At 33.1% G+C, this 140139-nt stretch overlaps 22 protein-coding genes, 1 non-coding gene and 1 pseudogene across 33 annotated transcripts in view; 9 read left to right on the plus strand and 15 right to left on the minus strand.

Annotated features, from left to right (window-relative positions):
* LOC109356160 overlaps positions 1–950 on the minus strand; it is a 2491-nt gene extending 1541 nt beyond the window's left edge. Inside the window, exon 1 of the mRNA XM_019599497.1 lies at positions 831–950. Within this exon, the coding sequence (XP_019455042.1) occupies positions 831–881 (51 nt within the window). The 5' untranslated portion in view covers positions 882–950. The remainder of the gene's footprint in view (positions 1–830) is intronic.
* LOC109356157 (serine/threonine-protein kinase tricorner-like) lies at positions 1976–7117 on the plus strand. The gene is made up of 13 exons (XM_019599493.1): positions 1976–2370; positions 2485–2659; positions 2767–2850; positions 3178–3419; positions 3494–3716; positions 4131–4210; positions 4741–4825; positions 4941–5072; positions 5157–5270; positions 5362–5412; positions 5650–5728; positions 6579–6625; positions 6715–7117. The coding sequence occupies exons 1-13, from the start codon at positions 2195–2197 to the stop codon at positions 6727–6729; spliced, it is 1503 nt and encodes a 500-aa protein (XP_019455038.1). The 5' UTR covers positions 1976–2194; the 3' UTR covers positions 6730–7117.
* LOC109361385 lies at positions 12126–12974 on the plus strand. Its single transcript, XM_019606890.1, has 4 exons — positions 12126–12457; positions 12544–12628; positions 12749–12876; positions 12967–12974. The coding sequence occupies exons 1-4, from the start codon at positions 12157–12159 to the stop codon at positions 12972–12974; spliced, it is 522 nt and encodes a 173-aa protein (XP_019462435.1). The 5' UTR covers positions 12126–12156.
* LOC109356163 lies at positions 16373–30086 on the plus strand. 3 transcript variants are annotated; one of them, XM_019599508.1, is made up of 16 exons: positions 16373–16707; positions 18947–19496; positions 19573–19849; positions 20588–20886; positions 22471–22653; positions 22891–23637; positions 23733–23827; positions 23921–23980; positions 24065–24153; positions 26509–26762; positions 26871–27084; positions 27188–27262; positions 27543–27613; positions 27709–27766; positions 28551–28812; positions 29046–30086. In XM_019599508.1, exons 2-16 carry the CDS (start codon positions 19081–19083, stop codon positions 29717–29719), a joined length of 3774 nt encoding a protein of 1257 aa, XP_019455053.1. In that variant the 5' UTR covers positions 16373–16707; positions 18947–19080; the 3' UTR covers positions 29720–30086. The 3 variants fall into 3 exon arrangements, with proteins under 3 accessions (XP_019455053.1, XP_019455045.1, XP_019455047.1); XM_019599500.1 differs by having other exon boundaries at positions 26509–27084; XM_019599502.1 differs by having other exon boundaries at positions 19573–19847; positions 20598–20886; positions 26509–27084.
* LOC109356177 (protein phosphatase 2C 77-like) lies at positions 32724–35696 on the plus strand. The gene is made up of 6 exons (XM_019599515.1): positions 32724–32851; positions 33185–33260; positions 33411–34328; positions 34419–34763; positions 34859–34964; positions 35299–35696. The coding sequence occupies exons 3-6, from the start codon at positions 33546–33548 to the stop codon at positions 35634–35636; spliced, it is 1572 nt and encodes a 523-aa protein (XP_019455060.1). The 5' UTR covers positions 32724–32851; positions 33185–33260; positions 33411–33545; the 3' UTR covers positions 35637–35696.
* Positions 35964–40776, minus strand: LOC109356186 (mitogen-activated protein kinase kinase 2-like). The gene is made up of 9 exons (XM_019599522.1): positions 40643–40776; positions 40437–40521; positions 39419–39553; positions 38090–38314; positions 37812–37994; positions 37484–37716; positions 37012–37057; positions 36837–36931; positions 35964–36377 (listed from the first exon to the last, which is right to left on the minus strand). Exons 1-8 carry the CDS (start codon positions 40717–40719, stop codon positions 36842–36844), a joined length of 1074 nt encoding a protein of 357 aa, XP_019455067.1. The 5' UTR covers positions 40720–40776; the 3' UTR covers positions 35964–36377; positions 36837–36841.
* TRNAE-CUC lies at positions 42559–42631 on the minus strand. The gene has a single exon. It is a non-coding gene; the product is annotated as a tRNA-Glu (tRNA).
* On the minus strand, positions 43927–47131 carry LOC109356191 (UBP1-associated proteins 1C). Its single transcript, XM_019599528.1, has 6 exons — positions 46940–47131; positions 46740–46814; positions 46037–46161; positions 45022–45454; positions 44462–44575; positions 43927–44377 (listed from the first exon to the last, which is right to left on the minus strand). The coding sequence occupies exons 1-6, from the start codon at positions 47024–47026 to the stop codon at positions 44315–44317; spliced, it is 897 nt and encodes a 298-aa protein (XP_019455073.1). The 5' UTR covers positions 47027–47131; the 3' UTR covers positions 43927–44314.
* On the minus strand, positions 48923–50693 carry LOC109356200 (threonine synthase, chloroplastic-like). Its single transcript, XM_019599536.1, has one exon. The coding sequence runs from the start codon at positions 50634–50636 to the stop codon at positions 49137–49139; it is 1500 nt and encodes a 499-aa protein (XP_019455081.1). The 5' UTR covers positions 50637–50693; the 3' UTR covers positions 48923–49136.
* On the plus strand, positions 53544–67025 carry LOC109356209 (myosin-17-like). Its single transcript, XM_019599544.1, has 39 exons — positions 53544–53838; positions 54952–55080; positions 55414–55557; positions 55666–55811; positions 55892–56048; positions 56223–56281; positions 56644–56803; positions 56907–57056; positions 57134–57270; positions 57365–57511; positions 58000–58101; positions 58176–58233; positions 58323–58424; positions 58637–58674; positions 58814–58940; positions 59051–59221; positions 59308–59439; positions 59565–59674; positions 59872–59932; positions 60647–60824; positions 61443–61648; positions 61758–61877; positions 61971–62069; positions 62178–62399; positions 62919–63058; positions 63450–63567; positions 63656–63712; positions 63827–63907; positions 64038–64208; positions 64318–64473; positions 64569–64775; positions 65035–65172; positions 65249–65319; positions 65402–65501; positions 65583–65639; positions 65721–65777; positions 65865–65945; positions 66281–66363; positions 66459–67025. Exons 1-39 carry the CDS (start codon positions 53836–53838, stop codon positions 66580–66582), a joined length of 4599 nt encoding a protein of 1532 aa, XP_019455089.1. The 5' UTR covers positions 53544–53835; the 3' UTR covers positions 66583–67025.
* LOC109356225 (protein PLASTID MOVEMENT IMPAIRED 1-RELATED 1-like) lies at positions 68115–72795 on the plus strand. The gene is made up of 4 exons (XM_019599561.1): positions 68115–68399; positions 68548–69650; positions 69786–71073; positions 71173–72795. The coding sequence occupies exons 2-4, from the start codon at positions 68558–68560 to the stop codon at positions 72344–72346; spliced, it is 3555 nt and encodes a 1184-aa protein (XP_019455106.1). The 5' UTR covers positions 68115–68399; positions 68548–68557; the 3' UTR covers positions 72347–72795.
* Positions 73291–76104, minus strand: LOC109356218 (PHD finger protein ALFIN-LIKE 4-like). Its single transcript, XM_019599551.1, has 5 exons — positions 75833–76104; positions 75711–75743; positions 75006–75234; positions 74250–74385; positions 73291–73808 (listed from the first exon to the last, which is right to left on the minus strand). Exons 1-5 carry the CDS (start codon positions 75927–75929, stop codon positions 73530–73532), a joined length of 774 nt encoding a protein of 257 aa, XP_019455096.1. The 5' UTR covers positions 75930–76104; the 3' UTR covers positions 73291–73529.
* LOC109356231 (protein bem46-like) lies at positions 77458–82119 on the minus strand. Its single transcript, XM_019599564.1, has 8 exons — positions 81761–82119; positions 81100–81135; positions 80906–80984; positions 80721–80775; positions 80519–80635; positions 79143–79307; positions 78123–78348; positions 77458–77847 (listed from the first exon to the last, which is right to left on the minus strand). The coding sequence occupies exons 1-8, from the start codon at positions 81996–81998 to the stop codon at positions 77831–77833; spliced, it is 933 nt and encodes a 310-aa protein (XP_019455109.1). The 5' UTR covers positions 81999–82119; the 3' UTR covers positions 77458–77830.
* On the minus strand, positions 83192–86218 carry LOC109356232 (nuclear transcription factor Y subunit A-7-like). Of its 5 annotated transcripts, none has more exons than XR_002108716.1 (7): positions 86093–86218; positions 85381–85437; positions 84502–84633; positions 84351–84425; positions 84001–84186; positions 83366–83794; positions 83192–83334 (listed from the first exon to the last, which is right to left on the minus strand). XR_002108716.1 is itself a non-coding variant. In XM_019599574.1 (6 exons), the coding sequence occupies exons 3-6, from the start codon at positions 84568–84570 to the stop codon at positions 83447–83449; spliced, it is 678 nt and encodes a 225-aa protein (XP_019455119.1). In that variant the 5' UTR covers positions 84571–84674; positions 85381–85437; positions 86093–86218; the 3' UTR covers positions 83192–83446. The 5 variants fall into 5 exon arrangements, 1 of the variants encoding a protein (XP_019455119.1); XR_002108713.1 differs by having other exon boundaries at positions 84502–84674; XR_002108715.1 differs by lacking the exon at positions 86093–86218 and adding an exon at positions 85971–86029 and having other exon boundaries at positions 84502–84674.
* On the minus strand, positions 90053–95498 carry LOC109356249 (phospholipid:diacylglycerol acyltransferase 1-like). 3 transcript variants are annotated; one of them, XM_019599580.1, is made up of 7 exons: positions 94536–95498; positions 93567–93789; positions 93128–93411; positions 92225–92549; positions 91507–91766; positions 90709–91198; positions 90053–90241 (listed from the first exon to the last, which is right to left on the minus strand). In XM_019599580.1, the coding sequence occupies exons 1-6, from the start codon at positions 94985–94987 to the stop codon at positions 90718–90720; spliced, it is 2025 nt and encodes a 674-aa protein (XP_019455125.1). In that variant the 5' UTR covers positions 94988–95498; the 3' UTR covers positions 90053–90241; positions 90709–90717. The 3 variants fall into 3 exon arrangements, with proteins under 3 accessions (XP_019455125.1, XP_019455132.1, XP_019455128.1); XM_019599587.1 differs by having other exon boundaries at positions 90053–90260; positions 94536–94987; XM_019599583.1 differs by having other exon boundaries at positions 90705–91198; positions 94536–94987.
* On the plus strand, positions 98271–102658 carry LOC109356265 (protein Brevis radix-like 4). The gene is made up of 5 exons (XM_019599592.1): positions 98271–98654; positions 98742–99091; positions 101010–101145; positions 101500–101900; positions 102213–102658. Exons 1-5 carry the CDS (start codon positions 98541–98543, stop codon positions 102289–102291), a joined length of 1080 nt encoding a protein of 359 aa, XP_019455137.1. The 5' UTR covers positions 98271–98540; the 3' UTR covers positions 102292–102658.
* LOC109356280 (RING-H2 finger protein ATL52-like) lies at positions 103350–104227 on the minus strand. Its single transcript, XM_019599606.1, has one exon. The coding sequence runs from the start codon at positions 103945–103947 to the stop codon at positions 103408–103410; it is 540 nt and encodes a 179-aa protein (XP_019455151.1). The 5' UTR covers positions 103948–104227; the 3' UTR covers positions 103350–103407.
* Positions 105286–108548, minus strand: LOC109356272 (40S ribosomal protein S3-3). The gene is made up of 6 exons (XM_019599600.1): positions 108415–108548; positions 108181–108328; positions 107688–107859; positions 105984–106038; positions 105760–105891; positions 105286–105644 (listed from the first exon to the last, which is right to left on the minus strand). The coding sequence occupies exons 1-6, from the start codon at positions 108448–108450 to the stop codon at positions 105471–105473; spliced, it is 717 nt and encodes a 238-aa protein (XP_019455145.1). The 5' UTR covers positions 108451–108548; the 3' UTR covers positions 105286–105470.
* LOC109356285 (protein ELF4-LIKE 3-like) lies at positions 110622–112538 on the minus strand. Its single transcript, XM_019599610.1, has 2 exons — positions 112393–112538; positions 110622–111253 (listed from the first exon to the last, which is right to left on the minus strand). The coding sequence occupies exon 2, from the start codon at positions 111212–111214 to the stop codon at positions 110870–110872; it is 345 nt and encodes a 114-aa protein (XP_019455155.1). The 5' UTR covers positions 111215–111253; positions 112393–112538; the 3' UTR covers positions 110622–110869.
* Positions 118073–119717, plus strand: LOC109342704 (myb-related protein 308-like). The gene is made up of 3 exons (XM_019580665.1): positions 118073–118449; positions 118556–118685; positions 118952–119717. The coding sequence occupies exons 1-3, from the start codon at positions 118317–118319 to the stop codon at positions 119550–119552; spliced, it is 864 nt and encodes a 287-aa protein (XP_019436210.1). The 5' UTR covers positions 118073–118316; the 3' UTR covers positions 119553–119717.
* Positions 122220–125676, plus strand: LOC109361500 (H/ACA ribonucleoprotein complex subunit 3-like protein). The gene is made up of 5 exons (XM_019607006.1): positions 122220–122268; positions 123106–123234; positions 123344–123405; positions 124741–124783; positions 125579–125676. Exons 1-5 carry the CDS (start codon positions 122220–122222, stop codon positions 125674–125676), a joined length of 381 nt encoding a protein of 126 aa, XP_019462551.1.
* LOC109342715 lies at positions 126154–126785 on the minus strand (annotated as a pseudogene).
* Positions 129209–129676, minus strand: LOC109361587 (zinc finger protein KNUCKLES-like). Its single transcript, XM_019607124.1, has one exon. The coding sequence runs from the start codon at positions 129674–129676 to the stop codon at positions 129209–129211; it is 468 nt and encodes a 155-aa protein (XP_019462669.1).
* LOC109356289 (uncharacterized protein At1g04910-like) lies at positions 132971–138347 on the minus strand. 3 transcript variants are annotated; one of them, XM_019599621.1, is made up of 10 exons: positions 138168–138347; positions 137692–138137; positions 136700–136849; positions 136538–136610; positions 136368–136441; positions 136195–136283; positions 135400–135532; positions 134885–135117; positions 133788–134264; positions 132971–133667 (listed from the first exon to the last, which is right to left on the minus strand). In XM_019599621.1, the coding sequence occupies exons 1-10, from the start codon at positions 138193–138195 to the stop codon at positions 133475–133477; spliced, it is 1896 nt and encodes a 631-aa protein (XP_019455166.1). In that variant the 5' UTR covers positions 138196–138347; the 3' UTR covers positions 132971–133474. The 3 variants fall into 3 exon arrangements, with proteins under 3 accessions (XP_019455166.1, XP_019455160.1, XP_019455162.1); XM_019599615.1 differs by having other exon boundaries at positions 137692–138347; XM_019599617.1 differs by having other exon boundaries at positions 136368–136438; positions 137692–138346.

Consider the following 140139-nt stretch of genomic DNA (forward strand, 5'->3'; position numbering starts at 1 on the left):
CCATCTCACAGTGTATTTCATGGCTCTCAAACCTTCCATTTCCCTCCAAAACTCAACTCGAAAACAGGCCCTTAATGGACAATGGACAATGGACAATGATCAAGTTTACCATGAAGAACATAGAGTAAAAACAATATTAAGCATAACAAAAGGACCATCAAGGTGTAAGGGATAAGAGGGACCAGAGAGAATAAATCACACTGACAAACAAGTTTCCATTAGGGTATTTCCATAAACAATAAAATACAAGTAGTAAAACACAATCATATTCTAGTCATGACATTTCCTAAGCAATTCTAAGAACTCCTAATAAGCTACATATTAATTTAAGACAGCTAAACTCCATGAGTAGCTAATGCATTAGGAATCATTAGATTTGCACCTTGCAAAATGCTTCAATAGGTTACTCACCAGAAATATGTAAATAAAAATATGCTTCCTGAGTTGCACAGAAGATAAAATATTTAGCAGGTGATGAATTAAAATACAATCAACCAACTTGATTAGGAAAAAAGAACTTAGAAACAAACACACCATCACCCAAGTCTGCTAACCTCGCAGTAAAAACACAACAACAACCGAGTCTTAATCCACTAAATGAGTCGACTACCTAGATCCAACGATGTCATAATATTCTATTTTAAGTCATGTTTATTAACAAAACATTGATATATATTCTAACATAAACATGAATTAAACTTAAAAGTACTTATGATGAATATTAGATGACCAAAATTTCAAAGTTGTAAGCATGGTGCACAAGCATAGGGATATGGGTTGACCCAAGTAAGATGAGATTGGTAAAGAAACAGGGTGAATTTCAAAATCACCTTTTGCTGAAGAGGAGAGATAAAGGAAGGTACTTTGAGAAGGGACGCCATGGCAAAATGTTTGATCGTATCGATAGGCCAAAATCACAAGCCACTCAATATATTCAGTAATGAGTGGACGTTATAAATTCCAAACATGATGCAGTAGGGGTATATTAAGAGTTTAAAATAAAGTTTTTTCAACCTATTACTTTTTGTTTGAGAGTCAATAATAATTAATAAAATAAATCAATGTGGATAATTGTAAGAATGTTAATCTTCAATGTATCTAGAATATTAAATTCTTTTTTCAATGGATGATTGATTTTCAATGTTAACTTGATTTACTAAGTTTGGTTCACAAAAACAAACAAAAAAATGAAGGAAAGAAAAATTGAGAAGAGAAAAAGAACACAAAGAAAATGTAATAATTTGTTAGTTGTTTGATACATGAAAATTAAAAATAAATGAAGAAATAAATGATAAAAAATAAATAAGAATATAAATTTTGGAATAAGTGGATCCCACTCATTGAAAAATAATATAAAATGTGAATGTTTGCTTGAAAATTAGAAGTTGTAATTAAATTAATTGCATAAGTTTTATTGTTCGACACTATATATTAACAAATTATTGAAATATATACATTCTAACTAAAAGTTAGAGTTTTAATTTTAAATCTGAATTAGAAATCTTAATTAAGAAAAAACAGTTTCTAAAAAATACATATATAAAAGTTATACTTAATTCTTGGATTATAAATATTATATTACTCATAATTTATCTTAAATTATAACACTAGTATTTTCTTAAAAACATTTATATATAATAATCTCTAAAAAAACATTTGAATAAGAAATTTTAAAATCAATATAAAAAACATTCAAACTCAGCAATTTTTTGTGTTTAACTCATCCACCTTCATCTTTTGTTGTCATTTTCTTCTCCTCCTTTTAAGTTTTAACAATATAATGTATCTTTGTGTGAGCATTGAGTAGATCATAATTACAAATGTATAATTTGAGCCTGTCTTAGTTTAGTGGCTCCAAAGAAAGCATGTTTAAAAATACAAATTTCCTTTTTCCTTATTGGTGAGTTAAAATAGAATAATAGAAAATGGTTTCTGAAATGAAGAGAACAAGTATCATATATCATATATCATATATATCTAAATCTAAAGCAACTATTGCTAATGATATATGCATGCAGCATGATCAAATTATAGGATCATCCACAATAAAAATAAGTTAGTAGGAACCATGATCACAATTTCATGATCATCAATGACACATGATAAATCCCTTTGACCTGAAAACTTCATGGTTAGATAGAAAAAGACAAAGAATTGAAAATATATAGAGTCATAGGAAGGAAGAGTTTTGGTTATGGAGATGGAGAATGGTGTGAAAAAGGAAGAGGATGATGAACATGCATTGGAATGTGAAGAGGATGAAGGAGATGAGGTTTCAAGCATGACAATGGAGAGGGTTGCTGCTGCTAAGAAATTTATTGAAAACCATTACAAGTCTGAGAAGAAGCTATTACATGAACGCAAACAGAGGTCTGTGTTTTGATAACAATATCGACCCTTAATCCACCAGATGGGGTCGACTATATGGACACTGAACGATGTTATAATATTTTATCATAAATTATGTTTATTTACTCTTTGCAGGCGCTCGGTGCTGGAAGAGAAGTTAGCATCTTCTCATGTTCCAGAAGAGGAACAAATGAATCTACTAAAGGATTTAGAGCGCAAGGAGACTGAATATATTCGCTTAAAAAGACATAAAATATGTGCTGAAGATTTTGATCTTCTAACCATTATTGGAAGGGGAGCTTTTGGAGAGGTACACATGATGTTGAAGTTATTATTATATACTCTTCGTATCTCTTTTATGAAGACAATGTTTTTGAGTATTCATTTTGCTTTTCTTATATAGTTTTGATTTCACAGGTAACACTGTGTAGGGAGAAGAAATCAGGTAACATATATGCCATGAAAAAACTGAAGAAGTCTGAAATGCTCCGCAGAGGACAGGTGATTTTTTATATCATCTCATGTTGTATCAAATTGTGTTCTTTTCGGCTTTTCGCCAACAAGGCCTTGGTCTAGTTGTATGAAGCCCCACCAGATTTAGAAACACCAAAAGTTCAAATGTTTGATTCCTGTGAGCGAAATTTATTGAAAGGGACAGTTACATATCCCGAAAGGGATTAGCGTTGGTTAAACCAAAAAAATCGTGTTCTTTTCATTCTTAAGTTTTTTATTAACAACACTAATGTTCCTTTTGCTATTATTTTTAAACTTTCATTGCTTAATGCTAAATTGTATATTTTTTAATTCACTGCTACATTTTCATCACAGGTTGAGCATGTTAGAGCCGAAAGGAACTTACTTGCAGAAGTTGCTAGTGACTGCATTGTGAAACTGTATTACTCTTTTCAGGATATTGAACACTTATATCTGATCATGGAGTATTTACCTGGTGGTGATATAATGACTTTGCTTATGAGGGAAGAAACTTTAACTGAAACAGTAGCTAGATTTTACATTGCCCAAAGTGTTTTGGCCATAGAGTCTATTCATAAACACAACTACATTCATCGGTTAGTACTGCTACATCTCGAACCACATTTATAAACCATAAGTTGTAATTATAGTTTCCTTTTTTTCTCTGTAGAGATATAAAACCAGATAATCTTCTACTAGACCAAAATGGTCACATGAAGCTCTCTGATTTTGGCCTTTGCAAGCCACTTGACTATGTAACTTTGTCATCTATAAATGAAGATGAGTTCCTTGATGATGAGAACTTAAATGAGACTATGGTTGTTAGAAATGGAAGGCGCTGGGAAAGCCCCCAAGAACAACTTCAGCATTGGCAAATGAACAGGAGGAAGCTGGTAATTTCTGCCTCCTATCTTTATTAAAGTCGCATAGCCGAAAATCGGGGCGCGACGATTAAGAAATCACATTCCATGCTTGCTAGTTTTTGTTCCTGACAGTTTACAAATGAATAATAGCAATATAGTTATATAGTTGTTTATTTTGCTCTCAGGCATTGGACATAATGGTAAAAAAAACTTATGTTCTTAATTTCACATAATTGCTTTTTTTACCTTCCCTTATTCAATTAAAAATTGTGAAGGTCACTGAATTTGTTGGTAACCATTGTAAGCCTGAAATGTCTCATAATACATGATATCATTGATATGTCAAATTTGAATTTCAGTGTAAAATTTGAAGTTTCATAAAATCCTGCCCTTATATTCTAGCATGCATATCCTTCTCCGACTTATCTATCAATTTTCTGGCAGGCATTTTCAACTGTTGGAACTCCAGATTACATTGCTCCTGAAGTATTGCTGAAAAGAGGATACGGCGTTGAGTGTGATTGGTCTGTTGACATTCTCTTTCTGGTTGTTGTTTAAGTTCCTTTGCTCATTATCTGCTTCATGAGTTTTGTACATAATAACTGGATTGGACTACCTTTTTATTTGGCTTTCTAACTTATTTCAGATGAACTGTCAATGATGAATGTGATGTATGTTTATCAATCCAAACTTTTAAGTCCATAAAATGCTTTGCTTTGGAATAGTATGTGGAAGTTTAAATGCTGCAGCTTTTATGCTAAGTTGCCTAGAACACAGGAAGAAATTTAAGAAAAAGTGTAATAAGTGAGAATATAAATTATCTTGTTGCCAGTTTTTTCTTTTAAAAAAGAACTTATAATCTAAGATTCTGTGGATTCATTATTCTTTAAAATGCTTACTAGTATCTGATATAGATTGTTCTTTATAGTTGCTTTTACCTTAAAAAAACTGCTTTTGTCACATGAAGATATTTCATTTCTTAAAAGCTAACAGTATCGTGTTTCTTGAAGTGCAATTGGTTCCTTGCTACTGATATGAATTCTGCATGTTGCAGGTGGTCTCTTGGAGCTATAATGTATGAGATGCTTGTTGGCTATCCCCCATTTTACTCCGATGATCCGCTAACAACATGCAGAAAGGTTTTAACCTCTCCTTTATTAGCATTTATTTAGTGCCTTGTTTTTTCAATATCACTACTAGCAGTTATGGTCTAAATTATGTTCCGTCTCTTGTCTTGGCGATGAATGACTTCAGATCGTGTATTGGAAAAATCACTTAAATTTTCCGGAGGAGGCCAGGTTGACGCCTGAAGCAAAGGATCTAATATGTGGATTGCTTTGTGATGCTGAGCATAGGCTAGGTACCAGAGGAGCAGAAGAAATCAAGGTTTGTAAAATGTGTTCTTTCTATTAAACTTTACTATTGAATCACAATATTAGCTTATAGTGTTATGTTTACTTAATTGGCCAGGCTCATCCTTGGTTCAAAGATGTTGCATGGGACAAACTCTATGAAATGGATGCAGCATTTAAACCACAAGTCAATGGGGAGCTTGACACTCAAAATTTTATGAAATTTGATGAGGCAAGATACGATTTACGAATTTTTCTTTTTTGACAGGTGTTGTTACCTTTTAGTAGATGGATTTTTGACATAATTGTAATTGTGTCAATAGGTTGAAGTACAACCAAAATCAACTACAACTGCATCTGGTGCATTCAGAAAGGTATACATTTTTTTAGTACAGGGTGTACTCTATTAACTTCAAGGAGGAATAAGATTTTTCAAGCAAAAGTTATTGACTTGACTTGACATTTTGCTTTCATATATCATTCAATTCATAATAATCCTATAGAATATACCATCATAATAATCCTTGATCCATCTTTAGATTTCAAAACATGTATTTATGTGGCTTTCCATACTCTTTCTCTCCTCTGTTGACTTCATCACTTGTTTACAGATGACCCCTCAAGATCTCAATTTTGTTGGCTATACATACAAAAATTTTGCTGCTGTCAAGGGGAAGCATAGTTCTAATGGTATTAGGCTATGTTAGCTCTCAATCTTTTCATACCAGTTTTTATTATTAGCCAAATACTTATAATGCAGAAGTTCTACCCTTTTTTTGGCATTTTGTATGTTCTCTTCAGAAGAAAACAATTAGATATGCCATACAAGTATTGCCAAATACTTTGCATACTTAAATAAAAAAGCATTTCATTCATATATCTAGGTGAGCAGGACCCGACCCTACCCGATACAGACCAATTATGATCGGGTCTCATCAGGTCTAGGGTCAGGTTCAACTTCAAAGATTAGACTCGATCAATATTTAGGGTTTGGTAGGGACCAAACATGACCCATTTCGATCAATCACTTGGTTACTCACTCATCAGGTTTGTATGGGTCTCTATTCAAATATATACAGAGTACTGTCACATTTTTGGTCAAAAGTACCATTAATTCTCTATTTTTTCATTATATATACATGATTAATAATATATATACATATATCATTTTATATGTCAAATTATATATTCATAATAATAAATAATATTGAGAATATTTTATCTAAAATAAGTATGCATTATATTTAATCAGGTCTAAGCTTGGGTTCAAGTTTAAAGGTTGACTCGGTTGATATTTAGCATCAGGTTAGTTTCGGGTCTAGAGACGGGTCCAAGTTCAAAAAATTATCAGTCCAACATTTAGGGTCGGGTAAGGACAAACCTTAATCCATCTGAACCCGGCCCATACTCACCCCTACATATAACCAAGTTAGTCTCAAACTGTTCTGAAATTTATACCAGAATAGCTTATGGAAAAGGGGGGCAATCTGCTTAAATCTTTTAGCTAAGCTTATAGCTAATAAATCTTCTTTTGCTACAGGGAAGGAGTGCATGTCACCACAACTATCATCAGTTGATTCTGCACAAGTAATGGAACCAACTTTGATTAGTGATTACTACTCTTTACTATACTTTGTTAAAATATTCTAATAACCACATTTTGTTCCTGCATCTAGGTGATTCTGGAATAGACTATTCATTCTAATATTCAATCCACAGCACTGAAATATAGGTGATTGTATCCTCTACAAATGGTTTTGTTTTTCACATTGAACAGTGATCTTACTCTGTCATGTATAGATTTTCTTATGTAAAAAAAAAAGGTAAACCTGCTTCAAGGTTAATTGAGTTGCATGCACATTGTGCTGAACTACTTTAATGTACATGTATAGTTATAGACTAAAAGTAGTCATATGTGTGAAAGTTTTGAAGTTGGATGTTTGTAAACTTGTCACTCGACGACATGTTGGAAATCGGCTCTGCGACTATATGGAATACATTGTGATCCATCTTCCCTCAATTCACATTTGTTTAGTCTAGCAAGCTATTAATCTTTTTTATGGGCACTTGATGAAAAATAATGTATGGAGAGAGTGCAATTGATGTGCAGATCAGAAAATATACTAGGTTTTGTTCTTGATTTTCACTTCCAACATTCTATGATGTTGTTGTGCTAGTTCTTGAATGTTAAGTATGAAGTTAAAAGTAACATGATATAATGTATTATTGAGTTCGTTGTCTTATGTACACATTTTATACATCATATTTGGGAATATAGATCTCATATTTCTATTTGTGTCTCCAATAATGTTCTCTGCCAATAAAAATGTATCATTTAATTAAATAAAAAAATCATAAAAACAAAATTATATTAGTTGATATAATTTAATTAGATAAAGATAAGAAGAGATAAAGTTTTTTAAGACATATGATCTCTCTTCCATTTTTGAAACTATTAGATGCATGCATAACCTTTGAGAGGCTGAGCTGGTGAGTAAGAATCATGTTCAGTAGTAGAAGGAAATATTATGAAATACAAAAATAAAAATATTATGTTAAAATGAATTAAGTGTGTTAGTTCACTTTTGTGGTGATTTAAATTTTAACTAACCTCACTAGATTCAATTATGTTTGTAGATTAAATACATCATTTTTTTTATATTAGAAACATGACAAAAATCAAATAAAAGTAAAAATAAATAGAATGTAAAAAAATGGATTTTTTTAAATAAAAAAACAGAAGTAAAGAAGTTCTTGTCTATGACATTTACATGCAAACCTCATTCTTGTTCGTACCCCAAGTTTCTATACTCCACAACTTTAACAATCAAACAGCAATAAGGAGTAGGGCAGAAAGAGTAACTACCACAACACCAAATTTGGAAAATGTCATGTTATTTCCATTGATTGATCTCATGTGTAATTGTGTCTTACACCTTAATTTGTGAGAAGAATTGAGAAGTTTCTTCCAAAAATTTCACGTCTCTATGTCCCAAACCTATCATATACTACCAAATGATATAAAAATATTATTGTATATTTTTTATTTTTCTTTTCATGTAGGTATCAACTTTCAATTGGTTCGGGACACGAGACATAAAAAATAAGACAGTTAATCCCATTTGAAGAATTACTAGCTAACATAAACTTTACAAAGTAAATTTATTATTCCTATTATATTTGTTGATTTAAACCGGGAATCATAAATTCTAACAATTTTATATATTATATTTTTTAATTAGTAATCACATTCTTATTCTCTATATTTTTATTTATTCGCTATATACATCTAAATCTCACTTTATATTTCTTTTCATTTGTCAATCTATTATTCATTTTACTTCTTCTATGTCTATATATTAATTAAAGGAGCTGGTGTAATATCTTAAATAAGTTTGCTCCTTCTTTGATACTTGGCATTTCTATTGGTAAATCTGTAATCTCAATATTTTTTTGTTTTAAATTATCTACTTTGAAAACCTAAGACTGGACAATGATTTGGAATGAGGAGAATGAGACATTGAGTGTTGTGATGAAAAAGTAATATGCTCTTTTTGCAACTTCACTATAGACTTTTGTTCAAGTAACAATAACTAATAATTTTTTTAAAATAGCCAAAGAGTAGATTGCTTTTTCATCACAACACCCAACGTCTCCTTCTCCTCATTTCAAACCATTGTCCAGTCTTAAGTTTTCAAAGTAGCTTATACTCCAACATCCTCCAAGTAATTTGCCTAAACGTTCGTAAAAAACCAAACTCTATGCTCATAATACTCTTCATAGACGTTAACATTCTCCAAGTAATAATAACTTTTCTTCTTCTGTTTAACATTCTCAAAGTAATTTGTTCATCTTCATTTTTTCTTTTCTTATTATGTTTAACATTGTTAATAATAACTTTTCTTTCATTCAGCCAATGCTATTAACTTTCCTTCCATAAAGTCAGAAGTTTTTTCATAATGTCTTACACCAGAGTTTAACCATAAGGTAAGTTAGTTTATTTTGTCAACATATTCAACCTCAAAAATCATTGAATACATTTATATATGTTCTATATTTTTTTTATCATTTTGTATTTTAGCTATTTGTAATATTGTTTAAATTTTGATGCAACATTTTATATGATAAACTAGATTGTAGAGCACCATTTTGAAGTTTCTTAAACCATACTTTGCATTTTGGGTAAGTTATTATATTTACTCATTTATAACTATCATTATAGGTTTAATGTGTGACTCTCTTGGTTTGCAATTATTTTTTCTGTCAAGTAGACATTTACCTTTTGTATGTTGACTTTATCTAATCTTCCGCCTCACCTTCTTTGCATTCCTAACTAAATTTTGATGCAGCATTTTATATGTAAGTTATTATATTTCATAATTTATAACTATCATTCTAGGTTTAGTAAGGAAATTTTTTTGGACAATATGAATTATGTAATATATTGAATTTAGTCAAAGTTTATACTGAACCCTTTGTTGTATTTGTTGTAGTTTGTGACGTGTTGAATAAGTAAATGGTAACACATGTAGCATTTAACAACTAATTTATGGTTTTCATTTATCTGTATTATGTGCTATTTTACAGAAAGGACAAACTTTTGCTGCTTGAATCTAAAATAAAATAATGTAGCAGATAATTTTATCCTGCTATAGAAGATGAAGTGAAAGGACAAGTCCTTTAGGTGCATGTCTAGCATGTGGAACTGTATACTTTCCCTCTTAATAATGTATTTTCCATCTTTCTCTCTTAATTAATAATCAACTTTCCATCTTTCTCTCTTGAAAAAATCTCATGTTTGTCTTCATTTTCACTCTTCTCTCATTTCCATCTTTATATCATTCACAAGTCTTCTCCCATACTCTTCCTATTTTCCTTTACTCTCAAACAAATATTTGATACTCATTTTCATTTAAGGTAATCATATTGTAAATTCATGGTGAACATTTTATTTTCACAATGTAATCCTTCATTTGATTATACTCACGGTTTCCTCCATAAAGATGTCATTTTTCTTATACTTACGAATGTTGTGAAACCATTGCTCCCATTTTGCTCAACTGAGTGATTCTGTAATATTTTATTTCATCAATGAATTTCCGACATTTTGTTTGGATTTTTTCTCATAAAAATGACATCTTTAACTTACTTCTACCTTCTTCTCACCATAGAAACATTCATATGGAAAAAAGAAGGTATTTTTTTGTGTGAAAAAATGTTATTTTTCTGGGTTTAGAGTTAAACTATTATTTATGTGTGAAAAAACGTTCATATAACTTTTGTTATATGGAAAAGAAGGTTTTTTGTATGAAAAAAAAAACTGTCTTTTTGTAAAAATAGATATATTTTTTGTGAAAAAAACTATATTTTTTGTGAAAAAAACTATATTTTTTTCCAAGTTAAGTTGTATTTTTTTGGGTTTAGGATTAAGTTGTAACTTCTGTTATATGGAAAAGAAGGTTTTTTGTATGGAAAAAAGCTGTGGAATATTTTTTTACATCTGATTACTATTCATCTGGATAATAACATTTATTTTATTGTATGTAAGCTTATCTAATCTATAGTCTCACACTCTTTCTACAAGAACAAGATTGACTATACATTTGAAAACAATTTGTCAGTTATCATTTTTTGGATATAGCCACTATCATCAATCAAATGTTGGCCATTGACACGTATATAGCTGAAACTTAAGCAACACATATTATATAGGAGTATATATAATATTGAATTCTAGGGAAAATATATGGAAGATATCATCCATATATCCATGTCATAGGGTTAGAGCCCATTTATATACATGTCATATATGTGCATTTCTTATTGAATCATTATTTAATTTTGATAAATATTTTTTCATTGAATCATTTGCATACAAGATAGTCCTTTATAATATGCATCGTCTTTGTCTAATAGTCCTTGACTTATGAGCTTGATTCTTTGCATCTCACTTTTGCACTCCTTTGCAAAATCTCATTACCATTTTGTTTATAAATGTTTTGATATTTATATTAACTCTATTGATTTTTAGTGTTTGTATTAGCTCTTTGTTCTCTGCAACATCATTATTTTATTGAAACAAATGTGGTTTTTATATTGTTCTCTCTGTTGCTTTTTGAATTGTTTTTTCCAGTGTTGTGAAACCCGAGCCGGACATCAAACCGGCAGAGGTCCTGTATTAGGTTTAACCGGTTTAAACGGTTAAACCATCCGGTCTGACCGGGTGATTTCGTACATAATTAATAATTTTTATTTGTAAATATATAGTTATATATAAATGTAAAACTTTATATAATTAATAATTATGTATCATTATATTGAAATAATATCTCTTTATCTTTTTTTGGACCGTAGTAAAACAAAATATTAGAACATTTCCCATTATTTTTATTTTTATGTGAGCCGTCCGGTTTACTTCCCGGGTTAATCCGGTTTAACCGGGTTTAACATGGTCGGACCGGATTTTTTCCGGTTCAAAGCGGTCCAACTCTCATTCGGTTAAGATGGCAAACCAGAGCCGTTTTCAAGTCCGGTCAGCGGTCAGACCGGTCGGACCGTCCGGTCCGGTCCGGTTCCAACAACACTGGTTTTTTCTGTGAAGTAGCCCTTTACCTTTTGTGGTGTATGTTCACCTTTAGATATAGTAGGTTTCTTCATGATTTTTATACTGATCACAAATTAGTCTTTTAGCATTGAATCAAGCTCTATAATAAAATAAGGCATTTACATTATGAGGTGTACTACTTAATAACCCCCTTTGTAAAATAAGCCTTGACATATTTTTTTATAAAGAACTTCACATTTCATCACATTATGTGTCAACTTTGATTTGTTGTGATATTCATTGCTATAGAAAGTTGTTCATTAGAAAAAGTATTTTATCATTACCGATATTGTTCATTTCCTTTGTTTATATTTTATCAGTATCATGTCGATATTTAGCCCCTTTGACATGATCAACGATTTGAACGAGTCTAAACACCTTTGGAAGATTGCAGTTAGGATCACAGAAATCTGGTATGTGCAAATACCACCCAAATCTAGACATCTGGAAATGATTTTAATGGATTCTAAGGTAACAATGTACCTTATTTAATCTCTTACATTTTTTTATTTTTATGTTTTTAATATACTTTCTTTTACTCCATTGTAGGGGGAAAATACAAGTCTCCGTTAAAAATGATGAGTTTAATGAATGGCGAGAGCATTTGTTGGAGAATAACACTTATATGATGCATAATTTCAATGTCATGAGGAATGATCTCCAATTTAAGGCTTGTGACCATGTTTATAGAATGTTGTTCACTTCCGGTACCACCCTGAAACACAAAGAATTTCCTGATATTCCTGAATTACAATATGATTTCAAGAAATTTAGTGACATCCTGGCTGATAATCTTCGATCAGATTTGCTAATAGGTTAGAGCCAATACATTATATCCTAATTTTGATTTGTATCTTTTTATGTTATGGTTATAACACATTTTTATTTATTTTTGACTTAGAAATCATTGGTGCTTTTGATAAGCTGATCTTCTCCAACACACAAGCAAATATGAAGAAGGTTATTTTCAGTATGAAGGATTTTTGGTATATTTTGTCTTTTTAGTCTTATTCTTTATTACTTTAATTGTTTCCACTACAATTTTTTTCCCTTTATCACATATTTTTAATTAAGTTTTGGGTTAATTTTTTTTATGTTCTCACCAGTGGTGATGTTATTACCTGTACTCTGTGGGAAGCCCACACAACGAAATTTTTCAACTATTACAACAATCAACCTATTAGTGAACCTATGATCATTCTCTTAGCTCATGCTAGAGTCAAAAAAGGTCAAGGTGACGTTGTCTATACAAGTTTAATGTTTTTTTTTTTAAAATTATGTTAAAATTTATTTAGATTTATGATATGTCCATGAGTTTTGCTAGGTAAGTAACCATGAACTGTTTCTAACTCATGGTCTGGATCAAAGATTTTGATTGATGAAGAAATAACTGACATTGAGAAGTACAAGGAAAGGTATGATGACATTGTTTTATCTATGAGTATTTTACCTTGCTTTTTTATTATAAATACTGATTTCTTACTTATAATAATTGAATGTGCATTATTTTGAGTAGTTTTTCACTACGTCTCTATCCTGTGACACATTGAGCCATGGTAACAGTCAACTCTCACAATATTCTTATTTATCTGATGATGATCGATTTATGTATAAAGCAGAGGTGAAGAGTATTACTGAAATTTCTGCCCTTACATCAACTGAGGTATATTGTAGATTTACTCTCTCCATTCATTATTACAGGATGGTACTAAGGTATATTTTCCCTGTTTTTTTTACAGGAAATAACATGTGTAACTGTTGGGACAACAACAATGTTTGTTATTGGCAAGCAAGGATGGTACTATGATCGGAGGAAATATTCTAGTTTTCGGAGGTGATTTTAGACAAATCTTGCTAGTGATTCCAAGAGGGTGTCGTTCAGATATTGTACATGCAACAATTAACTCATCCTATCTTTGGTATCAATGTAGAATTTTGAATCTTACAAAGAACATGCGATTACAAAATAACGACAATGCAACATAGATTAAGGAATTCTCAGAATGGATACTAAAGGTTGGGGATGAAAAATTATCAGAGCCTAACGATGGTTGTGTTGAAGTTGATATTCCAGAGGAATTTTTTATTCTTGATTTTGATAACCCAATTAATGCAATAGTGTCTAGCACTTATCCAAACTTACATCTTCACTACAAGGATGGACAATTTTTGCAATCTACAACAATATTTGCATCAACAATTGAGATTGTTGACCAAATCAATGAATATGTTCTAAGCATAATTCCAGGTAAATTTATTTTATTTCTCTTCAATTTTTGTTTTCGCCTATATAATATATTTATAGACTTATACTAATAAATTTTCTAATGTATAACTATAGGCGAGGAAAATGAATACTTAAGTTCAGATTCAGTTGATATGTCTGATGCTAATGATATTGAAGCAATCAACATACTAACTCCATAATTTCTAAACTCACTTTCAACATCTGGTCTCCCTAATCATAAAATAAAGTTGAAAATTGGAACTTCAATCATGTTATTGAGGAATATAAGGATTGTATAACAATACAAGAATGGTAGTCACTAAAATGGCAAAGCATGTGCTTGAAACAAAAATTATGTCAGGTAAAAATGTTGGACATATTATATATATTCCTCGCATGTCAATGTCACCATCCCAATGTCCATGGCCTTTCAAGCTTATAGAAAACAATTCCCTATAATTGTTTAAATCTCAAGGTCAATCATTAAAGAGTGTAAGCTTATATCTACCTAGACCAGTATTTAGTCATGATCAATTGTATGTGACTATCTTAAGAGTTAAAAGCAAGAAGAGATTGAAGATTTTAATTCATGATAAGGATGGTAAACCACTAAAGTCAACAACAAATATGGTTTATAAAGAAGTCTTTCAAAATCTCTAACAGATACTCTACAACTTATCTTAAATTGTACTATATAAATTTTGTTTATAACTATTTATTATTTGTTTCATACAATAAGTCATACGCCATGTTATTTGCCAACAACTCTACTGGATCAAACAAATATATAAACATCAAACTTCATCGGGTAATCATTAGCAAATGTTTACTTAACAAATTACTCTATATTATTTACATACATTCTACTTAAATACATTATCACCCGTGCGAATGCACGGGTATCCTACTAGTTTCAATAATAATAAGAGTAAATTACATTGACACCTCCTGAGTTTTAGTGAAATTACATAAACCACTCCTCACTTTTCTAAACTTACACAAACCTCCCCTAGTTTTATATTTTCAGACCACCCTGTATAATAAATAAGTGTAATTTTTTAAACAAAAAATGTGATAAATGCAATTAAGTTAAACAAAACATGATATATTGTGTAGACAAATCTAATTAATATACAAATCAATATATCTTTATTATTTTTGGTTCGTTACACTACATTATAAGAGTGATTTAAAGAATATTTCTGTATAATTGTTGATGCATTTTGTAACAAAAAAATAATAAAGATACATTAATTTGTATATTATTTAGACTTGTCTACACAATATATCATGTTTTAATTAACTTAATTGCATTTATCACATTTTTTGTTTAAAAGATTACACTTATTTCTTATACAGGGGTGGTCAGTGTAATGAAAGTATGAAAGTATAAAACTAGGGGAGATTTGTGTAAATTTAGAAAAGTGAGGGATGGTTTGTATAATTTCACTAAAACTTAGGGGGTGTCGGTGTAATTTACTCTAATAATAACTAAGTCTAAATGTCCAAACATATGTTTCTTTTTCATCTTCTTTCCATGGATATTTCTTTAGGTAAGACAGTAAACTATTTATTTTAGAAGTTGAAGTAAACTTGTAAGAGTTGAGGTGAATTATTAATTGTCTTTTTAATATGTTGAGTGATTTATCTAAAAAAATTAAATCTAATTTACTGTCACTTTTAATTTTTTATATTATTAAACGGGACAAATAACAACAAAAAGAGTTTACAAAATCATGGCAGATAATGCAACCCATAAATAATTTATCAGAATGTTAGGTATTTATGAACTTAGGTACTAGATTAAATAACATATTAATTTCAATTTATTAAGTGCACATATGAGACATCCACAATCATTCTACTCTATTTAGCGAGTAATTTGTTTGCATGAGTTCAAAAATATAAAAGGTCAATGTTAAGAAATTTAAAATGTTAATTTGATTTTAATAAAGATATAATTTTCTAATATATAATGTAATATATATGTATTGTCAGCTTAAAAATTTATACACATTTAGTACATCATTTATCATTCAATTGTATTATTTTTTGAAGAATCAATAATAATTAAAATAAATGATATATGATATAGTAATAATGTATAAAACTTATACACTATCGGCGTATACATATTTTTTATATTTCTAATATTCACTTAAAGAATTTATTAACCATTCACCAAAGGTATAATAAGACCAATTTTTCATATACCTTTTTGTGTGAAATGAGGGTATTATTGTAGATTAACTAATATTCCTTCACATTCATTTATTTATGTATAGCATAATACATCACATGACATTATATGATGAATGTAATATTGATGGTATTGACAGTATAAAGAATTATGTACAACTAATATGTCATCCACTCTTCATTTGATTACTTTTTGTGAAAAATCAAATATAATAAAAAATGAATGATAAATAATAGAGTGATAGTGTAATCTCTTACACCGTTAATATATACATATTTTTTCTCTTATATGATACCATAATAATCACATCACATGTTGGTATCTCATTGCCAGTTAACACCATATTAATCCTTCTTATTCCAGAAACACCCCTACTGAAATAGCTACCCCTCCTTCTCGAAAAACAGAAGCGATGGGTAAAATGGTAATATCAAGTTGATCCAATTGTTGCCGATCAAAACACCGTACTCTTCGTCTTCCATGGCTTCGCTTCGTACGAAATTGGAGCTTCAATTCACAATAATACAACAACATTAATTTCCAAATTTTCAATCCAACTTTGGATTCTCTCAATCACGATAATTATCGTTCCTCAGCAATTAATCTGATACCAATTTCTCCTCATTGCATGATTCAAGGTGTTCATTTTTTTGTAAAAAAAGATTTGCTTTAATTTGTTTGTTTTAGTTATTGTTACTTTGATTCAACTTATAGGGTTTTGTTCTTTTTCAATTTGTAATGTTTTTAGTGGGTTATTATGATAGTTTGTTATTTTCCCTTTTCTGTTTTATGTTAATTTAACTCCTAGGGTTTCAGCTTCCTATTTGTCTTTTGTGTCTTTAAAAATAATAGTGCTTTTGAACAAATTGAGTTGGAGATAATAGGTGAGGAGAGGTATATGCTTGCATGGAGTTGCTACTCTAAATTTATGTTGTTGATAGATACACATTTATTTATTTTGTAGTTGATTTTTTATTTACCAGATTGCATATGAGTACAATAGTATACTACAGTTATATTTCTATATATATATATATATGATATAAAAAATTCTTTTTTTTTGGGTATCCTGTCACATGGGTAATGAACTAATCTCTTTCGGGGTGCACAGCTGTCCTCCTAACAAGTGTCGCTCACTGAAATTGAACTTTTGACCTTTTGGTCTATCTAGGGATCCAGTGAGACCTTACACCACTAGACTAATGTCTTGTTGGTATATAAAAAAATTCTGAGTTTAGACTTCTTAGTAATTTTAAATCTGTCTTCATTGCCTAATATGTTACTAGACAATGTATTGAACTGAGGAAGTTAGTTAAATATTTAAGAGCAAGTGGAGAGGTGTGAGTGTAGGAAGGAAAATCTGCAAACGTTAGTGTGCTTATGATGTTACTATCTGACACATTTAGAAATTTAACTGTTTTCGAGGGGTCAGCTATTGCTGATTATTTGTTAAGATTGACCGTCTGTTTGTCTTATGAATATGATTAATGAAGTTTAGTTAATTAAGCTAAGATAGCTGTTTGAAGTCTAGTGAAGAGGAGGTCACATGTTCAAGTCGTGGAATCAGCCACTTGCGAGCATAAGGTAAGGCCGCCTACTATAGACCCCCTAAGTGGCCCCGAACCTTCCTTGGACCCTGCGCATAGAGGGAGCTTTATAGCGCCAGGTTGCCTTTTTTTGAGCTGTTCGAAATCTAGTCAGCATAAATGGTTGTTGCAATTTTTGTTTCATATAGTATAGTGTTAACAAATCTTCATAGCATTTGTCATAATGGTGTAGATTTCAGTGTAATGCCAATTGAGCATTTATTTACGTTTAATAATATTCCTCTATGTGATCATGAATCTTGATAAGGTACATTCAACCTGGCTTGCATTTGTTCATCTGCTCTATGGTTACAATCATTATTTTTTTATAAGCAAAAAATTTAATTAAGATATTGAAGTAAGCACCACTTTCTGTTCTACATTTTTTACTCATTACTTCAAGCATACAACAAAAACAAATACATCAAAATCAGGCTGCTATTTCTTCATTCAAGTGGGTGAGCCTCGGCTGAATTGTTTGACCTGTAGGTCATGGGTTCAAATCCTAGAAACAGTCTCTTCAATGGTGAGGATAAGGCTACATACATCTACCCTCCCTAGACCCCACTAGGCGGAGCCTCGTGCGTTGGGTGGCCTTTTTAGTATTTCTTCATTCAACTTGTTCGGTAACTAAAGTGATTTAGAGGAAGGGTCACATGTTATAGGACTTATTGTCAACAATCCTACATGTATATTTTTATCAAAATAATATTTTATTCTGGTTTAAGTTTTTTTTTGTTTTTTTGAGGTGGTATACTATATAAAGAGATGACAAATTGATGATGTTAGAATGAACCTAGTCCTATATATAGCATAGCATGTGATATATATACTGTAATGTAATTTAATTTTATGAGAGATGATAAGTAGATTGACGTTATATATTTTATAATCAATTTTTTACAAGTTTCCATATGAAGTAGCTTTTTATAAGAATGATGGTTCTGATAGATTTACTTGCATCTCTAAATTTTGTGATTTCTTTTGTTCATCATCTTCACAAATGATTAGTATACATGTCAAATATATTATGTTTTTTTTCCTATGGAGCAGTGGGATCTGGATTAGGTGAATGATATTACCTGAACCTTTCAATTAAGTTTTATATAGTGCGTTACAAATCCCTTAGCTTATAACAAGTTTGAAAGATATTTTTGTTCATTGTATGAAATTGGGGTGCTTTTGAACACGAGTCCTTATTTGCAATGTCAAGCCATGTGTGCAAATAATTATATACATATCTTGGCTTTCAGAGTTTGATTTTTCTCTATGATTATTCTGATCCTGTCAGGTCCCTTGTCCAATTGCTCTCTTGTAATTTAGGCGTGCCCTTTATGTGCTATAGTGCTTCATCTTTGTCATGCACCAGCACCACTTTCTGTTCTACATTTTTTACTCAAAGGATCTGCGAGAGGAACTAGTGCAATGGCAACATCTAGCAAGTTTGGTCCATCTTCCAATAGTCCAGATAGACCATTGTATACTGGGCAGCGTGGATCCCACATAGCTGCTTCGTTGGATAGATCTGGTAGCTTTCGTGAAAGCATGGAATATCCTATTCTATCTTCACTTCCCAACACGTCGAGAAGCTGTTATTCAGCAACACATGGCGATGTGTCGAGCTTCTTCAAGTATGTGCATTTTGATCAAAAGTTGGCAGTGCCAGAGCACCACAAGTCTAATCGTCAAATGGATTACAAACAACATGTCTGTGCTGCTCTTGGAATTTCGCCTGATGAATCTCCTACCAGTTCTTCAAAAGGCAAGCTACTGCCGTCCCTGGTGCCAGAAGACATCAAACGACTCAAGGACAGTTTGCATGCAAGCCAAGTAAAGGCCAGGTAGTTCTTTGCAGGTTCTGTTACTTGATTTATAGTTTTATGTGTAACTAAGTAATAATGTTGCATTATTCATCAGGGAACGTGTGAAAATGTTTAATGAAACATTGTCTGTATTCCACAAAGTTTTCCCCAGTATAACTTCAAAGAAGAGATCTCGAGGTGAAGGTTTTTCTAATGACCGTTCTAGTGTCATGTTAAGTGACCGGCCAGTCTTGGGGCCAAGCATAGGTAAGGCTGGAGTTCAAGGTCATCTCGTAACAGGTGCTTTTGAACCTGAGCAGCAAAAGTCAGAACAGCGGACCAAAAATATTGTTCCAAACAAGCGCACTCGAACTTCAATGGTTGATGTAAAGGCATGTTTCTTACGATTTTTTGTTATGCTTGTTTGCTAGCATTGACACTTGAGATGATTTGCCTCTTTTAATGCCTCCTAATTTGTGTATTCACTGTGTTCAAGCAAATAATGCATGGTTACTGTTGTGTATTCACTGTTCTTTTAATACCTCTGTTTGACTGTTTTACACGGAGTCCTACTTTAGTTAGTCTGTCTTTGCAAAAGTTGCCTGCTAGAACATTTTGGCATTGATGTTCTGCTGGATATCACCTTTTTGTGAAGAAATATAATGTGTGTGTATGTGTGTCTGTTGAGAGAGAGATTGTATGTAGATTTATGCTGTACAAGTGTACATATCCTATTGTATCCTTAAGCTTATATGTAGGTATTTCATCAGCAGTTGATTTCTGTCTTTCTCATTTCTTCTGTAAGGTTGTTTGCCTTGTGACCTGGAGGTCATGGGTAAAAATCCTGGAAACAAACTCTTCACTTGAGAAGGTAAGGACGTGTACATCTACCCTCCTTAGACCCCACTAGGTGGGAGCCTTATGCACCGTGTCACCCTTTCATTTCTTCTGTGGAACAGTGGAAGTGGTGAATTATAGAATATTCTGCGTTTTCAGCTTGTCTGTTCTTATAAGGAAGAGTGCCTTGCAGCTTTATAGCTTGGTTCTATATGGAGAGTTGGCTTTCAGATTAATTTGAATTTCTTTATAACCTGCCGAGCTAAACTGACTTATGTTTTGATAAATTCTAGATGGATGTGCGGACTGATTCTCTTGCCAGGCCATCTGGGACAGCTGATAGAGATAAGGAAATTATACGAATTGTGAATAGTGGTACAGTTCAGGGTGAGGATCGAACCCTGCCTATTGGAGGTGATGGCTGGGAAAAGTCCAAAATGAAGAAGAAGCGATCCTGCATCAAACTAGATGGTTCTTCAAGTACAACATTGACTAAACCTGTTAACACATTTCAGGACATTAAACAGGGAACGCAACAAAGACTTGTTACTGATGCTCGGTCAAAATTAAATAATGATTCTCATTCTCTCCGGTATGATATATTGAGTACATATCAACACTGTTTTCCTTATCATATTCATTCTTCAATGGCTTTTTCTTTTCTTTTTTGGATATTAAAGTTGAGCCTCGGAGCAACGGTCAGTTTGTTTGCCTTGTGATGTGGAGGTCATGGGTTCAAATCTTGGAAACAACTTCTTCGCTTGTGAGGATAAGGTTGTGTACCTCTACCCTCCTTAAACTCCACTAGGTGGGAGCATCTTGTACTGGACCACACTTTTTTTGGACGTTAAAGCAATATGTTAATAGAATGATAGTAGAGAATATAAAACTTGTCTTAGGTTAAGAAAATCCTCCTCAAAAGAGAAAAGAAAGCCGAGAGCTGAAATGTCCAAACAAAAACTGTTAGGCTTACCATTCGCTTAGCTTATCAATAATAGAAATTCCTTTCAAATTGTTATGAGCATGACCCTAGAGCTTATCAATAATAGAAATTCCTTTCACAATTAAACCCAAAGTCTCAAACCTGTGGGCACCTGACTGACCCGATTTTGATGGGGAAAACCTTCTAATCGGGTTTGTTGAAAACCCAGACACAAACCAGCTTTACAAAATTAGTGCCAAACACAATTTTATGCGAGTTCAGAGTTATGTTAAACGTTAGGCATTGTGTAACTTAAACTTTATCATGCATACAATTAAAAATAGTGTGCTTAGGTGTGAGTCATGAGAATAGCACATCTATAATCACAGAGATATAATCGACGGCTTAAACTCTTAATTTACTAGTTGAAAAAAATTGCACTAACACTATAAGTATAAAGTAAATAAAAAATAAGGACTTCTGCAATTTTTGTCTTAGATTCAAATTTATTTTTCTAATCATATAAAACCAATAATTTTTTAAAATCTTTGGTGAGCCATGGTTGCCCTTATATCATAAAGAAGATCCAGTAATGGTTATACTCAATGTAACAGTGTAAAACAATGCCTCTTTTGTGAATTTGCATGTGCATGTAAATTTATGTTTACATCTATTGTCATTGTCATTCCTGGAAACAGCCTCTCCGTTAACGGGGGAAATGCCACATACATCTACCCTCCCCTGACCTCACTAGGTGGGGACCTCTTGCACTGGATTGTCCTTTTTATGTTTTGTCATTGTCATTATTTATAGGCATCAGCAATATTTCACAAGTGTTATGTTCTTTTGGTGATAGATTTTAAGAGGCAAAGACTTTAGCATATAAAGAATTTTCCCACTATATGTTAGGATAGGTATGACCCTTTTCTACAAATGGTAATTTTTCCAACTTTCTGCCTATTATGGTTACAGTCCAATAATGGAAGAACTAAAATAAATTATACATGACAGCTGTTTGGGGCTCTCTCGGCATAATAGAGTAAATGGTGAACTGATTTGCTTCAGAGAGAAAAGCAAATTTAGTTGTGATGGATTTTGTTAGGTTCTTTCTATTTTAAGGCTCATGGTTTGAAACTTCTTGATGGATGATATCATGTAACAATAAAATATATTGTTTTACTTTTAAATTATTCAATTCATTGATTATCTTGCTACAAGGCTACAAATATATACTTTTCATGTATCTCTTTATAGGGTGGGGGTTTCTAATGGAACTGTTGGAGCTGGAAAATCAGATGGCATCACACAACAGACTGGGTTGGGAATACGTGCCTCTACCCCTAGAAATGACCAAGATAGTAATTCCCTTGGAAACGATAGGCGAGGGCGTCCTGCTAGCATAGAGAAGGAAAGGGTAAACTTCAGAGCTGTTAACAAGTAAGCTCAACCCTGGAGTCCATTTCTCCTTTTTACGATTTTGTATTGTTGGGAAAATTTTGTCCTTGACAACTATTTTTTTCCATGTTGATTTCTCCTTATTTTCTTCTTGTTTTGGTGGATTCAATTATTCCATTTCTGTTTGGTGATCTTTGTGCTTAGTGTTAAAATATCTTTTCATCTTTGTGATGTATATTCTTTTATTGATTTAGTCTCTACATTTTGTTTTATGCCCAGGGCAACTATTCGTGATGAATTTTCTTCAGCTAGCCCTACCTCAGTTACTAAAGCATATGCTTCTATCCGGGCTCCACGATCAGGTTCAGGAGTTGCCCCCAAGTTGTCACCAGTCATCCATAGAGCAGCTGTTCCTAATGATTGGGAGCTCTCTAATTGCACCACAAAGCTGCCTGCTGGTGTTGGAAATAACAAACGCAAACGTGTGTCATCAGCGAGGTCATCTTCCCCACCTGTTGTCCACTGGCAGAGGCCGCAAAAGAGCTCTCGCACTGCCAGAAGAACGAATAAAATTCCCATTGATTCAAATAATGTTGAAGCTCCTTTTTTGGATGCTGACACTGACGTGGCTGGTAATGATATTGGGTTAGGATTTCCCAAACGCTTAGCTGGCAGTTATCATCAAATTAAATTAAAAGGTGATTTTTCATCTTCAACTGCCTTATCTGAAAGTGAAGAGTCAGGGAGTGCTGAGGCTAAACCAAGAGAGAAGGGCAGGAAATCAGAAGAGATAGATCAAAAGGCTGGAAAAAATGTTCAAAAGGTGTCTAACTTGGTCTTGCCAACAAGAAAGAATAAGCTTGTTTCTGGGGAAGAACATGGAGATGGTGTTCGGAGGCAAGGGAGGACAGGACGCGGTTTTAGTGCCGCGAGGTCATTGATGCCTATGACATCTGAGAAGCTTAGAAATATAGGAACCGCAAAACAACTTAGAAGTGCAAGACTTGGATTTGAGAATAATGAAAGGTTAGAATCCTTCTTTCTAAGTATATTGTTAACTTGTTTGGTAGTTTATTTGGGCACATAGATTGAAATTTTATGGTTTTATGAAATCCATCCAGCAAGGCAGGTCGTCCACCAACCAGGAAGCTTTCTGAACGTAAGGCCTATGCACGTCCAAAGCCTGCAGCCATTAATACAGCGACAGATTTTCTTGGTACTATTTCAAGCTTTTAGAAATGATTAATGAACTTAGTTTTTGCATGCAATACAAGTATATCAGTATTCACCATTGGCTTTATTGGTTTAGTTGGATCAGAAGATGGACATGAAGAGCTATTGGCTGCTGTGAAGGGTGTTATCAACTCTGGTATGAATCTTACTAAATACTATTCATATTTGCAACCGTAATATTTCATCTAATGGAGTCATTATGTATTTCTTATTACTGCAGCCTGTGCATTTTCCAGTCCATTCTGGAAGCAGATGGAACCTTTCTTCAGTTTGATATCTGAGGATGATATTGCTTACTGGATGCAGAAGGTACTGACCTTTACCTTTCAATGATCACAGAAGACAATTGTTACTAATCTTTACCAGGTTAAGTATATTATTTGTAAGTAATTATTAATGAGGAAGTAGGGATGGAAATGGGCTGGGCCAGGCCTTGCGTTAAATAAGCCTGACTTGTTTCAGTAGAGGGTTTTTAGGCCCAAGTCTGGCCTATTTACTTGTAACAAGATTTTTTAAGCGTTGGCCTAGCCTATTTTAAGGCCTGTTTGACCTATAAGCTTGGCCAAAATCCTACTATACAATAAGGCCTCCAACTATGCCAAACAGACCTACATCCAAATTACCTTCAAATAGGACAACAAGCCTATAACTAATAGGCCGCAAAAACTGCACTGAACTCCTAAACATCATGTAACCAATTCCAACGGATGGAAAACTAGTAGCTTCTTTGTGAGGGTTGAGAGGTGATGCATGCAATATCTGAAGTGTACGGTTTTGTTGTCAAGTAATAAAAAGATATTGACTCCATAGGAACTGGAAATACTTCTTAATTACTTTTATTTAATTATTTTAAACTCTTAAAGAAATAAATTAGAATTTAAATTAAATATGATTAAAAAGGTAAGGATAAAGATATAATAGAAGAGGTAGAAAATATAAGATAAAGTACAAGATAAGATATGAGAGAAAATTTCTAGGAATTGAGTTTACATCTTTGATTTACATGAATATTTGAATGATTTATTCTGTTCCATTAAAATTTAAGCTAGAAAGTGGATCTATTTTATACTTGATATGATCCATTGGACTTTTTATCCAATTGATTGGGTTTCATATATGTGTTCAGTTGAGACAACTTCTACTGTCATTGTCGTGAAACGATGGACCCAAGTGAACTCATTACATGGATGTTATAACAATCATGTTATGACAGTCCATTGATTCTTGAAGGCCTAAGAATAAGTCTTGAGTTTAATTACTATAGTTCCAAAAGTCTTTGAGTTCACCTCTTGGTTTGTCCTCAAAGGTAGCTGTATACATGCAAGTGAGTGATAAACAAACTTGCATGAATAAGTGTGCTAATAGCTAATTCTTAACATTCAATAGAAGAAACTCAAGAAAGAATAAATACTCATTTATCTATTTATTGCCAAAGGGTATAGTCCTATCCTAGAAACAAAAGAAGCTACTCAACCATGTTTAGAGCACAAGCTCTAGACATTGAGAGATACCATTGAAGAAGAAAACAAGCTAAAATATATTATGGCTCTCTATTATGAATTGTGTGTTCTCTCTTCATGTTGCTCTCTGTTTATAAGTGATGGGAAGTAGGAATCAATTTTCTATTTTCATTGTAATCTTTGCATGATTAGATATTGAATTATCTCTGCCAATATGATTTATCAAATTCAATCAGATTGGATCCAATTTAAATTTTGCATTATCTTCACTTTATCTTATCATCTAGCAAGTGGATCATCATCAAATCATATTTTTCACTGTACTGATCTTTTATCTGAAGCTCTTTTTATTAAATCTGCACAAAACAACAAATACCTCAGGCTTAATCTAAACTAAGTGATAATGCAACAAACATTAGTTAAAATCATAATTTATATATGAATTTGCATGTAAGATAAAGACTAAATATGATGTATTTTCACATACTTCAAGAGGATTAGAGCGATGGATATGTGTTGACAAACACTATTGAGAGATGAGAATGAATGCTTTTCAGGATTTAGAATTTAAGGTGATAGTAGTAAGTAGTAATTCTACGTATCAACATCAACAATCCAGCTTTGATCCCACTAGAACTTTAGAATTCTATATTATAATAATGTTATGTATATAATAATAATTTTATATATCATAATTAAACAGGCCAGTCTATTGGGCCTAAAAGGCTTTTTATCTGGCCTACTAAGGTATTCAAGCTTTCAAAGAAGTCTATATCTGGCCTTAATGCAGAGTCTGAACACTCTCATCATAATTGGTTTATAACTTGGATATTGATGGCTGTATTTTAGTGTTGCTATCTATAATAGGATACAAGTTGGTTGTTAGTAATTCCAAGCAACAAATTTCCTTAACCATATAGCATTGATGTTACCTTTGATTATTTGAGTTTGAGTGCTATTTTAAAAATATCCCAAGCCAACATGGAACTATGATAATCATTTGTTACATTATGTTTATTTCTTTTATCTGTGTTCTGTTATAGTTTGATATATAAAATTTCCCCTCTAGTATTTTTTAAATTTTTTTTATTGATGATTAAAGCATAACATGATTGATTAAAAAGTTGGAATTTCTGACTTCTGAGAAAAACCTGCAATACGAACAAATTATAATAAATTTTTTACTACTTCTCTTGCCCTTTAGGTAAATCTTGAGCTAAGCACTTTGACGCCAACCCCAGTTCCTTCATATATAGCTAGTTGTGAAACCATGGTTAATGCATTTGGTCTAATTGGTTGCAAAAGATATGCTGACCCTGATGCTAAAGAAAGTGCTGGAACTGTTCCAGAAAAATTACCACTCTCCAAGGGAAATCATAATGTGATTCCCCTCTGTCAAAGGCTTATAGCTGCTCTAATCTCAGAGGAGGATTGTAGCAATGGAACTGAAGATTTCAAGTTTGATGCATATAATGCTGAATTTGAGCCTGAAGGGGAGTTGGAATTGAGCGGTTTTGATCACCACTCACAAGCTAACTTTCATTTGGCTTGTGATTCTGCTGATAGTGGCTATAGGGTTACCGGGAGGCCTGAACGTGATACAGTTGGTCTCCCATCAACTGGGTTGAACTTGAGCTTTGGTAGCTCTGTAAATGGTTTTCTTCCTGATAAAGTATTAATGTCTAGCTTGACCTGTTCAGAGTTACAATTTGCTAGCTTGGATATAAATGACAAGCTTTTCTTGGAGCTTCAAAGCATTGGAATAGCCCCAGAACCACTGGTAGGCATACTTGCCTAATCTAATGGGCTAAGAGTTTTTGGCCTTTATTGTTAAATATTTAGTATGACAATAGTGACGACTGATTTTAATATTATTTTTCAAGCCTGAAATGCTGCAAGTAGATGATGAAGGAATATTGGAGGATATCGCTAGGCTAGAAGAACAATATCAAGGACAGGTACTGACTGATGCTGAAGCCATACTGTGCTATCTATCAATATCCCCCCACCCACCCAAACTTATGATTTGTTATGTAATATTTTTCACATCATATGTTTATATGTTGCCTTTCTAGTTTATGTAAATATATGGATCAGTTATAGAGCCAGAGACATAATATTTAATAATTTATTACTATCATTTTGATAGAAAATTTGATTAATTAATTTCATTCAATATTTAATGATATTCATTATTTTTCTTATTTCACTATGATTTTATTTCCACTTATGTCGCAGATTTCCAAGAAGAAAGGCTTGCTAGATGGATTGTTGAAGTCTGCATCGGTGGCAAAAGAGCTTCGAGAGAAGTAATTGCACTGCCATTTATACCTGGATTATTTGCTTAATCTAACCTTTTATGCCTTTATTGTTCTTAACGAAACTATAAACTTCTGTTTAACAGGGATTTTGAACAACATGCTCTTGAAAAACTCGTTGTGATGGCTTATGAGAAATACATGGTAATCTTCTCAACACTGAATGTTACATTTTATATAGATTATGATTCAGTTTTAGAATAATTCTTTTTTGATAACTTACATTATACATCCAATGATTGTCCCCGTCTAAGGCTTTGCTATCTGTGGGGTGGGGTTGATATAGAAGTGAGACAAGTGACAAATCCAAATGTTCAAGCCCCAAATGTTGTGCAGACTGTACCCTTAAATGTAGGTGGTCTATGTAACTACAAGACGATCATGGGGTTAACATTTTTAAACCCTATCATTTAACTCAGGAAGGGGTGAATCTCAAGAAAAACTTACTCTACTATTTATATTCAGATTTCAGATGTGATAAATTTGATGTACTCTTAGCTTTTATAAGCAAAACCAAAATCCATGCTTGGCTAATCTTGTTTAAAATAAATTAAGCCGTCTTAGAAAAAGAATCAACCCTTAATTTGCTTGTAGAGGCCAAAAAAAGATGGCCCATTCACAAGGCTCCCACCTCTGGGGGTCCAGGGAGGGTAATATTTTGTATTATTTGAAAGGCTGTTTCTGTTACTAGAACCAGTGATACCGCATCAAAAGGTTGCAATCTACTGCTGTGGCAAGGCCCGCCCTCAAAATGTCATCTACTTTTTTTTTGGTATAACCAAGACTCCAAGAGTATACCTCACCCTATGGATAAAAAACTAATCCCTTTCGGGGTGCGTGATTGACCCTCCCAACAAGTGTTGCTCCCTTTACTGTGTATAATTAGGTCATATGGCAGAGTGTATTGACCAAAATGATTCATTGACAGGCTTGTTGGGGTCCTAGTCCCTCTGGTTTGAAAAATTCAAGCAACAAAATCGCTAAGCAAGCTGCATTGGGATTTGTTAAATGGACATTGGACCGATGCCATCAATTTGAAGGTACAGGCAAAAGCTGCTTCAAGGAGTGTTTATTCAAGGATATGTTCCTTGCTGCTTCTTCCCAGTTTAGTATTGTTCAGCAATTAGATGGAATGGAGGCTGAATCCTCAAAACCATGTGCTACTCCCCTTTGTCTGGAAGCAAGAACAGGTGTCTTCTTCATTACCTTCTCGCCTAAATGCTTTAATATATTGTGTTTCTTCAGATTCTTCTATCTTAGCTGTGTTCAGCATGACCATTGTAGCTTACATTCACAGATAACTTCAATTGTATATGCCATTTTTTCTTATGATCTTTTATGCCATGTCATCTTGTTTTCCTTTTGATCCTTTCAGCAGAAACCAGATTTTGATATTTTAATTTATGAGTGTTTCTTTCTGCAGCTTCAATGGGTTCACAGCAGAGTCCTTCACAATTTAGTCAGAATATGGATAATCATGATCTCAATTCCTCATATATGCTTCCTGCTACAAATCATTCATCTGAACAAACTAGTGGGAAGGATGATCTCTGGTCAAACCGGGTGAAGAAGAGGGAATTGTCCCTTGATGATGTTGGTGGTACTTTAGGTACTTCAAGTGCTCCAGGCAACGGAAGTTCTCTAGCAAACAGTGCAAAAGGAAAGAGGAGTGAGAGGGACAGAGATGTTATATCTAGAAATGGAACCGCCAAAACTGGTAGGACAGCATCATCCAGTGCTAAGGGAGAAAGAAAATCCAAAGCAAAGCCTAAGCAAAAAGCTACTCAGCATTCTGTTTCTGTGAATGGCCTTGTTGGCAAGCTATCGGAGCAACCAAAACCAGTGTTGCCTTCTGTTTCAAAGTCTACTAATAGTAATGCGAATGAGTTTGGTTTGGGTGGTTTGGATGAACATGAGCCCATTGATTTGTCCAACCTGCAGCTACCTGGAATGGATGTACTCGGTGTTCCAGATGATGACCAAGGTCAGGATCTTGGTTCATGGTTGAATATAGATGATGATGGATTACAAGATAACGACTTTATGGGCCTTGAAATTCCCATGGATGACCTTGCAGACTTGAAAATGATGGTTTGAAGCTGCTTTCTCTGTATAGTACTGTTCATTATAACAATAGCAAAGGAAACATAGTAGTTTTAAGAAATGACTAGTTACATAGGATGGTCTTATGGCTAATCCACTCCACAATTAGGTTATATAGATTCTTTGGTAGGCTTATTCTCTCCAAGTTGTTTTCCAGTGACCTTTCAGCTGTTTCAGATTTTGCCTGGGTTATAGTTTGTGACTTCCACTGTAAAGATCTTTTTGTTCAAGGTACAAGTTAGTATTCCTAGTGATTAAGTTAGCAAACACTACCCTGGTTGTAGCTCTTAAAATCAGAGAACAAGGTCTCTTGTACATACATTTAATGTTTATAATAAAATCTACTTTTCATTTGCTGAAATCACACCTGTTTAGCTACTCTGTTTATCTCCCTCTTCCCCTTTCTGCATTAGTTTTGGTGTTTTGCCTTTTGCAGATATACATTTCTTCAATGTGATGATATTGAAGTGGTTCACTACAGTAGTTTCATCTGGGTGGTGGCTTCAAGGAGAAGCTGAAGACTGGTATGAATTTGATCAAATGATATTTATTTCATTATATAATGCAGTTGTTGTCCTGCTTGTGACTTTGGGTATATGAAGCAGATTCTGGGTACCATTGCTCTGGCTATCTGATGTCAGATTTATTAGCTGCAACTCTAAAGCTTTCCCTCTCTTCCCTTTTTGGTTTTCTCCAATATATTCGAAGTGAATTTTTTTAAACATTTTGTCTACTCCTGTAATATTCTTACCTTGGAATTGAGAATTGTTAGTTTCCTTCTAGTTGATTTTGATTTCAGGGATTCCTTGGTTAGGTGAATTACAATCTTTTAAGATTGAAGGGGCATTGTGTTGGTAAGTAATCTCAATCCACCTTTATGAGAAATTAATATGCTATGGGATTTTCTTCCTTGATAAAATTGAGCTGCAGCTCCTTTTCTATAGGGGTTAAGCTTTGATTCCTTGCTGGTCTTTCTGACTACAAACTCTTATTCAAGTTCTGATATTTATGTTGTTTAACTGTGCTGTGATAAAAGGATTAAGGATGGTCATTGCACAAAGGTTCCCAACTTCCCACGAAGAAGCTATTTATAGGATTTGAACTCATAACCTCCAGGTCATAAGAACACTATCATTACGTCGAAGTTCACTCTCATTTAATATTATGATCTTGTGCTAAAATTCTGTTAGGACATAAAATGCTCAAATAGCTTAGATGTTATGTTATCCATGGATAATTAATTGCTTGTAGCTTACATGTTTATCTTCCTATTCAAGCCTGAGTTAACATATACTGGTTATGTCAATTGAATCAACTTCATTAATCTCATAAACCTTTAAGGATTTGTTTGTAAGCTACGTTTTGGAGGAAGAAAGAGAAAAATAGAACTTCAAAGTTATCTCACAAGTGTATTTCATGATTCATTTTCTTCATTGCCCTTTAAGAATCAACTCACAAGCATATTCGGAAAAACTATTTTAGTCTTGCCCCTAGGGATGTCTCATGAGTATGGATTGGGATGGATTGGGATGTAATTGTCCAGATTATTTGTCCTGTTCTTATTTGAAATGTCTTTTGTTTATAATTTCTCAAATATTTGAAATCTCTTTGAGCTTGAAAGAAGATTCCTGTGAGATATATGAAAATATATAATCCCACGTTTTATTTGTTGAATTTTTCACATGAATCAACACATAAATATCATAAATTTTTTATCCCATGGCTCACTTATCAAGAGATGGGGACATGCAGTGATGATGGTGAGGTTGGACCAGATGGAAAAATATATTTTTTAATTTATTTAAGTGATAAAAGAAAAGTTGATATTATTTGTTTGGTTTAGTTTAGAAATTTAGTTTATTGACATGTCTTAGTCTAGACTATTAAATAATTGTGTTATATGATAAGCAAAAGTAAAAGAAAGTGAAACAAATAAGAGTATATTAATTGTAACACAGAAAGTAGTATTTTAATCTTTCAATGTTGTCTCTGTCACGTTCAGTTCATGTATCAACCAACCCCGTAGAGTAAAGTGTGTTCATTACTTCTCTTCCTTTTTCCAATTTCCCGTTTCTATTCATTTCATTATATTCATTCATTCATTCATTCTGCTATGGAAATCAAATCCAATCAAATCATACATCTCCCCTTGTAGTTTCGGACATTGTTCCATCCTCGTTTCCCACGCCCACGTGTCATCCTCGTACTCCTTTTCTTATTATGAGACACGTAAACATATTAAACAATAACAAAATCATCTTCTTCCTTATTCAACTTTTCATCTTTCAATATTTAAATAATATTATCTGATAAAATATATGCGCCCATTGTATTAGACTATTTTCGACTGTCAATACATTATTCACGATGTTATATAGAATCAAATAAATGATAGATAGTACAATGATAATATTACATATTCATCAATATGGGACAAGATGTTTTTAATTATATGTTAATAGTAAAGTAAGAGGAGATTTGGAGTGAAGTCTATAATGGATGAGAGAGATTGAGATGTGAATGAGTTCCACGTCTAAATCTTGTATTGGTTTAGTTCCTTAGGGAATGGTGCAACCAAACTCAACCCAACCATTAATTACTTTTTTTAACAAAACAAAGTTGCCATGGAAATCCTGCTACTTAATATTCCATTTACTTTTTCTTTTCACAGAAAATTTGGAAAAAAATATTCCCAAAAGGGAGTCATCATCTGTTCATAATCACTACATTACTCCAGTTTATAAGTTAATTTTAATCAAATTAAAGGTAATAAAGTTCATGAAAAATTATAGATAGCCCACCTTATTGTCCTATTAAAGGTGGTTCCTTGGTAACATTAAAACGATACAAGGAAATGTAGAAAAAAATTGATTTTATTTGAGAGATTGAGTAATACAGTGACAAATTAGGAAGAAAAAAACTAAATGGTCATTGATAAGTATAAACTCTTATAAAAAACAAAAAAAAGCTAAAACTCCCTTACTTTTTTCAGAAATAAAAATTACTGAAGAAAATACTTTTTTTTGTCCGAGATAAATAACCAATAACTTTATAAAGTCACTAAAGTTTCTGTTCCTCCTTCATTCCCCTCTCTCACTTTTCATGCAACATTTTCATTTTGTGGAGGTAAGCAACTAAGATTAATAAATATTGCATGCTTTTATTGTTGTTAGAGATGAATCTTAGAGAAGAAATCAATGCATAGTTCACCATTGATATAGCCAAGGCACAAAGTTTACATCATCTATATTTGATATGGCCCTAGTAGTAGTTTACACATGAAGGGAGTAAAAGAGTTAAAACTAATGATAGATGTGAATTGCCTTAAGATGCAGGGAATCTCTCTTCTCATTTTTGCAATATTTCCTTACATGTTTACAAGACTAGGTCCTTGACTTTGTCAATTATTCAATATCATTTTCTTCAGAAATCATATTCTATTGGTTGTTTATTTCTCAGGGATCATTCTCCTGTTTTTGGACACCACTTGTTTCATGTTGGTTGATAGAATTTAATATACCAAAGTACAAAACAGGTGAATTCATTAAAGAATCTAGTGTATCATTCTATTTCTAGTATCTACCTTCACTCTTCAATACACATAGACTTTGGATAAGTTTGTTACAGTGTATTTGACTTGTTCTTGGGAGGGTTGAGTCTAAACTCCTTAAATTTCTTGTCATAGGAGCCTTGTTGGTGTTTTGATACTCATTAAAAAAGAGGCTTAAGGAAAAACAGAAAAAGTGAGGAAAAAGATTGGGGCAGCTTATAGGATACTCTACTAGAGGATAAGGATATTGCTTTAAGGCAAAGTAAACAAATGGAGGAAATATCTTCAGCTGTTGCAGTACCATTCACACTTGGGAATCTGATTCAAAAGGAGTCTGCTAAGCTTATGGCAAATACAGCAACAACTTTAATATTAAATCATGCAATAGAGGGTAATTGTCAATCATTTTTTTCTGTTAAAAGTGAAAACCATGTACCAGGTATTAGTCTACAAGACCAAGTTATGGTATCTTCTGAGGTAGAGGAGAATCAAGTTGGATCAGCCCTTGTCTCAGAAATGGTTATTCAATGTGACAGTAATTGTATCTTGACTGAAAACCATGAGCAGCCAATAAAGGCAGATGAACTCATGTTGGCTGTGGATTTTCAGTGTTTACATAATGATAAAAGAAGTCCTTGTGATGAGAAAGCTGCTTATTCCGAAACAGATTCGCCGATTATTATCAAGGTTGATGGTAACAATATTCATGGTAAGTCAATGCAGGACATAGTGTCTGTTGCAATGGATGCTGAGATTGAGGATCAAAGTGGATCAGATGGGTCTGATCAAAAGCCATCTTCTGTGCTTCCTGATCAATTGAGAGAGGAGAAGAAAACAAGGTATCAGAATGCTTCAGTAACGAGCCGCGGCCCTTTATATGGTTCGTCATCAATTTGTGGAAAAAGAGAGGAGATGGAAGATGCTATTGCTGCTAAGCCTCAACTCTTAAAAGTCTCTTCAAAGATGCTGCTAATGGATGACCATGTGAATGAAAACACAAAATACTCACTAGCCCACTTTTTTGGTGTCTATGATGGACATGGAGGCTTTCAGGTATGTCTTCAAAAACAAAAACCACTGTCAATTATACAAGTTATATCATTGAAGTTTATTCATTTCACTGAGAGGGTGTTGTTTTCACAGGTTGCTAATTACTGTCGGGAACGTCTTCATTCGGCATTAATTGAGGAGATAGAAGCTGCACAATCAAGTTTTGCAGAAACAAATAAGGGAGATGAATGGCAGAACCAATGGAAGAAAGCATTCGCCAATTGTTTTCGGAAAGTAGATGATGAGGTTGGAGGAATTCGCGCAAACAAAAGTGGTGGATATCAGTCTAATATTGAACCTCTTGCTCCTGACACTGTTGGCTCTACTGCTGTGGTTGCTGTTTTAAGTCAAAACCACATTATAGTTGCAAATTGTGGGGATTCAAGGGCGGTCTTGTATCGTGGAAAAGAAGCATTGCCATTGTCGATTGATCACAAAGTAAGGCATGTCATTCTAGTTTCATAATATCTTTGATGAACTTATAAGTTAGAAGCTGAAGTTCTCATAGAGGAAGCTTTACTTCCCCTTTGCAGCCAAATAGAGAGGATGAATGGGCAAGGATAGAAGCTGCAGGAGGAAGGGTCATAAATTGGAAAGGATACAGAGTTGTTGGTGTCTTGGCCATGTCAAGGTCCATAGGTAATGTGCCTCTGGCATCTCTTCAACATGATTGGTTTTCTTGCAATTTTATATTTACTGTCAACAGTTTGGTGCTGTTAACTGATTAGAATATTATTTTTCAGGTTTGAGTCAGATGGTTTAAGTGTTACTTTCTCAAGTTTACATTTCTACTGCTTTATCATCTTATTTATAAGTTTAGTGAATGCACTTTTCCTTTAACTTTTTAAGAAAGAAATAAACATCAATCAAGACTACATGGATCAAATGACATCATAATATCCTATTATTCAAAAGTGGATGGCTTGTAGTTGAGGTTATTTATTGTTGTCTAATATTCCTTCTCATCAAACAGGTGATAGATACTTGAAACCATACATAATTCCAGAACCAGAAGTTATGTTTGTGCAACGAGAGAAAAATGATGAGTGCCTTATTCTAGCTAGCGATGGTTTATGGGATGTAGTGACAAATGAAGAAGCATGCGAAGTTGCGCGTAAGGGAATCCTTCTTTGGCACAAGAAGTATGGAGACAATGGATCAACAGTACATGGCAAAGGAGTTGATCCTGCAGCTCATCATGCTGCAGAGTATCTTTCTAGACTTGCCCTCCAAAGAGGAAGCCAAGATAACATCTCTATAATTGTGATAGACTTGAAGGCTCAAAGAAAAATTAAGAGAGGCATGAAATAACATGTTTTTACCATATGTTTAACATCTGGAATATCTTTACATATACTAAGGATTCACAGTTATTTCAGTCATTAACACATTTAGGCCCTCAGATTTTTTTTACCATGGCTATGTAATTCAGTTGCTAAAATTCGCTGTGTACATATACCTTCAGCTTGGACGAATTATCGTGGCGACCGAGTTCTCCAAGAATAAAATGATCAAGTTTGCTGCTCAAGTGATCAAAACAATGTGGAACTTATGCCTTGGAACCACATTTGAATCTGATTATTAGTTATTTCCAAGCAATGACAACCTAAGAATGAATTTTAGGCAATTTGACAAAGCTTTAACATAATAAAAAAGTCTGATATAATTTCAGGAAACATTCAGTCAGAAGGGCAGGTTTCAAACAGTTATTACAGGCATTAAGAATTCAAAACCTCTAAGCATAAATGTTTGCATTCCTCTGGGACAGCCTGAGAAAACTGTTATGAGTTTGTACATAAGATCACAGTATCTGCATCTGAGGCAAATCCTAGTGATACATTTCGATACAAGTGGCCCCTGATACTCAATCTCTGCGGTAAAGTTCTTCGTGAAATGACAACCATTGCAATTTCTTAGCCCTTACATCTATAATAGTCTCCCAACAAACACTTAAACTTAAATTCACTCAACAAAAAACTGATTCGTCGACATAAATCCAAGAGCTGATTTCTTTGATTCATCTGCAGATGCTGGCAATATGCAAGCGGGGCTCTACAAACCAAAGGGAATGGGGAAAAAACTAGTTACATAGGTGGTATTCGTTCTTGCCAAGCTGCCATGGAACAATATAACTCCAAATATACAGAAATATCAGTTTTTAAAATAAGGAGGTACTCAGATTATTCAGAAGCATTATAGATGAAATCGAAAGGTTGCAAGAGGGCACATCCCATCATTTGTAATTCAGGTAACAATATCGTAAAAGGATGATATTGCTTCTGAAACAAATGGTTGTGTCTCCAGAGCAACCTAAGACTGGCTTTCATCATAAAAGATCATTTTAATTGGAAACATGATCTCCAAAACATTGCCATCCTCATTATTCACAGGAAAAAAAAAACTTCCTCGGTGACAGATTATACATTTTATTTATATAGTGATCTACATTCTAGAATAAATCGGTAAATAAAGCACATTTTACTTAAATTTTGTTTAAGTAGTGGATCATACCAACTTTATAAGGTTGCAAGCGGAGATCCTGCATTGGAGAAGTAAGCTGAAAGATCCACATCCAAGTCCTCATACATGCTCATAAAAGGATAGTTCTGAAGTTTCAATCAAATATATTTCATCAGAAAGATTATTGTACATGGCATTTATGTATATAAACAAGATTCATACTTACCATAAGTTGCTGAGCCGACAGTCTATCCCTTGGGTCTTTCTGTAAACTAAACAGAGAAGATTGAAAAAAGGAGGATCAGAATCCTCATAAAGAAGACGGTGATAAAATTCATGACAAAACGGCCAAGTGGAGTAGCTATGGAGGGTACCAGTTTTCTAGATTTTTTTAACACTGATAGAGGCTTCTTCTGTTAAATTAAGAAAAATATCTTAAAAGTTACAACAATATATGAAAATAAGGCTTCATACAAGTATGTTTGGCATGTGCCTTACCTTTTCATATTATCTGCATAGACATTCTACCCTTAAACAATGAAACTAATTTCAGGATGACCTCTAATAAACTGCTACTATTATTTAAAAATATCTCTCAGCACCCCCATCCCCCAATCTCTCTTTGTTTTCAGTTTCTTTAGGTTATTTAAGATTCTTGAGGCTGAGCAGCTAGCTACTGAAGCACACGTAGCAATTACCATGCTGAGATAAATGAGCAAAATTCTTTAGAAAATTGTTCAGATGGAGCACTCGGAGGAGGTTGATCGACAATGGCTTCAATAAGCTCAAAAATACTTTCCCATCTTTCCGTTTGATCTGGTGGGGTATATGGAAACTTCCCCAAAGCACACTCGAGCAATATTAGTCCGAAACTCCATATATCACTTTTGTAGTTGTATCCTTGTTGCTGGCTACCATCGATTCTCTCTGGCTGTATAATTATCAGGGAGAATGTCATATTCCAGGCAATAATGGTAGATATTGGTGGTCAGGAAAATGGTAAATACACTTGAATATTTTACTCACCGACATATAGTTGCGTGTGCCAATGAAACTATTTGCTTGACCAGATGTGCTTTCCATAATTGTACTCACACCGAAGTCAGTTATCTTTACTTCGCCTCTATGATTTATCAACAAATTAGAAGGCTTTAAGTCTCTGTGGATGATATGCCTTTCATGGTGAAGATACACTAAACCCTTCAGAACCTTCATCACAAAAAAATGGAGCATATCATGTTCAGGAATCAGAAAAAGAATCACGACTGTAACACTGAAATGAAGTTCAAATTCTTACTACTTACCTGCTTAAAGATGGCAGCAAGATAAGGCTCTGGAATTGTTTTAACTTTCTTCAGAAGATCTGCTAAGGATCCTCCATCCATGTACTCTAAGATGATTGATATGACACCATTATCATAAAATGACTGGTAGCAGACAACAACATAAGGACATTGTGCTGCTTGATTAATTTTCAGCTCTTTTACTATCTGCTTGCGCATAGACTCCTCAATATTCATTTGAATTATCTGAATAATGAAGTATGCATACATAAGTGACAAAAGAACAAAGAGGACAGGGTGTATATGATAGCACTGAGGTTGTGAATATGTCAGATAAAACGAAGTAGTTCAAGTACCTAGATTAGGACCCCCCCCCTAATAATGTGATAGTAATCTAGTTTAAGGCCAGATTTGGGTACAAAGACTAGGCTTCCCCCTTACAAAGACAAACATGGGGTTTCCACTAACAAGGAGTCTCCTCCTTCAACACTCCAAAAATAGCAATCTGTAGAATGAATGTCACCACCACATAACACATTAACAAGGAATAGCATAACTGTTAGACAAAACCAGCCACAACTGTCCAGTACTCCAACAATGTCAGACCCGTAACTTCCTAGGACACTACAATAACAGACCATAGCTGCTTAATACACTAAACACACTAACATAGACCATAACAGCCCTCAGCTTACTTCCTATTCCTTTTAACATAGACCCTAATGGCCTTGGGCCATCTCCTTCAACAGGCCCCTGAAACTGGCCTATCACAAGTTCAAACTGAAATTTAGAAATGCTAAAAGCAGAGGGGACCCTATATGCGACATGTTATTTCATAATTGCTCTACTTCCTAAAACTAGATGTCATCTGAGTCCTAGGGAAGAGACCCACATCTCAATCATGTTCAACAACGACCACTAGGTGGAGCTCACTTATGTTCAATGCAATTAAAAGGTCCAAAGTTGGGTGACCAAAAAAATAAGTCTGACATAATGGACAAGAAACCACATGCAACAAAATAACAATATAAATACATTCTTCAACCAAATTACTTCTTGAACAAAATTGACAATTTGTCTAACTCCTGATGAAATAAAATCATCAAACACTAACTGAAAAACATTCTCAGAAACTAGCACAGTACACAAAAATCGCATGCTGGAAAGAAGTTTTAAGGATCTATGCCCAATGAAAATGATATAACGGAGAATGGAATGACATTACATTTAAAAGTACGGAGAGTGGGTAGACAATGCCAGTACAACAAGGTAAGTAAACTAGAAAAATGAGAGAAAAGAAGATGCAAACTCAAAAGTTCAAAACAAGGTATGCAACATGCAGCAATATACCTTCAATGCAAAAAATTGGCTAGTCCATTTGTGTTGCACCAATTGCACAACTCCTCCACTTCCCTTCCCAACCACTTTCACTATGTCTATGTCTGCCAAACTTAACTGCTCATCGGTTGGCTTGATTGGGGGCGGCTGAAAACATAACACATATATTAAACCCATATACAACATATAGCAAGAATTCAGCCAACATGTATAATGTGCGCAGATTAAAGAAGAAGAAAATGCAGGAAACAAAGGTTCAAACCTCCTTGCTATCATTATATTTATACCAAATACCACAACACTTGTGAATCACATCTGATCATAGAATTTAAAATGAAAAAAATGTAAATTGAGTCATTCCTTAAAGCGTGCAGAGGAGTTGATTCTGGATCCTCACTTAACATGATCGTGTAATTTACTATCAACTTGTTCTATATTTAAAATATATATTAACCACATAAAAGTATCTATAGGAAACTTTCCAATTTAATTAGTTAGGTTGTTTTTTTAAAGACAATTGACAATTTAATACATTCCAAACCAATGAAAGCATTGAATCAACGGAGCTCTATTTTCAATTTATTCTGGAAAATCACCCAAAGACCCGAGATTTTTGAAGGAACCGGGTTCGTTAAAAAATTCTTGCAAAAACTTGGAGTACAGCACCCAAATTAGGTGCACTAGGCCAATCACATCATTGATTATTGTAGCAGATTATAGTAACTAATTATTTGGTAATGATTCATCACTTCTGCATAACACAATTTTACTCCATAACCTTGAACCTATGATCCACTAGTTTAAAATAGTGTAAAATGAGAAACTCTACTAAGCATTAAAATTTGTTAACAAAAAAGCCAACAAATAATGCTCCATTTATGTATTGAAACCTCAAAATAAGAAAAAAAAATCAGGAACCCATATCACAGAAAAGGCATTTCATTAGATCCAAAAGATAAAATGCAAGAAATGAAAGAATTAAACAAATCCCATTAGATATATATAACAATAAAAGAGGGAAAATTGTTACAGCTTCAATTTCACTCTGGGAAACAATTCGAAGACCATCTCTGTTAACAAGTAGATCCCCATCCTTAAAAGTGCCACTTTCAGTTCTACAACACAACACAACACAACATACCCACAAATTCCAATTACTTAGTCAAAAATAAAACATAAAACAATCACACACAGATTAAGAAAAAGAAAGAGAAAGAGAAAGAGATAGAAACTAACAAAAACTTGGCAAAAGAAGCCTGATCAGAAACAGGAACAGAGAGTTTGAGACCAAGGCCCAACCCTTCTTTCTTCATTATGATGGCTACTCTAACACAGACTCTCACTTAGCTCCGTTTTTATATCAACAAACAAAAACTTTATACTAACACTATATATCTATCATATACTTATATACCATTTATATTAATCAAAACATACTATATGTTATTGCTATTATTAGAGTATAATATAATTGTATTATTTTTTTTTAAGGTCTAACTAATAATAAAATGTAAATCATTGAAAATATTATAAGGAGATGTATACACTAACAGTGTAAATATTTTTACCCTATCAGTCAATCATCTACCATTGATTTATTAACCACCATTGATTCTCAAACAAAAGTAATACAAATCAATAATAGATGATACGCTGACAGTGTAAAATCTTTACACTGTCAATGCACAAATTTTAAACTCATATAATAATATCGATAGAGGAACTTAAAATTGTAAACTTGTGATTGGTTGGCAAGAGCGGTCACCGTTGACAAAACACTTTTGAAGATGGATACTGTTTATTGACTTTTCAGACATACTATCGCCCTAATTCCCATGCTTTACATTTCATATACATTTTTTTTTATGAGTTTATATGGTTATAACTTTTATATATTATTATTATATTATTTATCATTCATATTTAATTATAATTAATTAGATAATATAGTGTCTATATTTTTTTTGTATATTAACTTATAAAAAATGAAACTGGAAGAGTTCAAGTAGCTAAGGATTAATAAGGTACTATCTTCATGCTCTTTATAATAATATTTTTTGTAGTTTTACCAGCACTAAGAAATATGTAAACACTGTTAAAATTGTTTTGTATCATATTTATCAAAACTAAAATGAATTGGATTAAATTCATTTTGATAACAAATTTTGAAAAAAAAACAATTTTATAAAGATGAAAAAAACAAAAACCTAAAAGCCTTGCAAATAAAATTGAAAATAACGTAGAAAATTAGTGCATTTAGGAAGTGCCTTTTATACTAAATATCTGTTAGTTATGACACAACCCAACTAATTTTACTATCTTCAAGAAAAAGCAACCTATTGAATTCACTATCCATAAGAGGAAGTTTGATTTGTCTTTTCTCACGCTTACAACTTTATCTAATCAAATACTTATTACCTATTGAATTCACTAACCATAAGAGGAAGTTTGATCCATCGAACTCATCTTTTATGCTAAAAAAAATATATTATACAATGTGTCACTCAATATAAAATTATTATATTTTTAACTTAAATATATGTATATTTTCAACCAATCAAAATAAGTGGAATAATACGTTCTACGAAATACTAAATTGATCTAACTTATTATCCATATAAAATCTTATATAAAGAGCAAATTGTAGTGTCGGGGTCAAATTACATGATAACATTCACGAACACAAGAATAGTATTAGAAACAAAAGAGAAAAACAATAGTTAATACACTATAAAAACAAATTTTCATGAAAAGATAGGGACAATTAAAGAAACGTGGTAAGAAATAAACATTAGAAAAAGGAATGATGATATTATCTAAAAGACTTCCACATATACATACATTTATGACTTAACCCATCACTTCAATCATTATCGTTGCAGCTACCTGGAATGTGATACATCAATTATTCGATGGAAAATATAATATTGTTACAATTCAGACAAACAAATAAATAACAATGACAAAAAGGTTACCACACTATTATGTAAATATATTAAATAGCCACATTTATCTGAAAGTACAACCCCACAATCTAAAAATGTTTTGAACACGTTTACTTGTTATGAACAGCAACTTTGATATCATATTATCATATTAATGCTAATAACAATAGCCTTATCTTGAAGGGTATATAAATAGTAAAAATAGTTTTCCGTTGCCGGGACTTGAACCCGGGTCTTTCGGGTGAGAGCCGAATATCCTGACCAACTAGACTACAACGGATCACGTTGGCTGATGTAGATTTTCTCTTATTTGATTTTATCTTTTTTATTCTATTGTTTACAAATTAACCATCACTATTCAATTTCAGAAACATTAAATTGTGCCATTGAGATTAGATGTTTAAATTGAGAAATTATTAAATAACGTAATTTAATGTTACATAGGATTGCTTTGAGAAATGAATCTTTAATCTGCTTATTACTTCATTCCATAAACTCTCCATTCTAACCATGATAAGTAAAAAATATACATAATGTATTGAAACTTGATTTATTAAAGTAAATTTGAACTGTTAAAAATATTGAGAATTGTTCAACGGCTATTGATACTCTCGAGTGCCTATTTAGAATCCTGTTGGATTAATCATAATTTTATAAAATCAAAAGCTAAAATTATTATTCTAATTACTGAATAGTATGAAAAGACATTTTGGAGTGATAATAACACTATCCTCCATTATAGTTATTCTTTCCATCCAAGTTCACTTATTGCATGTCAACACTGTCTAGGCATTATTAGTATGCTCTGTGGGGTTGCTGATAATAGCAACCATTGCTCTATTAAGATCGTGGTCAGTCCCAAATCTAATTATAGTGTTTTTTTTATTTTCCATACGTATGCTCGTACTTGAGGCAATTATGTCAGAGCCGGGAACATCTACAGAAACATGGAACTAACCCTTCCAGTGGACATTTTTTCATCTACAAGATTCGAACCCTAGACCTGGTTAATAGGAATCTAATTCTAGTGTGAATACGAAAAATGATATTAAAAAAAAATTAAAAGCAAGTATGATGGGTAATTGGAAACAATAGCACATATGTGTATATCAAAATAAATGGGAAAGAAGAATACTTGCATATTGTCAGTGAAGTCATTAACATCATTAAATCTTGTCGGCTATACTATAAGTACATTGTTAGGTGATTTTGTTTTTGTGGATGATGATGTACTTCAAAGAAATCTTATTATCAGTGTTCATGAATCTGCCCAAAATTAGTACTATAGATTTTTTATTCACATCATAAGAATACAATCACCACAATCATGATAACTACAATTGTAAAACCGCAATTTAAAATATCGATATTTTCTATTACCTGTAAAATTGAGATTGTGAGTTTACACAATAATCTCAACCTACTTATGAGCTTAAACTGCACTAACCTCCAGCAGATTCACATTAACAGAATATCAAATAAAAACGTTTTTTTGTGTACAATTTTGATAAGTATTACTCCACATCTGATGTTTGTGATCGCTAGCAAAGAGGTAAGTCAAATATTATAATTTACTTAACTGAAATATAACCTCACTGAATTAAAAAGTATACCTTAATCAACAAACTCATCTAGAAGTGTTACTGAATTAGACCACTGAAATGCTGAATCTAGAAGTTTGACCCTCTGCAAATTGTTTAACTATTTGCTTGAAATTCAGCATCCTAACCAAACAAATGTCTGTGTTGATATTTTCTTTAATTTTTCCAAATCAAAATTGAATTGTGCAAAGCAATAATATAATGTTCACAAAATTTTTCTGGAATGGGACCATTGCAAGCTCCACCTTTCCCGCAGTACAAGAAGAATGTCTCATCACAATTACAAGTGAAGGATGAGCAAGGAGTGAGAGATTCTCAAAGAATTCCATGGACTCAAGTCACAATAACACAGACTAATGTTTTCAATCTTTCACTACCAATCGCACATACTTGCCCTCAACTGCAAATCCGGAGCTGGAATCGATCTGCCAGCAAATATAATTGCATAAAAAATCTATATTATTTAAAAAGGGGGATTAACATAAACATGATCCATGAGACGGCCTTACCTTCTGCTGAAGGGTCTCGCTCAATTCAGATTCATCAACAACAATGTCGGATTCCTGCAGTGCTCTGTGGACAGCTTTTCTCAGTTTCTTCATCTTCAAAATTCCATCAGGGTGCTGCCACAGGCCAAGGTAAAAAAACACATTTCAGTTCACTAGGAAAAGTATACAACAAATACAAATTATGATCGAGCTGAAAATGGATTCCACTGTAGAAGCTTCAGTTATGTGACCTAGGTCCATCCAAAAGTCATTAATTAATTCTAATATTATATGATGATCATCTTATGCTTGCAATATATGAATGAGATCATGACAAAAGCACAGAAATTTTAAGTACTAGACCAATAACATCATTAATTATGATAACTATGATAAATAATTCTTAACTTGCTATAGCAGTTATCTATTAACTATTAATATCTATAATTAATGATGTGATTGGCCAAGTACACCAACTTGAGTGCTTTAAATTTATGCAATAATTAAGATCAGTATAACATCATAGATAAATTAAGCACAAAACAGCAAAAGGCAGTCATCCTGAAATTCAAAATGCATACAGATTTCAAGGCTGATTTTATGAACTTCTTCCACTTTATTTTCTTTTTGTCTCCTTTTGCCACTTCTGCTCCTTCACCCTGAATTACTTGCCCATTTTCATTGTCGGCTGAATTGCCATTCTTACTTTTCTTAACAAGACCACCTTCTGACTCATCGAATTTCCTCTTTTTGTTTGCAGAAGAAATTTCATTCTCTGGTTTCAAGTTGTCTTGTTTAGAAGACTCTTGCAATTTTGCCTGGTCTGCATTTTGGTCGCCTCTCACCTCACCATTTGTAGCAGTCTCCACTGTAACCTTAGCATCAGTGGTAGATTTGTCTGTCTGGGCTGATTGTTGCTTTGAAGCATGGACGGCTCGGGCTCTCGCCCTATGTTTCTTACCATCAGCATGGAGAAGGAGGGTTTGCTGACTTGTAGCTTTTGTATTGCAAAGACTGCAAAGTCACAAATAAGTGGAGCTTAATGAATCAGACAGAACCATGTGAGTGACACAAAATCTTACAAAAAAATTAGTGAAGATTCTGAGCATCAAAACCAAGTCAGATTTTCTTTTTGTAGTGAAAGATGCTGCTAGCCATATTCACACCATGAAGACAACAAATTAAGCCAACGAAGCTTTTCTGAATTTTGCTAACATGCACTTAACAGAGAAGGTTTATTTTAAAATTAAGGTGCAGAAATTGGGTTTACTTTAAAATTATACATAAAACCTGCCCCACACATACTCCAATAATAACAAAAGGCACACACTGCACATTAAATTTGGCATCTTGAAGTTTCTTGAAAAGGTTCAGCCAATTTTTACTTCTTCGGTTTACATCAGCAAAAGATATCTTGAGTGATATATACCCATCCAAACAGGAGAATATGTAGAGTTTTAGACCATAATAACTATGGTTCTCTCTTATGACCTTCAAAACTTTTCACGCAGTATCTTGAGTGATATATACACAGTAATGTGAATACAATGACTAGTGAATACCATGGTATTAGAAAGTGCAACCAATAGAGCATACCTACAAAACCATGGAGGCCGTTGAGATAGCCCCACATTAATATCAACTTCAGGCTTTTGCTTATCATTAGGCTTGGAAGGTGTAACATTTGAAGTTTTCCCTTGGCCTTTTGGACCATACTTTTCCTGGAAAACAAAATTAAAATTAGGAGACAAATACAATTTGTCATACTCAGCAAGAGATATCAGTAACACTATGAATACACATATTATAGGAAATAGTATAAATAAGACCTCAAGGGTCCATTTGCGAGTTGGGTTTAGGAGGGCATGGAAGACTTCTCATAAGTGTACTTAAGGCTCTGAAGCCTTCCATTTCCCTTCTTCTCCGAAACCAAACTCGCATACGGACCAAAAAGCATTTAAAAGGCAGGCAAGTAAACAATCTCAACTCCAATTGTGAGGAAGGCCAACAATGATAGGAGGAAGAAACTAATCATCACCGAAAGAAACTTTCACGAAGCTTCCATGGTCACACGGAGGAAAGTCAGGAAACCAAAGAATTAACACTTTGAGAAGTAAACACCATCCAAAAATACGAATAATCCATTTCCACAAAATTTCTACTAGTCAAGCTAAATCTTAAAGGTTAATTTACAGAAAATAAGAAAAGGATCATGTTCACAAATACAATCAATGCATAATTTATAAAAGTAAGAGATTAGAATAAATCATAAAGAAGAAAGTAACAATGAAAAACACACCGCTTCAGTTATACACTGTGTGTGATTCTGAACAGTGTCTTGCCCAAATATTTCTCCACAATCAATGCACGATAGCTGCATAACATAAATCAACATATAAATTACATGCATCACATCAAAATCATCCACAAGTTCATGAAATTCCAAAAATCAAATGAAATTATAAGTGTGAAAATAATAATTGAATAAAAAGTAAGGACCTTGTAAGCGGAGCAAGATCGGAAATGACCAACCAACTTAGGTTTTTTGAGGTTGTCACCACAATCTTCGCATTGAAACCAAACCATGTCTGGGTCCCAGAAAAGAGAGAATGATAGTTGTGTTCTGAAGCTGATGTTAAGATTTGGGTTTAAGGTGCTAGGGTTTTTTTCACTCTTCCTCCTTTTACTCGGAAGTGTGACTGTGTGAGTGGAAACAGAGATCAATAAGAACAAAGAAGCCAGGCCCAGGACCAGGCCCACTAACGGTGAAACAGAAATATACATTCATTATTTCATTCAAACTCTAAAAAATCAGGAGGATCTTACGTAATAAATTATTATATATGTGTTAAATGACCACTGAAATTATTGTATGTCTTATTTGTTTGAGAAAAGGTAATGTTAATGGCAATGAGGCTAATGTGGTGGTCTTACTTATCTTTTTCACTCATACTTAGGGGTGAATAATACCCGACCCGCTTATCAGTCGGTTTTTATCGAGTCTAGTGTTGGATTCGAGTTTAAAGATTAGACACGGTCAATATTTAGGATCGAGTATGGACCAAACATGACTTGTCTCGTGGTCACTTACTCATTATATTTGTACGTGTATGTATAGAGTAATCACATTCTTGGTCGAAAGTATCATTGATTATCTAGTTTTTTCATCATATATATGAGTAATAATATATATACATATATATGTCGAATTACATATTCATAGTAATAAATAATAATGATAAGACTTTATCTAAAATGAGTATGCATTATATTTAATAGAGACTAGGGTTGAGTTCAAGTTTAAAGATTGATCTAATCGATATTCAGGGTCAAATTAGCTTCAGGTATATGACCAAATTTAGGTTAAAAAAATGATTCAACCAACATTTAGCATTAGGTAAGGAGAAACTTTACCCATCCAACTCGGTTATGCTTACCCCTACTCACACTTTGTTCGTGCACATGGATTTATAACAATAAACTTCTATATTCGTTGTGGACATTGAATATTTGTATTCTTACACAAAGTCAACATTTTTGGTACGAGTAATGTTATATCCTCCTGATAAATTATCCTATTAACAAAAATGTAACATATGTTACTTGAAAATCAATCATCGACAAATAAGATATGACCTTTTGATATATGTTACTTTATTGTAGATACGAGAATTAGTAGAAAGATTTAGTATAAGAATATATCATTTTTCTTTTGGGAGAAAGGGTTTGTTGAACATAACTTTAGTTTGAAATGAAATCAGTCTATAAACTCATCATAGGATGGTATTATATTTGTCAAGCAATTATTGATTTGAACAAAATGTTTCTCATAAATAGAACTTGATTTGGAATATTATCCTTGCAGGCTATGATGATAGTTTGCAGATCAAAATTGTGATCTGACATTGCATATAGTATTATTCCTTTGTTTTGGTGCTAGTTATGAAGCCTATTGTTAAAGCATAAAATGACAAAGGACTGAAAGGTTGAGAATAATGATTTTGCCTATGATTGCCATAAGAGCACAAGGTGATAGGTTTATGTCAACGTTTTAGTTGTATCATCCATTTTCCTGTCAGATTATAATCTAACAACATTTATGGTCAAATTATAGGTTGATCATTTAGTCATCATCATTGAAGAATGGGTCTTCAGCTGTAGACCATTTCCAGTAAAATATAAAAAAGTACCCAGCTTGGGAACAACATGGAGTTCATTACATGCCACCCTAAGATATAGCAATAGCTTCAGGTTTCATTTGAGATGAGTGGCACTACTCCAAATAAAACATGAGAAAGACAGTGTATCAGTTTTATACATTGTTATTACACCATCCACCATTTATATCTAATCATCATTGACTCTTCAACAACAAAAAAACAATCCAAATGAATGGTAGATGATATATTAAATGTATATAAAGTTTTACACTGACAGTGCATAAATATTACACTCATAAAACTTTTAAATTTGTTCCACAAGTAACAACTAACTGCTATATGCACGACAAGTTCATTTATTAGAAACTTTAGAAAGCATTATTGAACATTATCAGCGAGTTAGCAGCCCCAAGAGGCACATAATCCATAAGTATAGTCTAAAGATTGTTCAAACCCTCAAATATTTTTAACAAAATTATACTAAACTTATGACCAAAATTCAATACAAAGCTATAAGAGCACAATTGCTGGGGTTACTAGTACTTCGGAGCCTTACTCAACAAAAAACCCTTGAGCTCATCCATAACCGATCCAAAATCCGCCTTGACCGATACAGGCGGGTTGGCAAACCTACCCATTCCAGGAATATCTCCAGAATGATAATCAGTCTTACTCTGAGTAAACTTCAATCCATGTGCAGTGCTCACCACCACAGTCCTCTCACTAGGTCCTATAACCCCAGAATTCCTAAGCTTAATGAGTGCTGTCAAAGCCACCCCAGTGTGTGGACATATAAACATGCCAGTAGAATCAGCTTGTGCCATCGCATCCATCAATTCCTCCTCAGTTGCCTCCTCAACGATCCCATTCGAATTCTGCAAAGCAAGTACGGCCCTATCAATAGAAACAGGGTCACCAATCTGTATAGCAGATGCAAAAGTGTTCTCAGCCTTCACAGCCTTAAACTCTTGCCACCCTGACTTATAATACAAATACAAAGGGTTCGCATTCGCAGCCTGCGCACATACAAGCCGAGGGATCCTATCCACAAGCCCTAAATCCTTGCACATTTTGAACCCTTTGTAAAAAGCATAAATATTGCCAAGGTTCCCACCAGGTATAATCACCCAATCAGGTACCTCCCAATCAAACTGCTGCAAAATCTCAATAGCAGCAGTTTTCTGCCCCTCAAGCCTCAAACTATTCAACGAATTCGCCAAATAAATCGGTAACTCTGAAGTTACCTCCCTGATCAGCTTCATGCACCCATCAAAATCAGTGTCAATGCTCAAAACCAAAGCCCCATTCGCAATCGGCTGAACCAATTGCGCAGTCGAAATCTTATTAGCCGGAAGGAAAACAATAGATGGTATACCTGCAGAAGCACAATAAGCAGACAACGCTGCTGACGTGTCGCCGGTCGAGGCACAACCCACCCCATATACCGGCCGGTTCAATTTTCTCAACCGGTTCACTTGGCTAACAAGTACAGTCATTCCTAAATCCTTAAAACTACCACTGTGGCTAATTCCACAGTGTTTGACCCATAAATCATTCATGCCCACAAACTGTTTGCCATAACGCTCAGCCCAAAAAAGATTGGAATTACCTTCAAAGGCGCTAACAATATCATCAGAATCGATCTCGGGTAGGACCCACTCCTTCTTACTCCAAACTCCGGACCCGTACGGCCAGGTGGTTTTTCCCACGCGCGAGTCAAATAGGGCTTTCCAGTACGCGCCGTCGAATTTCTTGAGGGCTTCCATGTCGTGCTGAACGTCGAGGAGGCCGCCGGAGCGGCTGCGGTAGACGATTTCATCAAGGGAGTATGATTCAGTGGAATCGGGTGCGGCGTTGAAAGGGATGTATTTGGCGGAGAAGTTGTGGTGGTCGCGGTGGCGGCGAGCCTCGTCCTTGATGTTATCGTGGTTGCATTTGACTATGGTGGAGATAGAGCGTTTGTTAGAGTGATGAATGGTTTTGGGTTTGGCGTTTGGGGTGAAGATGGATAGAGAAGTGTTCAACAATGAAAGCATTTTGGGTTGATGGAAGATGAAAGAGAGAAGAGAAAGGGTCAAGAGAGAAATATCTATGCACCTTAATCATGCACCATTTATTTAATTTTTTTGTTTTAGAATTCAATTATGATAAAAATGAATTAATATGGTGTAATTATATATATAAAAATCATACATTTTCTTTATATTCCATATTTATTTAAGGGTTCAAGTATTGAAATTGACACTTAATCAAAGTGAGCAGTCATAAAATCTGAAAGAAAATAGTTTCAAAAAGAAAGTATCAATGAATTATTAAAGTTATGCTATATTCATATAATGACCAAAATATTAAAAGTTTAATTTCTGAAATTAAAACTTATTGGAAAGGATAGGCATACATCTCGAGAGTAATTAGTTCTATTTGCATAACGTTAATCATGCACCATTTATTTAATTTTTTTGTTTTAGAATTCAATCTTGATTAAAAAAAATGAATGCTGACAATATATAACAAATTTATACTTTGACAAAATGTTATATCTTCCTATTATATCCTTTCCTAATCTCATGCCTACATGAAGATCGTATATGTCACAATAAGATACTTTGAAATATATCATTTTTTTGTAGGTACGAAAATTAATATGAGAAATTAGTATGAGGATATAACAATGTTTTATACTTTGTATACATTTAGTATTTATTTGGGGATGGATTTTGTTATAAAATGATTCAGCAATAATCAAATCAATGTTTTGTTACTGTTATGTAATGGTGTAAGGTTTCATTTGATCCATGAGACGATCAAAAAATTAAAAATTTGTGACACTTATTGAGATGAACAATCATACATAAAAAAAAAGTAATTATTTCCTTAAACAATGTTAACTAATGTGAGAATATACCATTAATTGAAAAAAAGATTAATGGGTTGCTAAATAATGTCAAAACATCCATCCAACCACATCATTTAAACACCATGTTCTTCTTGTGCCCTTATTTGAGACTCCAATGACTTCCATCAGATATTCACCATTCAGTGTTTCTCAATTATTTGGTAACATTTTATCATTCTTGTTTTTTTAGGTAAATAAATAGCTACCATAGTAAATAACTTTAGGTAAGGACGAGTAATTTGTGGGTAGTGTTAGGATATTCGTAGCGAATATCCTGTTTTTTATTATTAAACCAAACATTTGCCTAAAGTTATTTATCAACCCTTATATAATAATATCTTTGCAATATTATTTCCTAGGAGAGAGCTTCTCTTATTCTTTTTCTTCATTTGAATATAACAGATGGCACCGACCTTGTTTTTTTATTAAAAAAATTGGATTCGATTCCATAATTGAAATACGATAGAAATTTCAAATTTAAAATAATAAATAATATTAAATTAAAATTTACATTATTGAAATATTCCCAAATACGTGAAAGAAAATATCATGACAGTTTTGACCTGATTGAATAGTATTAATATTCCACTTAAGCATAGCTTTCGTGAAGATAATTTTTATGCCAATAATATTATAAAAAAAGAGTGTTGAGAAGCAGGTGATCAAACCTTGAGGTAGGGCTCCTAGTGCATATTCTCTCAAGTAACATAGATTCAAGTACTCGACGAAGATACTAAAATGTTATTAAGATGATATCAATTATCACATAAGTCAAAGTATTCATATTATTATACATTGATTTAACTAGTATTTACTAATTAAATTACATACACGGTTAAAGTTATATTTTTAATAATAAATATAAATAATATTTATATCTACAAATTATGTTAAAAGCAATTACCATCCTTAATGTGTCATTTTGAAACTATAAATAAAATTTATGAACAAATCTGCTTTGGCTAGTAACTAGTAATATACGTTTTGACCTACATTTTCCAATTCTATTTGGTTTTATTATATGTCCTGAATAATTATGACACTACATCAACCTGCCAATGTAATATTAATAATATGTATCAAAATTTGTATCTTTAGTCAAAATACAAAATCACATCAAACACCTTGTTGAACACAAAAACAACGCTGAAAACAAGATTTAAATTGGTTCATAAAACTTCATATCGAAATACTTTTCGTGTTATTTTTTTTTGAGAAATCTCATATTGCTCCTAAATTAATATCAATAAGATATTAATTTAGTGATGTATATAACATCAAATTGTATCATCACAACAAAAGATTAAAAGTTCAATTTTTGTGAGTAATATTTGGACCCAAAAAAGATTAATTTCTTAGGCATAAGATAAAGATACATTGATAATACCAAAAAATTACTACTTAGCGAATAATTCCAAAGACTGTCAAACTAATTCCCAATAAAGGCTGAAAAATATATTCTATGAAAGAACTAATTTGAAAAACAATAGTCCATGTCATGCGTTTTAAGCAAAAAAAAAAAAGACAACCTTTTTTTATAAAAAATAAAAGAAAATAAACATAGGTAACGTATTAACGTTGCCATTAAGCTAAAAACAGCTAATAGACATAAAATAAAAATAAACTGAAAACAGTGTTACCGTTAAACTCAAAATTAGCAACTAACAAGGAAAGAAATAAAAATGGAGATGGTGGTTCAGTAAATAGCATCAAATGTTTGTCCAAAGTGCAAGACACTTGTTAATTTTGTCACACATTTATTCACAAAATGGAATTCGATTTTTATGAGCAATACTTGTTAGAATTAACTCATTTCAAATATATTAGTTCTGTATTTTAAAGAATAAAAAATATATCATAGTACCAAAATATGGAGTACAAAACTGTGAATGTTGTTCACACCACCAAAATATGCAGCACCAGTCAATGACATTCATCTCCTTCTTCATGACCCCACCAATCTCAAACCTCATTTTTTTTTTAATTTAAAATTTCCACGTAAGAAAATAAATAAAAATAAAAGATAGACAATGAGAGAGAAAGACGCAACAACTATCTACCGAGAGAAAGAGAAGCTGGAACTTGCTTTTATTTTTAAATCACTTTTTTTAAAAGAGATTAAACCCAAAATCCAAAACCAGAACTCGATTTTGTTGTGTTGCTGCTTATTGTTTTCTCCAGCTTATAATTTCTTTCTCTTATTCAAACCTTACTCTCAAAATTGTCGTTGAAAATTCAAATCCGCTTATTTCTGCTGTTCGATCTGACTCACTGAGTTAATTCCTTTTCTTATGCGACTCGGCTGAGTTAGCTCAGAAGATCGCTCCGCATTAATCGCCATGGTAAATATGTTTGGATTAAACACTTGCATAGTTTTCGTGCTTGATTCTTTGCTTTTTCCTTTGACTCTTCCACTTGCTTTATTGAATCTATTTGACTTAGATTTTTATTACTATTTTTGAGTTATCTGTATCAGAGTGATTGATGTGTTTGGTGGATATTTATTGCGTTTTTGGCGTTTGGATGTTTTTAATGAATTTTTCAAAATATGAAGTGAAAGTTATAATAGTCGATCCATGATTCCATGCATTACTTGAAAGGATCGTGTGGAATGGATTTTATTGAATAAGTTTTGGGTAATTTTGGATTGGCAGTGCATATAATTTGTTATTTCATTATTTATTTAGAAACTGAAAAACACTACATAGTGGATTTAGTTATTACTATTTATTACAGTATAGATTAATCATTGAAGGGAAAACTGAATATTAAGAAAAATAAAAGTATTCATTAGCATGGTCATGTTCTTAGTGTTGATTCAAAATTATGAGGCGGAGCTATAAGGTTTGAATGTTTAATGGGATTGGGAGCTAACTATTGTTGTAGTAAGAAGGTAAGGTAAGAGATTTCGGTAGTTCCATTTTTTTGGTGAGTGTTATTTCTAAAATTTTGTAGAAAGTGTTTTGAACTACATTATCAAGGGAGGATTCTCTTTCTGCAAATTTCATGCCATAGACTTTTAGCATGGATGATTTGGCATCAAGGGAAGAATGTTAAAAAAGAATACATCCTTCCTAAGTAAAAGAAATTTGATGTAGAGTCTTTTACTAGAAATTCTTGTTCTGTGAAAATGTTCATTCATGGCATTCTTTCAAACTAAAAGTTGTAAGTACCTGAATATATACTGCAAAACTCTTGGAATTTAGTTAGATCAAATAGCATTTCTATGACACTTGTCTGTTGCTTGGCTTGAAAATCATTGTTCACGCATGGTGTCATCACTGTCATGGTGGTCCAGTTAAATGAGTATGACAGGTTTCATTGAATGCCAACTCTTTTGCATATAGTTTTTTTCTTCAAAATTAATACATTGTTTGTGATAGTCAATGTGAGTAGCTGTACTTTTTCTCTGAACTAACATGTTTGCTTTGAATTCCATGTGTTTGGATTTGCAGTCAGCATCAGTGAACATTATTGTAGGTTCTCATGTTTGGGTTGAGGATCCAGTCCAAGCATGGGTTGGTGGCGAAGTATCTAAAATCAATGGTGACGAAGTCCATGTTTACACCACAGATGGGAAAACAGTGAGTCTAATTGTTTGTACTAGCGTGTGTGAGAAATTGTTTGCATATGTTCTTTGTTGTACATATTGTTTTGGCTTATTGAAACAAAATTTTTTGTACTTCTCTGAGATTCTAGTTTGGTCAAATCATCTTTAGGAATTGTACTTTTTTTCTTTCATATACAGTATAATCCTATTAATTTGTGCATAATATGTTTATATCTTAGTCACAGAAATTTCAGCTATATTCTCTTTTAGTTGTTTATATTCTTCTATTTGTCTAATATTCAAACAAGAGCGACCAGGCCTCACAAGTTACAATTATGATTTTGATCACCTGAACATCTGATTGTAGGTTGTCACAAATATCTCAAAGGTTTTCCCCAAGGATAATGAAGCCCCTCCTGGAGGTGTTGATGACATGACAAAACTGTCATACTTGCATGAACCAGGAGTTCTGCACAACTTGGCTACTAGATATGAACTCAATGAAATTTATGTGAGATACTATTTTTTATTTTCATTTAGTGCTAAAACTGTTTGAGTTGAGTTATAGTAGAAACTTGTGAGTAAATACAATCATGTTATTCCTCCAACATCACTGCAGACGTATACTGGAAACATCCTGATTGCAATAAACCCATTTCAAAGGTTGCCACATCTATATGATACACACATGATGGAACAGTACAAAGGAGCTGGATTTGGAGAGTTGAGTCCTCATGTTTTTGCAATTGCAGATGTTGCATACAGGTGGTTAATAGACGCCAATGTCATTTGCTTGACATTCCTTTTTTATTCGGTTTATTTATGTCCATATTTATTTTTGTTAGGGCAATGATCAACGAGGGAAAAAGTAACTCAATCTTGGTTAGCGGTGAGAGTGGGGCTGGTAAGACAGAAACTACAAAAATGCTCATGCGATATCTTGCATATCTTGGGGGTCGTTCTGGAGTAGAAGGAAGGACAGTTGAACAACAAGTTCTAGAAGTATGATAATGCTGCAAATTTTGGTTCCATTAAATTACATGTCTTTTTAAAGCATCATTTATAGCTTTTAGTTCCATTATATTACATTTTATTTCAAATTTTATTAGATATGTAGGGTGTTTAAAAGCATGAAAATTATTTTCTCATCGTTGTTTTTGTACAATTATTTTGCAGTCTAATCCGGTTCTTGAAGCATTTGGCAATGCCAAAACAATCAGAAATAATAATTCAAGGTGAGCATTGACAACTGCGTGGAATGTTATATATGACAAAAAGGGCAGCCTAAGCATGAGAGGTTGTGTCCTCTTGGTCACTAAGCACAACCTTACCATTTGCCTAGGTTCACCCTCTGTTATATAAAACAAAATTGTCATAAAATATTTAGTTAAAGTGATTTTAACTATGTTAGTGGTGGATAAAAGCTGTGATATATTGATCAGCTCATCAATAGCTAAAATATATCAATTCTTAGACTTTTGTGTTTTATTTGCTATTATCATGTCAGCAAACAATGAAAGAATATTTGAATATATTTTGTAGTTCAAACTTGATATAACCTGTACTTGTTATCTTCTTCCTGAATTTTGAAATGCAGTCGTTTTGGTAAATTTGTTGAGATACAATTTGACAACAAGGGAAGGATTTCTGGGGCTGCTATAAGAACTTATTTGCTAGAGAGGTCTCGTGTCTGTCAAATTTCAGATCCCGAAAGAAACTACCATTGCTTTTACCTTCTTTGTTCTGCACCAGCTGAGGTAAAAATATTCTTTCTTATTTAAATCAACCTTGTCTTTGTTATGAATATTGGTTCTTATGGTACAATGTCATATTTAATCATTGCAACACTTCAACTTGAAGGAAAAAGAGAAGTATAAGTTGGGAAGTCCTAGTTCCTTCCATTACTTAAATCAATCCAAGTGCTATCAGCTGGATGGAGTGGATGATGCACATGAGTATCATGCCACTCGAAGAGCCATGGATATTGTTGGAATTAGCGAGGAAGAGCAGGTTAGTCTTCCCAAATCTATTTGTTATTGATAATAATTTTTTGTAAATTTATTTAATGATATAACAACATATTTCAGGAGGCAATTTTTAGGGTTGTTGCAGCAATTTTGCACCTTGGAAACATCGAATTTTCAAAAGGAGAGGAAATTGACTCCTCTGTCATCAAAGATGAGAAGTCTAGATTCCATCTTAATGTGACCGCTGAACTTCTTAAGTATGCTCCAACATAATCCTTTTATGCACTTCATTTGCATCAGTGTCTTGTTTTTATCATATTACGTACATTTTAACATACACAATTTTTGTAGGTGCAATGCTACGAGCTTAGAAGATGCACTAATCAAGCGTGTGATGGTAACACCTGAGGAGGTTATTACAAGAACTCTTGATCCTGATGCAGCTCTTGGTAGCAGGGATGCATTAGCTAAAACCATTTATTCACGTTTGTTTGATTGGTAATGAAACTTCAACACTTAGTCCTACATAAACATGCTCATTCTTATATCAACGTGTTCAAGGAAAGAGAGAATGATTGAGAAGGCTGTGAATATAATATTATTGTATAAAAGGATCTAAAAAAACTATTCTTATTAAAAACCTATACATTTACATTGAAATTGGCTATAAGTTGTGAATATTGAATAACTCACAATAACATACCGAAATATTTCTAGGAAAAACAAGTTTGATTGGACTAACAAATTGTTGGATTTCCTTCATAGTAGATTTCACACACACATATATTAATATTCTCATAAAGGGTCTAAACAATTTATTCTTATTAAAAAAAACTGTACACTTACCTTTAAATTTGGCTATAGCATACCGAAATATTTCTAGGAGAAGCAATTTTGATTGCACTAACAATTGTGCTAGATTTCGTTCATAGTATATTTCACACACACATATTAATATTCTCATAAATTTTCATTATTTCTTATAGGCTTGTGGAGAAGATTAACAATTCAATCGGGCAAGATCCAAATTCAAAATCTATCATTGGAGTTCTTGATATCTATGGTTTTGAAAGTTTTAAGTTCAATAGGTAAGCTAGTGATTTTATTTGGAACTTTTGGTTTGAGTATTTAGCCTTGTATCTAATAATTTTCCTTTACTTAGTTTTGAGCAGTTCTGTATTAATTTTACAAATGAGAAGTTGCAACAACATTTTAATCAGGTTTGGTAATTTCTGGCACATCTTGAATATCCATATCCCCGACTTCTGTTTCCCTTGATAATTGAGTTTTTTTAACTGAACGTTTGCAGCATGTCTTTAAAATGGAACAAGAAGAATATACCAAAGAAAAGATCAATTGGAGTTACATAGAGTTTATTGACAACCAAGATGTTTTGGATCTCATTGAGAAGGTATTTTACTGATGCTTGCTGCATTATTAATTCTTTATGAAGTATATGAAAGTGTGTTTTAATGAGTCACCTGTCAAATGTTGTTGATTGTAATATTTGTTCAAAATGTGTACAAAGTGTGTTCGCATGTTATTTATATGCACTTTCTTTATTTTTCTACACAAAAAATCTCTGTAATATATTGAAGCATAATATTATTCAATCTTTTGCAGAAACCTGGAGGAATAATTTCACTTCTTGATGAAGCCTGGTATGCAGATAATAGCAGAGAGATTAGTTAATTTGACATTGATTTTAAGTTAGATTGAAGCTATATGCTTATATCTTTTGTGAAATTACCTTTTTTAATTAGACTTATTTAGTCATAATAGACTGTTTTTTTGACACAGCATGTTTCCTAAGTCTACACATGAAACATTTGCTCAGAAGTTGTATCAGACATTCAAAAACAACAAGCGCTTTATCAAACCTAAACTTTCTCGGACTAGTTTTACAATATCTCATTATGCAGGGGAGGTAACTACATTTGATCTTTTTCATTGTGCGTTTCCATTGATTGCTTTGTTTTTATTTAAATGTTCCATGAATATTTTGTTCTACATTTTTACTATTGTTTTTCTGTGCAGGTGACATATTTGGCTGATCTGTTTCTTGACAAAAACAAGGATTATGTAGTTGCAGAACATCAAGATCTACTGACAGCCTCAAAATGCTCATTTGCAGCAAGTCTATTCCCTCCTTCTCCTGAAGAGTCTTCAAAATCATCCAAGTTCTCTTCAATTGGATCTCGCTTTAAGGTATTATTAGTTTTTATCACTCTTTAGCTAAGCTCGATTTTGCATCATTATCAGTCTTTTTTGTGACACATTTGTGAAAATTGCAGCTACAACTTCAGTCTTTGATGGAGACCTTAAGTTCAACTGAACCTCACTATATCAGATGTGTGAAGCCAAATAATGTTCTCAAGCCTGCTATTTTTGAAAATGTCAATATTATGCAACAATTGCGCTGTGGTGTGAGTATATTATGGTCTTTGTCTTCATTGGTTTTTAATAACTGAGGCACTGAGCTAAGAAAAAACTATATATTTGACTCTGATTTACATTTGATGTTGTTTTGTCTCATTGTTATTTGTTTTAGGGTGTTCTTGAGGCAATTAGAATCAGCTGTGCTGGCTATCCAACCAGACGAACTTTTTATGAATTTCTTAACCGATTTGGTGTCCTTGCACCTGAAGTTCTGGATGGAAAGTAAAGCTCATCTCCTTTTTGAGCTGTTTTTATCTTTGAATTAGAAAGTGACTTTTCTGTTTTTCGTACAAAACTTATTTGTCTTGTATGTGTATAATTTCTAGGGAGTTACTGTATGATTTAACTCTTGGCCTCTCTTTATTGCTTGCAATTTGTCTCCCTAGCTTTCATAATTGTTTCCACTCGTTCCTTTTCAGCTCTGATGACAAGGTTGCATGCCAAATGATTCTGGAAAAAATGGGTATGAAAGGGTACCAGGTGATTCAGTGCTCTTATAACTTTATAGTTTATATGTTGACGATTGTGCATGGGAGGGTCAGTTTTAGAAACGGGGTTCAAGAAGCCAAGCCCGACTTGCTTCCAAATTAATTGCCATCTCGGATATGCATACCTATATAATTCATACATGATTTTCAATCCATTTCCGAATGATTACGGACGACAATGCTTATGATGTTAAAGTATGAAAGGTACCTAAATATCTGAAGGAGCCTTCGAAGGCTCTTAAGTAACCTTATATATTTCATGTAGACTATCCCAGGGGTAAAAAATTTATGAAAATACCAGTACCAACTATAAAGAGGGTGAGACTCGACGCAATGACAATGTTGCTTGTCTTGTAAGTTGTGACTTGGAGGTCATGTTCAAACCCTGGAAATAGCCTATTAGCTTGCGAAGGTAAGGCTGTGTAAATTTTCTCTCCCCAGACCCACTAGGTGAGAAGCTCATGCACCGGACCAGTGTGCAAAAACCAATTTCAAATATAAGTATAAGCTTATTGGTACAATAAGGAAGTTATTTTATTTGATAAATCTCATCTAGGTTCTGGATTGTAAATTAGCTTTATTTTTTATGTCATGAAACAAATATTACCTTTTTCATATAGTAATTTATCACACTATCAAGGTGCTTATCCATACAAGTTGATTTTGCAAATTACGAACTCAAACAAGATTTATGGTGGTTTGCCAGATAGGGAAGACAAAGGTTTTCCTAAGAGCTGGACAGATGGCTGAGCTGGATGCAAGACGGGCAGAGGTTCTTGGAAATGCAGCTAGAACCATCCAGAGGCATATGTGTACCTATATGGCACGCAAAGAATTCATTCAATTGCGCCAAGCTGCAGTTCGTCTGCAATCTATTTTGCGAGGTGACCTTAGTTTTATGTAACATGTTTGCTTAGATTTTTGTTGCTCTCCCAGTCTCTTGTATAAGAGGGAGAGCCTTAATGCAATGGTACGGTTGCTTGCCTTGTGACCTAGAAGTCATGGGTTCAAATCCTGGAAGCAGCCTCCCCGCTTGCAGGGATAAGGCTGAATTCATCTACTCACACCATTAGGTAGGAGCTTCGTGCACTAGGCCGTCCTCAGTCTCCTGTATAGTTGTATGTACAGGTTGCTTGTTTGGCTTGGACTACCAACATGCAACCTATCATTGGTCTGTGTGCAAAAGCCCAAATCCACCAAATGTGAAAATTACTCACATTGCAATAAATGAAAAAAAGGAATTGAAATGAATTATGCACATCCATATTTTAATTGTAATCATTGAACAATTTGGTCTTATCTTTTTCTTATGTCATTAAGCTTATGTTTCACCAAACCCATTTATTGGTATAGTTTGCATGCCATTCTAGAATTTGTGATGCATTAAAATACTTGGAATTTTCTCCTGAAGTGCATTTCTCCTCTTTATGGTTTGCTCTAGACGAACTGCATACTTTAATTTGATGCTATAGATTCTTATGGTAGTTTTCAATACCAAACAGGATTATTGTCTCGAAAGCTCTATGAGCAGTTGCGACGTGAAGCAGCAGCTGTGAAGATAGAGAAGAACTTCAAACGATACATTTCCATGAAGTCTTACTTAACAGAACGATCGTCTGCAATTATATTACAAACAGGCTTAAGGGCTATGAAGGCTCGTGATGAATTTAGATTTAGGAAGCAAACAAAGGCTGCAATTTGTATCCAGGTTCTCTTGTCGAACTTCTTCATAGTTTATATACTGTTAGTTGTGGAAAAGAAACCATGCAACCTTCTTATCTGCCTTGCTAAATGATATTTTGTGTTAATCTTTTCAGGCTCATTCGCGTCGGCAATTTGCATATTCATATTATAAAAGATTGCAAAAAGCTGCAATTGTTACTCAGTGCGGCTGGAGGAGAAGGGTTGCCAAGAGGGAACTTAGAAATCTTAAGATGGTAAATGATACTTTTTTTTGGGGTGTAATATTGACTTAGTCTTGGTTTATAAGACCTTACTTTGGATGTAATAATTTGTGTAATTTCATTCAGGCTGCAAGAGAAACAGGAGCCCTTAAAGAAGCAAAAGACAAACTAGAAAAGCGTGTTGAAGAACTTACGTGGCGTTTGCAAATTGAGAAGCGTTTGAGAGTAACTTCATTCATCATGTTTTTTATACAAAGTTCAAATTTGGTTCAATTGCTGATGCAAACTTGCAGGTTTTTATACCGTAACCTTTTTAAAAAAATTAAATTACAGGCTGATTTGGAAGAGGACAAGACACAAGAAATTGCCAAGTTACAGGATACTTTGCATACAATGCAAAAACAAGTAGAAGAAGCAAATGCCAGGGTCATCAAAGAGCGTGAGGAGGCACAAAAAGCCATTGAAGAAGCACCTCCAGTTATTAAGGAGACTCCTGTTATAATTCAAGATACTGAAAAGATTAATTCTTTAACGGTCGAAGTCAATAGTTTGAAGGTAGACAACATCTGATTATATTGATGATGTGGCATAAATTTAATAATTCATGGCATTTTGTGATACAAGTTATTTGGAGGCTTCTTGTGGGAAAAAATGCTTGAAAAGGCAAATTGGTGTTTTCTTTAACCTAGGCAGTGAGCTATCAATTAAAATTACATTTATACCTCTACTTTTTTTCTTCAAACTTTAACTTAATTTCTATTTCTAGGAATCCTTGGAGTTCATTCAATTTTCTGTATGTCTTGCTGTTTGTTCTTCCAGTTGCCCGCCTAAAAAAACTTGATTATATATACTCAGATCATCCTGCAATTCAAGTTCAATTAAAATTGTAGTTATCTGGTTTCTTTATGACATACACTCACTAATGACTCTGGATTGGATAGTATTGTTATTAAACTTATATTTAATCTGTTCTTATATTTAGAAAGGAGGGAAAGAGAAAAAAATAGTTATTGTGAGGTGCTAATAATTTATCTGCAAGGAACAACTGAGCTTATTGAGTGCCCTTATTTACAGGAATCATTACTACTGGAAAGAGAGGCCCATGAAGAGGCCAGGAAAGCTCAGGCTGAGGCTGAAGGTAGAAATAAGGAGCTGCTTAAAAAAGTTGAAGATTCTGATCGCAGAGTGGAACAGCTACAGGAATTGGTTCAGAGGTTAGTATAAAGCATGAGGGGCAAAAGATCTATATGGTAGATTGGTAGCGAATACTAGTTGCTTAGTGTTTATATGCAGTTTACACTATCATCCCAAGATGAATGAAATATTTTCAGATACTGATGACAATGTAAATGTATCAGATTTCATATATAACTCAGCAGTTTTATTTTTCTATCCCCCAACTCTACAATCCATCCAAGAGTTACTCCTATTATAGTCTGTCTTCATTTCCTGTCAACCATTCTCCTACACCTGTTCATGCGTAATTGTTATTTTTGTGACTTGGATGCATAAGATACTTCCATGTCTATCCTTCCCCCATTAATAACCATATTTACCTGCCTTAATATAAATATATTTTGTTAAAAATAATTCTCTATGATACAGATTGGAGGACAAAATTTCCAATTCGGAGTCAGAAAATCAAGTTCTTCGCCAGCAGGCACTGGCTGTATCTCCAACTGGAAAAGCTCTGCCTGCAAGACCAAGATCAGTGATTATTCAGGTAATGAAACAAACCCGAGGACATTAATCAAAACTATAGTATATATGGAAATGGAAATTTACAATGGAGTTTCCTGCACAATCTGCAGAGGATACCAGAAAATGGGAATACTCCAAATGGTGAAACAACAAATGGATCAGTAACAGTAAGAATTTATTGTTTTTTATGAAAATATATAACCAATTAATTTTGGTAATAGAAGTTGTTTTTCACTTTTTAGTTTTTAAACTTGTTAAATGCTTCCTTTTGTCTGTTTTAGGATATGACTCTAGCTGTATCAAATGTACGTGAGCCTGAATCTGAGGGAAAACCACAAAAGACTCTCAATGAGAAGCAGCAAGTGAGTAGCTACATAGATGCACTAAACAATCTGAATCTGTGATAGATACTTCAAACCACCTTCTCAATTTAATTCCTTTCTCCCTTGTTTTGCTTGTTCATTGTGCTTAAAAATTTATTTTCTGGGTCAGGAAAACCAGGACTTGTTGATCAAGTGCATAACACAAGATTTGGGATTTTCTGGAGGCAAACCTGTTGCTGCATGTGTCATATATAAATGCCTTCTTCACTGGAGGTCATTTGAAGTTGAAAGAACAAGTGTCTTTGACCGAATTATTCAAACAATAGCTTCAGCTGTTGAGGTAACTTACCTTTTTTGGGTTACTTGTAGCTTTTCCCTTTAAAAATACCAGTGTCACTTTCTAAAATGCCAAAAGTATTTTACTAACAGTGACTTATGAACCATTGAAGGCCCAGGATAATACTGATGTATTAGCCTATTGGTTGTCTAATACATCTACTTTGTTGTTGCTACTCCAACGCACTCTCAAAGCAACTGGAGCTGCTAGCTTAACACCACAAAGACGGAGAACATCATCATCTTCTCTATTTGGAAGAATGTCTCAAGTATGAAGCAACTTCACATCCTTTCTGATGAAAATTTTATCAGTTATATTTAGATTTCATTTCTCTTCAATTTTGGTTGACTTAAGTGATTCCAGGGGCTAAGGGGATCTACCCAAAGTGCTGGATTGTCATTTATAAATGGCCGAGGCCTTAGTAGAATGGATGATTTACGTCAAGTGGAAGCAAAGTATCCAGCACTGCTGTTTAAGCAACATCTTACTGCCTTCCTTGAAAAAATATATGGAATGATAAGAGACAGCCTCAAAAAGGAGATATCTCCATTACTTGGACTGTGTATACAGGTAATATCTTCTCTCTCTCTCTGTATTTTTTGGGGGGTGGGGTGCTATCAAAATTTTGAACATTTGTCATTGGTTAAAGTATGTTAATAATATGTTTTTTTGTATGGTATATTAGTAGAGTATTCTTTAATAATTACAAGAATCCTTTAATCACTGGTAGGTTCATGTGCATGACCTTTGTCTTTATGCAGGCAGTCACAATGGTTAGGATACCCAGTGATTGACAAGCTTTATTTGTTTATTTATCTAACAATCGCAGGCTCCTAGGACCTCACGTCAAAGTTTAGTAAAAGGACGATCACAAGCTAATGCAGTTGCTCAACAAGCTTTAATTGCTCACTGGCAAAGTATTGTGAAAATCTTAAACAATTATCTGAAGATAATGAAAGCAAATTATGTGAGTTCACTTCAGATGACTTCATTTCCATTGTTTATCTTAATATGATGTTAATCCCATAAGGTTGGTTTAATAGGCGCCTGCTTTCTTGGTCCGTAAAGTGTTCACTCAAATATTCTCATTCATCAATGTTCAATTATTCAACAGGTAATCTCTTTCTCCCCTCTGCATTGCATGTCATATTGCAAAATAAGACTTTTTGATTAATTTAATCTGGTGCTTACTGCAGTCTTCTGTTGCGTCGTGAGTGTTGTTCATTCAGCAATGGGGAGTACGTAAAGACAGGTTTGGCTGAATTAGAACAGTGGGGTGTGGAGGCTACAAACGATGTGAGCACCCAGAAACTGTTTCAGACTTCTTATTTTTTTCTTTCTAATTTTATAATCATCACCTCAATATGCTATGTACAGTATATTGGCTCGGCTTGGGAGGAACTGAAGCATATCAGACAGGCTGTTGGGTTCCTGGTAAAAGTCACTTCTATACAAACTCAGTTCCAAAATTCAATTCAATATGAATGACGACCGACTGTCATTCTTCTATGTTAGGTGATTCATCAAAAACCCAAGAAGTCCTTGAATGAAATAACAAAGGAGCTATGCCCGGTGGGTGCCTCCTTCCTTCCATTAAATATTCATGAAATCATACTTAGCTTTGATTCTCTTCCTAAGTATAATATTGTGGTGCTGCAGGTTCTCAGTATACAACAGTTATACAGGATCAGTACAATGTACTGGGATGACAAATATGGCACACACAGTGTGTCAACAGATGTAAGTTAACATTGCTGATTTTATTGGTACCAGTCTCCGTATTACTTTTAGGGCGCGGTTGGGTAAATGGATAACTTAAGCACTTATTGAAGAACTTTTTTTTATTTTATTTTTAATAAGCCAAAAAAGACCTTTTTTGTACCTCTGATAAGTTTTTTGAAATAAGCTACAAAGGAGCTTATAGGAAGTTAAAGAGCTATTTTCAATATCTCAAATGAGCTCCCTATAAACTCTTAGGAACACCCAGTTAGTAGTTGAATGTGCACATGTTTTTTGAAATTCGCAAGGTGGAACACCTGCAATGTGCTTAATCTCAAAACTCTCCTATCATACAGGTTATAGCAAGCATGAGAGCTATGATGTCTGAGGACTCTAATAATGCTGTCAGCACTTCTTTCCTATTAGATGATGACTCAAGGTACTGTATTAACTTCAGCAAACAATTCATTATTTAACTGTTTGCCTCGATCTTAGCTGTAGCATTTCTTCTTAAATCTCCGAATATGGTTGCAGCATTCCATTTTCGGTGGATGACATTTCCAAATCCATGCAAGAAGTAGAAGTAGCTGAGGTGGATCCTCCTCCGTTGATGCGCGATAACTCAGGATTTGGGTTCTTACTTGCACGCTCAGAGTGATAATCAATAATTATTGCTTCTGATGCACTATCTTGTTGCACAAAGTTGCAAGTGCTAAAAACTGTGCATATAACTTCATTGTGGTCACGTCGTGTATAGTATATTTTTCACCAACTCAGGCTTCTAATATTGGTTTGTTGCCTGGGTTTATTCATTTTTACCCCTCAAGTTTCATCAACACGAGGGGTTTTGTTAAGAAACCATGTCACAATTGTTGTGACAAATTCCTATCATGGTTTCGAGGTTGGTGTCCAGGCACTGCTGGCACACTTGCCCAATGTTCTTTTCCTATATTATTGTTTTTCATGTGTTATAGTTGGCTGCAATTAGTGACACTAGTGTATGTTATAGGGCACCTTTGTCTTATGTGATTATAAGTTATGTTTAATTGGTACAACATTATTTTATTATTTAATTTTAAACAGGTATTTTTGTTATTTTTTTTAAATGACTAAGTCATATGAAAGATGACTCATTGTACCTTGACAAACATGACATCGTTTGAGTTTCATTTCTTTATTATTATTTTTTGTTCTTAAGTCTTAACTGTATCTTATGATATAATACTGAAAGCCATGTAGGAGGAATAACATCCTTTTTCATGAGATATGAGGACTAAACATTGCATGGACTATCTAAAGAAAATTTCAATTTGCAATTTTACAATTTACATTTTACATTTACAAGGCTGTTGATTTTTAAATCTCAAATATCCCTGAAAAGCTTAAAGAAAAGCTCATAATTTTGTGTATAAAATGAGTATTCACTCTTGATTTAATAAAAAAATCTTAACATGCAAATAATCTATGGATGATTATAAGTTTTTTTTACTCACTTTACATTGGAAGCTTTACTCATTTTTATTTAAAAAAGATCACTAGATTTACTGTCTTGCATGAAACTTTAAGCTAAATGAAACTGAAGGGTAAACGAAAACTACAGCAGGCACATACAGACAAGAGTTTTTTTGGGTACAAACTAGAAATCATACAATTCATCATACAATAAAGTATCTCCTCATATGATGAGATAATTTATCTCATTTCACCATGAAAGTATGATATATGTATTATTTTGTTTAATTTTAAAATATTTTTGTAGAAAATGATTTAATCTAACACATGTATTTTAGTGGCCATAGTAGATAACTTATCTTTTTATACGAGAAGTGAGAAGAAGATAAAAAAAAAATAAGCATTGTTATTATAACCATGGATCAGTAAAACAAAATAAAGATAGCTACAATTTCCACAAAGCACATTCATAACTAGTCAAGCCAGGACACAAATGTCCCACAGCATTGTTGATACTTAGGGAAAAAAATCAAAATTTTGAAAATTGGTAAAAGTAATATATGAAGGATAATTCATAAATATGATTTTTAATTACGACAGAACATTGTAATAGACAATCAATTTAGTAGTTTCTTAAAATTGAATAAACAATATATAGAATAATGTACATAAAAAGAAAGAATTAAGGAGTAGGGAAAAAGAACTGAAAATCAAATAATGCGGTATTGTCCGTTACCGTTAATTTGTTTACGCTATTTATTCCATTTTGAAAAAATGCAGCGATAATTGATAGAGAAAATTTGAATAACATAACAACAATAACAAAGAAACTTTGCGCTCAACCTTTTATTCCTTTCCCTTCTTCTAATTTCTTTCAACCCTTTCAGCTCAAATTTGTTTATTTTTTGTCACAAAGTTTCAATTTTTGAATTTCAGAATGAGGGTGGCGAAAGCTTGGATTGCATAAGCCAGGGTTTTCGCTTCACCACATTCTCATGTTTCAATCCTTTCTAACGCCACGAGGTAATTCATAATATCCTTTTTTTTATTATATAATTCATCATTCAGATATGTATGTTTGGGTTTCTTTTTATGTATGATGAATTTGTTGTTTTTGAATTTTGGGTTATGTTCTGATTGATTTGAATTATTGTTTATTTTTTATTTCTAGACAAAAAACCATGTCCAATTTTGATGTTGGCAAGAACAGTAGTGAAGGTTCAGATAATCAGAACAAGTTATTAAAAGATGTTCAAACTATAAGCGAAGTTGTATACCTGGACAAAAGTTCTTTGAAGAAGGCAACATCTGCTGTGATTTCTCGATCCAAATCGACCGACAAATTCCCCGTGCCTGATCCAAAATCAAAGCCTAAAGCAAACAAAGAAGATAAATTGGACAAAGATAAGAAATCTATATGGAATTGGAAGCCATTAAAAGCCCTTAACATAAACCGCAGTCAAAAGTTTAATTGTTGTTTTTCTCTCCAAGTGCATTTGATTGAAGGGTTACCGTCGACTTTCAATGATGCCAACCTTTGTGTGTACTGGAAGAGGCGAGATGAGGTTATGATGACACCTCCGGCCAAGGTAATTCAATGCACGGCCGAGTTTGAGGAGAGGTTGACTTACACTTGCTCAATCTCTGGAAGTAAGAGTGGACCGCACGGCTCTGCAAAGTATGAAGCAAAGCATGTTTTGCTCTATGCTTCTATGGTTGGTGCGCCAGAACTTGATTTAGGGAAGCACCGGGTAGATCTCTCGAGGTTGCTTCCTCTCACACTGAAAGAGCTTGAAGAGGAGAAGAGCTCGGGGAAGTGGACTACAAGTTTTAGATTATCAGGAGCAGCTACGGGTGCCGCAATGAATGTCAGTTTTGGGTATGTGGTGGTTAGTGATAACACCAGTGCTACAAGAGACAACCATATTGCTCCCGGCACATTGACTTTGAGGCAAAATAGTCTGGCGTCTTTGATGAAACCGGATCAGTCTGACAGGAGTGTAAGGCGTACTGGAAGTTTGCCAAGCATTATCAATCAGTATTCATGTCAAAATATAGATGTGGTAAAGGATCTTCATGAGGTATTGCCACTATCAAAATCAGAATTAGCCATCTCAATAGACACCTTATATAAAAAAATTGAAGAAAAAAACACCTTTAGTCCTCTGAAAAATGAACCTGAACTTGATGTATTTACAAAAACTCTTGAAATGATCAAACCAGATGCCTGTATTTCATCTGAGACTGGAAAAGAAAAACCAAAAGAGCATCCAGGTAATGAAGGAAAAACATGTAGCCCAGTGCATGACAAACCTGAATTTGATGTGTTTCAAGAAAATGTGAAGACAGTTAAGTCACATTGTTATCCTTTACCTGATTCTGGAAAAGAAAATCATGAAGAGTGTGAAGTTAAGGACGGAAAAACATGTAATCCAGTGCATGGCAAACCTGAATTTGTTGTGTTCCAAGAAAACATGGAGACGGTTAAGCCAGATGATTATCCTTCACCTGACTCTGGAAACGAAAATTGTGAAAAGTGTGAAGGTGATGGGTTTTTTGTTGTTGATCAGGGGATAGAATTGTCATCGAATGAACATGTTAAACGAGAGGAACCAGTCACAAAGGCTCTTGCTGATGCTCATACAGTTGACCGTATCTCTACGATTGATGCTGCTGCCATACAAGTATCTTTTGAAGATAGTTATAATAATGATTCCCTGTATGAGGTAGATGATAGTTCAAAAGAAAAGACTGTGGTACATGAATTTTCTTACGAAGAGGGCACCATATGCACAACAGAACTTCTCCTGCAAGAACTAGAATCAGCTTTAAACAGTGTCTCAGATTTGGAGAGTGTGGCACTTGACTCTCCTGATATTATGGAAGCCAAATCTGAATATAAGATGAGAAAGTCCCATAGCTTGGACGATGTTACAGAATCAGTTGCCAGTGAATTCTTAAGTATGCTAGGCATAGACCATAATCCAATGAGCTCGAGTTCTGAAAGTGAGACTGAGTCTCCAAGAGAGCGCCTTTTAAGACAATTTGAGAAGGACACACTCTCTGAGGGCTTCTCTTTATTTAATTTTGAAATGGGCAATGATAATGAAGCAGATGATAACTATGATGATTCTTTTGGATTTGAGCAGTGGGAATTCTCTGACAGTATTAACTCATCATCCATGTTGGAAGATCTGAAGGAAGAGCATTTAATCGAGTCTCGGGATGTGAAGAGCAAAATGAAGCCACATATGTTAGAAGACATGGAAACAGAAGCCTTAATGCGTCAATGGGGTTTCAATGAGAATGCTTTTCAGCATTCTCCACCAAAAGACATTACTGGTTTTGGAAGTCCAATTCATTTACCGCCTGAAGAGTCTCACGTATTACCTCCTCTGGCAGAAGGGTTAGGCCCTTTTCTTCAGACAAAAGATGGGGGGTTTCTACGGTCTATGAATCCCGCACTTTTCAGGAATGGTAAATGTGGGGGGAACTTAATCATGCAGGTTTCCAACCCCGTTGTGGTACCTGCAGAAATGGGTTCTGGAATAATGGAGATTTTGCAGTGTTTGGCTTCAGTGGGAATTGAAAAGCTTTCCATGCAGGCAAAGAAATTAATGCCTCTGGAGGATATCACAGGGAAGAATATGCAACAAATAGCATGGGAATCTATGCCAGTCTCACAGGGTACAGAAAGGTTTGTCTATCCTTTTTTTATCATTGCTCTTGGAATCAAGTTTTTAACAGTTATTCCTCTAAAAAAAGTACTGATTGAATTTTGCTTCATTTTATGTAGGCAATGCCATTTGCAGCATGATTTAGTAACAGTGCAAGATGCTACTTGTGTTCAAAGGGACTCAAAAGGAACATCATCTGGACTAAAATCTATCAAGTTTAGTCCAAGTTCAGTTGGCAACCAGACAGGCAAAGAGTTTGTTTCATTGGATGATCTTGCTCCACTGGCTATGGATAAAATTGAAGCACTTTCAGTGGAGGGTTTGAGAATACAATCAGGTATGTCGGAGGAGGATGCACCATCAAACATCATTACACAATCCTTTGGAGAAATTTCAGCAATTCAGGGCAAGGGTGTTACTACTAGTGGGTCCCTTGACCTGGATGGAGCTGCTGCTTTGCAGTTGTTGGATTTAAAATATCACAGTGATGGCGATGATGGCATAATCGGCCTGTCATTAACTCTTGATGAATGGATGAGACTGGATTCTGGTGAAATTGATGACGATATAGATAATATCAGTGAGCACACTTCCAAAGTTCTAGCAGCCCATCACGCTAATAACTCTTTTGAGTTAATTTGTAGCAGCTCAAAGGGAGAAAGGAAACGAGGTAAAGGCACTGCCAGGAAATGTGGTTTGCTCGGAAACAATTTCACAGCAGCATTAATGGTGCAACTTCGCGATCCTATGAGAAATTATGAGCCTGTTGGAACACCAATGCTTGCTCTTATACAAGTTGAGAGGGTGTTTTTCCCACCAAAGCAAAAAATTTCAAGGAGTGTGTCTGAGGTCGGGAACAATGACAATGTGGGCGATGAGTGTGAAATAGTGGCGAAAGTGGAGATGAAGCAAAGCAAGAAAGAGGAGAAAAATTCTGAAGAGGAGGGCATTCCTCAGTTCAGAATTACTGAAGTCCATGTTGCCGGTCTCAAGAACGAACCTTACAAAAAGAAACTGTGGGGCACGTCAAACCAGCAACAATCCGGTTCTCGTTGGTTGCTTGCTAATGGAATGGGAAAGAGCAATAAGCATCCATTAATGAAGTCAAAGGCTGTATCTAAATCTACAAATAGTGCTCCAGTTACAACAAAGGTGCAACCTGGTGACACATTATGGAGCATTTCGTCTCGTATTTATGGTACTGGAACAAAATGGAAGGAATTGGTAGCACTGAATCCACATATAAGAAATCCCAATATCATTATACCTAATGAAACTATAAGAGTAGGTTGATCAGTGAGTGGAATGCACATTTTTTTATATTGAGGAGAGGTTATCCTTATGAGAGGGCATTGTTTGGAGTTGTTAATAGTTAACCATCTGATTCTAAACTCCCATGACTCTGGACCCAGCTTTAGGGATTGTTTGTTCTCAGAGCATCAATCAAAGTGGAACTACTCTAGAATATATGAAAGTTGCACGAGGTGGAGGAATAAAAGATGAATTTTACTATGTATGTTTTTATTTTAAGCTCGTTTGCAAAATACTTTTGCATTAATCTGCTGTATTTAAGTACTCTTGCAGTGCTTGTATTATTGTATATCACATCAGGTAAATTGTATACCAGTCTATGAATAGGTGGTAGATTGTTGCAGAAACAGTTACTATGTTGCAAACTTAACCTGCACCATTGTGGCCTCGTTCATATAATGAAAATATTTGTAGACTTGTCCCTCTGAGAACACTTGCGTCACAACCAATGTCCACACTTCAAGGAACTTGGCCATGATTCGTATAAGAACATGGCCAGAAACCCTACCAGATGTCCACAATATTGAGACTAGAAGCACAAATGAAAATTATCGAGTTCAAGTAGCAGATCATTAAAGCACAATAGAAGCACATCACTCGTGCCAATCCCTGGCTATGGCTTGAGGAATCAAATTAAGTCATTATTTAAGCATCAAATGCACTGCCATAATATTTTTCCATGCTCCAGTGGCTCGGCAGAGCTTTTGGGAATGCCCCAGAACTAATGCTGTCGCATACAATACATCAAATGCTGAATTAAAATTTTGACTGTTAACTTGCACCTTAAGCCAACTCTGTTGTTTTTCCAAAGCTAGAGTGTATGCTACTACATGGAACAGATTATAAATCTGATCAATCCAATGGAATAGCAAGGAAACATAGGAGAGAAAAATGTGAGCACAAATGAAACATTCTGCACGAAAGAATATGCTCACATACTAAGAACATAAATATCTCAGCCAGTACAGGATGAAGGTTGGGGCATGTTCAGAACCTACAAACTATCAAACATTTTAATATATCCACATAAGAATCCCATGACCAATGTATTGAATACAGCAAATGCCACACCAACATGACATTACATAGGACACCTAAGCCGCTACCTAGTTAAAAGTCCAATGTGATTGGGTTACAGGGGTGAGAACTAACCCACCCAATGATATCAAGGGCGTGCCCTCTTATTGCTGCACGAGGGGCACTTATACTGCTTGATGTGATCAGCCCTGGCAGGAGTGATCTTCACACATTTGCCATGGAACCATTTCTCGCATATGTCACAACAAATCCAAAACTCATCAGTTGCATAGTTTTCCCCACATGCACCACACAAGGTCTCCCCATGCTCCTCATCTTGTTCCACTAACACCTCCTCCTCATCTTCCACTAACACCTCCTCCTCCTCCTCTGCTAGCTTTGAGTACTTCCCTGATTCAGATCCTCGCTATTTTGTTTCAATAAAGAAACAATAATCGAGAAGTGAGATTTTAAGAAGGAAATAAATGAATAAGCAGCAATATCAACTTTTTATGCTGCATTAACAACTCTATTCAGCACTGTGTAGTTAGTTAGTTCAAGCAACTTATCCATATAAAGCATGAAAGAGTAGGGGGAAGAGGAAACATAATGTAGAATGTGATGTTAAGAAGGAAATAAATGAACAAGTAAGCAGCTTTACAATTCTACCAGCATCGATGATAACATAGCTAAAGCATGTTTTAAGTAACTAAAAACCATGAGGACAAATATTTATAGATTAAAAAATAGTGACAAGGTAGTGTTGATGGCTAAATCATCTTATAATAGAGCAATCCTGTTGTGACAAATAAAAATCAAATAGAGAAGACAATATAATATGCAGACAGAGTGAAAAAATAAATTTTACCCCTTTTGAGCCAGACTTTGATTTGTTACCAGTGACGTTCGAAATGGATGACTTTTCCATAGTTTGTTTCTTGGCAGTTCCAGTCACCACCTCAAATATTGTAGGTAGATCATTAACCATAGTGAACAGGCGTTTCCTGTATTGAGAATTGCACTTTATCATAGACCAGGATAAAAATCACAAGTATAGATATGGCAACAAATGTCGCATGGTCCACCTTTTGCTTTGAGTAGACCAAGTTTGGGACATTTACTATAGATGAATGCTATTTTGGAGGGGTAAGTTGGCTCGTTTCCAAAACTGGGTTTCAAACTTGGTAGAAATGAATGTTGGTTGTAATAAAAATAATTAAAAAACTAAGAAACTTTCCAACCATGTTGCGCTCTGACAGAATTAGACAACAAGTTAGCATGTCGTTCATCCAACTAGGAAGGGGACTTATAACACTCCAAATTCATGGGTACCCATAGAATTAGCTTTATTGTATCACAAAAGTTTTGTACTTCACCAAATTGTTCGTCATTTGTCTAGAGACCAGGAAACCATACCAAACAATGACAAAGAGATCTCGAAAAAAATCTGAATATTGTAATCTTTTCTATTAACTACATCAAAACAGCATTGCCAGATAGTTGGGCATAAGTTCATAGGAAAGGAAATTGCAGGCATCCAAAACATGTTCACATCCAACCTAGAAAACAATTACATGTAGCACATGACAGTAAAAGGATTATAAATTTGAAAAGGGAGTTTTACCTGTCTGCTCTATCAAATCCAAATCTCGCCCCAAAGTAGAAAGCCACAGCAAGTAACCATGCATCACTGTGAACAGCAACCAAAGACAACCAGTCCTTTTCTTGCATCCCATCCCTAGCAAAATTTATGCCCAAAGCAGGCTCGGGAAGTTCAGGAGGAACTTCTTCTGCTGGTAAATTAACCTCCCATTGTTCAGTGGGGAGCCCGTACAGACATAAATTATCCTTTTCTGGTGCACAAACAACAATTGAACAAATAAACCATCATCATATATGATTACAATGTAGTTCACTCTTCCCTTGTATTAAAGTGTTCTACTCGGCACGTTGTTCGTGACATTATAAAAAAATTGAGCATAGCAAATGGAGAGCAAAACAAAGCAACATAAAAAAACACAAAGTTTGAAGTCAAAGTTTGTTTGACTTAAACAGTTAAACAAATAAAGCATCAACATATGATTACAATTACAGTATAACTCACTCGTATTAACATGTTCTAATCTGCACAACATTTACAATATAATACAATAATTCAACCATAGCAAAAATGAAGAAAACAAAATAAAAACAAATCAAACAAAATTGTATAGCAAAAGTTTCAAGTCAAAGTTCTAAGGCCAGTGCATAAAATAATAACTAATTACCATATTATTCAAAGAAAAGAAACTCAGCGGTAAATTAAATATGAGAGATAAAAAACCCTAACCAGGATCACACTGCTGGAAAAATTGGTCAACATCTGCACAAAAAAAAGAATAAGGAGTAATTGAATTATAGAAAGTTCAAAAGAGGTAAATAATTAAGAAACCCTAGAAGATAGAAAAAAACCAGTGGTGAGGGCTTTGATGATTGCAACTCTACGTCCTTTGAAATCTTTGAAAACCTCTTCCACAGTTCGAGGATTGTATTGTGCTCCACCGTCCATCACACACTTTTGTTTTCAACTTTAGCGATGCAAAATGAAACAAATAAAGGAGAGAGAGAGAGAAGTGAAGTGAAGATAATAGAAGAAGAAGTGAAAAATGGGAGTGAGAGAGGGTCAAAAGCATAAAGCAGCTTTATCTGGTTACAGGGAGGAACATAGAAAACTGAGAAAAGTTAACCGTGTATGTAGATATAGTAACATTCTTTGTTGGCATTATTTCAGATTAAGGAAGTAATTTCTTTCGAATTCATAGTACCTATAAATGATATTTATTGGAATTGAACCTTTAGCTTTTGCTTCATTTAGATATAACTAGCGGATCTTATTTTATTAGACCAAAACTTCTTGATAAGTACAATTTCAATTATTTTTTATTCAATCTCAATTCAATTAACATCTAATAATGTGGAAATTAATTTTTTCTTTTAAGACAACAAATTTTCAACCTGGTGTCTATAATTTTGGTCTTACGAGAAGCAAACCTGTCTTCTCGTATTCATCTACTCGATTTACGTTTTATTTTTCACTTCGTCATATCTTTTAACAAAATTAGTATCAGCCATTTTCGATGATAAGTCAAAATGGAAAAAAATTCCAATTTGATTGGGGTGTGGAAAATGGAAATAAATATTAAAAAATACATTTGCATATTTAAATATATTTTGTCCTATCAGCCTACATGAATCACTTAATGCCTAGTGTTGGCATGTGCCCACAAAGTTTCATTTTTTGTGATGTACATTAATATATTAATGCCCCATTATTATAGTTATAATTGCACCTAAAAGTTCAAAAAACTAACCCTTTAAGGCTTTAACTTATATGTGTATGGCTGCTAAAAGCCCAGAGCATTTTATGATTCATTCCCAGAAGATTGTTCTCCATTGATACCTTCCAAATTCCAATCACATCCTTAATCTGCATCATATGCATCCAATGGTTCAAACGAATCAATCCTCGTCATGTTGACATTGCAGGTGTTGTCCTGAGGAGAGTAGAGAGATTCATGACAAGTATTACGGAAACTAGAAATGTATGTTGAGTAAGTTTAATCAATATGTCTTATTTTCGCTATTCCGAAGAGTAAGGTTGGATATATGTAGATGGTCCATATGAAACTTTAATGTCATAGCTCATATTCGTAAGGGTAAGGCTGTATATATGCAACTTGAATCCTCCATGCAACGAATTGGACATTCAAATCGAATTGATAAAAAATAGACATTAAAGAAATCGAGAAAAATATGGATATCACAGTAACCATTCATTAAAAACAACATAGTTAACAATAGTCCATAAACAAGATGTATATATTAGCTTTGGTATACAACTTTTGTTCTACATGTCATTTGTCAGATTCAATCAGGTTTGAAGCATGCAGATGGACAATAGATATAGCAAAATAAATGGCTTAAATGTGTATTTATCCCACTAAAATATATCCAATTTTGATTTGTCCCGATAATTTATTTTTAGATTTTGGTCCTCATATATTTCAAAATTATGGTTTTAGTCCCTAGTGATAATGTGGCTAACACCATTACACCACCATATAACACATGTCACAATAATTGGTGACAACCACCAATTATGATGTTGACCCATCATCTACAGAGACATAAAACTAAAACAATCAAATAAAGTTTAGACTAAAAACTAAGAAAAATTGAGGGACCAAAATCAAAGTTGTCTATATTTTCAAGGGATAAAAGCCCAAAATAAAATTACAAATTATCTAGGCATCTTCCATGTTCTGAAAACCACAATCCAAACAAAATTGTCCAATGAAACTGGATGTTGTGCAACATGTCCCAGTAGTAATCATATTCTCACAGAGGGCTCTTAAAGGCTGCAACTTCAAAAGGCAGAAACTGTTTGAATCCTTAGTTAGCTAATTAGTATCACCTCGACCCAATATCTGCATTATTAAACCAATTAAGTGAGCAAGAAGTAGAACAGAGATTGCTAAAAGTTTAGTGCTAAAGGGGGACCAAATATGACTGCAACAATGGCTAGGTAAAAGTTTGTGATAAAACAAAAATGGGAAAAGGAAACAAAAAGAAAGAAAGAAAGCTTCCACATCTCAGAATAAAAAAAGGATAAATTCATGCAAATGATTGAGCAAAATCTTTTCCACTTTCTTAATCTATCACAGTCCTGAAAAAGATATGGAATGTTAAAAAGTATGTTTACCGTTTTCACTTTTTCTCTCTGGAACATGCTGTTCAAAAAACTGCTGAATTGTTCTCCAGTAGTGATCACCAACATTCAGCCAAGTATGCATATGCATGCCAGTAGGAAAATCCACAAAGAGACACCGATTATTACGAGCAGCCGCCTTAGCATAAAGCATTTGCATATGTGCTGGTGGAACCATCTCATCTTGCAATCCAGAGAGAAAAAGAATGGGCTGCTTGATCTGCAATTAAAATAGTAATTAGAAAAGTTATATAACATATGAATCTAGCCCGAGAATAACAGAAGAAAGGGGAAGCAGCAAAAAATACAATCTAGAGATAAAGAAATATTCTAAAAGTTAAAAATCAGCATCCTCCTCAATAGCTTAACAAAGGATAAAGCCCAGTTAACTATATATTATGTTAAAATATATGGAAAATTTATCATAATAGCTCTTATTATATCTTAAAATATTTTAGAGTATTCTATTTAGGATTTATTTCCTATTTATATTCCCTAATTGGTCTCCTTATTTGATTAGGATTAGGAGAATAGGAATGCTGAGTTTGTCTTTTATATCAAATTACCATCCATCACATTTAATCAATATCAATCTCATTATTCTGAGACTCTACTCTCATTTCCCAATTCCTTACCTAATATCCTCTATTTTAACATGATATCGAAGCCTATTAATCTATTATGATAAAATTCCAATCCCGGATGTGATGGGTGTGTTAAGAATTAAATCCCATATTGGTAATGACTTGAGCAACCCACCCAAGAAAACAGCCCCAATTCCTTACCTAATATCCTCTATTTTAACAAGAAACTATTTATAATGACTTGAGCAACCCACCCACCATGAGCAAGCTATAGGATGGAGTTAGGCCTAGCTATTCTAACATATTATAAAAAAAGCCCGGTCATTATGCCAAGTGACCTAATTCTAATAAGTACATTATCTTTTACTTGTAAATGCATAGCACAATCAAAAGAATATAATGCGACATTTGTATTTCCATCATCACTCACCTCACCAACAACATCAATAGTACGCCATGGAGAACGTACAACAAAATTGAGTAGTTTGGGACCTTTTGAACTGCTGCCTCCAATAACCCACTTCAAAAAAGGTAACAAAACTCCAGCCATATCTAATATAGATGTGAAAGTATTTTCCAGTATCAGTGCAGCAACCTAAAAACAGAAAGAAGCCAAAACAGAATGTACGTTAAAGGTGCAAATTGTTGCTGAGAATAACATGGAGATACCTAGCTAAATTTCTGAACAGAAAATTTGCATCAGTCTCTATGTTTAGCCTACTATGTAACATTACTTCCATGTATTTCTACATAAAAGAAATGTCAGAAGAAGAAAGCTACTAACATGCTGCAAAGCAAAACTTCTGCTTTAAATCCCCTTTAATCAAAGAGAATAAAGTATCTCCTCGTACCAAAAGATAATTTATCTCCTACAACCAGTAAAAGTATGACATGTGTAATGTTTTGGTTAGTTTTAAAAATATTTTTGGAGAAAATAATTAAATAGGACATGTATCATGATTTTATTGGCCGGAGGAGATAACTTATCTCCTTATACCAGAAGATACTTTATTCTCCTTAATCAAATGCACGCAATAATAATATAATTAAAAGTCTCGGTACACAAAATATTCAAATATTAAGATAGCTGTCTTGAAAGGAAAAAAGGGTTTAGTGCCCATTTTTATCACTTAGATTTTACATCTTAAGAACTATTTTACTCTATAAACATCAAAAGTGATATATTTTCACTAAAAAGAAAATTCAAAATGAATACTTCTATAAAATCGGTGTTCAAAAGGTGCCCCTTATAAACTGTTGTGAAGAATCTTAATTATGCTTTTTGGAAGCCCTAAGGGAACAATGCTGGAAACACTTCATGACGAATAATCCATAACAAAGAAAAACTACTAAAGGAAGGGGTTCCTAGATCATTTTACAACATGTAACATCAATAAAGAGAAGCATTCGGTATGCAAATTGTAGACCCAAAAAAAAAATCATGAAAGAATTGATTTTGTAGCAACACTTAGAAAGCGCTACAAGAATCAAGATTTTACAATCCTATTAGCAGCACAAATCTTTTACCAAGGAGGCAAGCAATAAAATTGGCATAATAAAAAATCTAAAACAAGATAGATTCAACAATATAAATATTATATTCCCAGGAATGTAATATAGTGTTATTATATGCATTCTTCTGTGAATCTTGCAGAAAACAAAGCTTGTAATATTAATATTCTAAAGACATGATTATTTACTGGCTATAATGGAGAATGACCACTGAAAAAACCCTCATAGTTTTCACCCAGAACAGCATGGGCATTAAAACCCATAGAGATAAATGCAAAGGTTCACAAAAGGTACCTTGTCAGGGTTATTTTTTGTTACTACAGTGCCAACTGCACCACCAAGTGATCGTCCAAATACAACTATTCTAGATGTGTCAATATCAGTCCTTTGAGAGAGATGGTCTAATGCAGCCTAGGCACAAAGAAACAATGAAATCAGAAAAAACAATTGTATAAAAAGAGTGATGACCAAAGTAAGGGTATTTATATAAGCATACCTGAGCATCCTTAGTAATTCCATGTTGAGAAGGATAGCCATCACTTGCTCCATAACTGCTCATTGAATGATACATTAGTGCCAAAGTCAGAAGGTGAAATATACTTTTTAAGTTAACAACATGACCTAGCTGACACACAGCTATACAGAAATAGTAAGATCAGGACACGAAGATCTAACACATACCCTCTATAAGAAAGCATGAAAACATTGCATTTTAACTGCTGCAACATCATGCAAACCATTTCAAGACGATGAGCAATATCTAAAAGTCAGTAGTCAAGGCCATCAAAACATATTGTACCTAATTCCTGATCAAGTAGAGAGATACATGAAATAAAAAACAATTTATTTATTCCTAATATCTAGCACTAGGATACTTCCAGCATTTTCTTGAAAAAACAAAATGGTCGGACCTGTCAATGGAACATAAGAAAAAAGAAGCGCATTAGAACAATACTTAAGTCACTGAATATCACTAAATACAAATAGAGCATGTCAAACGTGCACCCACACAGATCATAATGCAATGAGCCAATCCCCAAGCTCATCCCAACAAACAAAGTGCCTGTCCGCCAGTCAATATAGCCCCCGAGAAATGAAAAAAATCCTAACTGTCTCATGAATTTATAAGAAAGGTGGCACAATGCACGATACTGACACCTAGTGGGGTCGAAAGAAGATGGATATATGCAGTCTTATCCTCGCAAGCTGATAGGCTGTTTCCGGATTATTTTTACAAGGGTGACATAGTGCACGAGGCCCCAACCTACTAGAGTTTGGGACATGCTAGTCCCTATTGGACTACTTTCACAAACCAATTTGGATTTTTTTCACTTTCAATAACCTAACTGTGTATTACTCTAAAACAATTAAATCCTTTTATCCTATTCAATCTATAAATAACCCTCCCATGCCAAATTATGAGTTTAAATACAACAACCAAGTAACAATTAACACCCCAATCCCAATACCAATACCAAAGCAAAACTTGCATAGATTGAAACCTAAATTGAGTGAAATTAAGATATAAAAGAGAACCTCGACAATCAGGGAAGAGCTTAATGAACCAAGCATGAAGGCGAACACCATCGGAAGATCTAAGCCATACATCTTCATAAGAGAGACTGAGACGAGAAGGAGTTATGGCGTAAGATTTGGTCACGCCGGGCAGAACGGGCACATAAACAAGTTTCTCTTGAAACGCGATAAGCATTGAAAATCCAGCCACTACTAACCCTCCTACTCCGTATAAAGCTAAGTTCAAGTATGAAACCATTCTTCGTTTGAGTTTTCAAGGAGAATAGAAGCACTGGATATGTGTCTTTGAGTTCAAGTAGAGAAGAAGAAGAAGATGATGAAGAAGTGGTGTTTGGTTTCAAATTGTGGCTGTTTTCTTGGGAAACACAAACCCAATGGGAATAATGGGGATTGGAAAATTTATTTTGCAATATTATTCAAATTTGTGACGTTGTTCATGAGGTATTTTAACATCCACAAACATTAAAAATTGGATTTAATATGTATACAGTATAAATGCTTTTTACACTACAGTATTCAACATTGATTTATTTATTTATTAACCATCATTAATTCTTAAACAAAAGTAATACAAATCAATTGTAAATAATATGATGACAATGTAAAATTAATGCACAGATTTTAAAGTCTACAAAAGTAAGAAATAGACGCTAACAAAAGATATTCTTTCATTCTTATCAAGACATTAGTGTATTATAATTATTAAGTGGTGTCTATAAGATAAACAAACAAGCCTAAATATTAGTCTAATCTTATGGTAAGTATTAACTGAAGTCTATAAAATAAGTTACAAATAAATTCTAAAGTTGAGTTTTTATGATGTGGTATGTTTAATCTATGACGTGTGTTTAAAAAATTGGTTAATGTAGGTAATATTTATTTCAAGGGTCTTTATACTAGAAATTTTTTATCTCTCACTATCCAAAAAAACCAGATTAATACAATTTACTATAAATAAAAAATATCCAAAATCCTTCTAAAGATAGCTTATGCTTCATGTATTTAAACATTTATTCATTAACTCATTACCTAAACGGTTAGTTTTGGTGATATGATAAATCTCAATTAAAGTGAGTCTAGATGTAAATTGAAAATAGGATGGTATATACTATTAATTATTATTTAATTAAAGTGTTTATGTCAACCCATCAAAGCTAGAGGATGTAGAACATCTTATGTGTTTACTTTTCAATTATTTTTTTAAAAGGCTTAAATGTGTTTTTTAACCCGATATATATTAATTTTAGTCGAACATTTTTTACTTTACTCCGTACATTTTCTAAGCATTATGCAAATACAAATTATCATTAGTTTCCGATGAAAATTGTTCACATGTCCTGAAAAATGCACTTAGCTAATAGAGACATATCACAAGTGTCACAATGGCAACGAACTCGAGCGAACACTACAACACTACAGGGATTTATACACAGTGAAAAGTTTGGTAGTTCCAGTCAATAAACTATGGATAAGTTTAAATTCCAAGTTCAAACCTCTACAATCAAGTTTAAAAAATAAAACACACCAATGGAAACAATAACAACTATAAAATACATGTCTAAGAACTAGCAAAGGTGTGAGTGGTAATGCAGAGTCTCTCAAAATACAACATTTCTGTAACACATGGTTATTATGAAACACAAAGTTTAGTGACTAAGCCAAGGATGATTTGCCTGACCGGTAAGGTTAATTTTGCTCGGTTCCGCCGCCACTGAAGGTGAATCCCCCGCTGCATTGTGATGCTCGTAGTTCTATATTCGGGGAGTTACCTAAGAATTGTAGTTCATGCTGCCTAAATATGACACTGTTGCTGGACAAAGTTGTTAGTTCAGCATTTTCTCGCATTCTTGAGGGATGACTTTCCACCTCAGATGCATCTTTATTTTTATATAAGTTCACAGGGTCTGAGCCTGAATGAGCACTAGAGACAACTTCTGCATTAGATTGTTGCAGCTGTTTAGCACTAAGAAAGCGTCCGCCTGTTCCCCTAACCCTCTTCAAAGCGTGGCGGTGCCGAGACTCGTGAAGATATGGCTGCAATAATTAGAAAAGGAGGGAACTTGGTAAGTAACAACATTTCTTGTAGTCCAAGGCACAAAAGCAGGCAACAGCTGTGCTATACGATTTAACATTCCTCATGATGGAATCATAAGTAGTAAACCGAATAGTGCAAATGTAAATTAAACTGGTGAGATTAACAGGTGACCGATGCCCATTACATATGTACTCATGGAGCATACCTTACGACTTTTGATGAGTTTGTTTTGAGCCTCAAGTTTTGCTCGCGACTGTCGCCTTCGCAGTATGCCATGGTATTGTTTTGCATTGACATAAATGGGCCCATCTTCTGCAAAATCGGGTGGTAATGCAATTCTGGCGGATGCTAATCCCAGGCCCAGCATTTGGGGAAACATTTGGGATTGATTCTAAAAAATTTCAAAAAAGACAGTGCTATAATCATATTAAGTTAATATAGAAAAAAATCAAAGTGTAAATTAAAACTTCAAAATTCAAATCAACAATAGCACAAATCATAAATTGCATCTAAAAATATGAAGAGCATGCAGAATATGTAGCTGACAAAACTTACAATAGCATGTGGTCCATAAGCAACTAATGAACCACCAAAAGAAGGATCACCATCATAAGGATAAGGAGCATAAGCCTGGAATTGTAGAACAGAAACTAGTTAATAACTAAAACAGCAATCGGAAAATCTTATATACGGCAGCTTCACATACCATTGAGTGACTGCAATCGACTTGTGAACAATTGAACACCGTATCAGTGTGATTCAACAAGAGGAACATCTTCAATAAGCCATCCACATATCCATTATTTAGTTCTTGATCTGGTAGAATGGTTTTGTGTCACCGGCTCCGAGGTATAAAGTAAGACAATGATTATCAAATACCTACAAAAAAGTGTGAATATGATACATGATGCATATGATGAATAACGATACAGGAATCATACGTATTTACATTCCTAAGGACAGCAACACAGCATGCATTTCTAAAGGACGAGAGGGAAGGATGCAATGTTCCTAAAATAGGATATCCTATAGGACAGACCATAGACAGTCACAAAATTTAATAACATATTTAAACCCAAATCAGCAAGTTACCCAAGAGCATAGACACATAATAAAAGAGTAACCACTTCTCCAAATGTTCAAATTTTACTGATACCAAGGAATAGAAATGAAAATAAAACTTGACGACGTAGAACTTGATGCTGCCATATTCAATTATCAGGTAGAACTTCCACTAATTATTCGAATCGGGAGCAGGCTATATCAAATCAAAGCAATTTCAGTGTAAACTTTTAGGATACTCTTATTTGCTTATCATGTTGGTAATCTAAGGGAGTGTTTGGGTTGCTTTATGTTTTCATTTTCAGTTATTATGTTTCCACTAATATAAAAATGTAACCATTTACTCTCATCTTTTCATCAGTGCTGCTACATTCATTTCTAAGCCACTATGGCCAAAGTATTAAACTTTTCCTTCTGCCACCTGAATCACAGTTATCAACATTATTAAAATTATGGTATGTGTTTTATGATGCTTATAAGACTGTGTAAAAGAAATAGTATTCTAGGATGCAACATAGCTTACCACTCTAGGAGAACTTAACAGTATTGCAGCCTTAGTTTTCAAAACCTTCAATTACACCTACAAAATAAGCATCCCAAAATTAAACAATCATGGTGCCAGATAATGACTCAGATAAAGTCCTATAGCATCAACTTAATGGAAAAATAATGATTAAAAGTTTTTTTTATAGCAGCAAGCTCCAAATAAAAATACTTGTCATTCCCCTTCACACATGTTCTTGATATTTATGAATGAAAAACTAAAAAAAAGAGATAGATTCTGAAATTTGAGTGAGAGAGACATATTTTATACATTGGCTTGTTTAACAAGAGAGTCCATCTTAATTTAGTTATAATATGATCCAGATAATATCAGTAATAAAAGAAGAAGAAGAAGAAGAAGAAGAAATGAAAAAACATGAACATGCAAAACATGCTAAAAAAACTAGATCAACCCAACCACAAAATGCAAACCTATATATTCCATATTCACAATGACCATAGACAACAAAAACTGAGAGAGATAAGAAGCAGAAGGGTAAAAGGGGACACAGGGACAGTATCAAGTGACCTCAAACTCCACATGCAAAAAGGTAACCAGAAAACATAAACCTTATCACTAACAAAAACATAAGTTCCAAAACAGTGAAGTTATTAGGATATGACATAGAAGAGGAATCAGTGGAAAAAGTGTATAGAGGAAACAGGATAAGGAGGAATAAGAAAAATAATACCTTTAGGATGATATAGATGCTGAGTTCAACTTGGGCATGTCTCATTTGTTGAAGGTTATACACTTTGTTTCTCACTCTACACTTGTTACTTCTTTTTCACTTCCACTATACTACTACCCTATGGCTATTTGGGTTAGTTCAAATCACACATAGATATTGTCCATAAATACTCTCACAACACTCCATCATCATCATTATCTATCTTTGGCTTTACTTTGCTTTTTTATTTTGTTATTATCATCAAACAGTGAAATCCAAAATAAATGTTAAAAAACACTCCATTTTATATATGAGTTTTTTTACTGTCGGTTTATTTTAAAATGTGATATACTTAGTTTTTTTTACCCAGGCAACGAAAATGACCTTAGCAAACAATATTAAGGTTATCATATATAACCCCTTACTTTTTTATTAGTTAAAATAAATGTGTGATATCTGAGTTCTACGTCAAACCGGAAGAGGTCATTTATAGGGTTTAATCGATTTAAATAATTAAACTGTTCGGTTGGACCGGATGATTTTATATATAATTAATAATTTTTATCAATAAATATATACTTATATATAAATGTAAAATTTTATATAATTAATAATTATGTATAATTATATTAAGATAACATCTCTATAAAACAAAAAAGAGTAGAGTAGTGTTCCATTTTTTAATTTTAAGTAAACCATCAGATTTGTTTTCCGGATTATTATAGTTTAACCGGGTTTAACACGATCAGACTGAAATTTTTCCGATTTAAAGCGTTCTATCGATTAAGACTACAAATTAGAACCATTATCAAGTTCGGTCAATAGTTAAATCAGTCAGACGTCCTCTGGTTCTCACTTAAAATACATAAAAAATCAGAAAATATTAACCTCATTGAATGATATAAAATGGATACATTTTAATCTTCTCAATTTCATCACTTTAAATTCCCCCTCAAATCCAGTCTATATTTGAAGTGTTAAAATGGCATATATTACCATCCTTTGTAAATTACACCTCATTTTCTAAAAAGGTCTCTTATGATAGAGATTATTTGTACTCATTTTTCTATCTCATTTTCATATATCTTGCGATTAAAAAATATCATTTAATTAAAAGAATGATATTAAAAATATAAACTAACATTTTATATTACTTTATAAAATTTGTTTTATAAGATTCAATTTATGAATATAAAATCTATACATAGATAATATAATACACAATTGGTATATTATTCACATTTATTTATTTGAATTATTTTTTTTAAAAAATTAATAATAATTAAAAATAAATAACAAGTGACACAATAATAGTATAAAAAACTTTTATATTATCAATGTGTAGTTTTTTTTTCTTAATTTATTGGGACATAGAATCTCTATTGGCCAACTACGCCCTTAGTCAACTATGAATGGGGGATTGGCATTTGTCTTCTTCACTCTTGGTCACTTCAGAATCACATGCTATCATTATATTTATTTATTTTTATTCAATATAGCCGGCAAGAAATAAATAAATAAAAATGAAAAAATATATATACTCATATGATTATACATGCACTATTGAAATATTTATATACAATAAATGCAAAAATAGTCAAAGTACAAATATTTGAAAATATGAAATAAAAATAATATTTTTGCAATCATAACATGAAATTAAATTTGAAAATAATTTTGCACATTAAACATACCATAATTCTTCTCATTTTCCCCCTTTTTCTCCTTGGAAGATAAAACGTTCATAGAAGTCTGATTTTTTTAGTACATCATAGAAGTGAGTTTTGTATTCACTATAAAAGTATATTAAACATCTAATATTGATTAAGAATCAAGTAGTCAGCAACTATATATATGTGTCTAATATTGCTTATTTTTTCAAAAGTTTTCTCACAAAGTTTTTATTATAAATCATTTTAAATACTATGTTGACCTTTATTTATTAATTTCTAAAATTCCCACCACCTTCCACGTTCCCTGTTAATGTGACATTTGGCCTTCAAATTCAAATGTCCAATTATTCATTTCTGCTATTTTTTAATCAGAGAGGTCTTTCCTTAGAATCTCGGATAAAATCCATGGTGCAAAGTGCAAACAACCAATTTGTCCTTTTTCCTTTTGGGTTCTTTAAATAAAATAATAATGTCATTTTTCCTTTTATTTTTGTGATTAATGATCAAAGATATCTTTATTGGATGCCCCATGCTAAATTATTATTTTCTATGTTCAAACTTAAAAGACACATGATAATTTATTACTAGTGCATTCTTTCATCTTATCTTATAAAAAGGTATTAAATGTAACATTAGTCATCGAGTCTATCTTCGAGCAACTTTAATGGTGTTTATGATTACCATTGTATTTTAATTTTGCACGTATTGAATAATATAAAAGTATTATTAAATTCATTAACTATTATTTTATTTTGAAATGTATTTTTCGTGGAACTAAATTATGTTTTTTCCCAAATCAAACTGTTTGAATAAATAAAGGTATTTTGGCAACAAAAATAATTTATTATCTATAAATTGGACCGAAACAAAATCATTTATTTTGTATGAACGTAATACAGTATTATTTATAGTAGTATAAGTTAAGTCGGTGATGAAAATGAGTACTCCGATGTGCAAATACCTATAATTACAATTAGTCGGGTCTAAATTCATGTTTTTGTAGCCACATACAATTAAGATGAATGTTGTTGGATAAGTCTGGGTAAAAAAGTATCTAGACTCGTAGGTACTTTGACTTGCAATTTCTTCCTAAATTCTAGTAATACAAATGTAGTATCATGTTAATCATGTCAATCGTAACTGAAACGTTATAAAATTAATCAATAACTATATTATTATCTTAAATTCTTAGTTAATTAATGTGATGTTATGTTGTTAAGTAATAATATTAGATTGTTAATTTAAATAAATTTTAAACCATAATATTGGACTAATGACTTTATTTTTTATGTTTTTTGAGTAAAAAATATTATATTTAACAGACATTAAATGGTTTAAATTATATTTTATAATGTTTTATTTTTTTATTATCTAAATGTATAAATGTTTTTGATTATTTTTAATATTTTTCTGAGTTTCTCAATAGTCGCAGATCTGCTGAATATCAAGAACATACGAGTAATAATCCATCAAGTACAGTGGATTTAGAGTGAGTTTGAGTCCAAAAACGAATATACGGGTGAATTAAAGTACTGCACTACCCATATCCATTCCACCCCATTAGCATCCCTAAATAAATTACAAAACTTAGTTTACGTGCGGATAAATTTATTAATGTTTGGTGATATCACCTTTCCCTGCTTTTCAGCGGTCATTGAATTTAGGATGAGAATAAGGTTACATTCATTTTTTATGTTACATTTTTATAGTTTAGGGAGAATGAAACATATGTAGGAAAATGTCATAAGATGGATCCACCAAAAAAGTAGCATATGAAAGAGTGAGAAACTACTCAAAACACACATTAGTGGTTACAATCGTTTTCATTTTCAGTTACATTTTTGTGACAGCAACTTTTTATTATTGCAATATATATATATATATATATATAAATTTAAGTACTACATCATATAATAGATATGTGGTCCTTTCTACAATTGATCACTCAATCGTTTATGAATGGTAGCTTAAAAATGAGAATAGAGAAAAACCTTGTAGGTGGATTGTAATTGTAAATGCCTTTATGGGTTATGTGCATAATATTAACCAGTATAATTGCATAAACAATATAATTATTGGATCGTACAATAATTATGCTACAATAACTATGCTTCGAGCTCAATCTTTACACATTTCTATTCACAAACAAAGTACTTCGAGCAGAGTTTAAAAATAGCTTTAAAAGTGGAGCTTAGTAGACACCAAAAAAACATAACAATTATCAAATAAATTAAAGAAACCAAAAAAAGTTCTCTAGAATGAAGCATGCACCTAATACTAAGAGTTTGGTATAATTTCTTTTCTTTTTTGTTTGGGGAGGAGGAGTGTAAAAATAGATTAACCGCTTCCCCAAAATGATGAAATTCTACAGATACAATCTAAGTGAAAAGAAAGCTGCCACCACAGTCACCACCACTACTAGTCTATCAGTTTCATGGCTCATACCATCAGCAATATCTTGAAGCACAATGATTACAACAAATTGGAATGACCCATACTGAAAAAAAAAATATGAGCTGGTCAGAAAAATAGCAATTGAATCATGCACATCAATATAGCATGTATCCAGATTATAGTTTATAGCATGACCAACAACATTAGTTAAAGCTAAAACTTCGGCTCTCCTTTTATGATATTCCAGAAGAAAAAATTATCTATAACAGATGGGGATTAAAATGTTGAAAGCTTAAGCTTGATTAGCTTTAATTAGTAATGGCCACATAAAATGAACCATAAATTTTGTAAATGAAATATCAAAAGCAACAAAATAATATCTCAAAAATAGTCTTTTTCGCTTACAATGGCAAGACTGCATACATATACATCTACCCTCCCCAAACCATTCTAGGTGGGAACTTCGTACACTCGGCTGTCCTTTTTTAATAGGACATTTGAGTTGAGAAATTTATGATATACTTCGCTGAGGCTAATAATTAATGCATGAACACAAAGGAGTGAACTTACCAGGTGAATCTAGAGCTTTAAATTAATCTTTTCAGACCATTTGAAAATATCAGAATGTACTTTATCTCCACCTAAGTCATCACCAGAGGCACCTGCTGCTACTCGTATAACATCTTCAATTAATGCAAAGTTCCCTAATATATCAACATGAGCACCACTCTGGGTTCCCCTGCCTTCTAGAAGGTTAGCTGGAGGGGCATGATCATATTCCCTTATGTAAGTACGGATTCCTGTAGGGTTAAAGCGGGTTTTTCCGCGCCAAGCTTTCGCGCACATGAAACCAGCACTTAAAACAGGAACAGTTTCATCGCCATCAGCAGAATAAACTCCACCCTTTAGACACGAGTCATTTCCACCATCGGCTGATGTGTCAATCTGGAAAGGAATGTTGCATTCTGACTTAGGATTAAACTTGTAGACGTAGGCTCTTTCGGTAGGGATCCCAACCCCGTACATAGAATAAATCTCCATATCTGGAGCATTTGGTAATCTGAAGCAGCAAGACAGAAAATAAATAATAACACAAACCACAAGCAGATATAATAGAAACAATGATTTTTCAACTATAGCAGAATAGGACATTATATATAATAGCAAAAACATTAATCATTAGTGCCATCAAACCAGGTAATAAAATAATTGCATAGCAGGTACGTGCTACAAATGGTGAGCTTGTTTTTTGTAACTTATACAAAATGTTGAGAGGCTTTTCATGAATGAAAAATAAATAGCAACAAGTTCAGTTTCATCTTTTATAAGGAATTGACCCAAAAAACAAAAATTTAAGTAGAGTCTCACGTTGTTTCTAAGGGGTTAGACCAATATTTGTAATGCTTGTATTTCTCATCATCCAAATTGTCAGCAATCCCATAAGAAAAATGAGCACCTCCACGCTCCATCATTTTGGGGGCAACAAAATGGAGCAGATCCAAAACTGAACCAGTGGTATAAGTTTTATAATCTGTAACAGCTTTTATTCCCTCAATACCCATTTCATGGTATTCTGTCCACACATCACAGGTAGATGTGTTTGCAAGGTTCCTACCCTTAAGAGCACCCTGTTAATTAAAACAAGGAACACAAAACATATGAAACTCATAACAATGGCAGTCAAAAAAGTAATTGATGCCAACTGCATATGGTTAGTATCCAGAGTTTCAGAATATTGGCAGAAAGACACGTATATTTCTACTGGTTAATGCAATTGATAAAGACAAGTTTCAGATCAAATTGACGGAAAATTGAAGGTCAACTTATTGTAGACATGAGAAAACGATAAATGATGGAAAGTTGCATAAGCTTCAAATTTAATACACAAACTGAAAGCCCTACGGTCTAACTAAATACTTAAAGTTATACATCTGAAACCCTTTCCTGTTATACAAAAGGGCAAATCGGGATAATGTTATTCTATGCCTACATGTGCAGATTGGCAGCAAATACTACATCATATGAACATAAAAACTAGAAAAGGGATTATAAACAAAATACTAAGCGTATATATTAAGAACATTACCCTAAAATCCAACTTCTCAAGCTTGGAGGAATGTGACTCAGCTACATCTTTCCCAAATGATATGAGTCTCCCGTAATTCACATTTTTTATCAAGTCAAGATTCTCTTTGTCGTTTTGAGATGCTCTGAAAGTATCATTGCTCTTAAGCTTCCTTGCACTGCAGTTATAGTATCCTTCAGGTGACCAATCAAGGCCACCCCATATAGTATCCCCACCTTTTGGTATCATTGACATAGTTGAATCCCATGTTCGGGTCATCCGCATTAGATGCTGTAAAGTTTGAAAACGAAAAACATCCTTATCCAAAAAACCTGGTGCAAAACCCCTGTATAGAAATCAGAAATTCGTGAATAAGAACTTAATGCATATATATTTTAAATATCCACAGTTAAAATGATTCATAATTATGTACATTCCATTCATCAAAATTACAGAAATTTCTGCTCTAACATAAATCGCAATGAAAAGAGTTTCTGTCTACAACAAGGAAGCACAATTTTACGCTGGTCAACATCATTATAAATTAAATTACAATATGTTTGCATATATTTTACATATAAATGAATAATCACAAAGAGTATTGATCAAAACTTAGAAAATTTCAAGCGGCAACAGAATAGTACCACTTGGAAGGAGACTTCTTTAAAAAGGGAAAGTATAAATTACACAACCAAGTCCTATAGATATATAATTAAAATATGAGTAAATTACACGGGACACCGCTGAGTTTTAGTGAAATTACACAAACAACCCTTCCATTTTTACATCATATGTAATTATGAATCATTTGTGACACATCATGCAAAATCTACTTGTAAAGAGAGAAATGGAATATTTTTTGGTTAACAAAGCAAAAGAAGCACATACATGACCAAACGTTCACATAGCAGTTAAAACAAAAACCTGGCAATAGCAATGTCCCTGGCTTCTATCGAGAAAAGTCCTGAGACAGATTTTGGAACACCAAGAAAAGGTCCTCCAATGTTCATCACTGATTTAATATGCTTTGCACACCAATCAGACCCACCCCCTCCACCCATTGGTGCTGGTGCTTCAACCCATTTCATAAAATGCAGAAAGTACAGGACACCCATCGAATGTGGAACAACAACCACCTTTTTACCACCATTTGTAGACACCATGAGTTCTATGTTATTTTTAATCCTGCTCAAAGTTTGATCTCTGACCTGGTCAAATAAAGCAGAAAATGACAAGCCCGTCAGAGGCTGTACCATAAACGAATACACCGATAAAAGTATAGAAGAGTGCAGAAAATCACAAAACTGTGTAAATAATTCTGTCAACAGAAATTGACTTCGCAAAGTATATTTAACTCTAGTACCTCTGTATTCTGAAATGAGATTCTCCAATCATATGCAGCCATGTACATGTTTTTCTCTTCATATCCAATGCGAGCTAAATTAGCAATTAGGACAGCCCAGACAAAATAGCCAGGTGCAAAATAATCAGCAGCTACAAGTCCAGATACAGGCCTAACTCTAATTCCTGGACGGTCTAGTCCTGTTTCATTATCTAGAGACATGTGCTCAATCCAGCATAATGGTCTGAATAAGATAAACAAAATGACGATAATATATCATTATAGATAACTTCCATTGCAGCCACCAAACAATAAAACAAAGGAAATTGATGAAGTATAATTTGATATGATGCAAAAAATGGTCAATTAAATGCACAACAGGATAGGTGCTGGACGGGCTATGAACCACTGAGCATTTACACTCCCAGAACTGCCAACTAGTGACAGTAAAAGGGTTAGTTTAAAAATAAACTTCATTGATACAAAGGACAGGAAATTCATTAACTCCAGCAAATGATGAACATATTATTATGTACGATAATATGAAAGAAATGTGTCAACCTAAGTACACTCCAAGCAATGTCAGCATAACATAACAAACATGTAACTATAGACTGTAACTTATTTTCAAGAGCGATAAATATGTCTTGGATAAAATGTTCTGTTCAAGAGCCATAACTATGACGGTTGGTACCATGTTAGTTGCATTCCGACACAGTAAAAGTTGGTATTTAACTGAATTCATTTAACAACCCCACGAGTTTATCTCCTATTACAAACATCTCTTACTTACTTCATACCAAGAAAGACCAAATCTTCAAAGAGCAATTCCCATTTTGGAAACTACCATCTAACCAACTCTCATGATTTTTCACATATCAAAATCCAACCTCACCACCACTCAAACACTTTCAAATCCACATAGAAGTATATAATCAAACATCAAATCCATGACTGAACCTATTAGAATGATAAGGAAAAAAAAGGTACCTCTTATACAATTCTCCAAAGGTACCACCCCACAACCTCTTCCTGAACAATCCATCCGCACACTGACGACCTTCCCAAAGTTCTAACCCACCGGTGACGATACCGGGCACGAAAACCACTGGGTGGTTCGCAATCAACCCCTCCTTCTTCAATTTCACTCCGGGAGGGTCCGGCAACGGCCCTCCCGAAATTGCTTCCGCCACATACTGAGGAAACGACGCAGGCATTGCATTATACAAAAATAGCAAAAACCACCAAACCGAACATATGAATCCAATGAACCAAAAACAATTACCAACACACGACCATTTCTTTTGTTTTTCACCTTCACCACTCTTAGTTTTAACCTTATCTATCTTCTTCTCCTTCTTCTTATTCTTCTCCTCCTCTTCATGATCTGAACCCGGAGGTGTAGGATTCACTGGCGCCTTTCTGCGCCGTAAAAACGACATCGTTTTCGAGAAGAAACCACAAAAAGGTGTGGATTTTTTTTAGAATGAAGCTTTAACTTCAATAATCTGGAAATTCGTGATTAGTGCAGAATGGGCAACCCCTGATTCTACATGCATGTTCCTCCTAACAAGTATCACTCATAAGAATCGAAATCGGCAGCAAAATAAGGTGGTGTAGGTCCTATTTGTTTTAGGTTGGGACGAGTACACATGAGGATGCAATGCGGGTCCCACTGTCGTGGATATTGTTTCAGAATCTGGACACGTGGCGAGTTTGTGAGGTCGGGGAAATGTAGCAGCGTAATTGTTGTTGTTTCTGAATGCGCCGTGAAATGTTGACGGTGATGAGAGAGACTAGAGGAATGGGTGAGAATATTGACGGTGAGGATGAGAGGAGTGGGGCAATCTGATACGAACAAGTGCAGCATTTAACGTTAAAAAATGTTTTGGCTTTTTGTGGGGAAGGTTCGTTCTTTCTTTCTGGTTGTTTCATCGAACTTCAACCCAAAAAGGTATCTGACAGTTTCGATCAGGTCTCAAAAACACAACCCAATTTTGGATCATACTATCCCTAAAATTACCTCACAATCAATAAACAACAATCATTCACATCAGAAAATACAAATTTTGGATCATATTATCACTAAAATTACCTAAATTTTGAAAAGGTGCTTAAAAAAAATCTATAATGGGAAGATGTATGTTTTATACCCTCTCTTTATATCATCTACATCATTAAGAATAATACAAATGAATTTGGAATAATATAGAATAATACAGTGACTATTATAAATCTCTACATGTACAAATATTACAATCATCTATAAGAAAAGGATGTAATATATGCACTAATGCTGATGACGTAAGATTTTTTATACTATAACTCAATTACCCGCCCTTCATTTTAATTAAAGTAATATAAATGGTTGCTAGATAATACAGAGTGGTTGTGTATAAATATTTACACTATAAATATATAGATATTACGTTTATAATTTATTGGATAAAATCAAAAGTGAACCAAAGTTTTATGAAGTGAGAATACATTAAGGATCAAAAAATGTGTGCACTCACAACATCCGAGTTATATATATTGTTAATGTATCACATATCATTCATATTTTATTATTATTGATTTAAAAAATAACAATGGAAATAAATTATAGATAATATATTAACCATAGGTATATATTTACACTAACAAAGTATAGATATTATACATACATTACTAGCTTGAGGGGGAAACATGAATAATAAGGTTACATAGGGAGGATATACCTTTACAATCATAAAGTTTGAGATAATAACTTAGTTTTATTTAATATTTTTTTGTGAAATCCCTGTCCAATCAATTGTTAATTCTTCAATAAACATTTTTTGATAGCTTAAAAAATACCTTTTGACATAAGAAGCTATAGTTGTTCATGTCTAGAGATAGAAAGATATATGACTTTATCATTAAAGATTTGTTCTTTGTTAGTTGCTTTATCATAAGCCCAATAGGGGATCCATTTAAACTAATTAAGTTGTAGTGTCCAATTTTACCCAATACATGAATTCCATTTTCAACTTCCAATCTATTGAAGGGATAAACTAACAAGTTAAAAAAGGGGAACACAATTAAAATGGCAATTTTAAAATTGAGTATGCATTGTAAAGCCAAATTAGAAGAACAAGGATTCAGGGGAACAAAATAAATATAAATATAGTTAATTTGTGAAAGAGGAACCAAATAATATAAAATGAAAGAATAAATAATTTAAAAGGTAGCATTTTCCATAGTAGTTTCTCTGTGAAGTTGTTTTCAAAGGTGTTAGCAAGTGCTCAACCACAAAACTAAAACGAGTCTGAAAATCATATTTGCATATTCAATTCCCATCATGGACACCCATTCAACTTCATTCCTAATTTATTAATTCTTAACTTAGTCAACACATCTTTATTTGTAGCTTTTCTACTTTCTCAATATTGGCTTATATTTTTCTTTAACTCTTTTTGGATTTACTTTATTGTTGTCTATGACAATAGCATGAAACTCCTTTCACCTACTCAATTCTTAAATTTGATCATCCTACATGACATTCATTTTTTTCTAATTTTATTCATTTGAATGTTTCATTCATGACACTTTTATTTCTCTTTCACACATAAATAATATTATCTTTATCACTTTCATTCATGTCATTTTGATGTATGTTTATCAATAAGGCTTTGTTTGGAAGTTATGAGAGAAATGGAAGGAGAGAGAAGGAAAAATGAAGGAAATCATCTTCCTTGTTTGAGGTTTGAGAATATAAAATTTAGATGAATAAGAATAAAGATGTAAGAATATTTTTTTATTTTCCATTAAAAATGTAATTAACAATGATGAATAAACAATAATATGCAATTATATATTATTACTAAACATATTTGACTATTTGTACATTGTATATTCAAAAAAACCCGAATTGAGAGACTTTAAAAATAGACGTATGAAGGGTTTTGGGGATGAAGATTTTGGAGGGTTCCAAAACATTCCTATCTCCTTGATCAAACTTCCAAACAAGGAGAAGACTTTCCAAAATCATCTATTTCTCTTTAAAACCCCACTCGCAAAACAAGGCCTAAGAAAATCAAGGTTTGGATACAAAGAAGTGTATATCAAACAACTCACTTAACTAATATATACACCTCTAAAAGGTTGATCACCAACCAAAACAATATTAAATGTATCTATGGTCAATTATATAAGCTTATCTAAAACAATTTAATTTTCACTTGCAAATCAACAAGTATTATCATTCCACTTTTCTTTTTATCAGCAAGCAAAATTTTATTATTGAAATACCAAATGTATTAAAAGGTTACACATAAATAAAAGAAGAAAGGAAAAAGAGGAAAATACATCCTGTTTGGACAAACATTAATAAAGAAGTGAAAGACAATCTAAGAAAAAATGTATTTAAATCAAAAACATAATAATTAAATATTTTGAGAAATTGGTAAATGAAAATGATATATTTTTAGAGAAAAAATGTATGTGTGATAGTGTATGATTTTTATATATTGTTAATGTATCTTTTACCATTTATGTTTTATCATTATTAAACTTTTAAGAAAATAAAATAAATGAAGGTGGTTGATGTACTATCTGCGTATAAATCATAGATATTACACTTATCGAAAGAAAATTTGGGCTTTTCTTGTTGGGTTATATTGGGCCTCTCCCTCCGTTGTACATAAGACACTATCAAGGAATATGGGGCGAAGGAGCCCAAAGTTCGATGAGTGAGTTCCTTGAACACCGGCGAAACAAGTGTAAAAGTTGAAAACACAGTAACCGCGAAATGTGCCATAGCCAGTGCCGATCCGGTAACAGGTAATAATACACTTATGACAATTACAGCAACAATAGCAATGAAACACTCTTCTCTCTCACCATTCTATTCCGCCACCGCAATCCACGTCACCATTCCTCCGATGTCACGGCTTCGTGTATTCTGATTCCGATCATTCATTTTCAAAAATTACTTTCCCTCAAGGAAGAGAATCTCTTATTTCGTAATTGAAAATGCTTACATGCATAACTCGTTCCAACAAACCCGATAACGACTCAGTGAGTAAGCTTGACGAGTCCGATGGAAACACTGCTAAAAATGAAGCCGTTAAATCTCTCACTTCTCAGGTAGCATAAGAGTTTGAAAATATATTTGTTCTGATTTTGATTTAGTTAATTGCGTAATTTGTTTTATATTTTGGAGTGTGATTTTAGATAAAGGATATGGCGTTGAAAGCACCGGGGGCGTATAAGCATTGTGCTCCGTTCACGGGGCCACCGGCGCAGGGTGGTGGATTGAGGAGCAACGCGGAATCGGATCGATTCCGATGGTCGTATTGGAGAACGGGGAGCTCAACGAGAACACGGCGGAAGGAGATGGAGACGAGGCTGAAGGGGATATCAAGCAGGGAAGGGACGCCGGATTCCGCTAGTGCACGGCGGATGGTGCTGTTCGTTGAAGAGAAGGAACCGAAGGAGTGGGTGGCGCAAGTGGAGCCTGGCGTTTTGATAACATTCGTGTCGCTTCCACGTGGCGGGAACGATCTTAAGAGCATACGGTTCAGGTACGTTAATTCTCTCGTCGTGCTTTTGCTTTTCTGGTCGTTTTGAGTTGTAATCGATCGGTGAGTCTGCATTTGTACTAGAGTGTCAAGATTGGTCCTTGTCTGGATCCACCTAGTGATAATGACGATGCTGGAAATGTCAATTTCTGATTACTGTTTTTGGTCATTTTCACCACTCTTGCATTCTTTGATCCCTCCAACGGATGTTGTTTCAAATGGTATATGCTTGATTCCCCTTAAGCAAGGTCTCGGGTTGAAGTCTACACCTGCTCGGAAAATTAGCCTCACGGTACATGTAGATGTTACCGGCAGGCTCGGACAGTATTGCCTCCACTCCAATGCGAGGATAGCTGTGGGGAACCAAACAAATTCTTTATTCTTCCAGCACTTCTTAGCTTTCGGGAACAGCTTCCTGCTAATTGATTTTTCAATTATATTTTGGTACAATATTTTCAAATCAATTCATGCCAATATATTTAAAACATAATTACATGACTTATACACCGAGTAACAAATTTGGTGTGAACCGTGTAAGTTTGTTTTGAAATACATCTCTATTGCAACAATATACAAATAAACAGTGTAAAGTGAAAATCAGTGCCAGTGTTTTTTACTGCTAAACTCGCCAAAATATTTAATAAAAAAACACATTCACATTTAACAAATTAGAAAATAAATTTTAGTACTTAGATTTTATAGGTAGCGCTGCTTAAGAGATAATGATGAAATAGTAATAAAAAACCAATAAAAAAGTAATCCAAAAGGAGAACTGTAAGTGGTGGTAGCCAAGGTGGGTCAGTGTTGATTGTGTTTAGAACTTTTTAACTGAGTGTTGCCGTTTGTTTGGAGGAAACTCTTCTGCTTTCTTTATCTTCAAATTTTGTCATGTCATGCTTGATTCTTCATGACCCTGTCTTCTTCTGATTTATACACCCAAGAACTATCTATATACGAGATAAAAATGTGACCCTTTACGAGGCCCAGCACCAAACAAAATGATACATAAGAGCAACCAAGCCTCCACTAGGTGGGGTTTGCTAAACAAAGTTAAAGATAAATATAGTTAAGGTATTATAGATATTGTTTAGCTCTTTTTTTGTTTGGTTTTGTTTGTTTTATATTTCTGTAGGATAAAATCATGATGTTGGTCCTACCTTGTGAGTTGTAACTTCTGGTGCAATCCCAACCAATATCGTATTAGTGCCGAGGTCATGTATAAATGATATTCCACTTCACTTTTTATCTTATCTTTTCCTGAATTCAACTAAATGTAAAAATTTATCTTAAGTAAAGTCAAAACCTATTCAACCATCTAAGTCAATTCGTGCTTTGGTGCGTTTACTAATGTAGTTGGCTAGTTGCTACTAATTAAGTTTGGCCCCACCTGCTTTCTATTTACTAGACAACCCCAGATGTAATGTCAAATTTGGCTGTAGAACAACTTTATTCCATGCTCCTAATGACCCATTTTGCTTTTAATCATTCTTCAGAGAATTCTTTGTGAAAAAGTGTACTATTAGTAACTTAGCATAATGGACTACAGTGTCATCAACCTCTAAAAAATCAATAATTCATTTAAAAAAGCTATTTGGTCAAATAATAATAATAATAATAACAGCAACAAACTGGGATTAGTTTAGGGTTTTCAAGCTATAGTCAAGCGGACAAATCATACACAACATGGTAAAATAGGTTGATTATCTTCTAACATGGAAGGATTATTATTCCACCTGTCAACCCAGGATAAGACATAAGGAAAAGCAAAAATAAAATCAAGGGTGGGAGAACATAATAAGGTTGCGTTGCTCTTTTCCAAAACTTAGATGCTATATAGTCCTTTGATCTCGTATATAAGTTTATACTATGATGAAATAGGACTAAAGATTAGTGAACTGAACTTTGGTTATTTTCTGTGTAGTCGGGACATGTTTAATAAATGGCAAGCTCAAAAGTGGTGGTCAGACAACTATGACAAGGTCATGGAACTTTACAATGTTCAAAGGCTTAACCGCGATGCCTTCCCTCTTCCAATGCCACCAAGGTCTGAAGATGAGGTAACTAAGCTAGCTCCTGGACATGTAATCATGTACAGTTTAGCAATTGGAAGCTGCATGTCACTTAAGGCAATGTGTATGGCTGCTTATATATGCACAGTGGGCATGTAGAGCTGAAACGCAAATAAAAGTTTCTACTTAATAGTGACCAATTTGTTTTAAGCACTGGATTTTAGTCCCGTATAAGATAAGCAAATCTGAAGCTTTAAGTTTGCCTATAAAAGCAAGTCTACCTAAAAATTTCAAGTGCTTCACTTTAACAAATCTCCTTTTGTTCAATTCATCATCGATAGTTTTGGTTCCAGCAAATACTGTAGAACTTAATTTCTTTTTTCTATAATGGTTTGATAACAGAGCTCAAAGCTTGAATCAGCAGAAGCTAGCCCTGTAATACCACTAACCAAGGAACGGCTACCTTGTACTTTGCACCGCCCAACAGGGATTGGAATGGGATATTCATCCTCAGATTCCTTAAATCATCAATCAATCCACTCCCCACATTTCACTGACTCGACTACTGGCATGAGCTCAACCCCAGAAGCTTCCACCATTAGTACAGCCAAGACAGAGTTGTCATCGACGGATGCTTCTATCATAAGTAGCCCATCCAGAGATGCTGATCACTCCTGTGATCTATCAAACAGCAATGCTAGTGATTTGGAGACTGAATGGGTTGAGCAAGATGAACCTGGGGTTTACATTACCATCAGAGCATTGCCAGGTGGCAAAAGGGAGCTCAGACGAGTCAGATTCAGGTATGTTCGCAGTTAATTGCTATGTCAAATATACAATGATTTAACACATAACAGTTTAAATTTAATTGGCCTAAAGTTCAGAATTAAGTAATAAGCCTTAGGAAAATCATTGCAATGTATTTTGATATGTCATATGTCTATTAGACTATTACTGTCAGCCAGAATGCTCACACAATTAATAGTTTAAATTTCATTTGGATGGTGTGTGTAAATCTAGACTTGGAGATATACATTTGTGCTTGTTTTTTTATGGTTGCATTTTGCTGTGAGATGAGTTGGAACTTATTTCTGGGTGTTTCATGTATTACGCAGCCGAGAAAAATTTGGGGAGGTCCATGCTACATTATGGTGGGAGGAGAACCGTGCTAGAATTCATGAACAATACTTGTGAAATTTTGCAAAAGGTTGAGGATAGGGAACTGCGGAAGCTTTACATAAGGTGGAGTTGGTGTTGCTTATTAAACTGTTCAATAATTCTGTTGCTAAAGTAAGTATCATTAAAGGTGAAGAAGTCAGAATAAATGGTACTTGCACCTCTGCTTTTTTTTTTGAGTTATTTACATCCATATTCAAACTTTTCATCTCTTTGTGGGATCAAGTTCAGGTTATTCATTTGGTAAATATTGTTTCTATTAGTTAAAGAAATTGGCGAATCGAGAGTAGCAATTGCTTACTTAAAAGCTTGATGAACTTTGGTGGTTGTAAATTCTATGACTATTCAGATGAGATATAGAGAATAAATATACTCTCATTTCTTTACTTCTTCTGATATTCTCATTTAAGTGACATGCATTGTTAAGAACCAACTTTCAAGGCAGTGAATGGTTTTACTGTTATATTAACGAGTATTCTCAGAGGCATTATTTAAGGAATAAAAAAGAAGAAATTGTCATTGGAAAGCTAAGTGTAACACTTTTTTATATGTGAAAATTCCATTTTTTTTAAATATAATTTCATTTTTTTACTCTTCTTTAAACAATATCTTTACTACACTTGTTAATATTCACCGACGTTAATACTATCTTTTGTACTCTTGATAGTTGATACCAAGAAGGATCATTTGAAAACTCAGATAAATAAAACCAAGACAGAAAGGGAAAATATATAGACACGTTGAACCAAATGCACGGTCAATAATAGACCTATGCATTTGGGAAATAAATGAAAGAAGATAAATAAAAAATACATCAACTTGACCTAGTTTGAGTCTAAAATAGATACAGCAATGATTCCACCTTAGTAAAACTTATAGGCAGATAAAGTTATGTGGTTGCTTCATGTCTATATTCCTTGTTGAGAAAGTTGCTAAAGACCCTTCCCAATTCTAAGTCAGGCCACCCATAATCCCTATAAAGTTTTAAATTATAATCCACAATCAAATCGATAATAATCTCCATAAACATATGGAGTACGAACACAATTAAAATCGCATTTTTTTCATAATTATCACAACTTTGATGCATATAATATAACTGCAACCGCAATTTAGAACCTTACACTCGACCTGTCAAACTAAGATGCCACCTGTTGCCAACATGACTTGAGTTACATTCTCTGGTGTGAAATGGTGACAAGAATGCCCAACAGGTGTTCTACAAACTGGGCAATCATGGTGAGAATGAAGCCACATGTCAATGCATTGAACATGGAAAGAGTGTTTGCACCTTGGTAGCTTCTTCACCTCTTCTCCTTCTTCTAAATCAGATAAGCAAACTGAACATTCATAATCATCTCCACCACTACCACCTTCTTTCTTATACTTAAAGCTTGAAAGCAAGTTCCTTCTTGAATTATCAAAGCTCATGCTACTACTTCCTATGGCCACATCAATAACCACTTCATCTTGTGATGATTGCATGTGGCTCTGGTTGCACATTTTGGTAATGATATTAATGAGATTGTATAAGATTAGTGCTATTGCTGCAGCACCAACCATTGCTAAACCATAGTATAACATGGGCATGCTGGATTTGTTTGTTTTGGAAAAATTAGCAGGATGGGGTGACATTGTTAAGTGGCTTGGATTAAAATCACTCATTTCTTTCATTTTTGGTGTGAAGTAAGAAGGAAAAATTTAGAGATAGAGAAGAATATGTTGTAATGTTGTATAGTCAAAGCAAGTCATATCTATTAGCTACATAGTCATTTGGTTATTAAATTAATGTCAGGCAATTAATCTAAATGCCGTAGGGGTTAGGTTATCATTAAAGAAAAGAATGTGACTTTTGTCCAATTTATTATCATGAGTATTTGGTGTTTAAATGAGAAGAGAGGGCAAAGAGATGTAAAAAATTAAATATAGTGACTAAAGAAATTGTGAACAAAGATGGGTGAGAAAAATAGAATGATTAAAAATTTTGATAATATCCCTGGGAAGATTATTTTTAATTGCCTGCTGATTTGGTAATACTATGTACACTTAATATTTAAAACATGTTTAGTATTCATTAAGAAAGCAATATTGTTTTTTATTGTCTACCAAAAAGAACGGGTGACCAGGTCTACCAATTTAGAAATTTCCTCCTTGTAAATAGTAATATTTAAAAATTGATTTTCTAATACAAAAATTTAATATCACCGATGAGCACTCAAAATATGAAAATTACTGAAAACGACCAAAGTTTGCAAGTGTTTCATAATCACATCATAACATGATTGGGGAAAACTACATACCATGTTTTTTTACAATAATAGAAGCCTGATAATGTGGGTGTTGGAACTGAATGAGTTTCCTTTGTCTTAAACTATTGTTAATTAAAATGCATCAGTGGGCACATCATTGCTATTTGATGAAATGCTCATTATTTGCTTCTGTTGATGAGTGGTCATGAAATTGAAACATATAAGAGTTAAGAATGTTGGGTTCTGGGGTTGGTCTCATTGATTGACATGTTTGGTTTCACTACATGCACTATCAGATATTTAGATAAAAAATAGAATTTTAGACACTTCTATTCATATGTAACTTAAATATTTTTTCTTAAATTAAGACCCCTATCTTTTATACTTTATTATAACGTAAGAATCTATCGTATAATGTTTTTTTTAATTTAGCTGCATTGTTTACGTATATTGTGAAGTTGGATTTTTATTATCTACTTTTATTTTTCTTCTTTTGGCCAAGTATGTGAACAAACTATTAATGTCGTCTTGGTTAGGAAGAGGTTGTTGTTCAAGGTTAGGAAGACTAAGGGAATATATTTGTCAACATATATAAATTTTTTTCAAACTCAATGATTTTTTTCATTAATATTTAGTATGGGGAAAGGTTGAGGATGAATAGGCGATTCTTGCCTTCCCAATTATGTTATTTATATTATTTGTTCACCACATAGCATGGTTGTCATTTCATACAAGGGTAAGATGTTTTGGGGCCAAACCACAGGGTTAAATGTAATTTACCAATCATAATAAGTTATGCCTAAAATCTTGTGAATGGGGTATAACAAATATTTTGAAACAGTTAATGAACTCAAAATTTTCAAAGCACAGTTTTTGGCTTTAAAAGAAAAGGCACCTAGAGACTACAAAAATCCCGCAGGGAAGCATCACTCTAAGAACCAAAACATTTCAAGCCACAGGGACCTCAACAACATCATTAGCCAGCACAGCAGCAGGTCTGATATATTCTTCTTCCTCCTTGGGAGTGTGAATTGTCACAATATCAGGGAGTGGAGTTTTAGGCCCTTGCTTCCCCTTAGGATCCCAATCAAGCATAATCTTTACCTTGATACCAAGAACACCCTAAAATAAAGTGATCATAGCCCAATTAATGCATTGTTACATGATAATGGATCACAACTTAAAATCACAAGTGCTCAAAGAAATTAAATCAAGAAATCTAAGAATGTAAACTCGCCTGTCTGAGGAGGACATGTCTCACTGCAGAGTCTATGTAATCTTTGACTGGTTGCCCTGAGGAAATCATGTACCCATCCTTGAACTTCATAGATTTGGCTCGCTGGGCCCTCAATTTACCACTGACAATGACCTGATCAAAAATCAAACAACAATTACAACCAAACCATTTAACTAAAGCGGTATAGCAAAAATAGAGTTAATAGCTGCAATTTTAGAACACACCTCGCAACCCTTGGCACCGCTTTCCATAACAAATCTCAAGACACCATAGCAAGCCCTACAAAATAGTTATAGAGTTTACATGTTAACACAAACACAGAAGAATCATATTCATTCAATGACTCACATAAAAAACTGGGGAACATTAGATGCTCCTATCCATGTAGAGAATAAGTATTGTAAAAGTGAAATATGGAAAAATCTTGCAAGACAAGTATCTGGTGATGACACCATAAATCATATAAAGTTTTCATTAATTAAACAAGGGCAGACCAATTATTCCATTCTACATGTGTATACCTAAAAACCAAAGGAAATTCTAGATAACATATAAGCAATGAGTAAAGCCTTCATGAAGAAACAAGAGAGCATAACTCAACCTTAAGGTGTAAGGTAAACACTGAATACATATTACAATCAAACATCGATTATGTTATAACCACGATATGGCTCCACATTGTATATAAATGTCGATGTACCCAAGTTAGTATCTTGAAATTAAGTGTTTTATTATAAATCTTGACATACCATGTTAATATCTTGATTTAAGTGATTAAGTATACACCCAGGCTGACAAAAATAAGAATATACAGCTAAAGTCTAACACAAACACCTAACATGCAAGTCTATAATAGAAAACAGAACAGGTTTGTGACAGGCTTGAATCCGACAAGAGATTAATGAAGATAAAGTCCTTTCAGATATCACATAGCATCAAATCAAATCAGAGAATGATAAAACACTATGAGAACACTCATACAACAAGACATGTATCCCACCATGTTACTACATGACCACAATAGAAGGGCATGAGTTTTGAAGACATAGAGGGCACAATAATGTAGTCATCTTCCGACACAAACAAGGTACAGAAGCACCAATCTGCTTTATAGATGACCAAGTGCACAGCTTACAAGAAAACACAGATTCATAGCATCAAACCAAATTAGAGAACAGGAATAGTAACTACACAATCAAACAGCAATCATGTTATAACCATTATATGGCTACAGTGCTCCACAAAGTATATAAATCTTGACGTGCCATGTTCATATCTTGACATTAAGCGATCAAGTATTAATCTTGACATATCAAGTTAGTATCTTGAGATTAAGTGATTAAGACATTAAGTATACAACCAGGCAAACAAAATTATACAATACACCTGAGAATCTAATACAAAGAACGAATTATTCCAAAGTCACAACTCTATAATATAAAACAGAACAAGTTTGTGACAGACTTGAATCTGACATTAGATTAAATAGCATAAACTCCCTTCAGATGTAACTTAGCATTAAACCAAATCAGAGAATGAGAACGATAATGAAACACAACGCACATACAACAAGACATGTATGTATCCCACAATGTTACTACATGAACACAATAGAAGTTCATGAGATTTGAAGACATGGAGGGCACGATAATCTAGTCATCTTCCGACACAAACAAGGTACAGGACCACCAATCTGCTTTATAGATGACCAAACACACAACTTACAAGAAAACACAAATTCATAGCATCAAACCAGATTAGAGAAAACCACTTCCATGTGCACACTTACTAAACTTTGCAGACATCTTTAAAAAAAGAATATAAAAGACAAACCCAACTAAATTCAACATCCAAACATAAATGTTATTGACAACAAAATGCAATGCAATCTAAAATGATCAAACAGATAACTAGATGGTTTCATATACCTACGAACGGCGAGGCCACCAAGAAGCTTGTAACGCAGAGATTCAGCTTGGGCAATAGCACAAAGACCTCTGTTATTAACCTTCTCAGCATATAGCTCCACAGTGTTCTCTTGAAACTTGAATCTCTTCTGCACCACTGACGTCAGCTCCCTGATTCTTCTTCCCTTCTCACCTATATTGACAAAAGAACAAAAAATTAAAATCGATATGAGAAAGACTTCCGTAGAGAAGTATGTACGTAGAGACAACCATTAAAATCTTGACAACAAATTAAAAGTTTAATTCTAATTAAAATTTAGTCCTAAATGGGAGAAAGACTTGCATGGAGACGTATGTATGTAGAGACAACCAATTAAACCTAAACCATAAATACACATGCCTCCGAAAATGACGTGTACATCTCCGCACAAGTTTTTCTCGAGCAGTATAATCAACATTAAATCCCAAAAACAAACATTGGAAAAGTCGAAAATGAAACAATGGAATCACGAACCAAGTACGGCTTGGGTTCGAGTGGCTCTGATAATGATCTCGGTGCGCATTGGGGTAACTCTAACCTCAACACCGGAGTATCCATCTTCAGCAAGCTCTCTGGTCAAAACTTCATTCAATTCAGCGAAGAAAACTCCATCAGCTACGAACTGAAAACATATATACACACATAAAAAACATAATGATGAGAAATGAATGTGGAAATAGTTGTGTGAAAAGTATCGTTGAGACTAACCTTTCTCTTCTTACTCATTGCTATCTGAGTCGCCATTGTTGAGAATATGGAGCGAGGCTATGGATCGAAGCACCGTGGGTGGTGGTTACTCTGCGAACCCTAATTACAAGGTGAGGATTTGGGTGTGAGTGAACGAGGCTATATGCATACACTGTGGAGGATCTAATGGTCATGCTACGGTTTTTTATTCAACGGATGAGATTACATGTAATATTTATTTTCATATATGTCCCTTATTCCCGAGTGCTTTTTCCTTTTTCTGTTTCGAGCCCAACTGCTTTTATGAAGGGCATTTTAGTAATATGATTCCAAATATTTTATCTAATACAAGGTATCATTAGCTTCTTATTAAGAAACTAATTTATTTCATACATTTGTGGTTGTGTCTTTCAACAAATACCACTTCTAAGAATAGAACTTTTAATGTTTTGTTTTTTTTCTTCTGAAAATTTAGTAAAACTTTACACGACTGGACCAATCAAAAACATTATTCACAAAAATTAACTATCATACACTGACTAGAACAAGTTCAATTCAAGTTTCTACTATCTATGGACTGTGGTAGTGCTTTGTTTTATTCTCTTTGTTCTTTGCGTAGGATGAATATAATTTTTCTATATTTATTATCAATTTTATACATACATAATTGACTAAACATCATCAACAACTCTTATATTCTTTTCTTTATTCTTTCTCTACTTAATACCAAAGCCAAAAGCCGTTCTTAAAATAGTAGGAGATACGGACTAATTTTCTTTATAAAAAAAGAAAGAATGAGAAATGAATAAATAATATTCTCATTATTGAATTGAATAACAATTTATAATGAAAGCATATTATATATACATGGAAATAAAACTTAATTAACTAAAACTGCTAAAAATAACTAATTATAATTTTAATTTGTATAATACAGTCAACCAAAATAGTGGTTAGTCTGTGAATTTCTACCCAACTGAATAATAGTGTCAAAAGTGGTTACTCTGTGAATTATTTCTACATCTTTCATGAACCTTTGTAATAAAGTAACTCTTGCGGTCAATCTTTCTACAAAGACTTCTGTATATGTGGAACAGTGCTTTGAAAGTCACATTATATTTATGTTTCACTTGAGAGTGACTATATGATATTGTATATGAAAGCTCTATAATTGTATTTATATGGATGCATGATATGTAAATATAAAATTTGGGTATTCAATGTCTAAGAGCCCTGAAGTCGTGGACAAAATTATGGTGTACCAATTATCAGCCAGGAAAAAATTATGTCGGTCCAAACAATTATAGGTAGATCTGTGTAAGTTAATTATGAAAGGAGAATATCGACATAGGGATCAATCCATAGATAAGGAAAAGGTCCCCTCCTTCAGTGTGCATAATAAAAATCTAAATCAGAAACAAGCCATTGTCCACAATCACTCATGTGGGCCTCTCAGCTAAGATCATGAAATTAACAAGAGGATACACATCTGCTGTCCTACATTTTGTATCACTTCATGTTTTATGGGCATGTGATTGGTTAGAAAAAATATATTTAAGTTAAAATTTGATTATATAAACTCATAATACATAGAATGACACGAAGTGTGAGATAATAGATGTACTCCCCTTTTTAGTCATAATAAAACATAAAAATTAGACCAGTAAAATCATGTCTTCTCTCAGATTGTTCCTTGGTGGTATGCGATAGAAAAAAGTTTATTTTAATTTCTAAAGCTGCTTTTGTGCCACTGTTTTGGAAGTATCTTCACACATTTGTATGCAGTTTTTAGTTCTCAGTTGTCACAACTAAAGAAAAACACACAAATAAAAGAACCATGTATAATTTTATTGGTAAAGAAACTATAGCTACATGGGAACATGCCTAAAACAGTGCCTGCAACCTTTTCTCACTTTTAGTTATTAGGTAAAGTAAGAACTAGAATAACATTTTGGGTTTAAGTTGGAAAGAGAATAAAGAGATCATGAAGACACGAAGAGTTCTCATCAAAAGTATATAGGAGATGGTTGAGAGAAAAAATAATGAGGGCCAAAAATTTATGAACACCCTAGGTCCCTTTTGATAAGGAAAACTCAGAGAAGTTTATCCAAGCTAAAAACTATTAACTTTTGCAAAACACCTCATGATAAAAGAACAGATAAACAAAAAAAAGCACATAGCAATATATTCCACCACATGTTCTAGGGGGGAAAATCATATTGGAGGGGAATAAACAACAACTGTAAGATTAAATTAGTAACAAAAACATGCTTGATTTCTAATAGATCCACAGCTACCATGTTATAATGACAAGAATTCTGGAAAATCATTTTCTTATTTGAAATGTAAGTTGTAAGTAATGAGCTAGTGAAAGTCCTTCATACAAATAGGTTCAGTTCAAGTACAGAATATAATCTTGTTCCACCCCTCAATGTTGTGCCTCTTCACCAACCAAAAAGAAAAGAAAAGAAGCTTTCTAAACAGGTCTAAGTCGCTTGTGGCTGACTTTACCATCTGATTTCACAGCACCATAGGAATCTCCTTCAGAAGAAACTTCCATGGATTTGGTAAAAGAAGTTGAAAGATCAACATAAAGGTCAACCACTCTTCTAATGTTGTTGTTGAGCTCCCTAATAAGGCCAACATTTCTGCTAAGATTGTCAGGGACCTTAGATTCATGATTCTGGTTTATTTCATTGATGAGTACCCTATTCTGATCCAAGATATTCTGCACTTGAACAAAGCTCTTCTGAAATGTTTGTGCTACCTTGCTATCTATATGAGTACCATTGCCATGACTAGAGAATGTGTCACCCTCCATTCTTCAAACTTCAAAGCTTAAATCAATTCAGAACCAACCCTGCATCATGAGCATAAAGAAAGAGATAAGATAAAGAAATAAGAAAGGGTGTAAAACATTGAAAAAAAGTGTTTAAAAATGATATACTTCATTCATTTATTTTTATAATTTGTACATAAATCATATCCTCTTATATCGAATAAAGATCTTCCAGTAATGGAGATGCAAGTTCTTATTTCAACTTTTGTTTTCAAATGACAAAAATATTATTTTATAGTATAAATATATCTGTAAACCAAACAGACAAAAACACAAACAGTTTTGGAATTGTTTAAGGCATTGGGCAGATGAGACAAGCTCTGTAGTAAAAATCATGATTACTGTAAGTTCTTTTTTACAGAATCAGATTATAAGCATGAACTGTTATTGTTAAGTTACTATTAGTGTTATTATTACTGTTGCTATTATTATAATTTTTTATTATGATGAGAGGGGAAAAAGCAGATCCCATATTTCCATAAAGGGTACCTTTTTTTAATGTACTGAGGAAAGCATACCTAAAGAACAGAGTTTCAAAGAAGAATCTCAAAGACCAAAAAAACACTAGTCAATGATGCAGTAGAGGAGATGAGGCTATGAAGGTACAGTACAATTGCAGGGACATAATCATTAACCTTTTTCAAGCAAAATTACGAGGAAAAAAAAACAAAAATAGTCCCAAATTTCAATATGATTTATTTTTGTCCAAAATCAAATACACACATTGAAAAAAAAACAAAAAAAAACCCATTTAATAATCTCGAATAGGTATTACTAAAAATTCAGAAAAAGTAGCATAAAATGTTGGAACCGTACTTGGAAAACTTTCAAGAGCTTAAATTGCGTTGAGTAGAAAACATAAATTGGTTGAAGAAAAACAAAACAACCCATTTGAGTTTGACAATTCCAACACATCACATAACTATTACATTGCATTTGCAGAGATCTCCGGTGAATATTTTATGGAAGAGGAAAGAGAAGGCAAAAAAAGCTGATAAAACCAATGACCCAGTGAAGCGAAATTAAGAAACACATAAACAAACAGTGGAGAAAACAAAGACTAGAGTACAAAAATCATATTTTTATGAAACCATGCAATGTTTATAGTTTTTATGCAAATACCCATATAAAAATAATGTAATATGAATGAAAAATTGTACCTGGAACATTTATATTGATGGAGGGAGAAGAAACAGAGATTGAAAGAGGAGAAGTGGGGATTAATAAAGAGATTGAATCGAATCTGAGGAGTAATGTGTCTGTTCTGTGAATTCTGGGAGAAAGAGAGAGAGAGAATATGTAGATTTGACAGTTACGCCTAGGACCCTGTGTCTTAATATTAGCATTATTCTATAATCCTTATCCACCAGATTTCTTAGGATTCATTTAATAAAATTTTATTATTTCTTCTTGTCATATATTTATCATTTAGTAATTATATTTTTAAAAGTCGAAAATTTAATTTCTAAAAACGATACTTGTTGAAATAGACAATAAAATCTTGAAAGGGATTATTTTCTCACTCAAAATGTAAGGATAGGTGATGTATTAATTTAAATATTTAAGGTGCTTATTTATAATGGAGTATTGTATTTTCCATCCTTCCACATTTTGGATATGGATTTGTTAGAAAAGATAAGACTAAAAAATAGGTAAATTACTCTCTTAATCATTAAGTCGATTAGTTTTTTCACTCCCTTAACATTTTGTGTCAAAGAGATCCCTCAAGTTCATATATATAATCACCATTGATCATAATGATAAAATTGTATGACATCGTTAAACATTATTATGAAATTGAGGTATAATATTGTTTATGTCTTTATGAATGACTTTTGATTAAACATTAGGTAAAAATACACTAAAATACATCAAATTAAACTTTTATGTGTAATCATCTTAATGATAAATATTCGTTTAGGATTGAGTTTTTTAAATTAAAATTTGTGTTTAAATTTTAACATAATTTTTTTAAGAATCATAATTATTTTCATATGTTGCCTAAATTGGGTATGGATCTTATAGGCCATAAAGCCTTGCAGACAAAATACTTAACATCCCTATGTTCAAATGAAGTCAAACTTAGATTATTTAGGGTTAGTTTGGGAGTTAGATTTTGGAGGAGAAGGAAGGGAAATTGAACACTTGAGAGTCATGAAATACACTTATGAGATGATTCTCAAGCCTTCCATTTTCCTTCTTTCCCCTCCAAAATCTAACTCCCAAACTAACCTTTAGTGATACTCTCATTATAATTTATCTACACAATTGGTCACAATTATATGTGTGAAAAAGTCCATTCATCTCTACCTGCATTTTCCTTTTTTCATTGTGAATTATTTGTGTAGGGCAAATTAGTCTCAAAATAGTAACATACTGGTTGATTGTGAAAAGTTGCTATGCAACTAAGTAGTCTTTATATGATCATTGATATTTAGTTAAAGTCATTTTAATTTATGTTGAGTCATTGATAATAATTTATAATAAGTAATGTATACATTTGTAAGTTTATTTCAATATTTATAATTAGCTAGACATTCCTAGTGTCTGGTTTATTTTTTGTTTGCTATTAAAGTTTTCATATTAATTTTATTTAGAGAGTTTCCAGAATAAATTTGTAACAAATGTTAACTTTGGTAAATATTTCTAATACCACTAAGGATTCATTACCATTATGTAATTTAAGAATGTCATCATAAACATCTATGACGTTTTATTCATATTTTTGGATGTCTTAAGTTTTAAATATATCATGTATATAATACTCTACCTATTTCTTATTGTGCAACACATGCATGCTACCTTATTTTTTTTATCTGTTATACAGAATGTTCCACTCAAGTTTATAACATTTACCTTATCAGTCACATTTAGAATGACATATGATTAATTGATTAACAACTTAATTTGTTTTTTTATCTAAAATGTATTAAAATTAAACTCTTATATTTTATTTAAGGAAAAATAATCAAGAAGGGTGATCAAATTTCTTTAAATGAACGTGTGCATAAACAAAGCAAATAAGATACAGTTTATTTATATTAGAAACTGCTAAAAAAAATTGGTACTACCAAGAGTATCCTAAGTAAGAAATTATCTTCTGGGATTTGTGGTTTCTCCCAACAAAATTGAACATTCGACTTTGAACATCTAGTGAGATCTTATATCATTAGACGAACGCCTTATGTTCAATATTTTGTTTGTTAAAATCAATAATTTGAAATTGCTAAGTACATTTTTATTACTTATTTTACATGGTTTTAAATAGTTCCATATGATATAATTCTTTAATGAGATTTTCTTAAAAAAATTGTTTTAAGTCAAATATATTTTAGAGGAGCCTCCCACTCACCCTTTCTTCATTTGGGTCTATACCATTCAATAAAAGTCGTGAGTAGATTTGAAGTACTACAATAGTTTGAGGAACTTGATTATACAAATCTTACAGCTAATATGGATTTAACTTAAAAAATTAATACAGATACGTATTTCGAGTTATTAGAATCTCATTAGAAAATTAAATTATTGTGTCCTATTTCATGTAAGATAACTTATAACAAATGGGCATTATATTTTTTTCCATATCAAAATTGAAGTTTGCTAAAATAAGAAGGTAGATGACAACATTTAGGGGTTGCCTTAGAATTAGGATCGTTTTAGCTTGAAGTCTTGAGCTTTTTAAACTGTAATTCGTTTCTGGTGAATTGTGAGAATTTGAGGTTGTTTTGGTGAGGAAAATGGAAAAAATTAGGAGGGGGAAGCGCCACAAGCATGGAAGCTTGATAAACTATGAGGTTCGCCACAAGCAAGAAATCTTGATAAGAACTTGTTAATGGTGGTCACGGCCAACCTAGGTTTAGGAGCACTCTCAACTAAACAAAAACACAAAGGTTTAACTCAAATTCAACTTAACTTTATTAATTAATAAACAAAATTATAATTAGGCAGGTTTGCCTTGCTGAAAATATAAAGATAAAATCTAATTTAACAAATTGAAATTCGAACATAAAATTCTAACTAACATAATCCTAACAAGCCTAATCTAATTTGATCTGATCAATTTCGGTTGGATTGAGTTGTTGAATTGTTGAAAATTTGAATTTGAATTACCCTTGAAAATTCCTCTAATTAATCTGACCGAATTAATCATAGAATTTCCTTGCTTGAGTGGACTTGATCATCTTCTCTTCATCCCTTAAGTATAAGTATAGCCACAAGTTGGTTATGAAATTGTTACATTGTTCCTATTTTCATGCCACCTTGTTTATGCTACACCACTTAGCCACTAAAATTACAAGGAAATAAATAATTTCCCAATCCCAAAATATATCAAATTAAATACTAAATTACTTGAATAAAAAATAAACATAAATCCTAAGCCTACATGAGAATTAAATTCTAATTTATTAATAACAACGCAAATAAAATAAACTAAACTATGCTACGAATTCTTTGCAAGAAGAACATGGCTCCATAAATCATAGGTCACCCCCTTGATTTACATCAAAGGTCCACAATAATTATGATAATATTAGTTTTAAATTTATTCTGCTTATTTATTGATTGAGACATGATTGAGTGAGTTATTGATTTGATCCGGTGGCGAGTTTGGTGGATAGCATCGGATTTGCTTTGCGAGTTGCGAATCGACTCGTTGAGTCAACACTCAACACTGAACACAGTCTGATTCTCAATTTCTCACCATGATGCTGCGATAAAAGAAATGTTTGGGGGCCACTGTTTGGATTTTAAAACAGAATCAAAAGTGATATACTATTGCACTGTATAAATTTACCACTTTATAAAAAATTGAATTTCAACCTTATCCGTAGGGGCAAATTTACTTAAGAGGTGCACATGAACTGAAATATTACAGTTTTGGTATACTTTTTAAATTATTTAACATTTTGGTGTAGTTTTTGGAAACTCATTGATGGGAATGCCGATTTTATTTTTTCTCTTTCTAAAAAACTCAAGTTTCACTAATGGCATTGACGAGTTAATATATAAATTATTTTTATGGAACTCGGCATTGCAGTAGACGAGTTTCATTTTATCTATTATTTTTCGACACTGCAACATTTTACAATGTTTTCTCAAAGATACACAAGTTACTCTCCAATATGAAATTGATATATTTATATATTTTAGTGCTAGCTAGCTTGTTTAATAAAAAATTTATTTGCAACTCTTTTGAATTTAGTCCTAATTTTTTTTGAATTGTTTTGGTCTTTTAAGTATAAGAGTAAATTACACTGATATTATCTGAATTTTAATGAAAATATATAAACCACTCATCTTTTTTTAAACTTATACAAATCATCCCTAATTATATACATACATTACACTCACCACCCCTATAGATTAGATAAGTTTAAATTTTTAAACAAAAAATGGTGATGAATATAATTAACTAGTACATAATTAGGGATGATTTGTATAAGTTTAAAAAAAGATGAGTGGTTTATATATTTTCATTAAAATTCAGATAATATCAGTGTAATTTACTCTTATACTTAAAAGACCAAAACAATTCAAAAAAAATTAGGACTAAATTCAAAAGAGTTGCAAATAAATTTTTTATTAACAAGCTAGCTAGCACTAAAATATATCAATTTCATGTTGGAGAGTAACTTGTGTATTTTTTGAGAAAACATTGTAAAATGTTGCAGTGTTGAAAAATAATAGATAAAATGAAACTAGTCTACTCCAATGCAGAGTTCTATAAAAATAATTTATATATTAACTCGTCATTGCCATCAGCGAGACTTGAGTTTTTTAGAAAGAGAAAAAATGAAATCGGCATTCCCATCAACGAGTCTCCAAAAATTACACCAAAACGGTAAATAATTTAAAAGGTACACCAAGACTGTAATATTTCAGTCAAGGTGCACCTCTTAAATAAATTTGCCTATCCCTGGATCCAATAAAGCCCAAGAAATGTAGGATGTAGTCAATATAATTTAGTCCAGACTGAAAAAGTTCGCCATGGAGAGTCCTCGAACGGGGTTAACTAGACTAGATTTGGGTGCCTAATGTTTCATTTTGGCACTCACTGATTGTTAAGTTGTTAAGTTCGGCTTATGAATTCAACAAGTCAAAATCTATTCAATTTAAGGTACATTTATTTCTTAATTTATAAAGTAAATTTATAGAACTAAATAATAAGTTGAACATCGAATAAATGCATAATCCAAATCCCAGTACAAAATATCACATAATATGGACATTGGGTAAACTACTGATTAAGTGGTACAGTTTATTTAATGTTTTTTAAATAAGCTAAAACAACTTATTTTTATTTGAATTACACTCGTGCACATGACATGCAAATATGCAAAACTAAATAGGTAAAATGACAAAATTTGTATGTCCACAAAAAATCAACTCGTTAATATTAGGTGACGACAAATGGTGCAAGTATAACACTATGCACAATTAACATTAACTATAACTACGCACGATTAACATTAACTATAACTACGCACGATTAACATTAATTATTCTAAATACCATAGAGATTAGAGAACAGTGCTTTTAAAAAACAAAATAAAAAAAATGATATCACTTTTATTTTTCTTTTGTTTATGGGATCCTCAAAAACAAAAATAACAACTCTGATAAATTAATGAGATTCCTCTCCATTATTAAATAGAAAAATACTATAAAATATCAAAAAGAAAAATAATTTACATTGAGATTTGTATCTTTTTAATATAAAGTGTGATTATATTTTTTTCTTTAAAACTCAAAAGATATAATCAGTTCTCTATATTAATGGATAAGACTCTCACTAACCATAAGTGTTCCATTCACTCTCATTTGTTGTAAAGTGTTCCTGCTAGTTCTATCAAAAAGCACTTTATCTAACTTAAGTCTTTGTTCATTTACTTAATTTTAATGCCTTTTAATCAGATTAGAGTAAACTGAACAACCAAAATTTATTATGTACGTTAGCTATAAGTATCCAACTATCCATGTATTACCAAACACTCTTTCACAGCAAAGAAACTTAGGTGGAAGCCAACAACCTAGACACAACATCATAGTCCCACAAATCACTTGTTGAGAAATAGAGACAGAGATGGAAAGAAGTCCTTGTTGTTCAAAAGATGGTTTGAACAAAGGTGCTTGGACACCAAATGAAGACAAAATCCTCATAGAATTCATTAAGGTGCATGGAGAAGGAAGATGGAGAAGCATGCCTAAAAGAGCAGGTTCTTTATGTTGCAACAAAATTATCATTTTTATATTTGTGGTCACTTTAGCTGTCTCAATTATTGACTTGAGTGCTTGTACATTTTTGGCTGTGTGTTCTTATAGGTTTGAAAAGATGTGGGAAAAGTTGCAGACTTAGATGGTTGAATTATCTGCGACCAGATATTAAGAGAGGCAATATATCTTTGGATGAAGAAGACCTTATTATTAGGCTTCACAGTCTCTTGGGGAACAGGTACCTTTACTTTGTCTCAAATTGCCCACCTTTTTTTTTTCATTAAGGGTGACAATATCACATGATTCACAAATTAAAGGTGTTTCATAAGGGGTTAAGGATAATTCCTTTGTGTTATGTAATATTTATTAGATAATTAAGTCACATTTTAGCTTTGCATATGTTTTTGGATTTGATATAACAACAACCAAGCCTTAATCTTATTAACTGGAATCGGCTACATGGATCAAATGAGTGCTGATTTTGTATTTTTTAATTTATGATAGATGGTCTCTAATAGCAGGAAGGCTGCCAGGGCGAACAGACAATGAAATTAAGAATTATTGGAACAACCATTTAGGTAAGAAGGTTAAAGATGGTCACCAAATTACCACCAATTCAAAGAGCATAGAGAATCCAAAGTCCAAGCCATCCCCCAAGGTTAAGGTTAAGGTCACTGCCTCACCCTCTCATCTCAAGTTAGACACCCATGTGGTCCTTAAAAAAACCAACAAGTGCTCTTCTATGTTAATCAAGAACCCACTCCCTCAGCCATCAATGCAATTGCATAACATGTCAAAGACAGAGGATGCTATATCCAATAATGATTCAAGAAGTGACCAAATTGAGCCAAATGACAAAAGTGGGTTTTTGTCATTTATCAATGAAGAAGAAAAAGAACTCTCAACAGATTTGCTAAAAGATTTCATGGTTAGAGGAGATATTTGCTCATCTGACATTCTCAACTCAGATTTCTCCAATATGTGTGATTTCAGTTACAGTGACAATAGCAATGAGAATATATTATCATCTTTATCTGATGAAATTCTCATGGATTGGACACAAAGTAGTCTTGCTCATGAAACAAATGTGTCAAATAGAGAATAACAATATAGTGTCCATTTCTATTAGCTGATTTAGTCTCTTCTTATTTTCCTCCAAGTTTCTGTCCCTTTAGATATATTTATTTTTTGTACTTTGGTGTAGTCCACTTTCTTGTACTCATCTGTAAAGCTAACTAGCACTATGCTGGGCTGAAACATTGAAGCATAATTCTTCAGCTTGTAATCTCATGCAAAAATATTTATCTTATAATTATTTATGAACTTGAAACAGTTCTCATTTATATTTAATGAAAACTTGCATCTTCAGCTTGTAATCATATAGGATTTGGGCCGAAATTCAATCTAATACCGGAGGGTCTAATAGTAGATGAAAATAGTAATATTTGTGGTATAAATAATATATCCTCCCCTTCAGCATTATGATGAGAGGACCCTATCTAACTACATTTATTGCAGTATTTTCTCCCAAAGACCTCATGCACTCCATTTTCATTGGAATCAGACTCCTCTTCGTTACTATAGAGAGAAGTTATTGATTTTGCATTTATTTTTAAATATAAAAATGTCATATCATTATATTTTAAGAGATAAAATGTCACATCACATTATTTTTTAATTTAGTTTTGTTTGACTTTCCTATCTATTAATGGAGAGGATCTTCACCATTTTGATCGAGGGACTCAAGTCTCTACTCATATTCTGAATCAATACAATATTTTAACACTTAAACATGAATATACAGTGTTCAAGGGGTTGTAAAATCCAAGCATAAAAAAGAATCGTTGCTAGTGTAATGAAAGATGGACCACATGGTACAATTTCACATGGTGGGATAGCAACCTATCACTAAGCTTTAATGACCATGACTCCATGAGAGAGCAAGTTGTTGTGCCTATATTAATAGCAGCACATATCTGAACATTTTATACCAATAGAAGGGTTCTGTCTTCTTACAGCCAAATAAATATTAGCTTATTTGGTTTAACATTTGGAAGAAGATAAAGAGAAAAAAATGGCTTTAAAATTTATCTTTATAATAAGGAAGACAAGTATTACTTCATATAAAGGCATTTTAACCACTTCAATATAATAAAAAGTAAAATAAGCATAAACCTGGTCTATGTAAATGTTAGGAAAGAGGAGTCTAAACAATGGAGGATATTTTTTAATGGGATAACTAAAAGAAATATATAAATAGAGTGACATCACTTATAAGTGTGAGTCCTTCATATATGGTATCATCTCCCTAAGTGAAAATATTTCTATTCATGCTATTGAATACATAATTTATATTATGTATCTAGATTATATTTTTGAAAGAATGCATCATCTGATCTCTATATTGCTAATATGCGTTAAGTGAAATAACATCATATCTTGACCTAATATTTTAAGAGAGTAGTTACATGACTTTTTTATATTTATTAGCTATTTAACTCATCAACTATTTGACTTCACTGTACAATTCACACTTAAAAATACTCATGAAAAGTATATATATATATATATATATATATATATATATGAGATAGCTGGTGGTATAACTAGGTGTAACTCAGGTAAGTGTGATATATAATAAATGAAAATTTTAGATTAATAGCAATTTGTACAAAGTACAAAACATACGGTGGGACCTCCATCTTTTGCATAGGCCAAAATTATTGTATATCATGCAACAATTAAAGGAAAAGGCTTTACTGAGTTGGGGAATTGTGGCTATAGAATCGAATACTTGATGAATGCTCCATATTTAGAATGTGATAGTTACTCATAAGGTAGGCCATTGAGCTTAGCTCCTGTTTTTACTTCCTACCTTATACATTGTTTTTATCATTCCACAAATATATTTTTTTGTAAGTTAGGTTCATCATATAACTTGCGAATACTAGACCAGGTTCTATCATATGAGTAAATGATAATTTAAGTTTCTAAATCATAAATTTAAGTTATATTACTCTCTAATTTTACAAAAGAATTGGTGTACTCACAGAAGTTAATAGGCAAACGAATTTTGTTGTATTATTAGTAACTATTAGGGGCTGCTATGGTTTGACGCATATTTCTATCCTTCAATGTTGCACTTAACTTGATTGAAATAGGATGAAGATCTTCTATTTATAATGGTATCTTAGACCAATTAAAATATATTATTTAATTAAAAAAATTATAAAAATATAAACTAATATTTTATATTATTTGCTGTAATTCTATTGGATATTAATATAAAGACAAAATATTTTTGGGATAAAGTTAAAGTACATTGTATAGCTTGACTTTTGTCTTATGAGTGGGGATAGAAATATTGAATGTTAAAAGTTGAATTAATTTAAAAAAAATCCATAATCATGAGATGATGAAAATGAGATTACGTGCACCATTAAATCTTTATTATCACCTTCTAGATATATATGTATAAGTAAATGATAAAAATTACTTGTCCCAAATGATATCTTATTTTTTGTCCTCAGTCAATAAGAGTATTATCTAAGAAAATAATACTTACTTGAAAAGAACAAGAAATAATGAAAGGGTAAAACAGAAATAAAAGAGTGGATCTTTTGTTGTATTTTATTGAATATGCAAAAGCATTGATTGATTACAATAGGAAGCCAAAAACAGCTAGTTATACAAATAGTGAAAGACTACCTAAGGGTGAAAAACATAATAACTAACATAATTAACTAATAAACTCATTTAACACATGTTTATAATGAGAGGAAATTTGATTGCTTATATGACACGCAATCCTTCTAGCATATGTACTATCTCTGGCCTTTGTTAATTCATAGCCCATTGATGTATTACTCATTTGGCTTGATTGGCCGAGACAACCCATAAGAGTGGGATAAACTTGGCTTGGTGAGGTTTGGCCAATTCTAGTTCCTAGTGAGGCTTGGCCAAGAAAGCTTGGATCACTATTGGCATGTAGACTGGTTCTGGTTCCTGGTTTCCTTCTTCCATCCTCTTCATGCTTATCAACTTGAATGCTACTTCTCCCTATTTTGGCCTGCATACAAATATGAGATAGAGTTACTTCTCCCATTTTACATCCTAACCCTCCAAACCTCATCTCATTCTTAAATTTCTCCTCAACACACCAGCCAAACCTCTCCATATCCGAACTTTTCCTTTTTTAAAAGTTGAAAAATCAAATCACTTTTATTGAAGTTGTGGTTAACACAATGATATGACTTAAAAGATAATAATTTTCTTGAAGTTTCACTATTCATTTATTTTTTCTAAATCTAAATTTTAATAAAAAACACTACAAATTGATTTGAATTTACAAATAATATAATTTATTATAAAATATACAACTTAAGTAAAACATTGTTTAAATAGTTAACCATCTATTAAAGTACTGTATTATTCCTTCAATATAGTATTAATAACAATAGTACAAAATTTATTTAGTATATTTTATCAAATGGAGTTGACAATAACTTTTTATTTTTGTTATTTGGGTCTTAAAATTCCAAAAGATTTTAGTGAAACCAAGCGAGAGAAGGTTATTTAAGTTAGTGAAGCCATGATACAGGGAATGGGCCTCATGTCTATTAGGGCCACTTAAACTAACATAAAACCGTTACCTATAGCCATAGCCGCACTAAGTGGTATTTCCTTTGGACACCGCCGCCGCCGCCGCCGCCACCACCAACCAGGGTTTATCTCTCTTTCGCTCTTCACTTTCCTTCCTCGCTTAGCTGCTATTGTTGTTCATTCAGGTTTCTTTCTTTCTCGTGTTTTATGTTATCTTTGTAGTAATTTATCTTATATAATATATATACTCGTAATTGTTGTGTGTATAATGATTGTATGATTATATATTTGCAGCAGTGACCATGTATCTTCAGTTTTACATAAATGATAATGGTGACAAAGTATACACCACTAAGGTCAGCTTTTTAATCATTTATCTATGAAAATACACTTTCAATGAAGGGTTGCAATGTCTATTTCAATTTCTTTATATATTTATTTTCACTTGAATGCTTATTCCTACCTTAGTTTTAAGTACATGCTTCTCATTAGTCCATCCCGGAGAGTGGAGCATAGCAGCCGACCCTAAAAACACTATACTGGTAGCAGTAGCTGAGTGACCGTACCGAGACCTTTAGGGAAACGATACAAGTAACTTACACTATAGTACTTTACGGGATTAATGTTCGGTTGTTGTTATACTATACACATATAAATGCTAAAAAGACACATTAATTCTAAAGCATACACATACAAATTCAGTGTCTTAGAGACTTAAGCTCCCACTTGCACTGATTTGTCAGAGAATCACAGTGAAGGAAGGTTGATGTTTACATAGCTTGTTTTTCGAAGAGGGTGTTGGGTTGCTATGCTCTGAATTTGTGTGATGAGGAAGAAGGCGGTATCTACAATGGGTTCGAGTGAGGAAGAATAAAAAACAAGAGATAGACGGAGAAGAAGGTTGGGGTGGAAGATGGAGTAAAAGTAAGGATAAAAGGGAAACTCTCTGAGTTTAAGTGATGGTAAATAAGACATTTGAAAAGATAAAACAAGGGCAAAACAGAGATGTGTTGAGTTAATGAAATTAAACAGGAACTTTGATGATATAAAGTGAGGCTAAAATTGTAAGAAAAAAGTAAGGGAATCATAAATGTGAAAAAAATCCTAAACCCTGCCGGAAAAGATGATAGTAATAACTGGTTTGAGACAAAGTAGTATAGCAGTGTGAATCAGACGCTCTGTTACAATTTTCACCCTCCCCTAAACCCATTGCAGAGAACCCCTTTGGTCTGGGTGCTTCTTCTTTTTCATAGAGTCTAAGTCTCTATGACCCTGCAGTTTGCTTCTGCAACCACATGGCATTTGTGATCATAATTTCCATCACTAAATGTCCCAATAGTGGCCATCCTGTCATAGCATATTTAGGGTCGTCCGTTCCACTATTTGGGATTCACTACTTTGGTTTTAGTAACTCTTGACAATAGCTGCTAAATCACCCATGATAAGTTTGGAACATGACCGTAATTTGCTGCTGCAGAAGACTGCACAGCGATGCAGGTCCTGGTCGTGGCATCTTCCAGTTTCACTCTCTATTTGCTGCTATTTACTACTTCAGTTTCTCATGTTGTATAGATTATTGAATATTGAATTATTTTTTTAGAAACGCTCCTATTGAAGCTTCTTCATAGGCAACAGTAATAAGTGAAAACTTTGAATGGTAGTAAAAATTATGTTGCTTTTCTCCTTTGCAGAAAGAGTCACCAATTGGGTTAGCTACACAGTCTGCACATCCAGGTATTTTCCTAAATTAGCTAAATTTTCCTTACTTTTTCACTGATCTGGTCTTTGAAATTATGTTATACCTGATTATTATCATTATTATTAATTTTATTATTATTACTAGTACTATATTATACCCTTAATCTCAAAAGTGAGTTAATTCCAATATCACATTTTAGGGAGGTGAGTGTAGTGATTGTTATTACAAAACTAATGGAAGTTGTGTAATTTTCCCTGTTTAGTATTGTTTTTTCTAGACTCATTGGTTTTTCCCTTTGTGATCTCTTTCTTGGTTGTAAAATATACAGCAATATAGCATTCTTATTTTTTATTTAATGGCTTGCTTCTATTCTTTTTTACTGTTTCCCTTTTATATTTCTTTGATATTTTGATTGGATTGTGCCACCCACCATTTTGTATTCTAAATTTAAACTATGGAAGTAACACCACTAGACCTAGTGGCTAGTACACTTCGTGGTTTTGCTTCGATTCTTGACCATTTGACCTAGTGCACTTGCTCATTTTTTACTAAGATGCTTCTTCAATTTGAGCATGCCATGCAATGCAAGCTTCACAACCATTTTATTAATGTTTCTCACTTGTCATAATATTACAATTACAATTTTAAACATGTTAGATTGGGAGGAGGTTACATGTGAAAACCAATTACAATTTAAACATGTTGCTGCTTAAGGAAAACAAATTTTTCTTATTTTGTGGGCTATTACAAAGACATGTTGATTGTTGAATATGATTTTGAAATGCTTTTATAGCTATTACTGATCTTTCTTGGTTTTCATGAATTTGCAGCTAGGTTTTCCCCTGATGACAAATATTCAAGGCAGAGAGTTCTTCTAAAGAAGCGTTTTGGATTGTTACCAACTCAGCAGCCACCTCAAAAGTATTGAATGATATATACATGCTTTATTACTGTTCCATGCAAGTGTTTTCTTATCTATAATGACATGTTTGCTTATCTCCCCAATTGTGCAACAATGCTTTTGAGCAATATTCATAACAATCACATCATGGGAAAACCCACAATTCACACCTTGGGAAACCTGCAACCATTTTTAAAAGCAGAATGCAAAAATTAGCAGAAACAGAAACCAAAACTACAATCAAAATTTGCATTAGCTCCCCTAAAAAGGGTTAGATTTTCAACAAGTGATTCAGTAAAATTTGTTTATGTCATATAATCTTTTGGCAATGTTTCAATGTTATTTATGGACAGACACTATTGATATGAATCATGATTCATTACTAAGGTTGCTTAAGTTATGGAATGAATTTTGGCTTAAGTTACTTGAACTATAGAAGTATAGAACAATATCAAAATGATGAGGGAGTTGCATTATCTCGGTGGGTTCTGCAACTGAAAGATGCTAAATCATTAGAAGAAAGTGGGAATGGAGATTGAGAGTTGAAGATTTATCATCCAAATCAAACCACATGCCTCTACTTTTGGGTGGCCATTCATCAAAGAAACGATGAACTGTCTTCTTCTGAGTTGGTTCTTCTTGGTCACCAAGTTTCATGATTTTTTCACACTTGATATCACTATAGCAACTATGATCTTGCTCTGGCTGTTGTTTTGAGTTGTCACTGAGGCTCTGAAGTTGCAAGCAAGAGTACTCATTGTCATTGGTTAAACCACAGAAGTTCCTCTGTTTTGAAGAGGATGAGGAACTTATAATCGGTGGTGTAAGGTTCCAAGAATCATAAGAAGAAGAATGTTGATGAGTGTGATTGTGATGGTGGTAAGTGTCGTGAGTGGTTGTTGTTGGGGTTAGTGCAGACATGTTTTTGGTGATTGAAAAGTTTGATGAGGGTGTTGTTGAAGTTGAAGAAGCATTAGTGTTTGTTGTTGTTTTCAAAACTTCCACAGGCTTTCATGTACTTGTAAATAAGAGTTTGATGTTCAAGCTCTTGCCACTGGGATGGTGTAAAAGGGAACTCATTTCTTCCATTCATCATAAAATAGGAATAACAAAACAACAGAAAAGGAAGCACAGAGATGATGAGTGTGATTGTAACAAAATAAAACAGAACTTGTTGAGATGGTAGAAAAAATTTCTTCCTTTATGTTTTCTCTCCTCAAGGAAAACTCAAGTATAGAAAATTAGCCAAAGATTTTCTCATCCTAACCCCCTTTATATTTAAAAATTAGTATGTCTGTGTTAGTCACACCTATAAATATGCTAATTTCATAAAATTCCTAAGAAAACAAACACATGTATGTTATTGTCATTATTAATAACCAATCATCTAGTGGTGTAAGGCCACGTTATTTCTAAAAAGATTAAAACCCCAAGAGTTTAATTCCTGAAAGCGACATTTATTGAGAGAAACAATCATAGACTCCAAAATGGAGTAGTTCCACATTCATAGGGTGGGGGAATACTATTGGTAATAATAAATGTTATTTTCTTTTATTTTTATCATACCAAACAACTAAAAAATCATGACATTTATTATTTTTTTCTCAACTTTTTTCCTTGAACTTCTATTTTGTTTCATAGACCACTATGCTACATAATCTTCTATATAATGAATCGAACCAACTTGGTATTCGTTCGAAACTCGATTCATTATTTAGCACAATGAACTTGATTCATGAACCAAATGAGCTGAACTTGAGCTGGAAATTGAGCTTGTTAAATAAACGAGTCAAAATTGAGTTGAATATAGTTCGACTCTTTAGATTTGTTAGTTGGTTCGATATATATATATATTATGACTCATACATTATTTTTTTATATTTATTATTAAAATATATATAAAGAAAATTTATATTTTTATATATAAATTTTGCAGTATTTTTCAAATTTTAATTAATTATTTGAGTTGTCCAAAAGAACCATTCAAACTAAGTCGAACAGTTTGTGAACTTTAACCGAGCTAAACTCGAGCTAAAAAATAACTCATATCGAACTCGAGTTGAGTTTCAAGCCTAGCCAATCCTTTTCGAGCTGAACCGAATTGAGTTCTAATTTGACTCAATTTGGCTCGTTTTCAATCCTAGTTCTGATTATTATAGTGCATGCATACCAAAGCCAAAGCACTATTTTGGTCGGAGAAAATTAGCAAAGAAAGAAAAAGAAATGAGAGAGTTAAAGGAGAATGTAAATCTTTCTCTCATTTGGTAGGAGAGAATATGGAAAGAAAGAAAATAAAAGTGGTAGCCACCAACTTTTATTAGTTTCTACTCTCATGTGAGAAGAAATGACAAAGGGAGAGAGTGTTTTTTGTATTTATAAATAGTGCCGACCTCAGTTTTACCAGAGCATTATTATTATTTAAAAGGGTAAAATTGTTTTTTTTCTTAAAAACACATTTTCTCTCCTTCTAATTCTTTCACATTTCTTTCATACCAAATAACTCTTACAATCAATTAATTTTTTTATTTCTTTCTTTCTACTCATATTCTTTCTTTTTATCTTTTCTCATCCTATTTTCTTTTCTAAACCAAACAAAGCATTCTCTGGTCTGCTATATTTGTGACTGCACACCTCTCTGTTGCTAGCTGCTACTACTTCTGCAAATAAGCTACCTCTGTGGCAGCTATTGTCTCTGGCATCTTTACTGAAATCCATAAACTAAGAGAAGAGAGAAAGAAAAAAGGCTTCTAAAGACAAAAGGGGAAATAATTATTATTGGTATTATTGTATAGTTTAGAAGACTATTAGTCTACTACAATAGTTGCTGTCAGAAGCTAATGTTTGTCTCAGAAGATTGAACCAATTCAGCTTTTACTGCTCTGCTACTAACCTTGTTATATGATTATTTGCAACTATTTTGTTAAAGATTTGGACATGCTGTGTTGATTGTAAGGTTGTGACTTGTGAAATTTGTCACTTCATTTGGATGGTCTCACTTTGACATAGATAGTTTTTGTATTTTCTTGTATAGTAATTTAAAGTTGAATAAAAACTACGTTAATGTCCACTCACAGTGCTATATGCTATTTGTTTTCGTCTAATCTCTCCATAAGTGTCACTTAAAAAATCTAAATAGTAACCACTATAATCATTATCAGAAGAATGTACACTCACAAAACGGGTTTGTTTAGCACTTTTTATATCGGTGATGAATGATGATATACACGTTTTTTTCAGTACGTGATAAAATACATGTATAGTTAACATAAATCTCCGTGTATATGAATCGACCTTACTATTTCCAGAATGAAAAAAGAGCCGACAGAGAATGTAAGATAAACATTAAAAAAGTTAAACAAAACAAAATGGCGTTAATCTAAGACTTCAGAAACAACAGAACTTTACTACAAAATAAGGAAATATCACGGTTAAAAATTACAACTCAAACATTAACACACCACATAAATAATTAAATTAAAACCCCATCTTTTCTTTTCTTTCTCATCATTAGTAACATAAAAAGCAAAGAAGAACAAACAAGAAAGGGTTAATAAAATGTTCACAAGCGTAGAGTAAGGTCGAGATTAACATTATGAGAAGCATCATAAGCAGAAGCATTGTAGGTGGAAGTATAAGAAGTAGAAACAGCAGCAACATGGTAAGAAAGAGGTGTCTGAAACTGAAAAGATTGTTCCATTTGAAGCCAGCAAGGGTGACCATGAAAGAAATGAACACTGTTCAAATTCAAAGATGGTGGTATTGATGGGAAGGTAGAAGCATGATTGTGTGTGAATGAGAGATTATTGGGTCTCCTAGAAGCAGCTCTCTCAAGTTTGTGAGCATTCTGGTGGCCACCAAGAGCTTGAGAAGTGAAGAAGTTGCGGTGGCAAAAGTTGCATTGGAAGGTGCGGGTGGAAGAGGAAGAGGAAGAAGAAGAAGAATATGATGGTGGTTCTGTAATGTTTGTTTGTTTGGAATGAGAGGAGGGTTGGTTCAGAAACTTGTACATGGCTGCGGGCTCTGCCATTACAGAAAGAGACAAACAAAAGCTTATATTAGACCAAGCTGGGTTGTTACAGTTCTCAGCTACGACCTGGTTTATATAATTATGCAATATGGAATATCAAAATATAGTGTGCCTCAACATGAAATATAGTGTGTATCAATGTAAAAAAACAGTAGTTAAGTACAATATTGTAAATATTAACTAACAAAATTAAGACATTAGATCATTGTATAACAAAATTAAGACATTATATCAGGTGTACCTCAATATATTTCGTAATTAATAACAATGAAATAAAAATAGAAAAAAATAATAATTTTTTTATTTTTTATTTGAAATGACATATTTTTATTAATGTAATACAGAGTTTAAGACATGTTTTAGGAATACATAGTCTAAGACATACAATGAGAAGCCATGTTAAAAGACATTTTACATGATAATGAGGACCTGTCCCCATTTCTGTCCCATTTTCCTATCCCGGTCCAATAAAAAATTGACAGTCCATTAAATAAGAAAAATTTAAAAACCTAAAATAACATATGTGTATTACTTGGAAAAATCCTATTAGTTTGGGACATAGGGACACACTGATTTTGGGACAGGTGATCCCCATTCGATAATGAGGGGTTATTTTGAAATCTGTTTGTATTTGCAGCACCAAAAGTTGTTTGGAGCTGGCCCATATGATTGGTATCCTTCTGAAACGACCGATTTGTCTATCCTAAATTAATGGATAAGTCGTTTCTCCTTTAAAGATAAATAAGTGAGCATATTCTAATTTTAGTCCGTGATTTTGTGACATATTATAATCTTGACATAAAGATGTGAATTACCTTTCGATTGGTTATTACACATTCCATGACACATAATTAGCTCAACTAACTAATTATTTTAATTCTCCAAGTCAATTTATCCTATCATAGAAATTGTAAAGAGAAATTAAGGAGGGGAAGAGTGGGAATAAGGAAATGTAGTAGTGAAAGGAATGAGAGAGAGTTATTATGGTTACAGAAAAGGACAAGAAGTGAGTGCACTCACTATCACTAGTAGTAGTACTATAAAATACACCTCTGTGGTTCTGTGCCCCTCCCTCTATATAGGTTCAGCATGAGAGTGCAGTTGTCTATATAGGGACCCAATACACACGGATACTCACATCTAATTGATTTGAGAATTGATGTACACAATCTTATCTTTTTTAGATTATTTTCAGGATTTAAACTATAATGTTGAACTCAAATACTTTATCATCACAATGAATCTCATCCTCAGTCCCAACCATGAGGTAATTAAGTTATTCAACTTTTGGGGTCCACGGACGTAACGGTATATAGCCATAATTTAAAAAAAGAAACAAATTAAAGCAAATATTTAATACCTATAGAGTACTATACATGAAGGGAATATTCATTGTTTCATGAAAGGACACGTAGAGGTGAGAGCCGAATTGCAACGTACTCACTCACTGGCTCACTTCACTAATTAAAGTGATGCATGGCTTATATCATGTCATGCGGGTTTTAGCTTCATGCTGGCTTTTACCTTAATGGGTTTGTTGTAAGATGTTAGAGCATCTCCATTTGAGAAAAAAAAATTCATTATTGATTGGGTCTCACATATTATTTTATAATTTATTATAACTCTCTATAAAATAAGAACAATATATATATATTAGTTTTTTCCAAAAATAGCAAACATCATTCTTGTTCTTATTTGGGTCCCATAATATCTACTTTCATCTCACACCATCTACTTCTCTCCTCACTTTCATTTGGCTAAGAACATCTACCAAGAATTGTTCTTATTTAAGAACAAAAATCAGAAAATAAGAATAACACAATGAAAAACAGGGTAAGAATATTAGTGGTTGCTATTAAAGCTTTTAGGGCTTGTTTGAGAGTTGGGTTTTGGAGGGGAATGAAGGGAAAGGGAAGGCTTGAGAGTTATCTCACAAGTGTATTTCATGGCTCCTAAGCCTTCTATTTCCCTCCATTCTCCTCCCAAATTCAACTCCCAAATAAATCCTTAGAGACTATATGTTGAAATGGGACAAGTAATAGGAATTTCCGAAGTTTATGAAATTAAAAAAAAAAAGAATGAATATAAAAAAGAAAGAAACATGAAGGACAAAATCAAATCAATAGTGATGGAAAACAAAGACTAATATAATGTGGAGAGAAAGGGCAATAACGTGGAATAAGATGGATAGAATTAGCTGCAAAAGTTAAATATGAAAAATGGTTTTTGCTTTGCACAAAAAATGTGAAGATCTTCTGTTTAATTGGTGTCTTCATTGTTGTCTCAAACCAATCAAAATACATTATTTAATTAAAAAAAGTTATAAAAAAATTAATATTTTACATTATTTTATGGAATACTATTATATAAACTCTTTTCAGGGCATCCAATCAGAAAAATAGAAGGTAAAATGAAATATGAGCCAATACTTTTGTTATTTTCTTCATCAAAAGGACAGTGTGCAGCAAAACAAATGCCACAGCCAAAGGAGCAAACGTTGTAGGTCAAGTACAGATTGCATTCCCAAATGTCAGATTTTGAATCACGAATTCTAGCCCAAAGTGACCTATAGAAAACAAGAGTGTTATCATGCTCGATTATATATTTTATAATATAAAATGTAATATATATACTATTAATAAAGAGAAAACATAAAATAACCACCCATCATGGTGTAATTTATGTTTTCCTATTTTGCCCTCAATATCTTTTTATTTCTACCAAAAAACCATATAATATTATTTTCTTATTTTATCCTTATTATTTTCTTATTTTAAAAGTGTATTTAAAAAATTAAATATTAGACTAATTGAATAAATTCAACCGTAAATTTAGCGCAAAAAATTATATTTGAATTTATAAAATACAAACTATACATTACAAGTAATAAAACGAGGACTAATTATTAGCATTAAATATCAATACACATAATTAAATATCATTCACTATTCATTTATATCAGTGCATGTAAAAGACTTATATTCAACTCACTGCTTATGGTCAAAATTTACACAAACCTTATCAATCTATTGAATATTTTCCGCATTCGTATTTTTCTATGGTTTTTTTGTTCCATCCTTCTAGAATTCTAAAATAGTTTCCAGGAACATTTAACTGAAGAATTCCAATTGCAATTCCAGGATGAAATTCTATTAGAAATTTAGAATAATGATACATGCACAACTGTCTCAATTTTCCACTTACAAATCTGATAAACTTTTTTCTGGTTAATCTCAATTTGTCTACTCTTCCAAAAAATTCAAGACTAGAACTCACAAGTATTCAAGCATACAGTTTTAGTAAATCAATCAAAACATAAAAACCATTTTTTTAAATAATACTGTTGTGCAACAACAAATACAACTTATTCAGTCTCCACCCCCTTTCTTGATAATAATACAAGTATTGAATAAAATAAATAAAGAAGGCTGAAAAAAAAACAGAACTTTTCATTCAAAAGTGTGGTTAGAGATGAGGTTTTTTCACAATGTATGGTCTTTAATTTCTATTGAGTGTAATGAGGCTGGTAACTTTGGCCTGCCCTTGCTTGATCCTTAATTTAAAGGCTCAGTTTCTTGCACCAACTTTGCCCCTTGTATTTTTATCTCTAACTGCAAGGGCAACAATATATAGAACCTTACCATATAGCCTAGTTTTTGAACATCAACAATGCCATCTCCTTAAGACAGAAGTGTTGAAAAAATTTGTCTTAGCACAGCCTCAATGCTCTTTGGTTGCAGTTCTTGTCATGCCATCATAAGAAAGATAACATTAATCCAAGTGTCTATAACAGTACTACTATCTTGCATCACAAATACATCCTGGAAGAGGATTTGCATAAAAACTTTCCTCTAGCTTTGGAAATTCTCCAGGCTCCCTTGGATATGGAGCACCACTTCGGTCTGCGTGAAGTGCTTTTACCTTGGAGCTAAACTTTTTCCAAGAAATTTTTCCTTCATCCAACCGATCAACAAGTTTAACAAAATTCATCCTGTGTGAAGCATTTAAATCAGATTAAATAGAGAAAGGACGGATAACAGTTTATGTCGATCTACAACGCATAGCATGGTAGGAGTAATAATACATAAGAAATGGGTTAAGAATGTATTACTTGTCTGGATTGATGGTCTTCTTAAAGTTTTCAAAGCGCCTATGACCTTGTACAGCCTTTGCCATATTCCCATCATACGTATAAAGAAATACATCACTCTGAAGGGCAACAACGTAGTCTATACCAGCCAACATGTTCTGGTGATTCTTGAAAGTATTCAGTTCTACTTCAGAAGACAGAGAGGAATGAGAGAAAATGTTCGGGAAATCATCCTTGAGATATTTCATACTGCCTTTTCCATATGCTTCTCCAGCTACTAGATAAATCCGGGTGTCTGACAAAAAACCCAGTGCTTTAAGTAATAGGGAGGTCTCCCTTGGAGTTAATGGACAACCACCGAGCAATCTCCTCTCGGTACCATTAATTTCTTTCTCCTTCCAGTGACTGACTCCGTATCGCATCTGCCTTAGTTCTTCATCTTCTTCTGCAGTCAAATTGTGACTGCAGCCTGTAAATGCAAGCATGTCCTTCTCATATCTATAACAGAAGAGGTACGGTAAGAAAGACTAGAAGTGAAATATTTAAACTTCTTCACATTAACAGAGATGCTTATTATGGGTAGAGAACTTGAGATAAACTGATTCTGAAACTAGTATGATACTCGGATTTTGTTATTCTATGACAATTTATGGCGTATGATTCAATCAGACAGATTCTTAAACTTATTGTGTATAATGTATGCAAAAATCTCAGATTGAATGGACATCCATGGAAATTTAATCTAACAGCCAAAGTACAGGATGGTCCAGTTCTTTTTGGCTTTCAATCAGAAGAAATTCAGATGCAAGCAATTGTAGCCTAACACAAACTATGGGAGTGTCCGGAATCTTCACAATTAAATCATCAATGTTGGGATAACATTCATGACAACGGCTCCTTTATTTTTCACTAAGAAACATGTCACATTATTTTATCTTATTATTAATCCATGTGGATTTAAGCGAGACGTCACTTTCTAAAGAAATAATAGATAATTAAATATGTTCTTATCAGTAGGTTAACTCAGACACACCGACAAGCATGCAAAAGAAGAAAAAAGAAAGAGAGGAAGAGATGTGGTGATACTATTGTATTAAAATACTATAATTGAAACTTGCCTCAAATGAAGAGCAAGATAAGGGTTTCCGTTCTGTCTCATTCTAGATACCAATGTGTTTCCAAATTCTTCAATGGGAGCTGAATATTTTAATGCTCTGTAATTTACACGGCATCTTAGTCTTTGTATGGAAGTTGGAATGTCGTTGTTAGCAAGCCGGGAATCAGTATGAGTGAAATACATCACTTTGTGCTTCTTTAGGAGGGGGCGAACCTCAGTCTTGTAATAACTAACCTGTAAATAAGCATGCACATTCATTGAAGATATTCAAAATTTTGTTAAAAAGGGATGAAATGATATTATGTGCATAAATTCGATAATTATGACACAAAGTGACTCAAAACGAAAACGTTGACGCATATAAGGCCAACATTTGGTTGTGATACTCATTTTCTTACAAACTTCAATTGACAAAACAGGTGGACAGATGACTAACTTCAAGAATAATGCGATAAATCTAATCGAATGTATCTTTTCAGAGTTGAAAAATAAGTTTAGTATACAAGCTATGTTGACCTTAGACCAAGATACTGGAGTTTTCGAGAAAGGCTCAATTCTGGCATAGGCAGGTGGTAATGTCTCAACTATGTGGATATCATCCTTCAGTGTATCAATAAAATGCTTCCAGTCAAACAACTGCTTGAAGTCACTGCAAATATATCAAATCGAATTAAGTTGTAGACCACTGAAACTATTCAAATCGAATTAAGTTGTAGACCACTGGGAAGTGGGAACCCACCATTTGATAACAGTAAAATGATAGCAAAAGGCAGACGATATAAATACGGAGAAATAAATTAGGAAAACCAGTTAGACCTCAGTGGCATCTGCACCTTTTACTTTACAGGAAAAGTCGTGATAATTTCTAGAAAAATATTTTGATGGCAGAATTACAATTGATGATACATCAGAAAAAATGCTGCTGAAGTCCCAACAGAACAATGCTATACTCTTACATAATTTATTTCATGTATTTAATCATCTCTGGTTGTGTGATGCCCTGATATGAACTATTTACCAGATTAGAACTACAAATCTTCATCAAATCACGGAGATAATCAGCATTGATTAAAACGGAATAAAGTTTTCAGGTTGCAAAAAACAAGGTTATTATTATACACATGATAAGAGATTCATGGAAGTTAGGCCAATTCCTAAAGGAAGAGGGAGACCAAGAAAAACTAGAGGGGAAATGATAAAGAAAGACTTAGAGCTTAATATTTTATCAATGAACATGATTTATGGTAGAACATTATAACGAAGAGATCCAAATTTCTAGTACAAAGTTTGAGCAAAAAAAAATGAACCAACCTCTCATCAGCCCAGTAGGAGGTGTGATCAAGAGAAGGAAGAACAAGTGTTGCCTTCATAATCCTAGCAACAGCAACCATATCACATATCTGCAATAAAAATATCTCGAAGCATTAGATTATGATTCCTGCCAAATTTTGTATAATATACCATCAGAAATAAAATAGCCATACCCCAAATCTCATCTGATTCAGGCCACCATTAGCATTTACAAGAATGTAGCCATTACTCTTTGCATCTAGCTCTGCTAAAAAAGAAGATAAAGTAGAGTGAGAGGAGAGAAATATTGGAATAACCTGCTTCATAATAGGTAAAGGAATATAGTTAGAAAGAAATCACGTACTTCTATGGCTTCTTGACAGTTCTATGCACTGGGTGAAATTGTCGCTGTTCGGTTTAGACCAGATACCTGATTCCTGAATAAAAATCAAACTTGATAAATGTATAGGAAAGAGCCAAAGACATCTCTGAATAGGCCAACTTGAGATAAAGATTTGAGGCTTACTTCAACCACGACAGTCTGGCTGCTAACTACTCCCGATGCTACTACCATCTTTAGAGTTCGTTCAATATCTCCCGTTCCCTCCTCCCTATATGAATAATGAAGCAAGCTTTTGTCCATTAGCTTTAGACTAGCAAGGGAGTTGGATAGGTCCTGATAAAAGAATTTACTTAGTATGCAAACCTCACCCTCGCGATGAAAAAATTATGCAAGGAACTATGCAAAAATAGTCATCAAATCAGACCATAATCTATCTACTTCATAACTCGCCCCATCTCCACAATATAGGATATTTTCGCAATTTGGTGCAATATGTCTGTCTTCAGAAAACAGCAGCTCATAAAAATGAAAAACAAAAACTCTCTCGCAAAGTAAAGCATTTGCTATGTTTGTCTCAAATCCCAAACGACTCCACCCGCAACAAAAATAAATTACCAATGCTCACAAAAAAGATGCAAATGAATGACACAATAGCCCACTTATATAACATAGTATTAGTACAACTATCATGCTCACTAGCAAAGTAAAACCTGAATAAGAAATCAATTTACACATCTTTTAAGGTTCTGCCTTATATGTATTAACAAATTATTATATATTTTGCAGGTGAAAGAAACAAGGTCAAATGTTTCTTTTCCAGAAAACATCAAAGGAAAGCAACTAAGGAATATATGAAAAGTTTCTGCACTGATCTCAAAATAAAATGAAGAGACCCCTAATAAGCATAAATGCATAATCTTATGGATAAAGCTAAACATATAGGTACTACTAAACTTAACTCCTTGACAAAATGAACTTTTTACATGTGTCATTCTAAAAACATGACAAAGCAAACACCCAATCAGTGAAAAGTTAAAAGATGTGTCATTCTAATTTTAAATAATTTAAGTTAAAAGTTTGATAATTAACTATTTTTTCGAGCAATCATAAACACTAACACACTTCAAAGATGTGTTGCTATTGGTTACAGTTATGAAGGGGTACACGTGTCAAACCTGATTGGATTGAAATTGAGCTTTATCAATAGCAGATCCAAGCCAACCAGTAGCACAAATCTTAAGCACACCCAGAAACAAACACGCTCCACAGAACACTAAGAACATGAAATGCCCAAGCTTCTTCTTTTCCCTCAACCCCAAATCAACAACGATTGATTCAATCGGTTTCTTCAACAAGCTTCTCACGTGAGCTCTATTATGAATCACGTGCTGCTTACTTTCCGGAACAGTCTCTAACAATACCCCTTCACAGAAAGGTAGTGAATTCGTACCAGTTTCCGATCTGGGTGAGTTTATTTGAAGCTCAGTGTCATTGCGGGGTGTGACCGGTGCGCCGCCGTTGTTTCCGTCGTTGGTGCGTCGGAATGTGTGAGCACGGCGAGTCATGGGACCGGAAAAACGCGGGCTGTTGACTCGGTGAGAAACGCCATCGGAAGTGTTGTTATTGTGATTGTGATTGTGATTGTGATTGTGATTGTGACCCATTTCATCTTCTATCATGAGTGACTCATATAACTATTTATTGATGAAAGTGAGAGTTTTCGACTTTGCAGAAGCAATAGACTTTGTTTATGTTATTGGTGTAATGCTCTGGAGATTCTTCACACTTTTTTCTTCAAGTTTTCTTTCATTTGTTTATGTATATTTACTTTCCTTTGAAAGGAAAAAAGGGTTGATTCGGTGTATGCAGCAATTCAGGATAATAATATTGATGATGATAATGATTATTCACCATAATTATCTGTCAGCTGTTATTATTTCAATAAAGCATGCTTAGGGGTAAGGATGCCTTCGAGTTATTACATTCTAAACCATTTTGAATCCAAAACAACCATAAAAACCATTTTGAATCCGTATAAAGATTAATATACAATTATTAAATTATTTACTATTTACTTAAATTATTATTTTTAAAATATTAATAATGATTAAATATAATTTGTAGATAATATCTATATTTCTATACTATATTTAAAGACAAAATTTAATGTAACTTTTATTTCCTATTTGTAGATAATGATTAAAAACCATGGTGTAATTTTTATTTCTTATTTTACCTTTTACATTATTTAATTTTTATAAAAGACTATATAATTCTAATTAACCATCACCGATATATTAATTAACCACATTTTTCACCTTAAATTAAACAATATAATATAAAATACACAAATAAATAAAAATTAAATACATAATATTATTCAATATTGACTGGCAAGTACAAAATGCTTTTACACACTATAATAATAGTATATAAAATTTATACGGTGTATACATTTTTTTTCTCCAAATGTTTCTTTAGATTTAGAGATTTACCCACGATTGAATTCACTTTTCAAATTGCAATCTAAATTATATCCAATTAAATATAAAACTTTGTTTCCTTTTTTATGTCTAATGATATACATTCTAAATAATGAACTAATATCTAATTCCTCTTAATTATTCTAATAAATGTCGTTCCCAATATTTAAATATATGAAAATAACATAAATATTTTGGTAATCAATTCTATATCATAAAAAATACATATCAATATAACATATAAAATGATTTATGTTTATCCTAATAAATGGTTGGTATAATATTGTTTTAGATAGAAATATATTATTATTTTTTATACAATTCATCAATAATTTATAAACATATATTTTTAACACCACTCAAACTCAAATAGGTGAAGATCAATTTGAATTTCGAATTCAAAAACAAAATCGACCATGCAACAAATGATTAGAGTGATAAGATTATACTTTAATACCATTTAATACCATGTTAGAAATATAAAGAAAAACAATGGAACATTTGAGCTAGAGAAAGAAAGAGAAAAGAAAAAACATTGATAATTTGGTGTGCCTGGAATATAATGACGGTGATCCTATTTATAAGACACGTGTCTAATAAGATTAATCTTAACTTAAAAGACTAAATAAAATCCTATAATAAATATATTATAACATACTCCCTCGTAATTAAATAGGTGAAGTCGGGATTACAGTAGGGAAATCAGGGCGGAGTTTGTGATTACATAAAATTTAAAAATATTTAAAAAATCCTATATCACTATCATATTTTTTTAAAGTACACAAAATAATACATAAATCAAAACAATTTAATATTACATTTATATTTATTAAGTGCAATGTAAAATAAAATTTAATACATAATAATTAAGATAATAATATCTAGAGTAAATATTTATTTTAGCCCCTCATATTTTTTCGACCTTACAAGTTTAGTCCTTCAAAAAAAGAAAAAACCTAAAGTAGTCTAATTTTTTTTTAAATGTAGGTCAAATTATTTCATATCAAATGTTGTAAAACATGCTTAAAAGAACTAATTTGACCTACATTTGAACTTTTTATGGACCATTGTAGGTCTTTTTTTAAAGGACTAAACTGGTAATATTGGAAAAAAATATGAGGGACTAAAATAAATATTTAC

This window comes from Lupinus angustifolius, chromosome LG01 (assembly GCF_001865875.1).
Source record: "Lupinus angustifolius cultivar Tanjil chromosome LG01, LupAngTanjil_v1.0, whole genome shotgun sequence".
NCBI classification, from domain to species: domain Eukaryota; kingdom Viridiplantae; phylum Streptophyta; class Magnoliopsida; order Fabales; family Fabaceae; genus Lupinus; species Lupinus angustifolius.

Coding starts and splice junctions, on each gene's coding strand:
- LOC109356157 (XM_019599493.1), top strand. CDS start 2,195: ATGGAGATGGAGAATGGTGTGAAAAAGGAAGAGGATGATGAACATGCA. Junction 4,211..4,740: donor TACGGCGTTGAGTGTGATTG/GTCTGTTGACAT, acceptor TGCATGTTGCAG/GTGGTCTCTTGGAGCTATAA. Junction 4,826..4,940: donor CGCTAACAACATGCAGAAAG/GTTTTAACCTCT, acceptor GAATGACTTCAG/ATCGTGTATTGGAAAAATCA.
- LOC109361385 (XM_019606890.1), top strand. CDS start 12,157: ATGTTTTTAATATACTTTCTTTTACTCCATTGTAGGGGGAAAATACAA. Junction 12,458..12,543: donor TCGATCAGATTTGCTAATAG/GTTAGAGCCAAT, acceptor TTTTTGACTTAG/AAATCATTGGTGCTTTTGAT. Junction 12,629..12,748: donor TTCAGTATGAAGGATTTTTG/GTATATTTTGTC, acceptor TGTTCTCACCAG/TGGTGATGTTATTACCTGTA.
- LOC109356163 (XM_019599500.1), top strand. CDS start 19,081: ATGGCAACATCTAGCAAGTTTGGTCCATCTTCCAATAGTCCAGATAGA. Junction 19,497..19,572: donor GCAAGCCAAGTAAAGGCCAG/GTAGTTCTTTGC, acceptor ATTATTCATCAG/GGAACGTGTGAAAATGTTTA. Junction 20,887..22,470: donor AATGATTCTCATTCTCTCCG/GTATGATATATT, acceptor ATCTCTTTATAG/GGTGGGGGTTTCTAATGGAA.
- LOC109356177 (XM_019599515.1), top strand. CDS start 33,546: ATGGAGGAAATATCTTCAGCTGTTGCAGTACCATTCACACTTGGGAAT. Junction 34,329..34,418: donor ATGGACATGGAGGCTTTCAG/GTATGTCTTCAA, acceptor TTGTTTTCACAG/GTTGCTAATTACTGTCGGGA. Junction 34,965..35,298: donor GGCCATGTCAAGGTCCATAG/GTAATGTGCCTC, acceptor CTCATCAAACAG/GTGATAGATACTTGAAACCA.
- LOC109356186 (XM_019599522.1), bottom strand. CDS start 40,719: ATGAAGAAAGAAGGGTTGGGCCTTGGTCTCAAACTCTCTGTTCCTGTT. Junction 39,554..40,436: donor CCCAGAGTGAAATTGAAGCT/GTAACAATTTTC, acceptor TTATGTTTTCAG/CCGCCCCCAATCAAGCCAAC. Junction 37,058..37,483: donor TGCTCATTTATCTCAGCATG/GTAATTGCTACG, acceptor TTCTCTGTTTAG/TTTACAGAAAGACCCAAGGG.
- LOC109356191 (XM_019599528.1), bottom strand. CDS start 47,026: ATGGTTTGGTTTCAATGCGAAGATTGTGGTGACAACCTCAAAAAACCT. Junction 46,815..46,939: donor GATCTTGCTCCGCTTACAAG/GTCCTTACTTTT, acceptor TATGTTATGCAG/CTATCGTGCATTGATTGTGG. Junction 44,576..45,021: donor TAAAATCAGCCTTGAAATCT/GTATGCATTTTG, acceptor GGCCTGTGGCAG/CACCCTGATGGAATTTTGAA.
- LOC109356200 (XM_019599536.1), bottom strand. CDS start 50,636: ATGCTTTCATTGTTGAACACTTCTCTATCCATCTTCACCCCAAACGCC.
- LOC109356209 (XM_019599544.1), top strand. Junction 56,282..56,643: donor ATCAGAAATAATAATTCAAG/GTGAGCATTGAC, acceptor TTTGAAATGCAG/TCGTTTTGGTAAATTTGTTG. Junction 62,400..62,918: donor TCGAAGTCAATAGTTTGAAG/GTAGACAACATC, acceptor CCTTATTTACAG/GAATCATTACTACTGGAAAG.
- LOC109356225 (XM_019599561.1), top strand. CDS start 68,558: ATGTCCAATTTTGATGTTGGCAAGAACAGTAGTGAAGGTTCAGATAAT. Junction 69,651..69,785: donor AAAACCAAAAGAGCATCCAG/GTAATGAAGGAA, acceptor AAGAGTGTGAAG/TTAAGGACGGAAAAACATGT. Junction 71,074..71,172: donor GTCTCACAGGGTACAGAAAG/GTTTGTCTATCC, acceptor CATTTTATGTAG/GCAATGCCATTTGCAGCATG.
- LOC109356218 (XM_019599551.1), bottom strand. CDS start 75,929: ATGGACGGTGGAGCACAATACAATCCTCGAACTGTGGAAGAGGTTTTC. Junction 75,235..75,710: donor TTTCCAGCAGTGTGATCCTG/GTTAGGGTTTTT, acceptor TTTGTGCACCAG/AAAAGGATAATTTATGTCTG. Junction 74,386..75,005: donor GGATTTGATAGAGCAGACAG/GTAAAACTCCCT, acceptor TTCTCAATACAG/GAAACGCCTGTTCACTATGG.
- LOC109356231 (XM_019599564.1), bottom strand. CDS start 81,998: ATGGTTTCATACTTGAACTTAGCTTTATACGGAGTAGGAGGGTTAGTA. Junction 81,136..81,760: donor GCTCTTCCCTGATTGTCGAG/GTTCTCTTTTAT, acceptor TTCCATTGACAG/GTCCGACCATTTTGTTTTTT. Junction 80,636..80,720: donor GAATTACTAAGGATGCTCAG/GTATGCTTATAT, acceptor CTTTGTGCCTAG/GCTGCATTAGACCATCTCTC.
- LOC109356232 (XM_019599574.1), bottom strand. CDS start 84,570: ATGTTCCTCTTGTTGAATCACACTGATACGGTGTTCAATTGTTCACAA. Junction 84,426..84,501: donor TCGATTGCAGTCACTCAATG/GTATGTGAAGCT, acceptor CTACAATTCCAG/GCTTATGCTCCTTATCCTTA. Junction 83,795..84,000: donor AACTCATCAAAAGTCGTAAG/GTATGCTCCATG, acceptor TAATTATTGCAG/CCATATCTTCACGAGTCTCG.
- LOC109356249 (XM_019599580.1), bottom strand. CDS start 94,987: ATGTCGTTTTTACGGCGCAGAAAGGCGCCAGTGAATCCTACACCTCCG. Junction 93,412..93,566: donor TCTCATTTCAGAATACAGAG/GTACTAGAGTTA, acceptor TTATTTGACCAG/GTCAGAGATCAAACTTTGAG. Junction 92,550..93,127: donor AGGGACATTGCTATTGCCAG/GTTTTTGTTTTA, acceptor ATTTCTATACAG/GGGTTTTGCACCAGGTTTTT.
- LOC109356265 (XM_019599592.1), top strand. CDS start 98,541: ATGCTTACATGCATAACTCGTTCCAACAAACCCGATAACGACTCAGTG. Junction 99,092..101,009: donor CTTAAGAGCATACGGTTCAG/GTACGTTAATTC, acceptor TTTTCTGTGTAG/TCGGGACATGTTTAATAAAT. Junction 101,146..101,499: donor CACCAAGGTCTGAAGATGAG/GTAACTAAGCTA, acceptor GTTTGATAACAG/AGCTCAAAGCTTGAATCAGC.
- LOC109356280 (XM_019599606.1), bottom strand. CDS start 103,947: ATGAAAGAAATGAGTGATTTTAATCCAAGCCACTTAACAATGTCACCC.
- LOC109356272 (XM_019599600.1), bottom strand. CDS start 108,450: ATGGCGACTCAGATAGCAATGAGTAAGAAGAGAAAG. Junction 107,860..108,180: donor TCGAACCCAAGCCGTACTTG/GTTCGTGATTCC, acceptor TTGTCAATATAG/GTGAGAAGGGAAGAAGAATC. Junction 105,892..105,983: donor GCGGTGCCAAGGGTTGCGAG/GTGTGTTCTAAA, acceptor ATTTTTGATCAG/GTCATTGTCAGTGGTAAATT.
- LOC109356285 (XM_019599610.1), bottom strand. CDS start 111,214: ATGGAGGGTGACACATTCTCTAGTCATGGCAATGGTACTCATATAGAT.
- LOC109342704 (XM_019580665.1), top strand. CDS start 118,317: ATGGAAAGAAGTCCTTGTTGTTCAAAAGATGGTTTGAACAAAGGTGCT. Junction 118,450..118,555: donor AAGCATGCCTAAAAGAGCAG/GTTCTTTATGTT, acceptor GTGTTCTTATAG/GTTTGAAAAGATGTGGGAAA. Junction 118,686..118,951: donor CACAGTCTCTTGGGGAACAG/GTACCTTTACTT, acceptor AATTTATGATAG/ATGGTCTCTAATAGCAGGAA.
- LOC109361500 (XM_019607006.1), top strand. CDS start 122,220: ATGAGAGGAAATTTGATTGCTTATATGACACGCAATCCTTCTAGCATA. Junction 123,235..123,343: donor TGCTATTGTTGTTCATTCAG/GTTTCTTTCTTT, acceptor ATATATTTGCAG/CAGTGACCATGTATCTTCAG. Junction 124,784..125,578: donor TACACAGTCTGCACATCCAG/GTATTTTCCTAA, acceptor ATGAATTTGCAG/CTAGGTTTTCCCCTGATGAC.
- LOC109361587 (XM_019607124.1), bottom strand. CDS start 129,676: ATGGCAGAGCCCGCAGCCATGTACAAGTTTCTGAACCAACCCTCCTCT.
- LOC109356289 (XM_019599615.1), bottom strand. CDS start 138,195: ATGATAGAAGATGAAATGGGTCACAATCACAATCACAATCACAATCAC. Junction 136,850..137,691: donor CTCAATTTCAATCCAATCAG/GTTTGACACGTG, acceptor TTCTTTTATCAG/GACCTATCCAACTCCCTTGC. Junction 133,668..133,787: donor AAGACCATCAATCCAGACAA/GTAATACATTCT, acceptor TGCTTCACACAG/GATGAATTTTGTTAAACTTG.